General features: G+C 37.4%; 6 protein-coding genes and 1 non-coding gene across 7 annotated transcripts; 6 read left to right on the forward strand and 1 right to left on the reverse strand.

Moving 5' to 3' along the window:
* Positions 1–42171: 42171 nt before the first annotated feature.
* Positions 42172–43720, forward strand: LOC108670575 (glycine-rich protein 3). The gene is made up of 4 exons (XM_018158042.2): positions 42172–42228; positions 42992–43067; positions 43098–43223; positions 43542–43720. Exons 1-4 carry the CDS (start codon positions 42214–42216, stop codon positions 43553–43555), a joined length of 231 nt encoding a protein of 76 aa, XP_018013531.1. The 5' UTR covers positions 42172–42213; the 3' UTR covers positions 43556–43720.
* A 1077-nt stretch (positions 43721–44797) lies between these two features.
* On the forward strand, positions 44798–46417 carry LOC108670571 (glycine-rich cell wall structural protein). Its single transcript, XM_018158039.2, has 3 exons — positions 44798–44836; positions 45304–45580; positions 45956–46417. The coding sequence occupies exons 1-3, from the start codon at positions 44825–44827 to the stop codon at positions 45970–45972; spliced, it is 306 nt and encodes a 101-aa protein (XP_018013528.1). The 5' UTR covers positions 44798–44824; the 3' UTR covers positions 45973–46417.
* Positions 46418–52822: 6405 nt separating this feature from the next.
* On the forward strand, positions 52823–55657 carry LOC108670576 (glycine-rich RNA-binding protein 2-like). The gene is made up of 3 exons (XM_047883721.1): positions 52823–52879; positions 54621–54846; positions 55464–55657. Exons 1-3 carry the CDS (start codon positions 52865–52867, stop codon positions 55475–55477), a joined length of 255 nt encoding a protein of 84 aa, XP_047739677.1. The 5' UTR covers positions 52823–52864; the 3' UTR covers positions 55478–55657.
* A 4444-nt stretch (positions 55658–60101) lies between these two features.
* On the forward strand, positions 60102–71272 carry LOC108670556 (glycine-rich cell wall structural protein 2). Its single transcript, XM_018158022.2, has 7 exons — positions 60102–60142; positions 60645–60837; positions 62045–62106; positions 65937–66156; positions 69883–69968; positions 70238–70580; positions 71070–71272. Exons 1-7 carry the CDS (start codon positions 60128–60130, stop codon positions 71075–71077), a joined length of 927 nt encoding a protein of 308 aa, XP_018013511.2. The 5' UTR covers positions 60102–60127; the 3' UTR covers positions 71078–71272.
* On the forward strand, positions 65382–67430 carry LOC108670572 (glycine-rich protein 23-like). Its single transcript, XM_018158040.2, has 3 exons — positions 65382–65424; positions 65937–66156; positions 67014–67430. Exons 1-3 carry the CDS (start codon positions 65410–65412, stop codon positions 67025–67027), a joined length of 249 nt encoding a protein of 82 aa, XP_018013529.1. The 5' UTR covers positions 65382–65409; the 3' UTR covers positions 67028–67430.
* Positions 71273–89420: 18148 nt separating the features above from the next.
* On the forward strand, positions 89421–94014 carry LOC108670560 (silk gland factor 3-like). The gene has a single exon (XM_018158027.2). The coding sequence runs from the start codon at positions 89472–89474 to the stop codon at positions 90669–90671; it is 1200 nt and encodes a 399-aa protein (XP_018013516.1). The 5' UTR covers positions 89421–89471; the 3' UTR covers positions 90672–94014.
* Positions 94015–143114: 49100 nt separating this feature from the next.
* On the reverse strand, positions 143115–143185 carry Trnag-gcc. The gene has a single exon. It is a non-coding gene; the product is annotated as a tRNA-Gly (tRNA).
* Positions 143186–144179: the final 994 nt, after the last annotated feature.

The following is a 144179-nucleotide window of genomic DNA, read 5'->3' on the forward strand; positions in this document are numbered from 1 at the left end:
GTTCCTAAATTTAAATCCCTCAGCAATCCCAGCAACCTTCACGGATGTTGCAGCAACATTAGTAGGACTGAAAAAATATACCAGTAGCATAACTGTGAGCTTGCAAATCTGAAGGAATGCAGCAACAACACAAAACTTGCTTGACAGTATGAAATACCAACATGCTTAATATTTGTTCATCAACATCGAAGTAATTTGGCCTTTGTAAGTGCCCCTACAGTTGCAGCACAAGCAACAGCGCTATATTGTGAGGCAGAAAAGTTTCACTTATTTTAAGGTAGATTCTAAATATCTAAGTAATTGAAAAAGTCCACCACTTATTTCGAAAGTAAATAAACAAATACCAAAGTATAATATCGGATGTTCATCAGGAGCCTCATACAAATAGGAACACAGTCGTGGAAATTGCCACAGGTGCGCTATATGGTATGGCTGTACTGCCGTGTATAACGTAGTATACCATGGTTTATGAATGCCGTACAGACCATGGTTTTTTCGGATACAAAAACTTCAGAAAACGGAATGAGCATCAATATACGACAGCAAGAGCAGCCCTCGAGAAGCAGTAGCGTTAGCGAGAGCAGCATCGGCAAAAACAGCAGCAGTCATGCATGCTGCGTTACGCTATACAAGAAGGGCTGTATGAGCATAGATATGTTCTGTTTAGCGTTAGCGCAGCGGAGCATAACGCTCGTGCTGCGACGTATGCGCGGCAAAACAAAGGTAATTAAGGCAGGACATTCCATAAGATCCTTACACTTTACGCTGTCATAAAGACCATGACTTTCCTACACGAGACTTGGGCAACATTCTATGAAGCCATGCACCAGAGATTTGCTATTCGCGGCCAACAAGCTCTCAAGAATTCAAGCTATGTGTGCTAAATTGAATCCTGCATTTTCTATAAATTCTGAATCGATAACGCCTCTCAGCTCGCCAGCCTGTTATAAAGAAACACCGCGCTTGTATATCGTCATATCTCTGGTTCTTACAACATTCTCTTGATATTAATTAGCTCCTCTTATGTTGCATGGCTCGTACTTTTTTATTCAATTCAACATTGAAGTGCGTTAATTCGAAATCATAAATCTGTGAGGTTTTCTTTGCTGACGCTCATACCGTTCAATACTGTTCGAAGTTCAATTCTCATTAAGAGATCGGTGTGAATGCGGTATCAATTGGAACACTGAATTCACAAGTTAAAAAGCCTTAAAAGGTCAGGATATTTACCTTTGGTGATTTTTTGGCATCAGTGAGGTTGGAGCCCATGGTTGCTTATGTATGAAGTAAGTTGAAAATTAGTGCCAAATTCCTCGTGATATCTGCATGCCTACGGGGAAATGAGTTTCAATAGTCAGTCGATGGCTGCCGAATTTTTATCCGGATTTTTGACCCGATTATGAAGTTAACGTCTGCGATGGCTCTACATCTGAACGAGCTGGAGCGTAATGTAATATTTATAAGGAAGTCTGACGTAAAACAAGGGAATGAATATATCCGGGCATCTCAAGACGACGCAGGAACGTTGCACTAATTGTAAGAGCTTTGCAGCCTCTAGAGCTTGCCTTTCTTTGGATTCTTGGGCATTGTTCTGGAGGTTCTTATCACTATTGGGCATCGCCGGCCGATGTTTTTTGAAGGTAAAACTCATCATAATTTTTGTAGAGCAGATTCCTCTAATTGCAAGAGCGCGTTCGAAGAGCCGCGTTAGTGCGCTAACATCGACCTGGCTTGCGGGTGGCCAGACAAGCACTCACCCGAAACGAGTGTGTCATTTGCTGCGATGAACATATTCCTGGCCACTTGCCTTGCCAATAATCTTATCCTGCGCTGGAGTATCGTGCATGATACGCCTACGCCATGTTGCCTCCAATAATTGGTGTCGCAAGCTCTGCGTAAGAGCGCATAAATGCCCCTCCATATTAGACTACGTGCTGCTCGTTTTTTTCTCATCGCTGTGTCTATAACTTTCTCTTAAGACCGTCTGTCCTTCTTGACCATCAAAGGCAGTAAAATATATTTACTGAACAGTGAAATGACAGGCAATCTATTAATAATTTTATCCCGTGCTATAGCCCGCTCATGGTTTCAAATGGTCAACGCGTCCTGTCATTTTGATTTATTGAATGAAATATTCCATCTTAGAATTCAACTTTTATACTCTGATTAGCTGCAAAGATGAAAAACTTATAGAGTCATCCTTAAGTGTGCGTGATTTCGTGGCCAATTAACAAAACTATAATCACCTCTCATCACTTTAGAACGCAATTAGTAGATAACCCAGTGCGCCGAACGCTATAGAGATTGAAATAAACACAATACTCTTATTTTCTTAGCATTTGTGTGGACAAGCATGAGCTCGTACCTTATTCGTGTCTGCTCTTGTCGAAATGTGATCGTGTGGAGCCATCGGTGATCCCAGCAAACACTCCTGCAGCGTAGGTTGTGAGCACCTCGATCTAGATCGCCGTTCATATACGATCTCGACACGCAATCTCACAGATCGTTCGAAACTAGAGAACCGAAATCACATCTTCGCAAAGCTTTAAGTTACCGAGCCAATGAGATAGGATGAGTCGGAATCGAAGCTCGAAATTAGAATCGTAGCGTTACTCTCAGAGCTCAGGCTTGCGTGATAGACAGTCGCTTGGAGTTTTTTGCTCACTGTTTTCATGGGAAGAGAGCACATTGTATTGACGCCACACGTCCGAGAATATACGGAAATTATTGAATGAAGAATAAAAGCTCCCACCTCACTAGAGATCCAAAAGAAAAATGCTAAAGAAACCAACACGTTTTAAAGTTACAATGAAATATAACATATACAATGAATTAAAGCTAAATTAAATCAAATAATTTTTATTTAGAACTCATACTAATTTATTAATTACTAGCCCCATTGGAGCATTCTCCCATTGTTGATCAGAATGAGATCCGAGATCGCTCTATTCCTTCAATCGCAAAATAAATATGTATATAAAATACGAAATTCATTGACAATGTAAGCTCTTTTCCTTTACCAAGTTTCACTGGATATTCGAACTGATGATGGAGCTAAGCTCCGGAACGTTTTCCATGAAGAAATTATGAGTATTTACAGCATTTTATTTACTTTTGAATCCCTTAATGCTTAGAGGGAATAACCTGCATAAACCATGAATTGAATAGGGAGTAGTTCACATCGAAATAAATCTAATTCTTTTACATAAACTGATCAAACAAAACAAAATATGGTAGATTTTTTGTCTCTAGTTCATTCTTTGAAGGACAGAAAGTTAATAATGAACATTATATATATAAAGTTCATGTGCAGTGACGATGAATTTATCCTTCTCCCTTTCAGAGGAATCGAATCCTTTAGGTTCCAGCAAAAGATTCAATAGGAAATTATTAAATTTCGAATTATTTATGCAATCAACCTAAGTCTGCCACGAAAAGTGAACGAGGTTTCAAGACAGGTTGGCCAAAGGGAGAACATGAAATTCGTTGCATCACATATGTTACAGGATATCTAGTGTAGTTAACATATTATTTTGTAAAGGTTTTACAGAAGTTTCACTTTTGAATTTGAAAGCAAACGTGAAAAGGTTAAATCAACTCATACCTGACAATAAGAAGCTTCTTGCTCAAAATTCTACAATGGTGTTCTGTTTTTGTGTTAGAAATTTATTTAAGGGAATGCATTAAATATCAATAATTCAGTGAACTTGAATACACTAATTATACGAAGAAAACAAACGTTCGGTGATAATGCAGTGTGATGAGGCAAACGTCTTAAAACGAAATAATTGGCCTAACTTCGGATTTATTTATGAACTTTACTTGCATGAATGAAGATCAATGTTGCTTTTTTGTAATAAATAAAGATCAATTGAACCAAGATCAATGTCTGCTCTGATTACTGACGCTTCCCGAACTAACTTCATGATCAATATCAGAACATGACAAACATTAATGTTGTTTAACATCGGGAGCGCGGCGACCATACCTCCGGGTGGCAATGGGTGGTGGTGGATGTCCCGAGCCGAGACAATGGGAAGCCTCCCGTAGTACGCGCAAGTTTACCTTCCAATTTACGAGTCAGTTTGCCAGGTCTGGGGAATTGTTTTCTCTATACGATAATTGGTGGGTATTACGGTCCCAATGGATATTTTGTAATGCCCTCCCGTCTCATTTGAAGCTCGAGAAGCCCTTTTCGTGACTGATTTATCTACAAGAAAACGTCCCATTTTTGATGTAGAGAGCTGATTCAAATCAGGCGTCACGAATCCGTTTGTCATGGTTGCTCCCACCTAAAATCATGATTTGTTATGAATACTTTTTCACATGTATAATGAATTAAATGGTGCAGCATCAATCAGATTTGAAAATGGTTCATTATAATATTATGACGCATCGCTACTAAAGAACTGCCAGTTTACATGAACAGATTACTTTAAGTATTTTATCGAATCTCGTAGGCGTCTTTCTTTAATCAGTCATTAGCTGATCAGTATTAGGTGAAGGTGGTGATAAGACATAATAATTACACATTGTAAACATTATAATTTGGTTTCATTGGGAGCTTCCACAAGATTCCGATGAAAATAAAATTTCCACAAGATCAATAATCGGTTGCAAACCGCGATCCTTGTTCGACAAGAAGCTCTTTCTGGTTACGGGCGAGTTTGCTGACGATTGCTAGCGTTTTGAGGAAAAGAACTAGTGGAGCTGAAGCAAGCTTTGCATAATGAGCCCATCTCATGCCATACATTATGTTGCTCACCTTTGATCTTGGTAGCGAAGACTAAAGCTTCTAAAAATACTGCTTTTCTGTTACGAATTCGAGCAAACAATTCGCTAGTTCCACTTATTGATCATTCATATAAGTCGTAGATTAGATAGAGTTGCATTCACTTTAATTGAATTCGAGCGTAGTGACACGTAGCTTCACATTGAGCGTCACTTGTTAATATTGACGGTAGAGTTGTGCTTGTTCCCTCAGCGTAAACTGAATTATTAAGTTTTGTCGGTCGGACGAGAAGCGGGTAGCCTTCTTTTATTATAATTATAATAAATCGTTAGTCACGTAGGTTACATGATTAATCATTATTCAGTCCATATAGCAACGATGTTTTATTAAAATTGCAGTTTCTCGATCATGTGAAAATGTGGAGATTGAAACAATGAATTATTAAAATTCTTACTTGCATCTCTCATTCTACGAGTTTCTCATCGTTTAACTTCTGATCAATTATTCTGTTTGCATACTATCAAAATAAAAATAATGACATTTATTATAGGGTAGTGTCCATTCATTTGAATCTATCAATCTTCAAATTTTTATTTAAAATCTATACAAAATTTGGAATTAATTTTTCAATCATACCGAAATGAGAAGAAGATCCGATAAAGAACAAAGCATGTGTGGCTTTCCCGGATATTAAGCTGAGCTTTATCGCCAATGAGATGGTTCATTACTGTCTAATTTGATCCCCGCATAGTTCTCATCCATATAGCATGACTTAACTGCCCGCAACTATGTTGAGTGGTTTTATAGCCTATCGTTGGATCTATAAATTATTTTTTCTAGTCTAATCGAGGCTCGTGGCCGCCCAAGAATGGGCATGATCATCGAAGCCTCTGATAGACGCATCGCATGTGTAATTACGTCCTAAAAACCCCCTCGGCCGTCCTCGATCCCAGCTTATCAGGCGAACGAGAAGCTTTATGCAGCGACGATAGCAGCCAAACATGAGCAGTAATCTTGGGCGAATTATCCGCGGCCACTGCATCTGACGAAACTCTGTTGGCGATAATTCTTGTAATATTTTACTGAATGAATGCCATGATAAATTGCAAACAGAAGAGTGAAAGCAATTCCGTTCTGACCATCAAGCAACAATAAATATTATTCTCGCATTGAATATTGATCCACCACGATTTGTCAAGTATGATGATAGTTACACTAATAATTGCAAAATTGTTTTATTTCGGAGGCTGCTTACCTGGGAACGAAATTTTATTATTGCACGTGTGTTGGCTTGTGTCTACCCTGCAACGATATTTTGATGCGCTCCTGAAACGTTCCGATGAAATAGCTCGAGGCTTCAGACTTATCGTCGCCTTTGTTGTCTCGAGAGGAAAGAGGAACTGTGAAAATTTTTACTGATATTAATTGGATTGTGAGTTTTTATTTTATGAATACGTTTCACTATCCATGCATGATTATTGATAACAATAAGTGAACTGTTGAAAATGTAGCTTTTGTTTGAATCTTTAAATTGTCCTATTTTTGAAGGGTTGAGAATTTTTAGTCTAATGTACGAGACGAAGATGCCGATGCAATTTTTCTATTTAAAAATAGACACGAAGTGCAATGCAGTTCGAATGTCAAAAATTGTTTATTGTAGGTAAAATTCCAGTCCTATATGAAAAAGATGTTCAATTTATTCCCAAACGAGAGTTTACTCGAGTGCCTGAGGAATGGAAAATAAACGAGCCTAATTTGTTTCTTGTGTAATATCAATTCGAATGTAGTGAGGAATTTACTCCGCAGTTATCGAAAGTGTTCTACTTTAAAATTATGTTTCTCAAGTTTCTCTCCAATATACAGATCACAAAATAATTATTAACTTTTGCGAGATTGTTGAGCCAATGCGGATTAACAATTTGCTCACAGCAAGGAATTTAAAAATTTGAACACAAAATACTGATATCAGATGTATAACTCCAAGTTCTAATCGATTTCATGTTAATTCCTTCAACGAGATGTATTCACATTCCATTGAGTTTTTTCAGACTCAGTCTGCCCTGTAATAAGAAGCTCTTGTCCTGCATTCCGGCCGAGATGCTCACCACGTTCATATATCGCCTGGAAATTTCAGCGCAGAGCGTCTAATTACTCCCTAATTTTCGGGGCTTTCAGTGAACTCTCGTGCGCTGAAGCCTGGAGGGATGATTCCACAACCAAGCACATCACTAAATTCAGTTCTGCATGGGGCCATACTTTCAAAACTCGCTAAGTCAACGTAAGTATTTACGCTCTATTTTCTTGTCTGTGATTGGATTGGTGGATTTTCTTGAAAGGCCGTCAATGATTGGCTGATGAACTTACGATCTCTTAACTTTTTTTTAACTTAACTTTTTTAACTTAACTTTTAACTTAACCAGGTCGCAGAAAATAGGCCACCTTACGTGAGCGATTTAAATTATTGTCTACAGAGTAACATATTTTGATTTCTTCTCGGGCTGAGTGTATGTTATTGAGAGTAGAAATGAATTGAAATGAAACTTATCAGCAGTCATGTTGGTTACGATAATTTTCTTACAATTACAGCTGGGCAAAAATAACTCTAATAATATTTAAATATATTTATATTATTATATATATTAATATATTAAATTAATAACTCTATTAATATCCCTACCATTGGATTCAACCGATGCTATTTTTTCCTTCAAAATATTTCATTCTAGCTGGGCATATGAATAAATGAAAGTAAATAATTGCTGATGAAAAACTGCGATGGTAAATCTTGTAAAAAAACGAAGAATTTAACGCTAAGATAAGGAAGGAGAAACACGGAATAAAACCAAACTGGATCGAAAAAAATCAGTTTTTCATCATGTGTCTCGGGGGCTGGGAATGGGGAGGCACATACCAGAGACTCGCGTCTATCTTAAGCAGCCTGCTAAGCACCGCACTAACCACACCTTTCAAGCCAGCCGAGTAAGCCGGTAATTTTTGGTGTCCCATTCTGGAGCGCCTGAGGCGGCAATCCTGTTTTGATATCCACGAAGCCATAGAGCACCGCCGCCGTCTCGCCCGCCGCCCTCATGAGCTCGTGATTGCCGCAGAGAGCCATAGAGCTCAGCCGCCGTCCTGAGCTCGTGATTGCCGAAGAGGTCAGGACATCATCTCTGCCACACTCTGAGACACTATGCTATCCACTTCCCTGTCGCTAAATCGAAGGGGTGGGTTTCACATTAAAAATGATGATGTTCGTAAATTGATTGCGTAGCATGCAAATTAATGTAGAGGTGTGTTTCAATACTTTGCGTAATTTATTTTGATGGAGTAATCGTACCTTTACTTAGTTATTTATTTTTTATTTACTACTAATGATTTCTGCATCATATTTATTATATAACCGACTGAGGTGTTGGTGAAAAGGTAAATGTTAGTTATTGCTCGGCAAATCTTTCTGATTATTAGGTTTTTCTGAGTTCTACTAATGCTTGTACCTCGGAGGTCGAGGCGTCGTTATCACGAACAGACTCGATCTAGAGGGTTCGTGCCTATAAAATTACTGAAGCATAATGATGCTTTTCTATTGTCATTGCTGCACAGACGTCAATTGAAGTTATTTCAATTCGTTAAATGGGCTTATAATGAGCCGAAAAACAATACATAATACGATACTGACTGATAATATCACAATTGATAGTACAAATGTGATACTCGCAGTTTAAAAAGGTCGAATTCGACGCGGTATCTTGTACGCTGCACAGCTCCAAAAGTCCGTCGATCATGTACCCTTTTTATTTTTGACGTCGATCTGTTTTTCGGCCTTGACGAGCGGTCGCGCCGATCGATCATACGCCACGCGCTGGCGAACAATTCATACCCTGATTTGCTTCGAATTCTGCAGCCAACGAACCGTCATAAGCGAGGAAATTTTTCGGTCATCACATAGCTAATCTCAAGTTGATGTGGCTTGACGCTTGATGATGAGTGATCAGTTTGGGGGAGGTTCAGGGAAAGGATACTTAAATATTTTTACGTTGCAGATTGCAATAATATTTATGTTGAGTACTAGACCTGTATTAGTAGTCAAATTTATACAGAAATAATACTAGCGTATATAGTGAAAGGAATGGAAGTGTCACAGCAATTGAAAATTATATTTATTCGAATGAAAAGAACAATAATTATTGATTTCTTGGTGTGCAGTAAACCCAGAATCGTCGATGAGAAGAAAATGTGACTAACTGTTCAGTACATCAGTCATCTGTTGGATAGCAAAAACATAAATTACGGGCGAATCATGGATTAGGTTAAATGGATAGTACCTGACGCCATGGATTAGAATGAACAATGACGTTACCCAAGTACAACTCTCAAAATAACGATCGAGTAACTTCTCGCTTAAGACTTGTTATTTTTGATGAATCTTTGAATTTCGAGGTTTGGTGTAAATTTCGTATAATTCCAGTGCAGTAATTATCATTTATATCAAGAGTAACGCGAAGGGTGCGCAAATATCTGCGGTCCAAAACTGACGTACACCGACGCTGGTCAGCGGTCCAGCACTGACGTAGAACCGACGCTGGTCAGCGGTCCAGCACTGACGTACGCCAACGCTGGTCAGCGGTCCAGCACTGACGTATACGCAGACGCTGGTCAGCGGTCCAGTACTGACGCTGGTCAGCGGTCCAGCACCGACGCTGGTCAGCGGTCCAGCACCGACGCTGGTCAGCGGTCCAGTACTGACGCTGGTCAGCGGTCCAGCACCGGCGCTGGTCAGCGGTCCAGCTCTGACGTCTGCCGTCACATCTCCCGCATGGGGCGCTGTCACTGGGACACGGCGGGCGCCGGCTTGGGTGCCTCAGGGTCTTGCGCTATCAATTGGACGAAGCTGTGTTATTTGGACGCACCCACTCGCCTCGCTGCACCAACAAACACCGAATTAAATTCCACAAAAAACCATCGGCGCTCGCTCAGGAAATAAGCAGCCTTGCTCAGTGACTCGCGTCGGCTCAGGCTATTAAAAGCAGACGAGTTCTGACCGATGCTGTCTATTTTGTTTGCGGAGATCCGCGGCCCCGTACTTGATAGCTTATCCTGTATTCGATAGCACATCGATTTCTTCGGAATTTCATAGTAAATCGAAGTGAATGATTGGAGTACGAATTGACCAAGATCGGATAGTGTAAAAGTTTGACTATCAAATGTTATGTATATGAAATATGACCGGGAACATCGCGATTTAAATTAAATTTTCCTTACATTGCATGTGTTTTCATTTGGTGACCGAGTTCAATACAGAATTAATTAAATAAAATTTTTATTATTACACTAAATGAAGATTTTTGCGTTGTTCAATTTTTACGTCGGCACGTTTCATTAATGGGAAATTCATCCTTCGTGGTATTTATGGAGCATACATGAGAGTCAAATTCCGTTTCCGACCTTTAAACTTAATTCGAGTTACTTTCACAGCATCCATATCCTGTTTCTAGAAATTCATTTGAAAAATTAACAGCTGAGAAGGATGACTTATTTTCTTCTTGTGTCCGGAAACATTGCGAAGTAACTATTTACCAGGTAATGAAATTTTACTGTTGATTATCTAATGTATCTTATTTTGATTGCCGATTTTCACGGGGCGCACGTTTGCACACTCCATCAATTTGTAAACAGAAGACTGAAATTGTGAATACTTGGGGCTCGCCGGATTCATATATGCAGACTTGTAATGCGCTTTTCATACCATACGCCTGGCCAGTTCATAATTACGTATCTTTCAGTAATGCGTTTTTTATACCATGCGCCTGGAAAGCTCTATGTGTGCACACGCAGTAATGAGTTTTTATACCATGCGCCTGGACAGCTCATGTATGTGTACGCAGTAATGCAAGTTTCATATCATTCGACTCGTCAGCTGCGTGATGCGCAAGCAGTAATAACTTTTCATCCTATTAGTCTCATCAGCTTCATGCGTGCGAATGTTTCAATGCGCGCTTTATAACAATCGTCTCCTAAGTTTCATGATTTGTATGGAGTAAATCGTGCTTCTCGCTATGTGAAACATTTCCGAGTTGTGGTGATCCACGTCCGCAGGTTACGAGTGAGCATCGAAAAGCGAGAGTGTTCAGTGAACTCGCCCAACAACTGAATATTTATGAAGACGAGTAATTTTAGGGACAAGCACAACGGGATCCGTATCGATGCATTTACGATCAAGAGTGTTCCAGTCTGGTTTTTAGTTAAGCATGGGCAGGATTTGAATGATCAGTTGAATGAAGAATTTACAGCCGCTGAAAGTAAAATGAATGGGGAATGTTTGACTCATAAGCAATGTGTACAAATAGAAGAGCGAGTACACATGAGACTTGTGTAAGAATTTGCACTCCGCAGCGGTTTCCGATGACATTGAAATTGAATTGAAAGATAGAATGCAATTAATTTAAAGTGAGTAACGTTGTATTTATGAGTAAAAACCTTTAGAATGAATCCCCTGAATGCATGAATATTCAGTGGGTGGTGTAAATGCTTTTGTTTTTCAGTTTATAGTTTGTAAAAATATTTCTTAATGTAAAATTATACCGTTGCTTTGAATTGACAATACAAGCGAGAGGAATCCATGCATTCGCGTTCATAATGTTCAACATTTGAAATTATTTACGAATTAAATTCAATCAATCCGGAAGTCGAATGATTACGTTTCAACCAATTTCAACACAAGAAGCAAGCGAATGAAAATTTTAGAAAAATATCCAAATTAGAAGAGTCCTTCGGAAATAAGCGAATTAAAGAGAAACATTGTATCATTAAAACAACCTCATTTCACAACACTTAATCTTTCTCTAAAATAATTTCTTTATAATTAGTGACCTTCTTGAGATTCAGATTCTCACGAGTGCTTGCGACATCTTTAATTCACTAGTAAATCACAATAAGCTTATAATCAAATCATTGTGAATATTCAGAGACCTATAGGCAGCCCGAGCTCACGTCATCTTATTACTTCTGTACGAACGCGAGTCCAGCCATAAGCTGAGGGCCTCATCTGCTCTCTGCTACAGCCGATGACTTGTGACCAGTTTCCCAGGATTTCCCAAATAAATATCCTAAATACGTTTATTTATTGCATATTATTGATTATTATATTATTATTATATTGATTATTATATATTATATTATTATCATATAGCGCATATCATTTGCTTGCTTTAATAACGAACCAATAAGCATTCATGAATCTGAAATGACAAGCTAATTACAATGTTTTCACCTAAATCGTTTCGGGCACATCAGCAGTCCCGTAATCAGTTGAACACTTCAAGGTTACATGTATCAATTGAATGAACGGTCGTCTTTATAAAACGATGCAACAGCAATATGATGAAATATTTTAGATCATTAATTTTTCTGCCTTACATCTGCCAATTTTGCATGAATTTTCTCTCTCTAAACTACCAGTGACAAAGTTCGGTATACAAATTATACTTGCCTGATTCTCCCTTTATAATGTCGGTCACGATCTTTTGCCAGTAATGAAGAGAAATTGTTCCTGAATGAATAGGATGTCATTTAATAATTCTTTTTGCCCTTGATGCCAATAAATATTTTAAATATATCAGTAAATTATATGCAGTCCTAATCCATTTTATTTTCAACAATCTTATGCAAGATTGTATTAAAATTTAACGAGAAACACAATAAAAAACTTCAATTCGCAGCTGAACTAATAAATTTTAAGCAACCGCAAACTACGAGAAAATGTTTGAAAACTAGCATTAAATTGTATTCTGAACTTACAAATCAATTCTAAAACATTATAATGAAGATTAACTTTCAGCGAATTGAGACATCCTTTGTCCCAGACAAAATTTCTCATTCGCTGAAATTATCGACGGTCCATTAAAACAATTCACCGACTCTCTTAATTCCGCCTCATTTCATGAAGTTCTCGTGAAGAAGAGGTGAGTGGCAATAAAGTGTGGAGAAGAGATGAACGGCCGCCTCGCAAGCGGCACTTAGGAACCATCCAGCACAGTTCCTTCAGTGCGCACCCGGGCAACCGCTTATCCTATTCCATTCAATTTAGTGCAATCAAGGGAACTGTTGTCCGATCATAGCCATGTAAGGTTCTATTCAGAATATGGAAGCCATTCGCCAAATGCCAACCTCAATAAGAGTCACCGAAAAGTTGTTGATGGCCAACCATCGGCCACTCATTGGCCTCCGATAAGACGGATGTGAATTTCAATAGAAAAGCTGCATCGCTCTATGCCGAATGTTATAGAGTGCCTCCAGAGATATGTCTAATAACACGCTTGTGTTCCTCTTTAGAAGCGATCGTGCTGTTCAGCTTCATAAATCTTCGGCATAAATAAACTCGTTTCGCTGCAACAGTTCATTACTTTTTCCTTGCCATGAGATTTATTGTTCAGAACGCTTCATCTCGTGATGGATTCGGGTTAAATATTGCATTTTTTCCGTCAACGATAACCTTTCTGTTTCCAACCACGGCATGGCTTATCGCCATTCCCATCCTCCATGGCATCATCAATTGATCCTCAAGTTGGAAACTGAGGGAAGACCCTTGCGAACGTTTGACTTATTTTCTGCACAAAATTGTCCAAAATGTCCTGTTAGCGCAAACTTGCTTATGAGGAATCCAGGGAACCATGCGCATGCGGTGCACCGAACAACCTAGATGTTAATAAAAGATTGTCCTTTTGAATCGTATATAACATTCTCAGCCCCGATCTGCCATGAGTTAACTGCAGTGTTCCCTCATTAAAAAGAAATTCTCAAAAACCGTCATTTGTTAGCGTTTCCTGTTTCTTCAACTTGCTAGATACACAATATTTTAATGGTCTCGATTGAACTGCATGGCGACATTCCTGCCTGGGCATACAAGTTGCATTAATAATAATAATAATAATAATAATAATAATAGTTGCATTAATAATAATAGTTGCATTAATATCCTTTTATAATTACCGCCATATATAGATCCCTGCTGCCAGAGGTGGAGAATAACCGAGATGCTTCATTATTCGGTGATTAGATGTCATGTAAGAGGTGGACAGCGATCTAACTGCCAACTGTAGGTGACAGCGTCCTAGATGCCGTCTGTAGGTATCAGCACTCTAGTTGCCAGCTGTAGGTGGTCAGCGACCTAACTTCCAGCTGTAGGTATCATCACTCTAGATGCCGTCTGGAGGTATCAGCACTCTAGATGCCAGCTGTAGGTATCAGCACTCTAGATGCCAGCTGTAGTTGGTATAAGAGCCTGCGTGTGCCTGGCTTACAGATGGTCAGTGACCAGCCTTTAACTGGTCTCCAGTATTTAGCTTCATTTGCAAGTCTCTTTGATTGTCTAGCAAGAAATTAGACGGCCTGTCATCCGTGAACGCTGCGCCCTGAGCGCCTTTGTCCACTCACCGGCCTTTGCTTCAGTTGCTTCTCTTTGCTATTTCAAGCCGTTCACTGTTATTGTGCAAACTCCAATGACTCACCATGCGTAGAAAGGAGTGTACTCACAACTATTGTTTCTTAACAAGAAAGTGATAAGTATTATACATGAATAAAGCAAAGGCTTGCATTTATTTTCAAGCTTTTAGAATCTATTCGATGGTAGTCAATGGACTTAAATTTATTCTCAAATTTGAACTGCTTCGGAGACGCACGAGGCATTTTTATGTTTTTCTATGAGATTAGTTAAGAAGTATTATAAATAAATGAAGCAATGACTAAGATTTATTTCCCAGACTTTGAAATCTCTTCGACGTTGTCCAACAAACTTGAATTTGTTCTTGCATTTTAACCGTCAAGGAGATTTCTTTTTTTTTATTGTTCAGTTTTGTTTCCATGTTCTTTGAAACTCTCATTGTTGAATTCCTTAACCTTCATTCAATAATTCTTAGAACAGACATATGTGCCTATATTTTGTTCATAGTCGTGCCGTGTGTATCGAGCTGTTTGAGCCTTGCTACGTTTGAGCCGATGTTTGAGACGTGCTGTGTTTGATCCGATGTATGGACCGAAGTTTGAGCCGTGCTGTGTCAGCCGCACTGTGTCAGCCGTGCTGTATTTGGGCCGTGCAGTATGAACCGTATTGTGCGAGTCATGCAGTGCTTGAGTCGTGCTGTTTGAGCCGTACTCTTTATGCCGTGCTGTGTGAGCCGTATTGTGTGAGCCGTGCTGTGTTTGAGCCGTACTCTATATGCCGTGCTGTGTGAGCCATGCCGTGTTTGAGCCGTACTCTATATGCCGTGCTGTGTGAGACATGCTGTGTTTGTGCCGTACTCTAAGAGCCGTGCTGTATGAGCCGTGCTGTGTTTGAGCCGTTCTCTATAAGCCCCCCATCCAGCCGTGCTGAGTAAGCCGTGCTGTGTGAGCCGTGCTGTGTTTGAGCCGTACTCCCTATGCCATGCTGTGTGAGCCGTGCTGTGTTTCAGCCGTACTCTCTATGTCGTGCTGTATGAGCCGTGCTATGTGAGCCGTGCTGTTTGAGCCGTGCTGTGTGAGCCGTGCTGTGTGAGCCATGCTGTGTTTGAGCCGTACTCTATATGCCGTGCTGTGTGAGCCGTGCTGTTTGAGCCGTACTCTATGAGCCGTGCTGTGTGAGCCGTGCTGTGTTTGAGCCGTACTCTATGAGCCGTGCTGTGTGAGCCGTGCTGTGTTTGAGCCGTACTCTATGAGCCAACCTGCGTGAGCCGTGCTGTGTTTGAGCCGTACTCTATATGCCGTGCTGTGTGAGCCATGCTGTGTTTGAGCCGTACTCTATGAGCCGTACTCTCGCTGTTGTTTCAGTTTCCAACGTCTCCTCTTGCCCGGTCATCGGAACGTGCAGCCACTGTGCTAATTTACAGCTCAAGTTAATCTCATATATACGAGTATATTAGTAAAATTTGTGTTGTGTGTTTTGAGTCCAGCATCACAATTTTATAGAGCCTGTTCGGGCGCGTGCCCAGGATGCTAATGGTGTCGGGATATATTGCCATAAATGATTTTATTCATTTTTAGTTTAGTCGAACTGATGATGGAGCTGGACTGCGAAACGTTTTAATATTGGCTGCACCGGAAATTTCATTTTTAGTTAGAAAATAGGACAGAATAGAATGAAATGGAGATAAGAATTGGATCGAAAATTAAAACTTGATTTTGCAATTAGTTGACATAAGCTAAATTTGTAAGAAACAAAATACTTTTTCACACAATTTGAAACGGGAATAAAATTAGAGTCATGTCTTTCTTGTAAAATGTAGGTTTGGAGGAGTCTCTATTACGTAGAAAACATAAACTTGACAATTATTAACGGCGTTATGGATTACTGGGAGGATGGACTTGGTAATTCTCATTTTACACGAATTATCAAGCCAACCTCAAGATAACCTGGTAGTTCTACCTTTAGTTCCTCAACAACTACGCTTTATAACATTTATTTTCCTATTATAGATATAGTGAAGTAAATTAGTTATGGCTTTAAAGTCGCAGGGATACAGAATTGACCCGCAGCAATAATCGTTTATAGTGTCATGACCTCACTATTTGGGACAATGAAATTGCGATTCCGATAAAATAAAATGTCTTATTTGCCTGATTACGATATTGTAATTTTCGAAGCAATGAACCATTCTGCGGGTATTTGAAATTACTTGCCCATTTATTGCAAATTGTACAAGATAATCCATATCTTGGTATGCGATCCGGGAAAGTAATTAGAGCAATTTGTAAAACATGTAAATTGTGTTCCGGAGGCCAAAAGGAATTCTTTAAACAGGCGACTTCTTTCAAGTGTACCGCCCATTGTAATTGGCACCCCTTCTTTTAGGAGCTTCAATTGCTTTGTCTTAAAAAAGAACTTCAATTGCTTGCCACATCAATAGGGAAGTCCAGCTAGCGATCCCCGTCTAATCCTTTTACGACTGCGACAGTTTTATTGCAATCGATAAAACGAGTTTAGCATCGCCCGGCCTCTTGTTGTGGTCTCCTGCCTCTTGCTCTCATCCTTCCTCTAAAACCTCAAACATCTGTCACCAAGTGCAGCAAGAATTACATTTAAATGCTCAACACGTCTAAAGAATGTCCTTCTTCCAATTTGTATCAATGACGAATTATTAAAGAAGAATACTAGATTCTCCTCCAATAATGCTGTGGGAGCGTGTGCCCACATCTTCAAGCTGTGAACCTCATGGAAATGCATCCATCTCCGTCACATTCAATCAATTTCTCATTGAAATGCTTGGAGTCCGATCATTTCCACTACGGTCACTGCTATCGCACCAATCATTTCTCGTACGGCCACAGCTAGACACGCCAATCAATCAATCATTTTCACTACGGACGCTGCTTGCGCACCCATCATTTCTCATACGGCCACAGCTAGACACGCCAATCAATTCCACTACGGTCACTGCTTGTGCACCAATAATTTCTTGTACGGCCACAGCTCGACACTCCAATCATTTCCACGACGATGACTGCTAAACTCACCGATCATTTCTATAACGGCCACTGCATGTCACATCGATCATTCTCACAGGCTGGACACGAGCTCACACTCGCGGGTATTTGAGACCGCATTATTATGACTTGTAATCACTGTGTTTATTTTAAAATTCAATAGTAGCCACAGTAATCATATATTTTTTAGGAATGAGTTTCGAAATTTCTATCGTTAAAACTGAAGTATGAATCGTTGAAAGAATGTATTATTGATCCCTTCATCGTGTTCAGGACTGTGTCAATTTCCTGTAATTTTTCAAGTATTTGACATACATATAAGTCATTCCTTTATCTTTAAGATATGAAAGTGTGTCTCTGATCTGGCAATAGAACAAACTTCTATACTAAGTATAGTTCATTGCCACGTTTCTAATTGTGTACAGCACCGCTCTTCGCCCCCATATAGGTTCACGTCCATGACTTCACTGTGACATGAACACATATTAAACAAAGGCCAAAGTTGGCTTCCGATTCGTGAAGGTCAATTAATTTCGCTTGCGCCTAATTCAATTTCACTGAGGAACCTTAAATGGTAGCGTAGGTGGCCATATACGCAAGGCATGCCGACGCCGACGCTCGTTAGGTAGAATTGTTTGGAGGTGCAGCGTCTCTCTCATCATCTGTGACTCTGCCCCGCTTGAGTGATGTTCTTGTGGCGTGAGCACCATATAGTGTCAACATTGATACTTTGTGTCCCTTATACTTATAGAAGAACTGTTATTTTTTTCTAATATTTCAATAGTAAATAATATTATTAATACCGGTTAATTATTAATATATCTACCAAAATATGTGGGTACGGATGACCGTCTTAGATGAGTCAACCGCGTCCAAATAGCGATGCACTTTTTTTACTCCTCACTTGTCACTATTTTGACTATTTGTCACTTTTATTTGACACTTTTTTCGACTTTTTTTACTTCTTTTTTTAAAAAATAGTCACTTTTTTGACTATTTGTGGGTCATACTGACTTATTAGTGGCTCTTTAAATTTCAGGTATGACTCACTTGGGCGTCAAACGCTTCTAAAACTCTAACATAGAAAGAAAATTCCATAGTCTATAGCACTTCACTCGTGGCACCACTACGAAGGTAATTGCTATTTCTAGCACAAATTACACCGTTTAAATCAACAATTTTACAGCAAAATATATAGGTGAACACTTGGGTGTCGTTTGTGGGACAGATCGAAAGGCTATCGACAATTAAGAGTAGTAGGCGAGTCAGGTCTCCGGCTTACTTTTTTTCCGGGAAGATACGTACGTCAAACCCTGCCCGAGCAGCAGTGCTGCCAGTGGAAAAGAATTCTCTGATTTGGGAATCACATTCAATCCTTTAAAAAAATTTATTGCTCTAAACATTTTAATGCCACAAAACATACATTCAACAAGTTTTCAAAATATTGCAATCAAATCGAAATTTGAGGAATGAATCCTGGAAGAATACAGAAGTATTCTGTATGAAAGAACAAAAATCTTGAAAAGCTGCACAATAATTCTGGGAGAGACGTAACTAAACGATACAATAAATTGACATTTGACGTTTAGAATCTTTTCGTATGGCTAAAACTTAGGGAAGGTAGTTGAATCGTCTAATTACTTGCAGCGTGAAACTTGTGAGCCATCTTTTTATTTCACCGACCCTATTTCAAAAATATTACTCAGTACTCACTGCAGTGAGTGACAGAGAACCAATTTTCTTGTCGACGAAAACGTGAAGTCACGGATAGAGGACGGACGGACGGACGGACATGACGAGCACAACAGCGCCTTTTTCCATAAATGAGAAAATGCGCTAGAAATCGACCCTTGGCAATAAAATCTCACTTAACTATTGTTATAAATAAAGAAGTTAAATAACATTATAGTTAATTATAATATTTATGAATACGAATTAAGTAGAACTTATACATGATGTATGGGCTACTGAATAATGGTTTACGTCGTATCGTCACCTCAGTCACTCGTGAAACAGCACAACTTTTGGTTTCTGAAAACGGACAGTTGAAGTCGCAAAAATCGCGTAACATTGATAACTCACTTGATGGTGAAGAACTCAACTACTATTTCCAGAGGACAATTTTGGCCTTGTCCGACTTCTGTCGTAAAGGTGAAGTCTTTCGATTGCTGACTTGAAGCCTTTTAATGATTACAATCACGTAACACTTTCAAATGTCGCCAGTCAAATTATAAGTTCGATTGTTAAAATTACATCTAACACTTTTAAAATCAATAGTATATAAAGGTTATATTTTTCTAAACACATAAGTTAGTGTTTCCTCACCACGGGCTTTAACAACTCATCGAGGTGTAATCACTTCTATAACTGTCTCCACGCCTACGATACATCGTGGAATACAGAGGCATACGTTGGTACAGCTTTCAGAATCGTCCGAACCTCCTTTAGAACCGTTTCACTGAGAAAATTTTCAATATAATACGTACAGAGATACATGAAATATTAACCGAACGATATTGTCACCTACCTGGTTTATCTTTTAAGAAATAGAATTTTTTTAGGATTATAATTACATCAATGTATGAACTTTCCTACTTTAAACGGGTTTTGAGCGAACGAATCCAAACGACTTTGATCAAGGCTGCCGCGCTAATTATTAACAGCTAACATTCGCTAGCTGTGCCTTCGCTGGTAAATGCACGCTGCTGTCCGTATGTCCTATAATGCTGGGCCCTCTCACGCTGCCACCTCACTGCCAGCATTGGGCATAATGAAGGCGATGTTCTGTGCAGTGGCCCGGTAGTTTGGCAGCGATAAATTTATGTAGCCGCACTCACTATATGTGTATGTGATATGTGTGTGCGATGTGATATGTGTGTGCGATATGATATGTGTGTGCGATGTGATATGTGTGTGCGATGTGATATGTGTGTGCGATGTGATAGGTGTGTGCGATGTGATATGTGTGCAGCACCGTGCGATATGTGTGTTTGCAGCTGCCGCACGGCGGTGCTGTGGCACTCAGCTGCTCTTGACGCGCGGTGACTGCAGTGAATGGCAGTATTGTGGCAATGACGGCTAAAATTCAGTGCCGTCGCTGGGAGGAAATTTTTATCAGGGGTAGGGAGCATTTGGGAGTCAACGCGATTTAATGCTATAAGTGAGTAATACCTGAAATTTAAAGGGCCAGTAATAGGTCAATGTGACCCACAAACGGGGCAAGTGAATAAAAAATATAACTCAGTACTCACTGCAGTGAGTGACAGAGCGCATTTTCTCGTCGACGAAAACTTGAGGTTACGGACGGACGAACAGACGGACGGACATGGCGAGCACAATAGGGCATTTTTTCCATAAATGAGAAAATGCGCTAAAAAGGGCATCGCTATTTGGATGCGGTTGACTCATTTAAGTGGGTTATCCATACTAACCTATTTGCCTCAGTGCTGTGCCGAATTAAAGTAAGTTTGATTCTAAAGGTAGCGAGGGTAAGCATGAAGTTCGTGTTACCAGTGAACGTTTATTATTAAAATTGGTTTCTGAGAATATTCAGTAGTGAAGTTGATTCATTATTTATAAGACAAACGCACGCTTACCTTTCATGATCATCTCTATATAAATTCGACCGTTAGAAAAATTATGCTGACATCATTCCTATGTCTAGAATGCTCTCCACCATACATGAATTTTATGTAGAACTTTAAGTGATTATAATATTTTTCGTCATTTCACACATTGACAATTTGGAAGGGAGTAACAAGATCTCCAACCCTGAAGTAAGAGTTCAATAATAGCCCTGAAGCCATGTAGACGCTACCAGCTCCTACGTGGATGTGGCATACAAGTAAGAGTAGTAAGTCTGATGAATGTGAGCCGGCCTGTGCTCACGAGACGTGTGAGCGCAGCTCGCGAGACAGTGGGACGTGTGAGCGCAGCTCGCGAGACAGTGGGACGTGTGAGCACAGCTCGCGAGACAGTGGGACGTGTGAGCGCAGCTACAGCTCGCGAGACAGTGGGACGTGAGAGCGTAGCTCGCGAGACAGTGAGACGTGTGAGCGCAGCTCGCGAGACAGTGAGCACAGCTCGCGAGACAGTGAGCGCAGCTCGCGAGACAGTGGGACACCTCGGAACGAATCGAGGCGACACCAAACAACCTCGCACGATCGTGCCTGTGATGCATCGCTGCGCTCCTCCGACCGTTCCTATCAGAAGGCATGGCCGAATTAAGAGCGGCCGACCGTCGACCGTCAAGTGGCCACCACATCTACGATTTTAATTTTCAAGGGGATTTTAAGTTACCTCGCTGTCCGTCGGCCTGTAATTGAAGATGCCCATCATTTTATGAACAGTTACTAGTGCTAGGTTCTGCTTCGGGAGAGACAAGGTATTCTGGAGAGAGATACCCGGCCGGAGGTTCTTCTAGCGGTTCGATCCTAGCCCAATTTATGCACAGGCTACAAGCTGCTTTCTAGTAATCTGAAAACATGGTCGCTTCTGTTGTATACAAATAATTTTAAGAAGCTTACCGTTCCTATGGGTGCTAGCAGTGAAATCTATTTTCGGGGCCAATAATATTCATGGGAATCTGGATACCAAATATATTTTACGCGTTGGTTCTTAACCAAAGTGCGATTCTGGTGGACATAATATGCATTGTATAATGTTATTACAAGCCTAATTTATCATTCATATAATTCATATTATAAGGTAATCAGCATACAAAAATTTCAACAATTTCAAGGTTTTATACTAATCGAAATAAAGTTTGATAATAGGCACAATTTGGTGCCTTCTGTTATATGAATAAAAGATGTTTTCACGACATTTTCTTTACAAATGCCAACCAGCTATTTTGTGCAGTGAATTTACCCTCATGCACGAATAATGTGATCATTCGAGTGTGTGATGTAGTTGATTAAATTCCATGGTCTTGGTGAATTCGTTTAATTAAAACATTTATAATACGTCAGTCCAAAAAACAGCTGACGACTCAAGAGTGAAAATTTAATCCCGCGTACGAATATTTTCTACCCTTCAATAACAATTTTTGTCTAACTGCTCAGCCGTTCCACGCGAGTTCAAAACTTTTATTTCTATATTTTTTATGTGTGAAATTTTGGAGATGTATTCGGCAGCCAGTGTAGAAGAAGTACGGGTGATATCTGCAGCGGAACATTCATTCTTGTTGCAAGTGTACAACTTGTACGACAAGTACAAGACACTTGCAAGTGTACAACTTCCGACAAGCTACTCTCTAGAAGTAGTACAAGTAATTTGGATGGCGGCTGACCACTTCACTAGTATGAAATTAATTGGAACGTAATATGTGACATGTAGGAATAAAATGTCGTCACTGCTTGAGTTTTAAATCGTAACGGTCAGTGTTCTAATTTGGTTGAATCTTCTATTGTATCACAAATAATAACACAGTAGAACACTTCCCACAACCGCTGGCATAATGTGACAAGCTCACAATCCTGAGGAACAATGAATGCATCCCATTCATATAGGAACATGCCTGCCCAGGTTCGTCAGATCAAGCGTGAATGAAAATACATAAGCGTATGAAGGTCTAAATTTATACCCGCTGAATTTCAGAAAATTTTCTTGCATATCAGAGCTAATCCGCTTTATATCAAATTTACTCGGGCAGTTCACTAAGGAATTTAGGTTTTAATCTGCCTCGTTAAATTGCAATTCTTTCGTTTATTTTTTTACAAGGTTTAAAATAAAGAAGGAGTTACAAATAGTTTAAAATGAAATAATAGTGAATATACTTGACATTTTCTATGCTTCATTGTTTATTTCAGGTTACTTTCTCAAAAAATTAGTCCATTTTATCAACCAACAATTCAGGAATGGACACAATAAAAGTTTGTGTACATAGAAAATATAGTCACACGAAATGAAAATTAATAATAATTAATGTCGTTCTTATGGCAAGCCAAAATCATTCAATATTGCAGGTCAGCTTCTTTGATTTTACGCCACTGAGATTTGGTTCATATTTCCTGGCGTATAGGTGAGCAACACCAAAATCTTCCCGAGTTAATTCAAGTGCTGTAAATAGGATGCAACTCAGGGCTTTTATATTTACTACACGCCTGTGCTTTCATAATTACTAAAAATCCGTGCGCACATGATTACTGCACGTCAGTGTTCCATTAATTTCTACTCATAGGAGTTATTTGATTTATATCCACCCTTAATTAGGGCACTTCATTAAACCCATAACAACTGCATCTCGGATTAATCACAGTCAGGGCTGCCCACTGCACCTGTACAGTCACGGAAAGTACAGTATATAAGGATTCAGTACAGCCTTGGGCTCGAGGCAGCTTCACAGGTCAGTGCACTAGAAACTATCAAAGGACAGTGCACTAGAAACCGTCACAGGTTAATGCACAAGAAAATACCACAGGTCTGTGCACGTGAAACTATCACAGGTCAGTGCACTAGAAACCGTCACAGGTTAGTGCACTAGAAACTATCACAGGTCAATGCACTAGAAACCGTCACAGATCAATGCACTAGAAACCGTCACAGGTTTGTGCACTAGAAACCATCACAGGTCAGTGCACTAGAAACTATCACAGGTCAGTGCACTATGAACCATCACCGATCAGGGCACTAGAAACTATCACAGTTCAGTGCACTAGAAACCATCACAGGTCAGTGCACTAGAAACCATCACAGGTCAGTGCACTATGAACCATCACAGGTTAGTGCACTAGGAACCATCACAGGTCAGTGCACTATATGAATCATCACCGATCAGTGGACTAGGAACCATCACAGGTCACTGCACTAGAAACTATATCACAGCCTCACAGGTCAGTGCACTAGAACCGTCTCAGGTCAGTGCACCCAGAACAACTGCAGGACATTGCTCCAAGATAGACGTCAATGCACCAATTGAGTCCCAGCAGGTCAATATGATAAACCAGTTTGATGCAGTGCAAATGATGTCAGCGTGATATTGTATTCAAATGTAGTGCTGAACATAACTACATTCTATGGGTATTGTGAATCCAAAGACAGTAATATTATTGTTTGCCTGAAATGAGAGGCCTCAAACAAGATGTACTGTATATTGTCCAAAACGATGCTGTCAAAGGAACAGCAGCGCTGCTGTGCGAAATTAGACGGCGATTTTCAATACGACAAAGCTACTACATTCTACACAATATGCGGTGCCGTATAATAACATTTATACCAGAAAAAGGATGAATGAGGATGGAATAGCAGGGCCTGGCTAGAACGGTAAATTTTGATTTCAATAACAATTAGTTTCATTTTAATTTAAAGACTGCTTTTAGAGTAATAAAAAATTAAGCGGTTATTGAGTGACTCGATCTAATGTAGTGATCCATGGACATATAGAATTTGGTGTATGGGCTGCGCGCTTCCAGAGTTATTGTATGTAAAAATCCCTTCTATCTAAATAAGCTGTAAAGTTTATAATTACAACCGCTGTAGCTAGCGATAACTTTAATACCGAAGAAATTTTCTCTGGCATGCGCTGAAAGGGAAAAATTTCAGGATTTGATCAATTTGTTAAAATTTCCGTATTTTATAACTCAAAACTTCGACTCACCGAGTGAAATAGCCGTGAAAATGAACATAAAATACATAAACTATCTGATTTAATTTATGAGCATAAATATCATTATTATCGCTCATTGTTGCAAATTGAAAATCTGAAGTCAGCCGTTGAATCCAAATCCAAGTGCGTCATCGGTTGTCGGCTCAGAAAAAAAAGACCGGCATTATTACTTGGTTAATGATGCGTAATTTTAGATAAAAATGATTGAACGATAAATTGAATGGTTTGAAAAGAAATTATGTGGCTATACCCAGGATGGCATCCGAACATTTGATGAGCTAATTTATCGAGAAAAAAATTCTCCCAACAACTGGAATCGTTGAAAATTATCGCAACATAATTGCTTAAGAATTTGCTGGATAAATAATTAGTGGATAATATGTGAATCGGAAGGAAAGTGTTGCTGGGAGATTTTCCGAATTGAAAATGTCGCAGAAGACGAAAGTAACTCACCAGAACCGCGTTAATCAAACTACTTCTACGAGTAATTCTACAATAAATTCTTCCTCTTGTGGTTAAAAGGTTAGCACTTCAGTGTCAGTTTGACCTAATCGGATTGGCACCGTATCTATGGGTGATTGCAACAAAAGGTGAATTTACGTAACTTTAGTTTAATTAATTCCATATTTGTGCCCAGGCATTTCCGCGAGCACAAATTCATATCATATAAATATCAAATATAACTGAACGAACTAGTTTTCTTCTACTCACTTTTTATACCACCTGTCCGGAGGTTAAAGGGAGAGTCTGGAATGAGTGCCCCCCGATCACACGTCAGCCAGCGCGGCTCACCTTGCTATAGAGACGCACATATTCCATTCCTTGTGTACGACAACGGGACGTTGAGCTCGTATTGTGATTGCTAATCTTGCATGCGTAACGTCTTGTGTCATCATCGGCCTCACGTTACATGACCGCATGCATCTTCGGGAGGTAGCAGTTTAGTGACGTAGTCTTGGTGGAATGCCACCTATAAAAAGATTCGTGATATTTATCGCTTTCTATAATGCGGACAGAACATGGTATGTGACGTACATAGGGCTTCATAAATTGCAATCCTTAGGATAACAAAAGTCAAACGATAATTTGAAATTTTTACGGATCTATTTGAATGTCTCGACAGAGATTAGCAGCAATTGCAAAATATGTTTTCATTCTATTATTAGTCCAAGAGCAGAGTACAGAGTATTTTTTAGTAAAAGAGCAAAGTACAGAGTTTTTTAATGACACAGTACGATATTTAACCCAAGAAAATTCACCTTATCGATATTGAAAACGTTTCGGAGTCCAGCTCCATCATCAGTTCGACTAAACTAAAAATGAATAAAATCACTTTAAAAGTCAAAATTCAAAGACAGACATAAAACCTAAACAAGACCTAACATTATATCGAAATAAACAGGACTAGTTATGAACAACTTAGTCCTAGGGGTACGACAAGAATATAAAATCCTAGCGAAGTCTTTGAATTTTGACTTTTAAAGTGATTTTATTCATTTTTAGTTTAGTCGAACTGATGATGGAGCTGGACTCCGAAACGTTTTCAATATCGATATGGTGAATTTTCTTGGCGTTTTCTTTGCTTTTAAATTCCTTGTGATATTTAACCCATTAAGTGCTCACAAGTTATTGTTTGCGCAACCTTACAACGCAAACAGTGATATTTTGTATTATTCTCTTTTGATATTCCGTGAGTTTTGAATTAAATAGCGTTCCTTCGGCTGCCCGTCGTTAGCTTCAGAGCCTCTGAGAGGAAAACCAAATTTTACTTCTATTAGAGACGATTCAACGAGAGACGTTGCTGATGCGAGGACTAAGAGGGTTCGATTGGATCCGAAGTGGTCGGTATCGGTTGCCATTGATTTGAATTTTTTTTCGTCACGTCACAGCACCTTCGAGGAAAGATTTATTGCAAAGTCACGTGTGCGCCACAAAGGTTGTGTTTTAGCGAAACATTTCAATGAGATCTCGAGGACCACTTCTCTCCACTTCTGTCCAGGCCGCGGAGTTCCCTCTAGTCGAGGGGAACTTTCGGTCCGGCAAGCGTTCTCTGCTGCCCGAAATCAATTGCTTTTAAGGACATTTCCATGTTGTGGATTGTTATTAAGGAAACGTTGAAGAAACCCTGCCGCCCTAGTGAGCATTTTTGATCTACGTAATTAAGGACATATTGTCATCGATGACTCTAAACAATGTACATAAAATATTGATAACATCATTTACGCGGTATCATAAGTAATGCTGCAAGGACTATGGAATAAATGAGAATCCGAAAAATAAATGTAGCTTGGATTACGCGATAGGTAGCTGCATTCGATCCAGCATCTAACGTCGTACAGTGCACCGTTTAAGTGAACACTTCGTCCCTGACATGTCGATTATTCTTGTTTGTTTCTCCCGACGCCGTTGTGCGTCGCGTGATCCTAAGGCCTATACAAATCCATTTAATTGAGAATACTCGATAAATAAAGCGACTCCATACCGCAGAAGTCATGTGGTCATTGGATATACTCGTAACATTTCTTATAAAAATTATTTGAATCGCAAACGAAAGGAATAAGCAAAGAAGAATATTTAATGCAAGTAATGAACATCTAAATGGATTTTTTAAAACTTCCATTGTTCTTAAACATGACTACAATTTAGGCAGTCATCGTCGCTAAACAAAATATGACAAACTATCGTAAATATCAAGTGAGAGAAAGCACTGACGACAAAAATTGTTCTCTGCTAGAGATGTTGGTGATCAGTAAGACCTGCTGCCGGTCATCCCATTATACGTTACGTGGAGACTCACACGCTGCATGGTAGCGAGTCGGTACAGCCTGTGTTACTGTTATGTATTAAATCATTGGCACTGCAAGGTAAACAATAGTTTGCCTGCTCTGATTATTGTGCAGCGACAATTGGGAAATTATTATTTATGCAATCAGCGAATATCTCCTGTCAACATGATCACGGAGGCATTACGCCTCTCATCAGATATAATATAAATGATATTATCGTTCTAAAATATTATCTTACATTGATGCCGAAGCCACACAAACATATTATTTTTCGCGAATGCTACTTGCTTACATCTTATTTATTATAATAGTATTAAATTTCTATAAAATCATCAGAGCTCCACGTCAGAAACATCAGTAATCTATCGCTAGGCTGGTCCCAGTCTTGACAATTAATGGAGGGGCCGTGTGAGCGGTTGTTGCTGTCAAGTCTATGGGGCAAATAACAGAGATACTTGCGGGCCACGGGGGGGAATGCCGTGGTCGTGTAGTGTCATTAGTCCGGCGATTCAGAGCAGTGCCGTGCATGCACAAACTCCACCAGCTATAGACGCGTCATCTTATTTTTCAGCGATTGTTGCCGTGATTTTTTTGTCTCGAACCTTATACTCGCACGCTGGTTTCGGATATCCTCAGACCTCATGGCTCTCAGACGTAGTGCACATATGATTATTCTTACATCTCGCTGTTCTACACTTATAAGACGTACTGAAAAGAGCGTTTTAATTATCTATTCAAAGTCACTAAAGTTTTAAGTCACGTAATTTTAACTCGTGATGAAACATCGCAATCGCCTATTTACTTAACCCTTTGAAAACTATAATTTCCAACTACTTGATACGTACTTCTTTTCCGTTCAGAAATGGGTGAACACATCATATACATCGTATCAATTCAGCTGCTTAAAGCCTGTAATATTTATTGCGTCGCTGAGGGTAGGGAGTCATTGAGGACAGAATCATTCAGAGTAGACTTCGCAATTTTAATATAACATAAAGTTAATCTAAGAAAGACACGTTTACATTATTGATGTGGGGTTTCCCATTGAACTCACAATGAGAAATTTGCAGTATATTAAATTTTCAAGCATCGAATTAAATTAAAATGATTCAAAATTTGTGATGCAATTACAAAACCTAATATGTTACACGAATTTGCAACTAATAGCAAAATTTCATTATCAGATAATATCGCGGCACGATAAGCATTCTAGATTACATACAGCCTATTGCAAGCAGCCTATTTTTACTCGTATTTCCAACGTCAGGCTTCAATTAAACACTCTAACCAACAACACACACGAAGACAGGCCACACACAAGTATAATTGATATGTATCATATAGTTGCGGAAGTTTGCGTGTGCATTTGTTTGTGTTTGAAGCAATATCAATGTGTGCAATATCAATATATATATAAGTTCTTATATAACTGCATTTCTATATATCTATATATGTAACTATTTGAATTACTCAAGCAATAATGTACATTTTTTATTCGTGTGAATTGGTCACAACTATATACATGATATTTTGCCTAATTTCAATTAAGAAAAGTTGTATAATAAAAAACAGACCTTAATAATTAATTTTATTTGAACCTTAACCTAAAGGTGAAAAAGTAACTATATTTACATAAAAATCTAAATAAATTTATCATGCAGGAATTTAAATATGTGGAACTTATTTGGCTAGAAACTGCAATAAGAAACTCAGTAGACATATCATATAAATGCTTGACCAACACCTTTGCTAATTTGCATGGCCATATCAGCAAAATAATATCGACGCTGCATGTGTATTTCCGCGTCTGTGTTTGTAAATTATATCTTTGTTCAGGTCACGATCTTAATCCCATGATATTGTCATCATTTCAGCATCAGATATTTTCGTCACCATTAGCGAGTTTAAATTTTAATTTCATATAATATTATCTCATGTCGAGTTCTATAAATACTTTCGTGGCTATTATAGCTTTAAATAAATTGAGCATCACTATCTCTAAGCTCTAGGTTGAATTATAATCTATTAAAAATTGAAGGTCAGCAGAAACCCTATCCTTCGTCATAGTGTTTAAACTATCAGAATTAACTAAGCGACCGTCAGGTCCAGCAATGGCGACTTTTGAAGAGAGAGCCTGAGCGTCTCGGAAGTCCAGCCTCATTATATCCAATTACTGAGTAGTCGCTGCCATCCTGGGCGTAAACAAGACCAAGGATCGATGGCTAACTCGGCTATGGTCAACTGAGAAGAATGTCACCTCGCTCCTGAAAAAGTTGACGTGCCGGTGATCAACTCGAAGAATATAATGCGCGCCGACAATTGAGTCATCTAAGTTAGAATGTTTCGAATAGTTTCTGTGAATTTGCATGGCGTTGCAGCCTTTTGAGTCACCTCCTGCTGGTCAATTGCCAACTGAGATACTGATCTTGTTCGTCAAAAATTATATACTTTAAAGCAGCAAACTCAAGAAACGCTGCAAGTAAAGGTTACTCGGTCCTGGTGCCTTCAATTAAGATGTACAGAAGATTTTGTCTGCTGTGGGGCTGGATAAAATATTGTAGGATTAAATTTGGTGGCGCTATTTTCGTAAAAAATAAATATTTCTATTTAAGTTTCACTTGAAATATTTGAAGTGAAATGTTAGTGATAAAGAAACGAAAACTCGAATGCTGCATTTCTTATTCATATGCTGGAAGAAAATTTCGGGGAATCCCAAGCCAATAATAAGCATGCAATCTTATATATGCTACCTTTTTGCAAGCTAAAAAGGTAGAGAAGTTTGATTTCACCCCAAAATGAATTTATTGCTCATGCACCCATGTTAATGCAGCGAAGTTTAATACTTTGTTAGATAAAGCATCTAATACCCACTAGTCTATAAAGAGGACCAGATTTTTCAGCTAGGCTTCCACTATCATCGTTTGATTTGGCTTTATTCCGACTGACGGTCATTCGTCAAAGAATTATCAAATTTTAAATAATTATAATATATTTGTGATGACTTGAATATTTTTCCATTATGTCAAAAAAGAAGAACATTGGTTAGGTTAGTTTACCATCGATTTTCACCTGCAAGGGAAACTTATATTATCGGTGCACGCAACCTGCTTAACGAAAGGCTGGTCGTCGGCCGTCCCTGAATCGCTCATCTACAAGTATTTAATGAATCACCTTCAGTTAATTATCGTTAGCATTTTAGAAGCTTATGACGTTGGTTCGGTGGCCACCTTTGATTCGCCGGTGATTTTTTACGTGCCGTATATGTCGCCGATGCCGCGTGGAATGCAATGCGACTCCGAAGCTGTAGTGATACCGCTACAAGAGAGCCTCTGAACGTCACCGTTACTCAGGTATAAATTGCGCTCTGTTAATTCTTATGCTCTACATCAAAGGGCGGGACGGTCATATCGAGTGCTTGTGGATCATGTACATGTGGCGGAATGATGCAGAGGAATGTAAGGCTTTGATTGCCTTGCCAAGTCCGTGTATATTTGGTTTCTTTCCTTCTATTGACGATTGGTCTCCGCGGCTGATCGTGCTTGGACTTCAAATTATAGCAGTTTCCTAACGCCTTGATATCTTGAAGATTTTTAAAATTGAATGTTGCCGCTTGATCCAGTACAAGCATATATAACGGATCTATGAACATAAATAAATGTGTTTAGACATATTATTCGGTAAGTTACAGCCACATCATGCATGCACCCGTTGAATATCGACTATTCTTGTTAATTCGAATATTTTGAATCTCATGAAGATGGAATATTCAATAGTCATTGCAGGATATTTATGTGCATTCAAAATTTACACACTAGGTAATGTAATTCTTTGAAAGATTTTTTTGCATATTCCGCAGCAAAATTAAAAATTTTTGATGCAATTAGATAATATTCACGCCCAGTTAATTTGTTATTTTAATGAATATTATTTGTTTGAGCGTTGAGTGCAACAAACTGGTAATATATTAGCGTTGTCGGGAAGAACGATGCGATTAAAGGGAATGATAATATGGTATTTTTTCCTCGTGTATGGTTGTAATCTACACGACATTTTCGCCAGCCGATATGGAGGCGCATTTACACTGTTAATAATTTATAATGTGTTGCAAAACCAATTTTTATTTTTATACTCGGTTTAATTCGTCAGTTAAAAGGACGCATAAGGTTCATCTGAAAAAGGTCAGCCCTATTTTTCATACAAAAATGTTTGCGCAAAATTATGGGAGCTTTTAAATTTCAGATGCCTGAGCTTATTTTTAAGTTATCGAAAACTCGAATTGCCATTTGTTTCTCGATTGAAACTGCATAACATAAAACATAAGTTCCATGATGTTTATTAAAATACTGCAACGCGACTTTAGGTAACTTCAATAACATTTTTCGTTTGATAAAAGTTGTTATCACTGCATACTCTAAAAATCTAATGTTAAGTGCCTTTTACCGTTTGATTGTATAATGTTGGTCCATACAAAAATTATGGCATAGACAAAATAATAACGGTACTGATCCAGGCCATTTCTTTCTTTGTAAATACCTTCGAAATTAATGACAAAAATGTTCGATACGCAATTCGGGTTGAAGTCAAGACGTTTGCTTTTCCCTGAGTCACGCCTGGCGAGGGCTGGCATGGAGTCAGATGACTGCGGTCGCTGGGCGGAGCTTCCCTTCAGTCGCAAGTTTGCCCTCGAGCGCCGAGGGGAAATAGAACGCCAGCCAATAGCAAGTGTGCGAGGGCGACACCAAGACAATATTACATTATTTTTCTGGTCCGCCATTGGCGGACGGGGGTAGAGAAGTGCGCCGTGCGTGCGTGGGAGGATAAGCGCATGCCGGGCTAGCGTGTGTAGGAGGAAGAAGGGAGGTAAATGAGGGAGGGTATGTGAGGGAGGGTATCTGAGGGAGGGTATCTGAGGGAGGGTATCTGAGGGAGGGTATCTGAGGGAGGGTATCTGAGGGAGGGTATCTGAGGGAGGGTATCTGAGGGAGAGTATCTGAGGGAGGGTACCTGAGGGAGTGTACCCTGGGTAGGTATGACATGTGAGTGAGTCTACCATTTCAGGGAAATGTGAGTGAGGGTACCGTAGGTAAGGTGCGTTGAGAGAGGTTCCTGAGGAGGATATCCCAGGTAGAGCGGGTACACAGGTTATGTCTAGTTGAGAGATAGTATCCTGAAATTATCTGCAATGAGGAACTGGAAGAAAATATGCCGTATGGAAATATTTTTAGGAATTAAAAGCATTACATATTGTATTTACATATTAAAAATTAAAATTACTTTACATATTAAAAAAATACATATTACATATGTATTTTTTTCAATAATTTGTTTTGAGGCAAGTTTGCAATCACGACAACGTTTAAACTTTAATTGACGTAAGGATATTATGACACTCATTTGAAAGAAATTTAGATGCCACTTTAAAATGGCACTTATATATATACGTAGATGTGAGATGGAGTTTTGTGACAGTCATGTCGTTGTTCATGGCTTTATTGCGATAACGATCATGGTAGAAATCGGATACTAAATGTTTTTTTTAACACAGGCCGGTTACGTCCACCATATACATAATATTGTGGACGTAATATATGTATAATACAGCAGCCATTTCTGCAACTATTCTCTGGACGAAATTGCCGAAGGAATGTGGTAAAAGCCCGAAACCAAAAATAGTTTTTTTGTGCTATATCTTTGCACGCTTTAAATCTCATAGTTCTTTGCCAGTAACACAATTTTTTTTTGTGTAAAGTATAAAGTTTCATGAGCCCCCATATAAAAACGCGAGAATATAGATGCACTCAATGTGGTAATAACAGAGTTAATGTTATAAGAAACGTCTTTGCGATGAATAAATTAGACGCCAGTCAAGAAATTTCCGGCAACTACGAATAATTCTGATTTCAATAATTTTGAACGCAAATTCATTCATTGTTCCAAATCTGATCGGGACCAATGCGTATCGATTATAATTTATGCAATCCTGTATTGGCAATTTAATTTAGTAACTTTTTTCCGTGAGAATCACCGGTTTCATTAAAAAAATTCTACAAACACAATTTCGGGCTGATGTCATGTTACCATCCATTCAAAGAAACATGATGAAGGCCACCTTGGTCTCAACGAAGTCAGGAGAGCGCTCAAGACGTTGAAGTAGCCGCATGTTTTAGGGCGTGTGAAGGTTAAACGAGGATAGCTTATACCAAGTAAGTACCGGACACAACAATCTGGAATTGTTTCTAATGTTAGGCTTGCGTGCATCGTAAAACTTTGCCGGGAATGGCTAAGATTTCTCTAAGGTAGGAATAGCAATGAATTTATATGCTGATTATCGTATAATTGTGGTAGAGCTGACATGCGTTGCAGCGCCGCGAGAGGGGCCAGCAATGAGCATGTAACTGAGGGGTGCGCGGGCTCCCTGCTGTACAAAAGAAGCCAAGCCTTTTGTGCTCAGGTTTACTTCATTATTTGAAAGATGTAATTTTATTGTGGCTTAATGAGAGGTCCTCGATCGTAAGACCACGAACGAACCGTACTGGACTACAAGTAAAGATTTCGCCGACAGATTGCACTGCAGAATTTTGATGAAGATGGAAGCTTGTTTTCTGCACGGAAAGCCCGCCTTCTACTCCTAAATGTATATGCGTCTAGCGCTTAGCTTGCATCTTTCCGAGCTCAAAGCATAAGCCTTGAAATGGAAAAAGGTTCTTGAGAGCCTCTTAATGGTAGTTTTGACAGCCGCGCTGGGTTTATGAAGCTGCCTCTGGCTGCCAGAGAAGGGATCCCCAAACAACAATGAATGCCGTCAATTTCCGACGACAAAACAACCAAAGCATGTGGGGCCACGCGGCCCGCCTCGATGCCATGCACTTTATACTTGCCTTTGCTTAATAATTCCGCGGCTTTGTTAGCACGGCAAGGCCATGCCGAACATGAAATACAAGAAATGTACTACGTCCCATCTCTGAATTATAATATCTCGTACGTCCCATCATCAGGGGTACAGCATGTTAAACATACAGCATGTAAGGCTGCGCAGGATGATCTTGTAGTTATTTTAGGCATTGCTGTAATTAATTACCTTGGTTTAAAATTACTCCCATTTGATTTTGCATTATTAATTGTAATGACTAATTATGAGTAAAATAAAATACCGAATTTTTCGCAGATTATTCCACTTGAAATGTCGTAAATTTATAATATGATTCTTTAAAGCCGCCATTTAAATTCCGATATCATCAAAATTCGCTAACTTCGCGTATGTTGCAGGAGAAACCAAAAGCAGCAAAATTTGACGTAAAGACAAATTTATTTCAACAGTAAATCAAAGAGAGCCTGTCTTCATATAAGGGCATTCGACGTATTGGGTACGACCTGAAATTTAGTTTGGTGGTTCTGGAAACATCCAAAGCAAAATTTTGGTGCAAGTTTAGCCCAATTAGTTGTGAGGTTAGTAACACTGTTCCCTACTTGCTTGGACTATGCCTCTGCCCCTTTGTATGCTGAATGTAGAGAGCAATTCGATCATATCGAACATCTTTGATTGAATGGAATCTTTCATGCTGTGGTAGTAGCATTTTCCATGAGGAGCTGAAAAAGTATTTGAGCGGAAATATTTTGCTGATTACCAATATCTTGCTTTTGTTTACTTGGTTTTTCATAGTTGAAATATATGTTAATATCATGCAAAATAGCAAATATCTTTGTAAAAAAGCTAAATACTACCTGGGAGCCCGTGACTGAGTTTTGATAAAGGGTCAGCTGTATACCTGTTGTTTCCGACTATATAAACATTTTTTTATTGTCACTCCTTTGTAGGATTGGAATTTCTCCGCTTACTTCAAATCAATAGGATCCTTTATTACTTCCTAGGATTCAAAACACAATCATCTATGAGGGGACAGCTTATTGGGCGATATTTCTTCCTGCATGGTATACCTGTATGTTGTTGCAACATTTTTACAATTATCTACAAAAAACTGGAAGAAGAAATGCTTGAAAAATCTATTGTTTTTCGTCGCCTTATTTGGATTTAATAAGGTTAAAATATTCAACCATTTCGCTTTGAAAGTATGCAGTAGAAATCAGTCTTCCAGAGAATAATGCAATGATCGTTATACATGTATATCTTAGAAATTTAGGTGGTTGAAAACAATATTCTTTATTCTTCCTCCAAATGAAGCAATACATTATTTCTTTTATAGTAAATATATTGTTTATAAAATATTTATTCTTTCTTCAAATGGGGACAACTGGTAAAACTAATTTATTTCAAACGACCTATATCTGAACTAGTTGTTTTCAATTTACAGCAATAAATTTAATCAACATCTGCAAAACTCGAAATAAATTATGTAGACTGATTTGCAAGCATTAATTGATTGTCCACAACGTGAATTTTGCGAGAAGAATAATTCAGAAGTTGACTGATGTTATCTCAAGTTGAATACTTAAATCTTTAATTACAAATTACCTACATTATCGAAACCTTAAATACTTATTATATACCTCGTATCTACTTGCACGCAGTAAGTAATTTCATACAAGCTACATATGCTACTTCTCTGACAAGCCCCTTAAATGCACAGCTTTATATTGTATTGTGTTGTCAGTTTGGTTGCGGTGGCTTCAAAGCAGACCAACTAGAGCCCATTATTACTCATGATAAATGAGCGACATTCAGGTATGACTCCCAAGTGCCAGCTCATACTGAACAAAATCTTGAGTAAATAAATATAAACTCAGCTTCGTAGAGGTCATCCCAGGAACGTCTGTCATACGAGCAATACGTGAGCAGAATACAGCCGACTTTTGACCGTAATTTGGGCCTTCACAAATGCCTTTCACATCGGCTAATTAAGCTCGCCTTGCGTGGCCAATGTCTCTGGCCGGGCATATAACCGTCATGCCCGGACGTTATCGGGGACAGAGACCCCTTTTTGCAGGAGTTGATCAAGGGAGTTCGTACTTACGAGTTCGTCTCTACGTCAGACAAACAGGAACTACGGGACAGTTCAAGCGAAACCCACCAATCACAGACGAGAAATTGACCGCTATATGTATACTAAAACGAGTGTCTGATAGTATTGTCGCGCCGAAATCGCGGATTTGCCAATTCTGTGGAATCGGTAGCCTGTTTGCAGAATCTGTAGAATCAGCATTTCGTTGCTGATTCAAAAACTCTAACCTTAGAGTTAGAGTTAGAACGTATATAAATTGACAGTTAGAGTTAGATAAGGTTAGGTCAAGTTCGGTCAAGTTCCTTTATATTTAAAAATAAAAAAAAATAACTTGGCTGACTGATCAAACCACAGATTAAATATAGCATAAAAATGCTGATTCTACAGATTCGACAAACTGGCTGACGATTCCATAGAACCGGCAACTCCTCGATTTCGGCACGACAGTATGGCTCCTGCATGGTATTTCAAGTCCAACTATGGGCTTATAATATACAGCAAAATTTAAGCTGATGAAATAATCCTCAAGATTGTGCATTCATGTCATGAAAAAAGCTGCGGAAACGAGGACCTAAAGGCCTTCATGGTCTCATTTTAACACGAGAATCATGAAGATTTAATGATGCAATGTTAAGCCATGCATAACAACTATGGAGTAATATTTAGCTTTTACTTGATCGAGAAATTTACACGCGGAAGAAAATTAGAGTGCTCAGAAATTAGAAACTTCCCGTAACATTTTTTGTTTAAGCACTTTTGCACAATACCTTTCATATAAAACATATTTATTCACACTTTCTTTTATTGTGTGTAAATTGTGTTTAAATGAAAATGTTGGTGTCTTCTTATCTGTCGAATGTTGATATCAAAGCCTGCTCAACTGCAGCAAGATAAAGTTATGCGTACTTTAACTTAAAGTGTCATGGCATTTAATTAGTATTTACTGAACAGTTATGCAAAGAATCAAGATCCTCCAGTGCAAAACGATTTTTGGCATCGCAAAGAATTTGTTAGCATTATAGCAACTATCAATTTATTACATCCCACGGTTCAGAGTCAGACAAAAGTTTTTCCCAACAAACGAGTAGCCTCAAGACTTATAGAAGCACAATTAATTAGTACGCTATTATTTAAATAAAATCTCGTTGTTTGTCTTTCGTATATCGAATGAACTTCCTATTTATTTCTGCCCATGATGGCTCAATTTTGTATTATACCTTCTTTCTAGTTTTTTTTTCTTCGTCGCCATTGTATCCGTAGTTTCTATAGTGAAAAATTTTCTTCTGTAATAAAAATATATTTTCTCATTCGTTTGAAGTTCTTACAATGCAGGGCTAATAATATATAAGATAACGCTGGGCATGTATTTTTTATGGGTTACTTCTGTATAAATCACGTTATAATGAAAAAAATACCATCAATATAATTGAGACCAGAAAAATTGAGGTTCGACCATAAATCGAATTGAATTCCAATTCACTCTTTTATATGGACTGGCGTTTCTTTTTACTTCCTTTTTGTAGTACAACTTTTCTGCAAAATTTGCAAAAGTTGATAATTTTTGCTCAATTTAAAATTTTTTATCATCAAATAAGTTATTCATGATCGAAGTTTTTCTAGTTTCCAGTTTTTGTTTTAATCGCTATATCACTTCCAGCTCAAACTTTCGGCCAAGCTTGAATAAATTTAGTGGACTACGTGTTCATCTCCTCAACTCCGTGCATCTCTCACTAAAATCGTCTGCGTGAAGATATTCGTTTTGGTATGTTATTATTAATAATCATGTTTTTATTATGTCTTCCAATTCATAATTCATCTTTGTATAAGATTCAAAATAGAATTATTTAATTAACTTTATTCCCACCTCAGTCTCTATCTACACTGTATACGTTCAAAGAAGATCATTGCTTCGTAGTCTCTACCTCAAGAGAACATTTAACAGAACTGACAAGTTTTTAAAGGCGGTTCTCAAGTCAACAACGATAAACGACTATAGTTTATCATTACACTTGACGGTCTTCATTAGTTACCAGTGACACAAAATACGCGTGACCAGACCTGCACGGTCACGCTTAAGCTATCTCGAAAAATGTGACGTTTTTTGAGCAACAGGTGGCACTGCTTCCGTCCTCGTATGTCTTTCTGCAACGACTGTAAATATTCATAAAGTGTTGGGTCACCTCGTTTTGCGTGACACTTGAGCGAAGCAGCAAATACCGCACAAAAACTTTGTGTCTGGCTCTTCATCATCGTCATACATCCGCATTCTGCATCCAAGCAATTATGAATTGTAAGGAAAAAAGAGTAAAATTCCAGAAAAAATAAATCTTTGACTCATAATAGTAGATCATGATGCCAGGTTTTAATTTAGTTTATATATCTATTGAATCATGAATTTTGAACACGTCAAAGATGAATATATTGCAGGCAAATCATCCATCATCAATAACTTTTACCATGAAATTTTTGCACTATTTCCTCAAGCACACTAACTTTGATCGCTTTATGCTTTAATGCATAAAATCTGTTTTTCACGCACCTATACTGCAGTTTACAACCACTTTCAATCAGTAGGTGTATCAGCAACATGAGACTTCAGCTGGCATCAAATTCGAAAAAAATTATGCACAAACAAATCTATTTGCGCACCAATTTATTAAATTCAATTACTGACTGTAGTTTGATAATATTTTCCCAGATAGGCCTACATTCCACACTTTCGTTGAGCTTAGGCGCATACGGGACGTTCGAACACCGGCGCGCAGCACGCGCAACCTGAGCGCCCCTCGTGCCACGCTTTGACGTTGTTAACGCGCCTCGAGGCACGCAGGCTTGCGAGACGCTCGGGCCAAGAGAACAACTAGCGCGAATATTGGCATGTTTGGGGACCATCGTTGGGAACAAAAGAGGGTATGAGGGTCTCAGGAAATAAGGTGACGTTAGATCGATCTACGTGGGAGTCCTCAAGTTATACAGGAGGTTATTTGTGACCATAAATTGCGTGTTTGGTTCATGCAAGTGGATTAAATTCCTTCGTCAATACCGAGATAGGGAAAAGGATGATAGGGAAAACTAGAATCGGATTTTAATAAGAATTTGAATTGGGCATAGCTAAATGATATAAAATTAGGTAATAATCCTTTGCACGGAAGTATTCAACTTTGATCACCCTACGCACTAAAAATTCAGACATGTTCTGAAATAAATATTTTGATGAACTTTCAGCATAGTTGTATACCATAAATTAAAACACAAGGGAATAGACGATAGCAGATTTCAGAGTCTTCAGAAAAAATAATTCCAGTAAATTTCTTATGAATATATACCGAGTGCTTGAGTTCCGTAGAGACCAACTTAATATTATTATAGCGCTAAAATCGTTCGATATTACAATTATCATGAATTGAAAATGATTGTCTAGTATATGAAAATTTGGATGATTGCGAAAAATGTACATTTATATACACTCGTGCGGTCGTTTTCTTTTCAATTCGTAGCGCTCCAGGTCGATTATACGCAACGTTCTGGTGCAAGTTCTGAGGGATGCAAAAAATTTTTTACAAATTTTTTTTCTGCGTTCGGGTGCAAAAATTAAGAACAATGACAAATTAATTATTTCAATCAATCAATATCCATTTCGCTTGAACCTCTAACAAAAATAAGGCAAGGAAACACTTTACAGAATTCTAAAGGTATCACGTAGATGTGGCGAATAAGTGATCGCAGATTGGGCTAAGACGATATATTCCCCCTCTAACTAGTGATGGAGCCTCCACCGCCGCGTCGTCTCAACGAGGCTGGCGGTATTTTGCGCGGTCATTAGCATCTCTCGTGCAACCTACAGTATTTGTCTCGCAGATGTAAACTTCAGATTATTCGCTTTGAAATAACTTCTCGATGGCATTTGTTTTCGTGAGGAAATAAGATCTTGTTTAATATAGATTGGTATGCAGGTTTTAGTGAGCCAAAAGGCTGCCGATCGCAGTATCACGTTACGCCTGCGTTCACTATAAGGCAGTGCCCCAAGTCCCCGTTTGATAATAGGCGATATCGGCAAAATATATTTAGGGGCAAGTACGATTAGCAATAAATATCCGGTCATTGAACTGCTGCACGATTGGCTTCCTGGAATTCCAGAGTCTCCATGATATTTCAGGCCTGAATTTACTACAATTTAACTTTATATCCGGTCGTAACGCGAGATATCGCAAACAAAGTACGCAATTATTCGTATCCATTTCATACTTTATCAATGCATGTGCTTATGTACTACAGGCCCATTACCTGTTTTCAATATTATTTTAAGTTCAATTGAAGCTTTTTACTCTGCATTTCGCGCAAGATATAATTTTATTTAATTAGGACTTCCTCAACGAGAAAAATATTTATAATGAGGGTCCATTCTGTAGTCCGCCTTCCGAACAATACCTTATCAATTAGACATTATTATTTCAAAATGAAAATTACGTTTATTTGATTCCACGCGTATGGTTCGAGTAAAGACTGGTGAATTAACATATTGAATTATTGTTGGCGAATACCTATTTCTCAACATATTAAAAACTGTTGTCGATTCTGCATCATATTAGAATGTGCTGCTCGAATATAGTGGCGCCACTGCTACACTCACATAGATTCTTTAATAGAATAATAAAAAATTTCAAATATTTGTACCGTATTGGACACATTTTTTATAATTTGCTTGCATTTCTCATCGTGGAAGTATACAATTGGGTTATGAGCGCATCTTAGGTTTACCCTGTTGATGACGCACTATTTCTCTATCATGACAGCCTGTCATTGTTTAGTATTCTTCGTTTTTCTACTAATAAATTTTAGTAAAACGGAAACTTTGGAGACAAAACAACAACAACAAATGACGCAAACTTGAATGATAGCTCATTTGCAAATATTTTTCAGGCAGCTGACTAAAAACGACTTGAGATAACAAAAAAAAAAACACAGACCGGATCAAAGATACAGTTACATCTAAGCGTTCGTACTGTGCTGAATACATACAAAGATACGAATTTCTGAATGGAAAACAGGTGAATGGAAACCATCGGCCTCTAACTCTGAATTGCTGTAGAGGGGTGTTTTTTCAGAACTCAAATAATGCAAAAGCGTTTTTTAAATGCTGCAATAATTTAGCTAGACATAACAAATATTCTATGCTTTGCACCAGCTCGCGGTTGAAGGTCATTTTTTTTACTTTAAGCTCGAAATTCCCACCGGTCTGTAGCAAACACCACAAGAACAACGAATTCACCACTTGATGTATGGAAAAGCCGCTTTTAAATTGTCCAATTGAAGCTCCTGAGAATCATCTCACGCTAGTGATTCGACTTCACTTTCACCAGACTGCGAGCAGTTGTTGCTTCACTTCATACAAATGAACTTGTTGCTTAAACTCTGCGTTTTGAATTTCACAAACGTTAACGAAAACTTTGAGGCTGATAATGCTTATGCCGCAATTGGAAAACTGAGGTTTAGAAATATTTGAAGTTGTTTTTTACAGTTATCGTGATTTGCAGATTTTGTTGGCATGTAAAAAAAATTTCATAACTTTGACACATATCAACTCCAAGCTGGGGTTCAGTGGGTTATATAAGTGGCAAATTCATGGCCTGAAACATCATTGACTTTCAGGAGTTGCAGAAGCAGACTACAGAAGTCAAAATGTTCTACAAGCTGGTGAGGAAATTGGAGATAGTTGTTATTTTAAATTATTTATAATACTTTGCAGTAGCAGAAATTTCATCTCCCCATCGTTGATCCTCCATTATAAGAGTTTCAATTTCTTGTTAGACGCTAAATTAGATTGATTGATTAGTATAAGATCGCTAGGAAATTAGTATAGATTAGCAGGAATAAGAGAAATTTTATTAGAATTATTATATTATTGTTATTATGTATTATGGTCATAGTATAAATTGAAAATTTTCAATAAGAAAATGGTCAATAAAACAAGTTCTCTGGTCTTCAATGAAACCTGCGTAGATTGCTAGGAACTTGACTAGTGATTATGTTTTACAATTATTGAGGTAATTCAGTCCAGAATTTACGTCTCATAAACAATGCGTTGTACGCATTATCGTGATTATGACATGAATCCAAAGGTTTGTAATAAAGTGAACCTAATTAAGTGAGCCAAATAGGACAGAGAGACAATACCCGTCAGGTATACTTGCATTAATTATGTATATTCTCTCTATCCATAAGATATTAATCAAATTAAGGTAATGGAATATATCCCAATTCTCATATTGATTCTTGATATTTGGCATCCTCACAAAACATATATATACGAGAATATAAAAACTAAAACGAGAATATAGTTGAAAAGTTTTAACGATAAATTATTATAATACCAAAACATATTACTGCGATCTGTTCTATTAACTCTGTGCCATTGAAACAAGAATTCTCTAAATTATCTATTTAATTTGCTGTACAGTTCGTGAGCGCCGTGCTGCTGGCTATCATAGCCATACTACCTACCTCGGCCGCTCCTGGATACTTCGGTGGTGGAGGCTTCGGTGGTGGAGGCTTCGGTGGTGGAGGCTTCGGTGGATATGGAGGTGGCGGTGGATATGGAGGTGGTGGTGGATATGGAGGTGGTCATGGTGGAAGAGGTGGATCGCTTATCGTCACCAAAGGAATTGCTCGACAGTACAGCGGCGGACACGGTGAGTTGTTCAACGTATTGAATGGAAGTGATTTTAATTCAATGCGCAACTTGTCAAGATGATTATTGTGTTAGTTCCGCTAGATGATTCAAAGCTTATTTGTCATGAATCAAATTTCAAGAACTAAAAAGCATGAAGACGAGTAAATAATGTTGTTTTCGAATAATAAAAGTGTGCAAAATTTATATTTACTTGCTGGAAACTCAAATGTTGGAAATAATTCGTAATGTCTGTTTATCGCGCTCTAATATTATATCAATTATTGTAAGCTAGTGTAAATGGGAATAAAATTTAAATTTTTATTAATTTATATTGCAGGGTACGGCAAGTAAATGGTTTTGAGTGGTTCACCCCTCACAACTGTCGCTGAATATTGTATGACGGTATAATATGAGGAATCAACTGATCAACCATATTAACATCGAGAGTCGTATTTGTCCAGCATTAAACATATTCTTTGTCATGTTCCATGGTTCAAATAAAACTGAGTACAATGTTGTGTGCCTATCTTTCAGTCCGTCCTGTCAGAACACATACATCAGTAACGCCAAAAGAATCCTCTAACGGAATATCGGAAGGATGTTCGCAAGCTGCAACGTCATGCACCAAGCTTATCCTGAATAGCAAATCCTACATTGCCCATCAGTTCTTAATCTCATTAACCTGAAGTGGTCTAAACTATGGACCGTCGCGAAGAAAATGCGAAAATTTACACTTAATTACGTACGATTTCACTAAGTTTATTTGGCTTCATTATTATTAAAATAGCTTTCACTAAATTCTTGAGAGAATTAAATTTGATCAGAAACTTCGCTAGTAGAAATATAACGAATCAAATTCTGCCGGCTACCTCATCTTACACAAGTCTTTTGAATCATATTAATAACTTGAGGATCTAAGGAACAAGCTATAGGGAAAGGATTGTGAAGGACTATTAAAGATATTTTGACCATTAATGATATATAAATAAAACTACAATGATAACAAGAGATAATTTTATCATCTATATGCCGTTTGAATATGTTTTGTCCAGCAAGTACAAGGAAATTTTTCTGGGAAAGGAATTGTCATTCCATGAATTTATTTCGGTACCAAAATTATGCTTTAAATAGCAAATTTAATTCGAAATTTCTGGATGAAAAGATTTCGCGGATTAAAAAATTTAATAAATTTTCAATTGAACCGCAGAAGCCCATTTGGTTATAGCTGCTCGACATGTTTCGCAGTATTTATGGATGCATCTCTGCCATTTTTACATTTTTATGCATCTCATTTTTTACAAATTAAACACAAGTTTTGTTTAAATTTTCATTTTATCAAGTAAACACTTCCTGAAAGTCTATATTCGTTGCTCTAGTTGTGACAATTGGAGTTTTGGCACGGAAGCTCGCAAGCCAGAAACCTACTATAGTGAACAGAAACTATGACGTAAGTCTCTCCTTTTATTCTCAGAGCAACCGCTATCGCAAATCCAAGATGCAGCAGTTTTGTTAAGAGCGCGATGACACTTTCTCTTTGCATTGAAGTCTTCAGTATAAAACTGAAGCGCCAGAGCGATAGACAGTCTACTTGTCTTCCAGCTAGAGGCGACTAGTCGCGAAATGCTGAAGATGGTGAGCAGTCTTCCGTTTATGGGGAAATATGCTATAAAGCAGCTGGTATTTATGTATTTCTGTATTACAATTTCAGTCATAATAAACTGAAAGGCAATTATGGTAGAGAAAATTTCGTGGAAGGGATGCATATTAAAGAGTCTAAGTAAATCTTCATTCATTATGTCCAGGAATAATGCACAGGGCTGTTAAATTTTCTCGTTTTGTTTCGTATTCTGTAAATCATTAGTTAATTAATTTCCAATGAAATAATCGTAGACTTGATTTGTGCGGCATAAAGCACGCAACCATCAACAACTAGAATTATCATACATCAATCGTTAGCATTCCACAGCAAACAATTTTGTATATGCACTCATTCAAAACACAATTTTTATTCAAACATGAATTATAGTTAATTATTCTCTAACCTGCGCACAAGCTTTCCAATAATTTTTAATTGTGTTGCGAATCTTCGCACCTTTCAGTTGATTCCCGTGGCGAGTTTAGTTTTGGCTCTCGTGGGAGCGGTGGCGGGCGCTCCCGGGTTCAAGTTTTCAGGCGTCGGCGGCTGCTGCGGCAGCGGTATCGGCTTCTCGGGTTTGGCGGGCGGTGGATCATACGGCGGCGGTGGTGGTGGTGGACATGGTGGAGGAACCGTCACGGGCGGATATTTCGGGGGATTTGGAGGCGGCTATGGTGGATTTGGATCTTCTGCAACTGCAGCGGGAGGAGGCGTTTATGGAGGAGGTGGAGGAATTGGCTGTAAGTTCTTCGGTTTGATTTTTTTATGAATCATCAAACTTTTTACGAATTTACAGAAAATAACATGTACTTCATTTTTTCTGGTAGATATTCGTATATCTGAAGTCATTACTTACCTGATACGAATATTTATCTGAAGTCATTACCTATCTGCTCTCAAGCTTCCATTTCATGATAATCCCTGGTTTGGTAAGAAAATTTCCAAAGATTACATTTCATTAAAAGAATAATCAAGCTTTGATAATTTAACATTCATGCTCAAAACACGACTATTCTTATAATTTGGCATCAAGTATTTCAAACCCCAACATCATTAAAGAATTAAAGTTTTATCACTAACGCTGTTAACTAAGGATATTTTTTTTCTCATTGCAGCTCATTATGGGAAATAGTTCGTCAACAAATGAGGCTACAACTTGGCCTAAGTCTAGCACGTAGCGAAGGGACAATATACAGTTTAAGCAGCACTACGACCGGATGACCTCTCTTATTCGACAGTCCTCTCCGCTTACCACGAAATTCTTCATTGCGTCGTGCATCCCTGGGGTAAAAAAATTGCGTCATGCGTAGTCCGTAGCAAAAAAAAAACTTAATATAGAGTTCTATTTGGTGATCCTGACCTCAAAGTCTTATTTTTTAGTTTATTTATAAGATCTCACTGCGAAAATCGGACTTCCTCCGACATTCCCAGAAATTTGGATCCTCCGATATATAACTCTAAAAAAACATAAAAGTTATTGAGCGTATCCATGGCCTGTCAATTCATTTCTCAGGTTTGATTATTCACTGTTTAAAATCGTTAAACATTTCTTTCCTCAATAAAAGGTACCACAACAATTGATAAATTTCTGTACCCTTCTAGCTAGGAGTCTGGTCTTCAGCTACGAGCTGCATGAAATGGACATTACAACCATGTTTTGTCAATTCAAAAAATGCAATCAATGGCCAACATTTATCAAAGAAATCACGTGATGAAACCCCCTTCATATTCAGGAATTATAGTAATATATAAATTTTTATCATATAAACTTGCGATTGGAAACTGAACTTTTACTATTCTACACTGCGGCTATTTAAAAATTAATCTATTGGAACAGCCACGCATTTAATGTTCTAGTTATTTAACCCCCATTTTGCGATACATTTTGACATCTGCCAAAATGAAGAATCAGTTCATTTCACAACGCGATGGGAAATGTGAACTCCTGCTCGATTAGCCATAAATTATAAATAGTGCACGATTCTTTTTGGCCCAGAATGAGCCAAAAAACACACGCATGCGTGCGCACAATATAAGATTTATGTAAAAAATAATTTTATCGTAGCCTAAAAGACCATGAATTATCATCTGATACCAGCTCTAGTTATTTGGTAATCTCACATAAATTTATAAAATTAAGCAGAATTATTTTTTGGTAATTCTACAAAATTTCAGTTGCAATTAATTCTGCAAATTTAAGTCAAATGATAACCCTCTTGTACAAATATTAGTGCTATTCTACGAAACCGAAATATTAGGTTTTCGCTCAAAATTTGTGGTTGAATAACTTTTCGATAATTGAAGAAATTAAAATTAATGCGTAGCTGGGAGCATAAATAGAACCACAGGACCTATTTTGAATTTGACATGTATCAATTTTCCACTGTGATATTATTTACAAATAATAATTTTTTACAACATTAATTGATTTACAATAATTCCTCGTGGCAAATATATTATCTTTGAGGTGCATTACACTGTTCGAAGCCGAGGTTTTCCCTTTATACGGTATAATTTCTGAATATTCTGTGAAATGGGCTAATTAAATATTAATGTTGCGCAGAAAAATTGCTGCACTAGTCTAGGGTTTACAATAGAGAAACTGTTCCTTATAGATACTTTAGTTGTTGTTTTTATGCACAATAAGACGCTGGTAGAATGTCTACATTCATCCAGCGTCCAAAACTGCATGGAAGTCATTGCATAACTTCGGTTCCATTTGAATCAAAGTAACGTGAAATGGCAACTTGAGGCTCCTCTCTCGCTTGACATAAGTTAGACACTGTTGTGGAAAAATGCTTGTCTTGCGGTGGTGACTAGCAGCTTTTGCAGTCAAAAGAAAATATTTCATAACTTCTGTTTCACCAAACCCTGAGTTTTGGCTCAGTGTCTTATATAAGTTGCGAATTCATCGCCTGAGACGTCATTCCATTGGAGGGGACGCTGCTGCAGACATCAGAAGCCAAAATGTTCTTCAAACTGGTAAGGAAAGTGAGAAATTTAAATGTTTTTTAGCGATTCAAATCAATTATAGAATGTAATTTCTACATACAATTTACTACTTGATAATTTTGCAAAACAAAAGAAAAATAAATTATTTAGGGCCAAAGAACCAGAAGTCATATCATATCATCTATCATAAAAGGCAAACTAATCTTGATTGATAAGATCGTTATTACGATAGTTGAATGGAAAATAATTGTTATGTTATAGGAGTAACGAATTTAAATGAAATAGAATTATTGAGAATGAATGAGCAACAGCTCGAATAATGCTGAAAAATATTTTGAATGCACCTTCCCGCGACTAAATTCTTACAGTCACGAAAGAAGCATAACAAATAAAAAAAGGATATTCATCAGAGTTTTGAAATTATTTAACATTGCGCATTCATACATTTAACATTCATGTTATGCAATTAGAAAGAATTGCAAAATATGAATAGCTTACACTTTAAAAACTTCAAATGAGTTCATCACACACGTGAAATTAAGTACAGTACACTTATTCAAAGGGAACGCTCATAACTAATAACTTTATATATACATATAATTTATAACTACAAAACTGTTCACATTTATCGTTTAAAGAATTGCAGTTGCAGGTTTATTGTTGAAATATTTCCAAATAATTATATCTTGAGTTCCCTGTTGCCGCCTGTACAGTTCGTGAGCGCCCTGTTGCTGGCCATCCTAGCCATACTGCCTGCCTCGGCCGCTCCTGGATACTTCGGTGGCGGAGGCTTCGGAGGAGGTGGTGGATACGGAGGTGGTGGTGGATACGGAGGTGGCGGTGGATACGGCGGTGGTGGTGGTGGATATGGAGGTGGATTCGGTGGAGGTGGTGCATATGGTGGTGGCTTTGGACCAGGACTCAGTGGGGGAAGTGGATCCATAATCATCACCACTGGAATAGCACAAGGAGGTGGCAAGCACGGTGAGTTGCCATCGAATTTCTGATAGCGGACAAAAAATACCTTCCTTGATCACGAACAAATTAAAAAAAAATGGGAATGCTTAGTATTTAGCATGTAGAAATTTAAAAAGAATATAGGAGATCAATGGAGTTTTTAAATAGAGTCTGAAAAACTGATTTACATTATTTTGAGAAGGTACCATTTCTCGTGCATTGTCGAACACACCAACTTATATCAATTTCACAATATGAAATAGCAGTTCGTAAACCTATAATAATCTCGTAGAAAGGGTGTTATTATATATATTATATTACAGCCCTAATATATTATTATTAGGGGTGTAACAACTATTTCAGTAGCTCCAGTTCTCAAATTCCATATTTCGATTTCGATTACATTGAAACTTACCGTCTGTACTTTATGTTTCAGGGTACGGCAAATAGAATGTATCTAAGAGTCCACTCCGCACAACATCGTAAGAAGTCTTCAAAACATTAATTGTGGTGGCAAATATTTGTAAATAATTCTGCCATTAGAGCTGAAGACAATAATTATTCTGGATTCAACATTGTTGTTCTACGCCCGTCATTGTTTAATAAAAATTGACAATTATTATTGTTCGCTCTACGTTAATATTCCTATAGATTAGCTGAACACATTAGCTGTGAAACAGTATGTATGATGAATGAGGTGAGAGGTCAAGAAATCTGTGTGGGAAACTGTTAATAATTTTCAGCTTCATTTTCGTCGATTCTTCTACTGCCTTCAAACACACTAACACATGGGCATAGTATTATGGAAAGAAAACGTTGCAAGGTAGAAGGGAATGAGATATTAAGCATACGAAATATCATTGTGAATTGGCACCTACTTCCCGCTCAGGCACAATGAAAACACCGCATTAAAGATTGTTTAGAATCCCAACCACATGAGACCGCTGCAAAACGAACGCGACCTGCAAGTAGTGGCACATATGATTATTATGATTTCACATTAGAAATTCACAATGAGCGCTATACCTGCCAGTATATACATAGGTGATCATAATGGTTCCATATTAGAAGTTCACAATAAACGCTACCTGCAAGCATGTACATAATCGATTATAATGATTCAATTAGCTGGACACAATTAATAAAAATACCAGCAGATATAGTTGCCTGAGTGATTCAGAGTCTGAACTCGCCGCAGTCGGGGAGTCAACTTCAGGTGAACATATGTCATGCCCCAACGATCGCACCAGCGCAGCCCCACAGCAAAAATGAAAAACAATTACAACATTAGTACAAGAGAAAACTTCCGAGGCCACCGTCGCGGTCGGATGAATCTTCCGCAAACTGCGGGCATGTGACTTATACTCTCGTCATTGACGGCATTGGTCGACCCATGGTTGAATTAATTGTATTAATTCAAACATGTCGACCTGTTAGCGAAGATGCCTGCGCCGAACGGCCTTCGTCATTGCGCGAATGATGAAGCCGAATGATGAGCTCAATTGGACTATAGGTTATAATGGAGCTATTTCGTGCAGGAATTCAAACACGAAAACTCGCTTGTTATTTGATTTAATTGTATTCGTGGTGTAAACACATATGAATTCCGCAAAGTCATAATATCGATATTATTTCATTGCAATTAAATGACCATATTTTAATCTGTCACGTTAATCAGGATAAAAAAAAATAATAAACAGTCTAAACTCAGATCTTAATTATCGTTCAAAAAAGGCCATGGTAATTGAAACCTGTCATGTAACGCAATATTAAATTTATTATTTTCATAATGGACAAATGAAACTAGTCAAAAAAATATTTAGCGAGCGCTCAATAAATGCAGAACGATTTCTCGCAAATTCAAGGACCGTACGTAGGCAACTACCACAACATATATGGCGATCAAAATTTTTTGGGAGTTTCGATCGAAACATTTTGGGCAAAGACGCGAGAAAAAAATTCTACATGAATTAATTATGGATTTAGAAGAATTAATGCTGTCAGCAAAAAATGCACTATTTATTGATGCAGGTACCACATTGAATTGTATTTGTCTCCATATATATTTTTTTGTGCAAATTAACCAGACAAAAATAAGGAAAAAATTTCACTATTTTCCTAAGACGTTTGAGCCCAATTAAGTTTCGGTATGTAAATTTTGGTTGAATTTCCTATTATTTATTTGCCAAAAGAAAATTGTGCCTTGTTTTTGAAAAATTGTGTCATTCTCTTGTAGATTAAATTTGAAATGGCATCACGTCAAAAAGGCAAAATAGAAGATATCAAGTGAACTTACGGCTGCTGAATTGCGAGTTTAACTTCATTACATTTGAAGTGCAGTGAATGGTTTACACTATACAATTAAATATACGACTAGAAATGTTACATGTTTTAATCGTTGAGCCACTTGATCAAAACAGGCCGATTGTCCAACCACATGCATCCACTTTGTAAAGGAACATTAAATACGAGGTATTAAACCGGTAGAATTTTCTTTAAGTGTCTCTCGTTTTAATGCATGCAAAACAGTTTATAAATTTCCATTTTATCGGAACAGGTAATTTAAATAACGACTCCATCGTAAATGGTGACCGTTGCGAAAACACTTTGTTATTTATTTATTACTAGCAGGCTAGTCTGGCGCTTACGATTCTGAAATTTTGAAATGCTATAATCCCTAATCTATTTAATAATAATGTATTATTATTATTATAACGTCTATTATGTATTATAATTGAATAGTGATTCCTTCAAACGTAACTTTTACACAAGAAATACTATACTCCCATTCACTCTCGTTCCAAAATTTAGAAAAAAACTTATTCAACGTCTTTTGGATTAAATATATACTTGACAATCGCAAAATAAAGTTTTAATTTTGAATTCATAATTTTCCTATTCTCATTTAATCCTCTCTTTTGCTAAAATTTTAAATGAAATTTAATGTCTTGGTAGAGTATCCTGGAAACGCGCCCACACAGCCCCTTTGTAAATGTAGTGCCAGACGTCGAACAAGTTTACATAAGAATATGTATGTTGATATGAAACGGCATGTATTATTACAATAAAAAGTTAAGTACTATTATGAAACATCGGGCTCAAATTAGCTATTACATTGATATATTGCAGCATCAGGGAGAAAAGCCTGATGGAATTGTTGGTGCCATATTGGACGGCTCCTTTAGAAGCTCATGCTGCGGGTAATAGTGATGAGAGCGTGGTGTGATGAGGGTGATGGTGAGCGTGGTGTAGTTAGTGTGATGGTGAGCGTGGTGTAGTTAGTGTGATGTTGAGCGTGGTGTGATGAGTGTGATGGTGAGCGTGGTGTGGTGAGTGTGATGGTGAGCGTGGTGTGGTGAGTGTGATGGTGAGCGTGGTGTAGTGAGGGTGATGGTGAGCGTGTGTGGTGAGTGTGATAGTGAGTGTGGTGTGGTGTGGTTACAGTTAATTGAGTAGCACAAATAATTTTATATAAACCCTATTAATTTGAACCCTTAATTTCAGGCAATCCTATTAAATGTGAAAAGCGAAGCTTTTTAGCGTTGCAATACTCAAGGTGAAAACTATTGGGCAACGTATGAACTGATGCTCGTGAATGGAAGGCACCGAATGATTAAGATCTATTTCGTAACCGCTAGGTTCTACTTTTGATCAATTTGAGACAGATTTTGAAATATTATGTGTTTCACTTAGCTGGCCGTTGGTATAAGGATGCGGGAAACATGCAAGACAATGAATTATTGAAGAAAAAGGCATTGAAATCATCGAGTTTCTGAGGAATTGTCTCACGCCCGTAGAATGACGGATATACTGTATGGATGTTGTTGCTCCACTCCGGTTTGAGTAATTTTTGTGCCGAGAGTCTTAGTAACGTGGAACATGAACTTAAAATCAGCTTTTTGCGTTTGTTGCATAAAGCATTACGACACTTATGTGTAGAAATACTCTAGTTGTCTCGTACGAATATCGTGATTTGCAGCTTTTGCATGTAATTAGAAGCATTCATGGCAGCTATGCGCCTGGGTTGTGGCTCGTTGGGTTATATAAGTGGCGACTTGGTCACTTGAGACATCATTCACTTGGTGGAGTTACAGCTGTTGCATTCAAGAGACAAAATGTTCGTCAAGCTGGTGAGTGAAGAAAAATTTACTCGGGCTATAGAGCGTATGTTAAATTTTTAAGTGAGTGAATTAATTCACAGATCGAAATATTACTTGATATGTTGTTTGTATGTTTGCCTCGGAATTATTTTCAAAGAAATGAAAGCTATTATGACTGTTAAAAAATATAATTTGAGAACCCTGAATTTGCACCGTTTAAATGAAATTTTTTAAGTTTCCATGTATAGGAGAAATGTTGCTCTACCATGTAATAAAATCCTGCGCGACGCTACTGCAAATAATACAAACCGAAGAGAGCTGAAAAAAAAGAAGTACACTATTTTTAAGGAGAGAAAACGTGATAATTTACGATATGCAGAATTTTAATATTTTAAATCATCATTGATATAAATTGTTTGAAACGAGTTTATGATAACACCCTAATATATCGTTGGCAAGTTTCATAAATATTTCCTACGTAGGTCAACATGTGGCAGCGCCCCCCCCCTCCTTTTTAAACTAAAATTTTGATGAAGTTTTAATTGATACGAGGTGGTTCTTTGTTTTGTTTAAAGGTAAAACTAATGTCGAATGTATGATGTGAATTAGATGCCTATAGAGTTATTCAATTTTTAATGAAACACTATTTTGTATAAAGTGTCAAGATGGGCCCATTGCCCCACCCCTGGGGCAATGGGCGCCCACCCTTGGACCCTTTACCACAATTGCATATTTTTCGTTTAAAAATGATAAAATAACACTTTACAGTTAAAAATAAGCAAAATGTGATAAAAAATATGGCATTCATTCATTTATTAACAACTCAAAAAATCATATCCTTAACTTGAAAAAATATACTCTTGGCTTAAAAAATTTATTACTGACGTGAAGAAAAATATTTCATTGACATAAAAATATATATCCTTGACTTGAAAAATAGATCCTTGCGATAGAAAATTCGTCCTTGACGTGAAAAAATTTATCCTTGAATAGAAAAAATATATTTAGTTGATCAGAATAAACTTCGTTTCAGTTTCGTCCCTAATCCAGATATTATGTGCAGAGAATTCTTACCTAATCGTGATTTCAGCCAACACCATAAAAACTCGTCAACTTTTGGCTCATTGGTGTTGACTGAAATCAACTTTTGGCAAGGCAAGAGTCAATAACTCGATAAGGGGTCATAAATACGCATAACTAGAAAATAAACCTGCTGCCTTGAGGCGGCAAATAAAAAAAAATTATGCAATATGAAGAGTAATTTGTAATTCAAAAAGCTAGTCATAGTTTTGAAAAGGTCATTGAGACAAATCTGATGATGTATAACACAAGATTTCACCATGGGCGCTTTGCCCCGTGACACGCGTGGGCCCATTGCCCCACTAGGTATCATTTCAATTTATATCGTGTCAACATTTTATTTTAAAAGCTAATAGTCTAAACTTGATATCAAAATTATCCCCATAAATACGTATTACTTTCAAAGTACAATTCACAGTAATTTCAAAAGCTTCATCTACAGTAATCGAAAACAGTTTTATTTAGCAGCAGAAAAATTTTTATCTGGGCTAAAACAGTTATTCACAAATAACTTAATAAGGCAAACACTTAGCAAAACATAAATCCGTGAACTTCATCCTAGTGAAACTGTCGACCGGCGGTAGAGGACACGGCCCAATATCTGCCATACTTAGCGAGAAACCCGCAGTGGGCTCGCTGCCCCATGTTACCCTATAAAAAATGGCTGGAATATTTTCCATTTATTTTGCAGTTCGTGAGCGCCGTGCTGCTGGCTATCCTAGCCATACTGCCTGCCTCGGCATCTCCTGGATACTTCGGTGGCGGAGGCTCCGGTGGGCGCGGTGGATATGGAGGAGGTGGTGGATACGGTGGTGGTGGATTCGGTGGTGGTGGATTCGGTGGTCGTGGATACGGAGGTGGTGGTGGATTCGGAGGTGGTGGATATGGGGGTGGTCGAGGATCCGGCGGCAGACATGGTGAGTTAATTACACATAATTAGTAATTTCGCACATTGTAATTTGTCAAAAACGTTGTTTATCAGAGCAGGTTGAAGTAATTTTTGCTGCTAAATCCACCAATAAAAAGTATTTATTAAGCAAGCCGTTTCTGATATGCATATGGCAGGATCTTCACCTGCGCCCCGATGTAAAACACAAAGAGACCTGCATTTTACCTGTCGAAAATAACCGCAGAGGTCAGAAAATGATCAGTACATAGAATGCTTGAATGAATTCAGTCTTTGATGGGTGGTATAGTATCCAGTATCTTAAATAGTTTAAGAACTCACCTCGCCTAAGCTAGCGTTCGCAGAGTCGCTAGGAACGTAACGAACGTCAACATATTTTTTTGATGGGGCAGCGAAATTTTGTCTATATAGCGACACACTATCGGCCTATAGCTCTGCAACGCCTTTCTGTCCAATCGGACTGAGGCAGAATGACTACGCGTACAGAGCAAACGTGCGGCACTATGCGGACAAAGCTTTACACATTTCTTTGAGTGATGAATAGCGCTGTGAAGTATGCTAATAACAATCTGTTACTTCATCATTACTTGTAGCGCGGATATTCACAGCAATTTTTTCCCACTCCAGGATACGGCAAATAAAATCTTTGGACGAGCCAACTCCTCTCAACGCCGCATGTCTCCTCATAATAAAGGGAATGACGTCAATTGATTGAATTCAGCGGTTGAAGATGAAGGATAGCATGAATTGGGAACGGGACATGTATCACATGTTCAACATTCTCTCTCGTCTTACAAGATTGAATAAAAAGTATCAATTATTATGTGTGTAATCATTTTCTTTGGTTTTGTTTTGGCTCACGTGCCTCATCTATGTCGAATTATTATGGAGATCGAGATCAATACCCGAGTAGATAATGAGTTACATACTACACAAGAAATAAGTTTTCTGAGAAAATATGACATCTGAAACGGTCCCGTCATCACATGGGATAGAAGAATAAGTGAGGTTCTCTTTTTGAGATATGAAGTTTATTTGAACGTTGTTGAGACTAGTATATATTTGACCTCTAGAGACCAGTAAATTTGATGAATGGGTTTCCTTATATCTATATGTCTGTTACCAAAAGCTTTAAGTTACAAACAATATCTCCGAGTACCTAAAAATGTGATTAGGTTAAAAAACAGTGCGTATTTTCAGTGGGGAGAATTATTGAATTATTTCTTAACGTTTTCAAGTTTAAGTACAGCTGGAATTGAACAATGTTCATCTTATTAGTTTTCAACTGAACACAAGCAATTTCTGCTTGTGAACACGATCAAACGTTAGGAGACTCAAATATATTATACCATTGAACATAAAAAAAATTACTGAGCTTGTTAATATAATCTTAAACTGAACACAAGCGATATCTTCTAGTTAACGCGATCAAACGATAGGAGACTTAAATATATTATACCCTAGAATAAATAAAAAATTACTGGGCATATTACTATAGTCTTCAACTGAACACAAGCAATTTCTGCTTGTGAACACGATCAAACGATAGGAGACTTAAATATATTATACCTTAGAATAAAAAAAAGTTACTGAGCTTATTACTATAATCTTAAACTGAACACAAGCGATATCTTCTAGTTAACGCGATCAAACGATAGGAGACTTAAATATATTATACCCTAGAATAAATAAAAAATTACTGGGCATATTACTATAGTCTTGAACTGAACACAAGCAATTTCTGCTTGTGAACACGATCAAACGATAGGAGACTTAAATATATTATACCTTAGAATAAAAAAAAGTTACTGAGCTTATTACTATAATCTTAAACTGAACACAAGCGATATCTTCTAGTTAACGCGATCAAACGATAGGAGACTTAAATATATTATACCCTAGAATAAATAAAAAATTACTGGGCATATTACTATAGTCTTGAACTGAACACAAGCAATTTCTGCTTGTGAACACGATCAAACGATAGGAGACTTAAATATATTGTATTTTAGAATCTAAAAAAAAGTTACTGAGCTTATTACTATAATCTTAAACTGAACACAAGCGATATCTTCTAGTTAACGCGATCAAACGATAGGAGACTTAAATATATTATACCCTAGAATAAATAAAAAATTACCGGGCATATTACTATAGTCTTGAACTGAACACAAGCAATTTCTGCTTGTGAACACGATCAAACGATAGCAGACTTAAATATATTATACCTTAGAATATAAAATAATATGCGTTTAAAAATTACTTTTTAAAGACAACACTTCTGAACAATCCAGTGTCTTGGATGTTACACATGTACAATGAATTTCTAATTTTATTTTCAAATATAGAAAAAAAATTATTTTTCAAAATTTTTTTAAGATATCAAAATTTTGTAAATTTTCAAAATTATTTATTCTGTCAATTGATTCATGCATTGTCTCTGACTTTATGCAATTGTGCAAAATTTCAGATCAATTGGCCAGGTCAAATTGTGTCATATATGGATTATAAGATTTATAGCAGACGAAATTATTTTTTAATTTTTTTTAATAATGAGAAAAAAAATTTTAATTTATAAAATTATATATCCTGTAAATTGATTCATGCATTGTCTCCAACTTTACGCAAGTGTGCAAAATTTCAGTTCGATTGGACAGGTAGAAGTGTGTTAAATATCGTTTATAAGATTTGTAGCAGACAGACAGACAGACAGACAAACAAACAAGAAGTGAAGTTAAAGAGAAGTCTTGTAAAGTGAACCCCTGCGCTTCAAACAGACATTCAAGTAAGAATAAACAGCGCTGGCCAAGCAAAATGATAAGTTGGTGAGCAGTCGTTTGTTACGGAGAAAATGTCAATAAGAAGCTCGTGAAATCTGCGTTTAATGCTCATTTCTTAAAAATGAATCATGACCATAGAAGTAAAATAAGTTTCAATAAATTTTGCGACACGTTAATAGAAACGTGCGATTTATACACTGCGTTTCTAGCAAAATATAAATTTTCCAGAAGGATTAATTGGGCTGACGTGATCACTTGCGTGTTGCAGCGACTATACAGGGTCATCAATATTTAGCGTTACATTGCCTTTTTAAAAATCAATACACTCGCAAAACAGTCAAATGTGTCGTATGGAACCATGTCGACTGTTCTCCGGAAGGACCTAAAGTTGTCCCCATTCAAGCATGTCAAAAAACACCAACTGTCTGCTCAAGTTGTTGACAAACGCCTCCAAAAATCCAAGATTCTTCTTTCCCGCATTCATGATGGCACGTTGTCAAACCTCGTTTTCAGTGATGAGAAGATATTCAATGTTGAACACCACTTCAACTCCCAAAATGATCGAATTTGGTCGAAGAATGGGACGAAGGATCCCGTGTGGTGACTAGTAAGCAATGCCCGACCTCAGCGATGGTCTGGGCAGCCGTAACACAGTCCTCAAGGAGTCCCCTCTTTTTTGTTGACAAAGGGGTGAAATTGAATCAGAAGAACTATAGAGATGCCATCCTTGTTGGTGCATTGTTGCCCTGGGCACGAAAGCACTAAAAAAACGCCCCTGGTCGTTCCAGCAGGACTCTGCACTATCCCATGGGGCCAAATCGACTCAGGAGTGGCTGTCCGAGAATGTTCCCCACTTCATTACCAAAGATGAATGGCACCCATCGTCACCCGATCTGAATCCTCTGGATTTTGGGATCTGGTCATACCTTGAGAGCAAGGTCTCGACCGTTCACCATAGCAGTTTGGACGCCCTAGAGGTCAAACTGCTGAAGGAGTGGGCCAAAATCCCGCAGTGTCATTCGTGACTCGCGTAAGGCTTTCTCTAAGCGTCTACAACTCGTTATTGATGCAGATGGTGGACATATTGAATGAAATTGTGGGAATTGTATCTCTGAACCTCTGCCTACATAAATACATTTTCAAACATTCACATTTGTGTTTCATTTCAGAGTTCTAACCACTCAAAATTAAGTTGTAGCGCTAACTATTGATGACCCTGTAAGTAAAAGATTAAACAATATCCAGTATTTTGTTTAATGCGTTCACCACGGGACAGCTCAGTCAATAACTATTGGATAGATAAGACGTAGACCAAAGGGAAGGATGCGATGCCGAAAATTTGCAGTCCAATTTTCGTAACTTTAGGGGTATTTTAAGGTAGGTATCTACAGTGTGAATTTCGTAGCATTTTTATACGAGCTATAATAATACCCTTTTTCTGAAGTGAAACTAAATCCAAAAATTTTGTGGCTATGGAGGTTTTGAATTTCGCAAGGAGTAAAGGTCCTAGTTTAACGTGACGTGCAAATGAGTGCCAGGTTTTCCACCAGCATGGCAAGAACCACTGAACGACAAGGCGGATTTATTCAAGAGACTAAATGTGCATTGTAATACACTGCGGTGGTTGATCAGTTCAGTAACCGTTGTTATAATGATACGATGCTGCGTGTGTAGTTTGACAAGAACTACACACTTGTGGTGCAATAAGTGTGTATAGAACTTGTGGTGCAATAAGTAGATGAAAATATCGTTATTTCTCTTCTTCGAAATAATCATTTAATGAATGAATATGAGCGTAATCTACTCCCTAACTCAAAATAAATTCAATACAACAAATAATAAATCACCCTAATATATCTATATAAATCCCATCAATTAAAGAAAACGAATTAGCCATTAAGTTGAGGCTACCTCATTCAAATCTAAGGAAAATAGAATTTTAGCGTTGCAATACGCAAGGTGAAAACTGTGGGGTAACGTTGACTCGTTTTGATGGAATGCACAGGATGGAATACACTGCAAGATTCGGATTAGTTACGCAATCGCTAGTTTGAGAAAGATTTTTAAATATTACATAGGAGTATTTCACTGTGCTGGACGTTGGTCAGCACGTTGGAAACATGCGAGACACCAATGCATTGAGAAAAAAAAAACATTGAAATCGTCGAGTTTCTGAGGAATTGTCTCACGCCCGTAGAATGACGGACACTACGCAAGTTGTTGCTCCATGTCGGTTTGAGTAATTTTTGCGCCGAGATTCTTAGTAACGTTGAACATGAACTTAAACTCTGCTTTTTGCGTTTGCTGCATAAAGCATTACGACACTTAAGTGTAGAAATACTCTAGTTGTCTCGTACGAATATCGTGATTTGCAGCTTTTGCATGTAATTAGAAGCATTCATGGCAGCTATGCGCCTGGGTTGTGGCTCGTTGGGTTATATAAGTGGCGACTTGCTCAACTGAGACATCATTCACTTGGTGGAGTTACAGCTGTTGAATTCAAGAGACAAAATGTTCGGCAAGCTGGTGAGTGAAGAAAAATGCATCAGGGCTGTTGGGCAAATGTTCAATTTTTTCTCGGTTCACTTTATGACAAGAATTAACAGGATTTATAAGCGTAAAAAGATCCATTTATTCTGAATGATTTTGGATGTTTTCCTTAGAATTAATTTCAAATAAATGATTGCTATATCGACTAGGAAATATACGAGTATATTATAAGAACCACGAATTTGCATTGTTTAAATGAAAATTTCTAAGTTTCAATTTTTACGGGAAATGTTGCTCTACCATGAAACAAGATACATGTAAGACGCTACTGCATACAATGCAAACCGAAGTGAGCTGAAAAAGTACACTATTTTTCAAGGAGATAAATTTCACGTAGAATTTAAGTATCTGAAATAAACATTGAAATAAATTGTCAGATACGAATTAACGATAACACTCGAATAAATCGTTGACAATTTTAACAAATATTTTCTACGCATAAACAAAAAGCTTGAAATATTTTCCATTTATTTTGCAGTTCGTGAGCGCCGTTCTGCTGGCTATTCTAGCCATCCTGCCTGCCTCGGCATCTCCTGGATACTTCGGTGGCGGAGGCTTCGGTGGGCGCAGTGGATATGGAGGAGGTGGTGGATACGGTGGTGGTGGATTCGGAGGTGGTGGGTTCGGAGGTGGTGGATATGGGGGTGGTCGAGGATTCGGCGGCAGACATGGTGAGTTAATTACACTTCATTAATAATTTCACACATTATAATTCGTTAAAAACGTTGTCTAAGAGCTTTGTCTAAGAGCTGGTTGAACTAATCTCTCGTTGCAAAATCGTCAATAAAAAGTATTTATTAAGCAAGCCGATTCTGATATGCATGTGGCAGGATTTACTCCTGCGCTACGATGCAAAACACAAAGAGGCTTGTATTTTGCGTGTCAAAAATAATCGCAGAGGTCAGGAAATGATCAATACATAGAATACATGAATGAATTCAGTCTTTGAACGGTGGTATAGCATCCAGTATCTTAAATAGTTTAAGAGCTCACCTCGCCTAAGCTAGCTTTCGCAGAGTCGCTAGGAACGAGACGAACGTCAACATATTTTTTTGATGGGGCAGCGAAATGAACGGGATATTTTGTCTATGTAGCGACACACTATCGGCCTATAGCCCTGCAACGCCTTTCTGTCCGGTCAGACTGAGTCAGAATGACTACACGTACAGGGCAAACGTGCGGCACAATGCGGACAAAGCTTTACACATTTCTTTGAGTGATGATTAGCGCTGTGAAGTATGCTAATAACAATCTGTTACTTCATTATTGGTAGCGCTGATATTTACAGTAGTAATTTTTTCCACTCCAGGATACGGTAAATAAAATCTTTGGACGAGCCAACTCCTCTCAACGCCGCATGTCTCCTCTTAATAAAGGGAATGACGTCATTTGGTTGAATTCAGCGGTTGAAGATGAAGGATGGCATGAACTGGGAACGGGACATGTATCACATGTTCATCATTCTCTCTCGTCTTACAAGATTAAATAAAATGTATCAATTATTTTGTGTGTAATCATTTTCTTTGGCTTTGTTTTGGCTCACGTGCCTCATCTATGTCGAATTATTGTGGAGATCGAGATCAATACCCAAGTAGATCTTGAGTTACATACTACACAGGAAATAGGTTGTCTGAGAAAATATGACATCTAAAACAGTCCCGTTATCACATGGGATAGAAGAATAAGTGAGTTTCTCTTTTTGAGATGTGAAGTTTATTTGAACGTTGTTGAGACTTTGAGACTAGTATATATATGACCTATAGAGACTGTAACGCCTTCCTGGAAGGACGCTACGCCTAGAACGGTTCAGCACTAATTACACTTACTAACGCAAGGGTTTCGTTCCCCAGACAGCTTTTTGACAGCTTTTTTTGACAGCTTTCGACCCTGACGGGTTTTATTCCCCAGAGAAGCTTAATTTCGACCCTATGGAGCGACAGGTTGACAGGTTTCGACCCTATTTCGACCCTATTTCCCCAGAGAAGCTGACAGGTTTTACAGCTTTCGACCCTATTCCCCAGAGAATCTGACAGGTTTTAAGATAATTCCCGAGAAGAAACGACCCTATTTTAAGATAATTTCCACAATTTTAAAGATAGAAACCTAGAATTTTAAAGATAATGTGACAAAAGCATCAAGGTTAGGTTAGGTTAGGTCAGGTTCCATTATCTTTAAAAAAGCTCATTAGTGAAACTTGACCGGACTGGACCTAACCCTGATGCTTTGTCACTATATTAAAGATAATCGAAAATTATCTTAGACGTGTTTTTGCGTTTTTAAAGATAATCATTATCTTAGAAATAAAATGAACCTGTCAGGTAAATTTCGATACCGACCCTATGCCTACAGGTTCTTAACAAATCCCTATGGAAATAATTGAATAGCACATCACTGACCTCCTGACGTACTGAGCTCTAGGCTTAACAGGAGGTTCAATAATTTTATACTTATCAAGTTTCTTCGTTTAATATTGAAGGAACTGAACAGTTGCAATAATTGAATATATCAGAAAAAACACGAAAAATGAATACATAATACAAACTTTAGCACGGTTATGACAAATGTAAGAGAATCTCGAAAATACACCAGAAAATACACAAAAAGCTTATGAACTAGGAACACTGATCGAACAGGTAAAGCGCCCCTGGTCGCGGACGGATTAAAAGTGGCCGGCGGAGATACGTGTGGGTACTTAAATTGCTTACGCTAGCAAGTGTTGCCATATGGGCATTTCGCACTACATAATCGCTAAATTAATGAGCTGCGGCTACAAAGACCATTGAATTTGATGAATGGGTTTCCTTATATCTATATGTCTGCTACCAAAAGCTTTAAGTTACAAACAATATCCTCGATCAAGTACCTAAAAATGTGATTAGGTTGAAAAACAGTGCGTATTTTCAGGGGGGAAGAATTATTAAATTATTTATTAAAGGTTTAACATGTTTAAGTACAGCTGGAACTGAACAATGTCCATGACGCGCGCGGTTACGTCATTGCAGCTTTCCTATACTCTCTATCAATTTGATTATTAGAAATAAATTAAAGAAAATGTTTAAAGAAAATTAGTCACTGAATAAAAAAAATGACTTAAAGTTTAATTATTGAAATGTGGCTAGAACAGCGGCATAGATGACATATATTCCTAAGCAATAATGAAATTAAGGTAGATCTAAGATAGATTTTTCTGCTACTGCTCTATGCAATCGGGATCCGATCAACGCTTCAAGCGGCCTGGATTGAATATTTTAACCTAATATAGTTACTATCTCAATCGATTTGACGATAGATACTTTTTCGGTAGATATTATTTTCCAAATTTTGAAGACGAGTTTTAAATTAGCAATTTTTCCCATCTCAGAGATAGGGCTGGAGACCTTATAGTTAGATGAATCTAACAATAAATGCATGAAACAACGTACGGAGATGAAAGACCGCCAGAGATTCACAAAAATCGCAACAAATGAGGTGCTGAATGGAAATTTAGGTTGACAATGAAGAGATAATAAAGTAAGACGCTCTTTGTATTTTATGAGGCAGAAGGACCGTGAAGTGAAGGAGCGGCAGCGCTGCCCATGTTGTCAGAGCTGACTGTGCATGGTAGTCAGGTAGTCAGAGCTACGCATGGTACAGTCAGGTAGTCAGTGCTGCGCATGGTAACTGCTATTGGTACAGTCATGCTGTCCTGCTACCTTTATCATAGAAATGAACTCCTGAGCGTCCAACAGACATTCTAGTAAGAATAAACAGCGATGGCCAGGCGACATGATTAATTTGGTGAGCAGTCTTTTGCTACGGAGAAAATGTCAATAAGAAACTCATGGCTTTTGCGTTTAATGACCATTTCCTAAAAATTAATCATTACCATATAGGTATAATAGGTTTCAGTAAATTTTGCAACAGATTAACCAGCATTGCGAATTTGCATGTATTTGCTTTTCAATTGAGAAGGTTTAAGAGAAACGTACGAGTTATACGTTTCGTTTCCAGCAAAATATATATTTTCAAGAAGGATAAATTGCGCTGAAATGATCACTTGCGTGTTGCAGCGACTATGCGTGAAAGTTTAAACAATTTCCAGTCTTTTGTATAATGCGTTCACCGCGGGACAGCTCAGACAATAACTATTGTATAGATTAGACGTAGACCTGAGGGAAGGCTGCGGTGTCGAAAATTTACCAGTCCAGTTTTCGTAACTTTAGGGGTATTTTAAGGTAGGTATCTACAGTGTGAATATAGCATTTTTATATGAGCTATAATAATACCTTTTTTCTGGAGTGAAACTAAATGCAAAAATGCTGTGGCTATGGAGGGTTTGAATTTCGCAAGGAATAAAGATCCTATAGTTTAACATGGCGTGCAAATGAGTGCCAAGGTTTCCACCCCGCATGACAGTATACCACTGAACGACAAGGATTTATTTAAGGGACTAAATGTGCATTGAAATATTCTGCGCTGTTTGATCAATTCAGTAAATGTTGTTATAATGATACGATGCTGTGATCTAATAGCAGCGGTTTGACATGATTCAAATTTTATTATTTGAATTTAATGATAAATAACTTTAATTACTACTGTAGTGTAAACAAATGTAATTTTAAACTCACATGGTTGGTAAGCTGCTTGAGAAAGATTTTTAAATATTATATATTTCACTCTGCTGGGCGTTGTTAAGCATGTTGGAAGCATGCAAAACACCAATGCATTGAGAAAAAATATAACTCAGTACTCACTGCAGTGAGTGACAGAGAGCGCATTTTCTCGTTGAAGAAAACGTGAAGTCACGGACGGACAGACAGACGGACAGACGGACACGGCGAGCACAATAGTGCATTTTTCCATAAATGAGAAAATGCTCTAAAAAGGCATTGAAATCATCGAGTTTCTAAGGAATTGTCTCACGCTCGTAGAATAACTACTCAAACCTGACCACGGACACTGTATGCAAGTTGTTGCTACACTTCGGTTTGAGTAATTTTTGCGCCGAGATTCTTAGTAACGTGGAACATGAACTTAAAATCAGCTTTTTGCGTTTGCTGCATAAAGCATTACGACACTTAAGTGTAGAAATACTCTAGTTGTCTCGTACGAATATCGTGATTTGCAGCTTTTGCATGTAATTAGAAGCATTAATAGCAGCTATGCGCCTGGGTTGTGGCTCGTTGGGTTATATAAGTGACAACTTGGTCACTTGAGACATCATTCACTTGGTGGAGTTACACCTGTTGAATTCAAGAGACAAAATGTTCGTCAAGCTGGTGAGTGAAGAAAAATTCATCAGGGCAGCAGCTTAAATAAATTAAATTTTAATGTTAGTAAAATTATTCGCATTCAGTCGGTAATTAGCAGAATAATTAGGTCGCTAAATTATCAAGTTATTTCTTAATCCTCTCTGAATGTTTTCGTTAAATTAAATTCATTGGAATGCTTGTTAACGACTAAGAAATATTGAATAATTAGAAGCAAAATGTTGTTAAATACCAGTTTTCAAGTTTTCATTTCGTCCATAAAAATTAAATTAGATTCATATACGACACTAATGCAAATGATGGAAATCAAAATAAGCTAACATAACAAATAGGAAGCAAAAATTTTAAGGAGATGAAAAATGATTATTTGCAATATGTAGAATTTTATTATTTGAAATCAGCTTTGAAATAAATTGCCACATTCGATGTAATGATAACACCCGAATATATCGTTGGCAATTTTCAATAATATTTCCTACGTATAAACAAAACTATTGAAATATTTTCCATTTATTTTGCAGTTCGTGAGCGCCGTGCTGCTGGCTATCCTAGCCGTACTGCCTGCCTCGGCATCTCCTGGATACTTCGGTGGCGGAGGCTTCGGTGGGCGCGGTGGATATGGAGGAGGTGGTGGATACGGTGGTGGTGGATTCGGTGGTGGTTATGGTGGTCGCCTGGGTGGAGGTGGTGGAACGCTTGCTATCGCTTCGGGACTCACTCGAGGATTCGTAGGAGGACATGGTGAGTTAGTAACTCTTCATTCAAAATTTTGCGCATTTTACTTAATCGGAAAAGTCTCTTTGTGGTGATGGTTGACCAAATTTTCCGTAACTAAATTCAACAATAGGTAATGCAAGTGAAACAAGCCTATTTTGAAATTCGCGTGGCCGAATCTCCTCCAGTGCTCCGAAGTAAAACACGAAAAGACTAACAACTTGCGTGTCGGAAATAACCGAAATGTTCGGCAAATTTTAATTGTATTGATTGAATGGGATGGATGGTGTAGTTTTGAATACGGGTAATATTCGCTTCATGAAAGTAATAGTTTTTCCCTAACGTAGCTTGACCGACTATGGAAACGAGGTAAAAGCAATCTTCTTTCTTGTTAAATTTAAACATTCTAACAATTCAGGCATGCATCAATTAGAAAAATTAATGGGGGATATTGTCTACATAAAGACAGATTATTTCAGGCAAGCATTAATCAGAAAAATTAATGGTGCATATTGTCTAAATATTGACAGATTATTTCAGGCAAGCATCAATCAGAAAAATTAATGGGCATATTGTCTACATAATGACAGATTATTTCAGGCAAGCATCAATCAGAAAAATTAATGGGCATATTGTCTAAATAGTGACAGATTTAGTCGGAGCTGTGTGTGTGTACAGCCATGCTACGCCTTGTTACCGAATCAAACTGTGTCAGGATGACTCACTCAGGGCCATACATGTGGCGATATTTGAGCAAAGTCCCACATATTTCTTTGAGGGATGAAATAACCTTGTAATAACCTGTTAATTTATAATAATAAAGTCTGTTGATTTACTGTCGCTGATAGCATTTAAACTAACGAAAATTAAATTTTACTCCTCAGGATACGGCAAATAAAATTTTTTCACGAGCCCGCACCTCTCAACGCTGCCGAAATGTCTTCTCATAATAAAAGGATGCCAGAAATTGGTTGAATTGTGTGATGAAAATGAAGGATGTCATGGATGAAAATTTGAGAAATATATCCCAAATTCAACATCCTGGCTCGTCTGCAAAGATTAAATACAATTAATTTTTTTGTGAAATCATTCTCTTTGATTTTTATTGTGGCTCTCGTGACTCTATATACATGTCGAGTAATTATGCATGGAGATTAAGATTTATACTTTAATTAGTAGATAGTGAGTTAGCAGGAAACTCGCTTGCGACGAAAAGATGACATCTGAGCTAAAAACAACTGATGTTGTCCTTTCGAGGATTGAAATTTATTTGAACGTTGCTGAGACTTGGATGACCTCTTGCGATTGATTAATTTTAAAGTTTATTTGAACGTTGCTGACTTTTAAGACCTCATATGACTACTTAATTTCAAGTGAGGATCAACCCTAAAATAGATGGAAATTATCAGAAAAATAAAAAAAAACATCCGATTTCCTGATAATTGTTTGAATTATCAGGAAATTGAATTGGCATCCGAACTGTGATTAGGATAAAACAGAAAATTCATCCATGCGGTGGCAAGAATAATTCACTCTCACAATGAGGTTTTCGAAACTAAATAGTTTTCCTGACAGTACAGCACAGTATAGGTGCTGCAAATTTCCATTATTTCTCCCTCATATATCATTGTAGCTTTCTCATATGTAATTAGTTTGAATATTAGAAATTTATAGCATCTTCAATGGTAAATAGTCACAGAATAAAACTGAAGATATGAAATTGAATTGTCACAAAAAATGTGGCCAGAACATTTGTTCCACAGCAATAGCTAAAATGCAGTTGATCTTGAGATAAATTTTGCAGCTGCTATATGTACGTATGTAGTCTATGTGATCGCGGTCCGATATTCAACGCTCCGAAAGGCCGTGATAGGAAAAAAACTTAATATAACAGATATCTCAATTGATTTCATAAAAGAAATTTTTTTATATACATCCCTGATTTTTATATGAGTTAAATTTAATATTTTTACACTCAGCGATGAGGCGAATACTTAATTACACGAATAAGATTCATGACATTTGTTTGCTGGAATCGGAAGTTAACTAGAGATTTAAAAGTAAAGAAGATTCCACAAAATTTCGTCATATCCTTGTAGAAAATGTTACGAAGTCCATTTCCATCGTCAGTTCGAATATTCTAGAATGGAGATAAAATCACAAGTTAATACAATTAAGAGTCACGAAAACGAAATTAAAATCTAAATTTACAAATGAAAGACATACATATCTTACGAAAAAAATAGCGAAACCTATCTATAACAAGCTCATGGGGATATGAGCTTAATTAAAGCTGAATCGGCAGATCTGAATTAAGTACCGGTTTTCTTCATAAAACTAAACTCATGAGCGTCTAAGCAAAAGCACTGCAGACAGAAAGAAGCGATATATATTATTAGCCTAGGCCTTGCGGAATGGGCAAGTTCGTAAAAATGTCAATAAGAAAATGGCATTTGCGTTGAGTGGCCATTCCCTGAAAATGGTTCATTAATATCTAAAGATAATTAGTTAAAATAAATTTTGTGACATGTTAAAAAGTACTGAGAATTTGCATACATTTCCCTCTAATATGAGTAAGTTTAACAAACACGTATAATTAATACGTTTGCTTTGAAATTCTTCTTATTTCTAGCATATAATAAATTCATATATCACATGAAATACTATATAATATTCAGATGTTCTAAAAAGGAATTAGTTGTGTAGACGTGATAATTTTCGCGTTGTGGTGACCTTAAGTGATTTAAGCGATTTCCAGTATTTGATATTATGCATTCACCAAGCGACATCTTGAACAATGACTGTTGTAATTACAATATTAGTAAACTCCACAGTATCAAATTTCTCAACATTTACCTATAGTGGAGTTATATTAATACCGTTTACCTGAAGTGAAACTATATGCCAAATTCTATAGTGGCTTTCGAGGATTTGAATTTCACAAGGAATAAAGGTCCTAGTTTAACGTGACGTGCAAATGAGTGCCAAGGTTTCCAACCCGCATGACAAGCGCCACGTACTGAACGACAAGGATTTATTCTAGGGACTAAATGTGCATTGAAATATTCTGCGCTGGTTGATCAGTTCAGTAACTGTTGTTACAATGATAAGATAAGATGCTATGATCTAATATAGCCGCGGTTTGATACGATTCAAATTTTATTCTTCGAATTTAATGAAAATAACTTTCATTCCTAGTGTAAACAAATGAAATTCCAAACTCACATGGTTGGTAAGCTGCTTGTAGAACTCATGAGACAAAAGGCGGCTTCCGTGAACGATCATGAACAAATTCAAGGGCACAAATTGGGGTGGAACATTTCAGCAACTCACTCCGTCCTTGACATTAGATATCCAGGTATTCAGGCCACCAAAACCGCTCGGTGGGACCTGTATTCTGTATATCAGCTGAAAGAACTGATTTCCAGGCCCTTCAACAAACAAAGTGAAAGTTCACACTCTGTATTGAAAAGAATTACCTCGACAAGTTTGGCTTAGCAAAGCATTGAGCTCGGTACTGCAGACAGCAGCTAAGTCAGGGATTACAATAGAAGGCGTATGAAAAGAACTGTAACACATTTGTCCAAGCGACATGCACTAGCAAATTAGAGGGCTGAGACTTTGAATGATAAGAAAATTAACATTGAATTTCCAGAGTCCTTTCATACCTTGAAGGTATCAGTTTGTAAGTCAAGGATTTTGAGTGAAGGCTGCTTGATGTCGTTGGTATATAATGGGCTAGTTCATGTTGAGGTGCACACAACTCATCGCTCCCTCAATCTGTCAGCTCCAAGCTACCAACCGATCAATTAACTTACTTCAGCATGGCTGCGAAAATGGTGAGTGGTCTTAAATATTTCGTTCTCAATTTAGTGATCTCAGACTTGAAATGTTTTACTTTCTCAAAGAAAGATTGCTTATACAATATCTAAGTAAAGCTATAATAATAATTTGGAGCTGCGTTAATCAACTGCATATGTAGTTCAAATAATAAATTATAAATTATAAAATAATTTTAAAATTAAAAAATAATTTTTAAATCATATAAGAATGGTAAAATATAAAATAAAATAATTATTCAATAATGCCATTTCTGCTCTTCCTGAAGATCATCGTTGCTGCCGCACTGGCGATTATCCTGCAAGCCTGCGCTGCCGCGCCCAAAATCGGACACTTCGGCGGCCACGGACTCGGCTTAGGCTTGGGCTTCGACAAAGGCTTCGGTGGATCTTATGGCGGCGGTTATGGTGGATATGGGGGAATCCAAGCCGGCTATGGAGGATACAAGGAATCATACGGAGGATTCGGAGGTCTGCAGAAAGGATTCGGCGGGTATCATGGTGGTATTGGATCTTACGGAGCTGGAGGCTACGGTGCCGGTGGATTTGGCGGTGGCATTGGAGCTGGGATTGGAGCTGGTTATGGATTAGGAGGATATCACGGATTAGGAGGTAAGTCAACATTAGTTTCGAGTCAGAATAGTTTCGATATCTTCCTGGAATAAAATGTTACCAAGTCTTATGAAAGAACAAAGTATAAAAGATAAACTTTTTATAAAACATAGGAAAGTTTTTTTTATATACTGAAGAAATTGGATTTTAAAATGTTAAAAAATAAATTTATGTCAATTTGTGAAGTTTGTGAAGTAACACGAAGCATAGAATTTGGATTAGTTGGCTCCCCAATTTCTTATGTTAGCACTACGGGAATACAACAAAGTAAAGTTTTTTATTTGATTGTTTATTTGTCGCAAAATTTTCTAAATGGATTATCGGGCAAGATAACTGCAATAACCTTCAATATTTCAGGAATATTAAGTTAGGAAGACTACGTATTTCCTAATTCTTGCCAGGCAATACTTCGGACCGACATGATATGAGAGACTGTCCAACATTGGTCATAATTATGAATCAGACTAATTTGTATTTTTCTCCCTACAGTGTACTAAAAATGCAACTTCATCCGTTCATCCGTCAAGCATCTTTACCGTCTTCGTCGTCCTGACATCTCGGCCGCAATTAGAAGGTCGTCATGGCCAGCGGTTTTATTTATATGCACTTTAAATATCAATGATTGTCATCTGCTATAATGATTGTTTCTCTGCCCTATGGAAATTTCTGAATAAATATATACTTTTTCTCGCTAAGTGTGTTTTACTCCTGCCCTTCTGGCGTTTCAAATATGCTGGAAATCATATTATAATATTTATTGTCTCCGTGGAACAAATTAAGATAAATATTACTATAATGTGTGGGTGCCACAGAGAACAGTAAGTATAGCCAATATTAAATAGCTTCTAAACTGGGCGCCAATTACGGTACGCCATAAAAAGAAAACTATTTGGCCCCATTGATTTATTTTAATCAGATTACTTTGATAACAACAGAAGCAAATTGGCTTTCTGGAGTGAGTTTACAACAACGGTAAATTAGATTGTAGTTTACAGCCGATGTAAATATTGGTTAATTGAAAATAACCCCAGCCAAGTCAAGAAACAATCAAACAAAACCAGAAGAGAATAAGCACCACAGGAGACTGTTAGATACGCCGTGCATAAAGCACGAGTGCGCAGCGGCAGGTTGCAATCTAACCTGGTCGTGCAGCTGTGAACAAACATCAGCCGACGAGAAGTCGTTGCTTAGAGATGCGTGCTGTTAGAGTGCTCGTAAATTCCCGCTTCCCTATCTGTTTTCTGGGCAAATTTTGACACAGCACAATATTGCGAGAATATTGCAGCAGACTTTGCCTCCGCCATTACCATCGCAAATCGGTAAATAAATCTTGATGGTGTTTAATCTGGTCCGGCCTGAGTGGAAGGATGGACGAGCGGTGCAGCGGACAAACTCCCCGCACATCACTCCTTACTTCGGCTCTAACGCACGACAAATGCAAATGTGGTCTGCGATCGACCTCACCAGTGCTTCGGGTCAAGCGGCTATCTTCCTTCACCCTAAACATGTCAACACTTTTCAAATCAAGTTTCAAACAATCCGGACTAATTTCCGCATTTATATCGTTAAAAAATGAACTGCGCTGATTAGGATCTCGATTTATAATGGTTGAGGTTGAAAATCAATCACATCTCCTTACATCATATGTGCTCTTTCTTACCTGTCGGTTTAATTGTAAAAATGTATTTTTTCATGCTAATTTGCCTGATGGTATTGATGGCAGCTAAGCCGAATAATAGCGCTTCGATTCTTCGATTAACGCAATGGTTTGTCGATTTTTGGATATACTCAAATAATCTCACAAATACAAAGTCGTTAAAATGTGTACTGAGGTCGTCAAGGTTCGGCCTACGTTTTTGAAAAAAGATAGTTGGAATAAAATCATTATAAATTGATTCACCAGTGGATAGGAGAGGATTGTGTTGGTTGTAATATGCTTACGTTGATGAACTCTCACATTTTGTTGCAACGTATATCGCTAAGTACTTTCAATGCTCGCTGAAGACAAGAGAAAAAATTGAATTTTTAAAATAGATTAACCATTATTATTTTATTCCAACGCAATTCAAGTCTAACTCTAAGGAAGTGAAGTATATGCACGCATTTGAGATTTTCTTTCTAGAATAAGCTTATTACAAATTCGAAAGTCTTCAAGTTTTGGCCAGCATGTCCTTAATGACAATAAATTGTTTTTACTAAGCTGGAGAATCGCTTCCATCTGAAGCGTCTCAAATTATGCACGCATGATAATAAGGATGCTGATAATAAATTTCAAGAAATCGTGATTGCCGTTCATGTCAAGGCAAATCCCTGTCAAAACTTGCCTATCTAACGGACGGCTTTACATTTAAGAGATATTTTAGCGCCTCTTTAAAGTAGAAGACTTGATTGCCGCTGAACTTAAGATCGGACCTTTGCAATGGCACGCTCACTTTGAGATTTCCCTGTTTGTCTTATTAGAGAAATGATGTTAAATTAAAGAAATAGCATCTTATTCGCCATAACTTCCTTATGTACGACATAACACGGAGCCGTAAAGCAAACAATTGATGTCTGGAGTTGCTGCTGTAGCCAGGCAAGACTCTTTCGAATTAAGCCATCGCCAGAGCTTGAGGGGTAGCAGGCCCATGTACCTGGCATATATAAATGCAAACATGCATGTTACGGGGACATTCTTGTCGGGCGGTCCCTTGTTAATCCAATATGTCGTCCCGGTAAGCAACCTTTTATTTCCTCATGAAATTTAGCCTACATAGCTGAGGGCCTCGTAAGAATAAGATACATCAGACTGATATAGAGAGAGCTGCGCAGGCACCCGCGAGATAGAATCTGATGAGCCAATTGATTGGATTAGATACTGAACGAGGATTGAATTGAGGTTTCGATTTTTTAAATGAGAATAATCAGGATTAAACAATGAGAGCAAATTTAATATAAATAAGAAGCCATATAAGAATGATTGCCATGATTTAAGGCTTACATCACATTTTAGATGTATTCCATTCACTCGCATGGAATTCAATTAAAATAAATTCAATTGATTATTTGATATATGATTCAAATGTTGAGCTCCAATTACCATTAATTTTTATTAGTTTTCTTAAGCGTATTTTCCTGCTTTACTAAGACTTTTTTTAGAAAGCTTTATACATACTTTAGAAAGCGTGTTTGGTGTTTGATAAAAAAGCTATCGAAATTTATTTTATTAACAAGCTTGCACTGCAGAAAATTGTAGCGGGGAATACGTCTGCCGTAATAAAGTGAGACCAAAATAAGTTTGCAATGTCTTCTGGCTATGAATTAGTGATTAATAGCGATCTTCTAAATTTGAATTTTCTTGCTCTCAGCAAGTCATTTAATCAACTGACACACAAGTCATTTAACAAACTGACATGACAAGCAACTTATATACTCCTAATAAGAATCCAATCGATTTTTGCGGCCAAATGTATCTAATGAAAGATAAAAATACTGCATTAGCGTCATATGCTATGCTAATCGTGTTTAATTCCTTTTAAAAACTGATTTGTAAAGAAGATGTTGAATTACTATGAATAAATTACAATGCTTGCATCAGTAGCAGCTTTCACTGAATATTGCTGCGCATGTTGCGTCGTAAGCATGTTGGTTCTTCCCAAAACAATAAAGGACTTATCAAGCATAGCAATCTCGTGTTCGGGACTCGGGACAAAGTAGCGTCCGAAATGCTTATCAGTTTTGGCATTGGCCCTCTCAGTGGGAGGGACAAAGGCAATCAAAGAAGCACTCTCCTAAATACACTGGGTCCGAGACAACGGCAAATCGGCAATAAACAATGCCATATTTTGTCTAGGAAATAATGTTTGCCGATCTGGTTAAGCTCTCAATGCTTTGCTTTGGCCGCGAGGTAGGTTTGGCGGGGCACAATACGTGATACATCACCACCATATAGGCCAATAAATTCCATTATACAAGCTTGCATCAGCTTTTGAGGAGGCAGTGCGATGGTCATCGGCATCGAGGGTTTTTCACCGTCCTTTGCTGCGCAGCAAGCTAATGGATCCTTTGAACTCGGGCAATTAATATTACTCAAGCCACTATTACTGCGTGCGGCATAAGTAAGCTTGTTTAATATACTAAATTTAAATCATTTAAATTGGATATTGAAAAACCCTCGCGAGTGTTTACCATATAAAAATAAATTGCTCAGCGAAAAGAATTGTATATTCACACTATATGTCATAAAGAATAAGCGTTTGACTACAGAAAATAAAGAGATAGCAGATTCATCATGCAAATGTTTGTAAAAATTAAATAAACGCTAATAGCTCTCAGCATTACGAGAAAAAAACGTTGGTGAATAGATAAAAATCTACGATCTCTTTGTCATCACGGTTCCAAATATTCTTGTTAGCTCGAACATAGAGCCAAAATTTTGTTTCAAGATTGAAATTTTTGCAATGGAGTTTTTTTTTCAGCTAAATGTTGGTACGATGTATTGCGAGGCTCAAGATTATAAATAATTTTAGGTACCTATTTTTTATACATTAAGCTTTTTTAGCGCATTTTATCATTTATAGAAAATATGCACTATTGTGCTCGCCATGTCCGTCCGTCTGTCTGTCCGTCTGTCCTTCTGTCCGTCTGTCTGTCCGTCTGTGATTTCACGTTTTCGTCGACGAGAAAATGCGCTCTCTGTCATTCACTGCAGTGGGTACTGAGTTATATTTTTTATTTTTATACCCACTTTTTAGAGCACATTTCCTCGCAATTATGCGTTTAAACAACACACGGCAACATAAACTGCAATACATCAATAATCGGTCATTGGAGGCAATACAGCAGTGGAGGCCGTGAAATAAATGATAATGGAATTTGTTGTGTGTAACCATCATTCACACAGCATGTGAATATCTCTGCATTATTTTCCATGGCTATATTAAATTACCACTTCTAAATGTTATATTATATAACGCAATGGCTATAGCTACCTAAATCAAAAGAGAATTTCCTAGAAGCTTAAAATTCTTCTACTAATTCCCATTGTAATTTGATCTTCTCCCGCGTGTTTCGGATATCATTGGCTGCAGGTATTTCTCAGGAGATTGTGCTCTGAATAGTGTACACCGAAAACTTTAAGACAATCTTTAGAGTTGTGAATCTAATTTTCTGGATGTTTTGTAATATAAAAGTTCATTTGGCTCCTCGTTAGTATATTAATTATAAATTCCTCTAATTTTTCACAGATAGAAACCAAATCAATGAAGAATGCCTTGAAGCCCAAATAAAAATGTCGGAGCATCGATGAATTATTGGTGGCTATAGGTGGAAATTATTGGTGGAGCACAGATGGCACATCGCTGTGGCATCGATGATGTGACACACCTATGTTCCACCTATAACCTACCGATGGCCACATTAACAGAAAAACTCTTCTTCCACCAATAACTATCTATTGGCACCTAGAACACTCTCGTGGCAGTGAATTATTATGATTTGTATCAGTATCCTGGCAAGAATATTCTTCTACCGTCACAATTCAGGTAGCTCATATAAAGAACATTTGAAGTAGTTGAATCAAACTTCGTTAAACTAAAACTTGAATATATGTATTCATGAAATGCACGCATAGATTTCATGAGTTAGGACCTTCAAAGATATTTAAAAAATGTTGCTTCTCAGTTTTGGAGACAAAGCAGTCTTGAGATTTCGGATGCAAGGAATGAATCTAGTGGGAGGAGAAGGGCATTTGCAGAGAAAATAATTTTGTCTTTTTACTTGACTTTGTCTTCTATGAGCACTATCCAATAAAATCGCTGAATGTGTTTCTGGATGGCATCACAAATTGTGTACTGCGCAAATTTTATTCTGAAATAATGGAAACGTGCGTCACCTTAAATTATTACTCTAACATGATATCATTTGGTATTCGTTTGATTGCGAGGGCGACAGCAAAACAAAATTTTCTCCAATCAAGAAACTACAAGATTTCGGACTTTATATTCGTTTCATCATTCCATTTCATGCACGTCATGCAAGTTATCATTCCATATGATGCAAGTCAATGAGATATGCACGTTTATTGAAGATGAGCAGCGAACTTTATTTCAATTTTTTTTAAATATCGTTTATACTTCTGTTCATCAGCAGTTATATTTTGGAGGTTTCAAAATAGACTCTGCTCAATCAGGGCATATAAAACACTGCATTTTATTTCGCTATCAAATGTGCACTTATTTTTACCTCATAATAATACTTTGTAGAACCTTTGAGATTATGATAATTCAAATTAGTCATGTTTTTGTGATTGTTTCCAATGGTTTCTCCTTCATGGGCCATGAAGTTTTCATAACTGGAAATAAGGTGTGTTTTGAATTTATTTTATTTTCAACGAAAACCGGTTAATGGCATGCACAAGTTAAGTAGAATATTCGAATAACACCAAATGTTAGTGTGAATGGTGAATTGTGTTGGTTAAGGCAATCAAGTATAATTTATGTTACAGAGCCTCAGTTTTGTGTGCTTTGCATTAAACTAATGAATAGGAAGAGTCTATACCGAAAATTAGTTATTCCACTTAGTGAAATGAGAGTATGTTTTTGTGTGATGTTGTTCGGTAACGTCAGGTTCTTACAAAAGTCTTAAACAAAAAACACGATTTTGTATTTTCATGATATATTGCGATCAACGCAGACCCAACCAATCAATATTCAATAGAAAATTATTATGCCGTGCGTCACTATCACTAATTTTGCATGTAACGGAACACGCTTTTCCCTGCTTTTCTATGGTGTACTGCGGAATTAAGCATGCGAAGCTCTCGAAATTTAAAAATTTATCTAGTACTTTTATGATAAAAGCCTCCGACACATGAACAAAGTATTAATAACACCATTTTAGAAAAATCAGGTTTCTTCGTTCCATCGAATTTCTTCTTGTTGAAAACATTAAAGGACTTCTATTAATTACAGGACTTGATATTGCATCACATTTCAACGCGCTTGGAAATAAATTCATCCATTCGTACCGGGTTGTTCAGGTTGTTGTGAGTGAAAAGGCCGGTACCCCGGCAGCAGGTTAGACCATGCAACTTTGCTCTGAAAGTTCTGCTCTAATGCATTTCTATCATAACTCATGGATTGACAATTGCTACGAAATATAGAATTTATATTCTAGAGCACTTCGGCTTAGTTAATCGACTTGAGTATACCTAAAGTTCTGAATAACAAATTTCAGATGTAATGGATTTCCCGATTATATCCGGAATATACATATACATTGTTCATGTAGATTGAGGATTCAAGTAACTCTATCGATCAGTAATATCAGGCTCAAACAACGCATTCAAGCTATAAATTTCAAGAAAAGTACAGATTTTGATCCTTAGGTTTTCGCAGAATTTCTTAGAAGCCGTTTCCAATCTTAAATGTACCCACTCTGTTAACATATGTCAGCCTGAAACATTCCCTTTTTCCCATTCGTGTGTTTCCTCAGACCGGTGAACAGCCCTCCCCCCATCGCATATCCATCCTTCAGTGGCTGACCTGTCATCTCATTCCTCTGGTCTGTACTCGTTCCTCATAAACCCCGATGATTGGGGTATTCATTCCCTATCTCTTCCTTTAATGGCTCGTCAATTGTCATTCGTTAACTCTTTTGAGATTGAGCCACAATTAGTGTTTTAGCGAAGTCACCTACAGCATCTAGATCGTCATTGTTGCAGTCCCCTCTGATTAGTCGAGCCCTTCCTCCCCTCGGTACAACCCTCGACTGCCGGCACGTCTTCTTTCATCTGGCCAGAGCGCATGCCTCGCACCCGTTTTCTCTAACACTGACTACCAAATGCAATTGCAAAGAACGGAGGCGCACTGTAGCGAGTACTTAGACTTTCAGATTGGATTAAAATGGACCAGATCCGTGGCAATAGAAGCCCGTGGTCCAAGCCAGCAGTGAGATACATGCATGATTCCCGCATAACTTGCCGCTTTCAAGGCTCTGGCCTGCGAGCTCGACGTTGCGTAATTCGCAAAGTCTGACAAGACGGCAATTTCGTTTTAGCCTGAGCGATTTTTGTTGCCACAACCGCCGCGCATTGTTTCTTTCCTTGAAATTTTACTGGTTTGAATCGCAAAACGCTTCAAATCTCGGCAATCTTTCAAGTGACACTCATTATTTGTGGCACTCGTATATTAATTTGTTCATAAGTAAAATGAGTAAAAATAAAAACATAGATGAGTTTAGGGAAATACAAAGTGAAAATATTTATACATTAAATTATGCAATTCCTGTAAAATATGTGCCAACTCTCGTCTAGCTGCAACTCTCGTGTTCACAGTGCTAGTGTATCAGGCGCTCCAAACTTAGCAATGTTTAGGGGTAACCTAATTTCAAGTTTTCTTTTCAATCAAGATTACTACACTCACGGATCATTGAGAGCCCAGCTGCCCTGGTCAATCAACATTCAGTTAAAAATAAGGCAAAATCAACAGACGAAACTTAAAAGTTAAGGATAAAGTAAAAAAATATCTATGAGTTACACGATTTCATTAGATTGTAATTTATGTTTATCTTGTTATCATTTCGCACTTTGTTATATAAGCTGTCAACAATATAAATGATACGAAATATGATCGGAATCCATCGTTAACATATACCATAAAATAATGTGTTTGATTCGATAAATCAAAGATATCTGTTAATTAATTATAGTGGCGTGGTAATTTTGCAGATTTTTTCTTCATAAAATTCTCCTTATTAATTTTCAACTAAAAAACAATTAGCGGACGACTAAAGCAAAGCCTCTGTGTTGTCATTAATGAAGGCTGTGGTAGGTACATGAGCTTACTTTATGAGCTGTCCAAGTACCTAACGTAAGCCTATTACACTCCTCTAGTATGGAGAGCAAACAATCAAAGAACCAGACGTGATTTTTAAATGCACCTTCAAGACTCCTTTCACTGCGGTAGGTTTGTGGTTTTTAGACCATTAGTGCGGACAATCGCTGTCAAATTTATGATTGTATCATAAGTTGTCTCTCCATTTTAAGGACTTAGTTTGGGTGGCTCACACACACCTGCAGGGATAATTTGCTACAGCTGAGTTACGGACGTGGCCAGCAGTTTGTCTCGCCTCGAACAAATGGTTAAGGGAATTAGTCTAGTCGAGAGTGGCTACGAGCTCTTATCGCTCATTATCCTAGATTTATGCGCTTCATTACACAGCCGATATACTTACTATCAACCCATAGAAAGAACCGTCGATTTACGATGACTAGCCCGTGGAGGCCTAGTGTGGCGTGCGCAATCAAAGTTGAAACCTACTAAGAATTAAAAAAAAATTCCTTCAAGGAGCTGGAAATTGTGAATTTATATGAGATTTGACTGATGGACAAGAAGAGTTTAGAATTAAAGAGATAATTATTCGGGATTTATATGAATTTATTATGAGATTTATAAGTACTCGTATTTTGGACTTGAAAAGATGAGGTGAACATCGCGCAATTAATTTTGCCGAAATGAAAATTAATGACACTGATGAATTATTTTTCCATTTCAATGCTTCACAAGTCGAAGAAATTTGTGAACGTCAATGTGAGGGAGAATTCCTATATCGGTTTGCATTGGTGAACTTGAACATATTCAGTTTTTCGGCAATCAATAATCTGTATAAGGTAACAATTTCTCGAGGCTTTGTGGAGCATTCTTTAAAATCGATATTAAAAATATTTCGAATAATAATAATAATAATGAATATAGAATTTTTTTTCATTGTATGTAACTATTGAGATAAATAAATAAAAATTTGAAATTACTTGAAAATTTTTATATATTTGTTTTAACGAATAGTGTTTGAAAATGAAAGTTCATTTTTATTCACGAATATGAAACTTTAATGCGGAAGATATATATACTGATCAAACGACTGACATGGATCGCACTGAATCGGAGACGTACACATCTTGCAAAATAAGGATTTTGTCATGTATATTTTGCAATTATTTTACATTAGCGACGCAAATGCAATCGAGCACACTCCGTAGATTAACAATAATTAAAGATTCCTCAGGTATTGAAGTACATTGCTCTGTTCTTAATGGATACGAAAATGATTCTCTGGACACTACATAGACATGAAATAAAATTATAGCTGCATAATTTCAAACTAATTATATATCCTAGGCTGAAATTCTGCATGTGGGTAGAAGACAGCTAGTGTCTATACTTCTGTGTACATTATTAATGTAGAGAAAATAAATCCCGGATTAGAAAGGTTAAACTGAGATCTGATTTTCTGAGACGCACTTGTTCCACGCGTTTTTTTCAGTGAGGATTATAAGGAACGGTCAACTTTTTTTCACATTATTAATGAAGTGAAAATAAACCCCGGTTTAGAAAGGTCAGCCTGAGATCTGATTTCCGGAGACGCACTTGTTCCACGCGGTTTTTTTTTCATGTGAGGATTTGCTGTGACATGTAAACATGTAGGCTAACAACTGATGTCGTCTCGTAATTAGCGGGAACCATTAGAACTTTAACGGAGGCATATCGGTACATGGAGATGCCTGTTTTGGGATGCTTGGAATTGAGATTTTTTTCCATGTATTTGCTTGAATTATTTGTAGTGGTGTTTTGAATTCATTGTTTAAAATTTTTCAGTCTTTGTATATATTGATGTTTCATAATAATACACTATATATAGTAAAGTTGTTCAATTTTAAAACTTTTAGTCCAACAACAAAATCTAATTTATGACACTGAATGTGAAGGTAGCTGCATCACCGTCTTTAAAACACCGAAATTATGACAGGAAGGAAATTTTTAAAGCAATTATGAAGGTAGCATGGCATTGATCAATATTAACATTCATTCGCCTATCTTTCAAAGTATCGCAATAATATGATCAAAACTATTTGTGATAAGATTAGATCAAGTTAGTCACAACAGATATTGGGATTCAAACATTAAATTTCCTCCTATACAGTACATACAATCTACATTACATGCAGTTGGGCAGACAGCGAAAGATACAGACATTGGAAATGTGCACTACAAATATCGAAGCATGTAACTGTTTATATGTGTTTAAAACGTGACATGCTATAACATATATGTGTTTAAAAAGGGCACCGGAAATTTTCACATTTTTGTGGTTTACATAAGTCGCATTAATTTATCTTCTTAAATAAACATCGTTTAAAAATTTCGTATTCCTATACTACAGGCATCACTCGTAAAAGTATAATAGTAACTGCATGTTCCTAGAGAAATTTTGCTAAAATTGACTACAATTTTTGTAGAATCAATAAGTTTGGTCCCGATTTCTGAATATTATAACCAAGAATGTTTCCAAATTTTTTCAAGTTTGGAATGCAGCAACCATCAAAATAGCTCAAAATTTAGCAAAACATGAAAAAACACTAAAAATGACTTAGAAGTCATGTAGATTAGTTTGAAGGGGACTAATTTTCGAATAGGCTTACAATTCAGCGGCTGAGTTGATCTCTCCCGAGAACAATGCGAGCAAATAAGCGTTAAGGCTTTATGTGCATGGCTTGTGGATTAGTAAAGATATAAGTGCTCACTGAAAATGAGGACCTAAGCAAAGAGACAAGTTTTCAACTTAATTTTAATATATGATACTTCAATCTATGCGATATTGTAAGTTGTAGAGCCGTAACTATGGTAAATTGATTGAAATTTATAATCAACATCCATGGAGTCTAAATGCTCAGTGATACAAATTCATAATGTGCGATAACTATAATTAATTTGAGTTTTTGAATTTAGAATTTAATGTTTTTCAACATCTTGACCTTAGACGAGCACTTACGTGAAAGCGAGCATATCATGCAGTTGGATTCATGTAATTTCTAAACTGTTTAGTCGAAATGGAAGCATTCTTAAATTAATTAACCAAAACTCGGAAATATAGTCCCCAATAATAAAATGCAGTGGAAATTTATGAATATGAATATGACAGTTCAACATCAAAAACTATTCTTGGTTTTAACAGAAATGACACGAATTTGTCTAAAGACTTAATTTTGACTTACTTATGCAACTTTATTGTCCTGCTGAGCCAGAACAAATTAGAGCATAAATTATTGCGTAGTTAATTTATCGATCATTGTTCGAATATATGTAACACTGCGTCCACATATACTGCACTCTAAGTATGTACTTGTCACACTTGCCATTAATTGATTACACAACAGCATTGCGAAAAATAATAGTAATATGGGTGTAGGCGATTGAAAAATATTTTATCAAACTGTACAATTTCAGAGTTATATTCTGATTATTGTTGAAAATAAATCCAGCGTTTCAATAATGATATATGGTGTATAGTGACATAACACAGTGCTGCAGATGCACCAGTTACTGCATGCATAACACACAATTTCCTATATTCCATTGTTTGCATTATTGAATGTTTATCTCTCACAAGTTAGAACTCAGGAAAACCTACAAAATTTCGAATTTATATAATTTTATGAATTTAACAGAACAAATTCAATAGACAGAAACAGTAGACAGTATGAAAAATAGTAGTTGGGCCAATAAAAATAACAAAAAGTTTATATTATTATAAATATTTATGGCTAAAATATTTCAAATTTTTGAGAATTATGAATTGTTCACTCCTTTTCTGAAAATCTAAGTTTTATAATGTATAATTCATTTTCAAGTTAAAAATGACGAGATGTTATGATACAAGACACAAATTGACAAAAAAAATTCTTAGCTAATTTCTTCTCGCTAACACATTCAATGTGCGTTTGCAGGGCCCGACCTCGATATAGATCTCATATATAACTCGTCACTCCGATATATCATGGGGCATATCGCTCGCTCCCTACGTACGTGATGAATCATATGACACTCATGTATGAACTCAGCCTCATGAATTCAAGCGTCATACTTTATATCCTTGGAACTCACGACCTTTATCTTTTATCCTTTATTCTGGCACCCCATACCTGGCATCTGTGATGCACGCGGTCATAATTATCTTTATTTAATGTTAATTCTAACTAAATTACCAAGAGAGATCAAACTAAACACTTTAGCATGAACGTAAAATAAAAAATATAACTCAGTACTCACTGCATTGAGTGACAGAGAGCGCATTTTCCCGTCGACGAAAACGTGGTCACGGACGGACAGACAGAAAGACGGACAGACAATCGGACAGACGGTAGGACGGAGATGGCGAGCACAATAGTGCATTTTTTCTATACATGAGAAAAAGCCCTAAAAACAACGCTCATAATTAATTTTTTTATGTATATATGTATGTGAATAGCACTATCAACCTGTCGCTAATTAAGGCTCATGCTAAAATTAAGTTGCTGTTTCCAGACTCTGATCAGAAGGAGGCCTTTGAATAGTTTGACACAAATTTCGAGCTAAATTGCACATTATTCATCACATCTGTTTTTTTTTGTGTTTGAGGGCTAACACTGGATATAAGATTTGATGGAATTAAACGGTACAAATATTTTCTTAAAAATGTCAGAAACAGCCTAAAGTTTTCCTGCAGCAGAGGGTAATTTATGAAAATGAATAGCATTTAAAGAATGAAAATGATATTGAAATTAAAGGCACGTTAAACTTTGATCAATCAGACTGAAAATTGCGAGTTAAATTGGCATAAGGAAAATCAGTTTTTATAATAATAAATGGGCCAAATTCTAGAAATCAAATACACCTAACTATACTGAGAGTATGTTATGTGGGATAAGGAGAATAAAACTTACAGGGTTATTAGAAATGATGGAGATAACTTAATAAATTCTTATTTTTTCATGTATAAATTCAAAGTGAATATACACAAGTGGAAGGAGAAAGATTCAATTTTTATACATATTTATTAATGTTGAACATGTCCCCCTCGTGCTGCAGAGCAAACATCTAAACGGCAGCCAAACTCGTCCCACGCGAGAAATTAAGCATATCTTCTGTTACTGAGTGCACCGTAGCAGTGATACGGTTCTTCGGATCAACCAGAGTTGCTGGTAGAGGCGGGACGTAAACAGAGTTGCTGGTAGAGGCGGGACGTAAACAGAGTTGCTGGTAGAGGCGGGACGTAAACAGCTTCCTTGACGTAATTCAATTGAATTGGCAAATTGGATAATTTTGCAGGATCCCAAAATGTGAATGGCTTCAAACTCTTCTTCGTCGCTTATCAAAGTCTTCATACCGTGCTTCGTAACATATTTAAGGATTTATCCTATTATCAAAGGCTTCATATGCTCTGCTTCTTAACATATGTATTTAAGGCTTTTTCCTCTTATCAAATGCTTCATTTACTTTGTTTTGTATCATATTTAAGGCTTCATCCTCTTCTTCGTGCCTTCTTACAGTCTACAATTTCATACTATTTTTCTTCACCTATTCGTAGTTTAGTACTCTAATCGAAGACCTCGTACTCCATATTGTCACGCATCGGTCCCTCTTTGCTTCTTTATTACTGAATTTACTTCGTTTCAATTCCCAAAATATCTGCATCGTCATCATCTCAAAAGCTAATTAATTATATCTCATATTATTTGATATTCAATAAACACTTTTCGGAAAAATGGTTACGGATGCGGCGCAAGGCTTCTGCCATATGTTGCCTCAATTCTTACTTGCTAACGAAGCGTTAATTCGATTACTCTTAGATATACACAAACTATTGAAATGTTTATTATATCTAATGACATAGAAATATGCATTGTTTTTATACAAAATATAGACAACTCTGCAAAACAAGACGAAAGATAATTTGCATGTGCACATATAATATATGAGTGTAGTTAGGCAAAAGTTCTTCATTTATACAGGTTTGATTGAAGAAGACCAGAGTGTACTTTTTATTAACAATCTTCTTATTGTTTTTTTTTTTTCGATAAGCCGAACTAAATATGTGGTATAATATATGACGTATATGTTAAATAATATATTTGATAAATAAGTAGATAAGTAAGGGAAGATAAGGCACACGACACACTGCTATACACCTGCTCTCCCCAGCTCGGCCGCGCCATTGGTATGCCGCGTGCGCCGCTCGCGGAGTGAGGCCGGGAATTCGAAATCGCAATCGATTTCAAGAGACCCTTTCGGTGGTGGCGTCGGCGGTATCACAGCCAGCAGACTTGTTCGTATTTTTGTGTTTTGGTCATGAATTGTCGTAGGATTGCCAGTGCCTGCTAGTTTGTTTGCTTTTTCCTGTAAGGCTAAATAGCCCGCTATATATACACATGTGTGGATACGCGGGCACAAAGATTAGAATACAGTAATAAAAAAAGGTAAAACTCTTTAAACTAATCAGCTGATCGTGAGTAATTTAAGTTTCAGCAACTATATTCATATGCAAGAAACGTGAACGACATAATAATTATTCAAATGAGAAATTGTTAGGGTTTGTCCCAGAATGTGTGGTTGCTCTATATCTGTATATATATCCCTAAGAGAACAAATGCATTCATAAGTATATCAGGAAATTTTTGGGCGTCCTGTGACTTGGAATCCATACACAATATTCACACATTTATATTGGAATTCTTCGCCATGTATTGCAAAGTTACGTGAGTTTCAATGATGCATAAAATACTCAAAAACACAACTTCACAGACTGAACTCATCTCCCAATATTTCAGAAATTTTACCGATTTTATAAAAAGTTGTAACGGCACATATGAAACGCAAAAAACAAACCAAAAGTTATCTTGGAAAATCTACGCCCATCATATTGGAAACAAGCGAAATTAAACTTCCACCCAGTTGATGCAAGTGAAATATGGCAATGCAGCAGCGTAGACTTTATCCACTTTTGCAGACCCGAGATCGCATGACTCGACCAAGCTATATTATACAAACGGGTGTGTGTTACGTCACGACAGGATAGTTAATAACTGAACGATTGCATGAATGGTGCGTAGTATCCGCAATTCAAATGAGAGAATTAGGGGTCGAGTGTGTGTCTAATCATTTGTGCACCTCACACACTCCAAGGTCACGGATGAAAGCATACATTTGCATCACAACCAGAATTTCATTAAAGAATTAGAAGCAGTTCTGAACCTTGCGCGCTACTTGACAAAGGTTTGCAGTTCATGATCAATTGGTTTTGAGTTTGTTATGATTAGGGTGCGTTTGTACTGGTGATGATTGTTTTTGTGGTAAATGTAAATAATGCACGAATTATAGGATTGTTCACCGGGAGTGATAATAAATACATGAATAGAAAGCACTCTTATCCTCGAATATCGGGAAAGATAAGTTTAAGAGACATGTTGCATTTTCTCATCATGTAGTTTCTGATTATGCATTTCTTTTTCTCAGATCAACTTGAACACCGTATATTTAATATCGATTCAGAAGAGTTTATTTTACCATCGTCAAAGGTGTATAGGTCGTCATTTATGCAATAATTTTCAATAGCAAAAGAATTTAGAAAGGCCATCAGTTATGACGAAATAATCTTGATTATAAATAAGAGAGACTAATAAATAGTGAATAATTCAAGATGCAATTGCTAATTCATACGTAGTATAGATTAGATTTTGATCCCAATAAAAAATCAAGCGAATCATATGCGTTTCATTCAGATCTTTTGTAAATAGTAAATTAATAAATAAAATACTTGGTACTTGTGTGATTGTCGTGACCATCATTACAGCAAATCTGCTCTCAAACATTCAACATTCGCGTACATCGGATATAGTTGCACGTATAATATTGTGCCTTCACTTACTACATATATATACATTCATGTAGAATAATTTCACGCTTAAGTAAATTTTTTCATGACATAATTTATACTTTCAGATTATTTGCCTAACTTTGGATCCATAGACATACTATAAATTGTCAAGTATATAGTTCGTCGATCTGAGTGCGAAGAATATTTCTAATACCATATAATTTTCCAAGCAGTACTTAATATAAAACATAAGCAGTACGCCAAGCATATAATTTCCAAGCAGTAATTTTTTCACTTGCTGCTTCGAATTTGGCAAAATTTTCTACGAATTCCGGTTGCAGCTTTGAAAATATCATTCTGATTGCATTATTGAAAATATCTTTAATTGTAATAAACCTCCAGTAGCAAAAATTAATGAATCATGAATCATTCGTTCAGAGTCAATGACTCCACTTTTTATGCACAGAGAGTAACCTTACATAAAATAAATGTGTGACTTTAAAATAAGACATAATAATAATACATTTACTATGTCTATCTATCTCCAAAGATATACTACACAAATTGTTTTTTAACTTACATCAAATTTTTGTCGCAATATATTCCTCAATTGATGACCAGTTCATTTTACATTGTTATGATTTTCCTCGCGTTGTGTTGATCATTATAATTCTTTTATATACGCATGCACGCACGTTACTTCGAGTACATGAATATCATTCATTGAAAATGTAAAGAAATTGTCGCTATAATTACTTTACTTTTATTTACTTCTCCCGTTTAGAGCCACATGTTGATGCGAGCATGAGCATACGAAAAACTTCAAACTGATATAATAATAGTCGCAATTTTTAGTTGCATGTAATCGTAAATAACCTACGGCTATGGTTTTAGACATTCATATTTACTATATGACCTATTTATCTGCTACCTGAAATAGTTAGGACTTTGAAATGGCTCATTTATGGCACTGTTGTCGAATGGCTAGAATATACGGCTTCATCATATGCAATAATCTGAAATTCATTTATCCGTCAAATGGATATCTACGCAAATTGGACGTTGGGATTTTCATCAACGTTTTTATTTATATTTTTTTCGGAAGAAAAGTTTCAATAAAACGTCCTGTATTAGAATGCGAGTCCAGAAATATAAAAAGCGTTTGAAAATTGAATCTAAAACCAGCTAGGGATTGAGAAAAATTAAGAAGCCTGTATGCAAAATAAGCTAATAATGTTAGACACTCACGTTACTCAATAAATTCTCAATTTATCGAAATTGTTTAAGGTAATAATTTCATAACTTTAAACGAGATTTGCATGAATAGTGTACATTGATACGATTAGCTCAACTGTAGAGTCTATAAATGCCTAATGAGCATATGTTAAACGCTCACGTGGATCCATGCAGGAGAACCAATCCGGTCGAAATTTATAAAATATGGCAAATGTCGATCGAAACCTTTTGTGAGAACAATAATTGCTGCATATTTTGATGCCACTAATCATAATCAAATTAAATTATTTTCAAACAATTGCAAAATATCTAGTCAAATCATCCGCGATTTTTTTCAACCGAGAGGTAGACGATTTAGTTTGAGCATTATGAGCAAAACCTGGATGGTACCGAGTCACAAGTGTTTGGGCAAAAGTTTAGGGAGGTTTGCGATTTGGATGGAGTTGGCCTGTGGAGTTGGTGCAAGCCGACGGAGATCGGAGCAGCCGAGCTTGGAAGCAGGTGACTCGATCGAGCTCTGGCAGCGGAAGCCGAGAGGCGGTCCGAGTTTAAGGGTGGAGCTTTGGGAGGTCCCACTCATATCCCTTCTTCGAAATTTCCTGACAATCATCATTTATTGTTAATTAATTTCTATCTAATATTTAGCAATAATAACAGCTAGAGAAGCAGAAAGATGGAAGAAAGAATATAGTAAAATATGAATTTGTAAAGTATTAATTACGTAACTATCTTCCGTGTTCACTGTAACGTTATTTTTTCGTACAAGTCAGTGTTGCTGTCTTAAGTGCTCGTTTAGAGCAGGCGAGCTGATAGCAAAAATGGATGAACCAATACGGACCGAGAGGCCGCTGACTCACGATATCTTTGACCATCGGGAGGAGTTTCAAAAGCGGTAGAGGCGGACCGGGACCTCAGCTCACTCAGTTGCGAGTTTGGCGGCGTCGCGACGATAAGTCCGCGACGAACCGTTTTCAGTACAGTTGTGTGATGGCGACGACAACATACCTCTCGTCGAGTGCAGTGTGTTCTGATCCTGTTGGACTTGGTGTTCCAGACTGTCTAGCAATGAATATAGTCAATCATCAAGGTTACGGTCGTGAACATCACGAAATGAAATATATGCCCCAGCCTCAACCTCCAATGCCACATAACCCGTGGATGGGGTTGCCGTCTACTGATCATTCGCATTGGGCATCTGCGATGCATCCACATGGTCTTCACCAGGATATAAAACCTCAACATGCAGATATTGGAATTCATCACAGGCATCCTATGGCACACAGTTGGCAGCCGCCAGTTAGTTCCCCTTACAGTATTGCCACTTCAAGTAATGGAGGATCGCCATTAGCACATCATCCTGCAGCTTACGGAATGACCGGTATGTTGCCACCACAAATGCACACTGGTCATCACCTCAGAGATATGCACTGCGAATCTCCCATTTCGCAGGACCATGGTCATCACGAACACGAAGAAGAAACTCCCACTTCTGATGATCTTGAACAGTTTGCAAAATCTTTCAAGCAACGCCGTATCAAATTAGGATTTACCCAGGCCGACGTCGGATTAGCTCTTGGCACTCTGTACGGTAACGTATTTTCACAAACCACAATCTGCAGGTTTGAGGCGTTGCAATTATCTTTTAAGAATATGTGTAAACTGAAGCCTTTATTGATGAAGTGGCTCGATGAAGCAGATTCAACCACGGGCAGCCCCACTTCAATAGACAAAATCGCGGCTCAAGGCAGAAAAAGGAAAAAGCGAACTTCAATTGAAGTTTCAGTCAAAGGGGCTCTGGAGCAGCATTTTACCAAGCAGCCAAAACCCGCGGCGCCCGAAATTTCACACCTCGCAGAGACCCTCCAGCTGGAGAAGGAAGTAGTTCGAGTTTGGTTTTGCAACAGACGGCAGAAAGAAAAGAGGATGACGCCACCTGTTCTTGGTGGACAGCAGGATCATCCTACAGTCAATGGAACTATTCCCAATCAACAAATTTCTACAGCTTCGGACTATGGTCAAACACGGGGGGTGGAGATGCCCAGGGAACTTAAATATGCTGCCTACGCACATCAAAATATGCACGGGTCACCTACTCCATTACCTCCTCAGCATTCCCCTCCTGGTCCCATTCTGACCCCACAAATGCCTACCCACAGTGCCGCACCAACGCTAACGGCGTCCCATTGATGTTCAGCCCCCAGGCCCGAGTCAGAGCCTACTTATCCGGTAACCTCCGATGCTGCTGAAACCTCCCTCGGCAGCATGGCAGATAACCGAACCCTATCGCACTGGAATGGTTTCACTACGAAACTATCTTGCGGAAGGAATTCACCGGTAGTAGCTCCAACATCTACCATGCCAGACATGTCTAGCAGTGGTTGGCACGCGGCCTGGATTTCCGATGCTCTCAAGCAGCAGCAACGGAATTTTAATATGAACAAATTTCCATGCTAAGGGAGGCACTCATTCCACACAGATCAAGAATTTCTGGTCCAAACGTAAACTTATGATCCTGATAATGTCTCGAAGTGAACATAACCTTTGATTAATTCGTGAAAATGAAAGCTGTTTGAAAACAAACTTGTTAGTGGGTCTGTTTACTTTTCACGGTGTTTAAAAAGTGAGTGATACACATATTTAACTGCTGATTGTGAAAATGATGCCTGTCTATTATTCGACTGTTATTTTGTCATAATTCGCTTCAAACTTCTCAAATGTTTTACCTGCGGCAGAATTTGTCTTCCAATCGAGGAATGATGAAGAGTTTTTCAACACTCCTCTTGGAACGTATTATCTTCGCTCCCATTCGAGGCATGCACTCCTCTGTGAGCATATCTTGGGAGGACATCATCTTGCCGAATTTGGAGCCCAGAGTATGTATTGCTCTTCGATACCTTTTTTTAAGACATTAACGCCGAGAGTGAGTTTACTGCATTGAAAATGGGCAAATGCTGACAATGCATTACAGTCTCGAATAATATATACCTGAGAAGAAATTGTAGATAGTGCTGATGTACATATAGGATTAGAGCCCCTTGTGATACGCCTGGAGGAGAATTCTGTGTACATTGTTGCCGTAAAGTGTGAAATATGTACAGATAGTGATACGGTTTTCTTTTTCCGATTGTGTTAGTTATATATCGCGTCACTCGGGTAACACTATTGTATATTATTATTAGGTAAAAATAAGGAACGACGAATCAAATTTGTATTGTAGCAAAACTAACTTAGAATTATGAGGAACCGTCAATTATAGTTTTGCTTGAGCTTGACGACCCAATGCTTGGTTTTATTTTAATAATAAAATAAAACTATCTAGCAGGAAAGAGAAGGAAGAAGAAAGGCAACTTTAACATTTCGCTTGTCTAGCTGAAATGGTAATGGTATAGATGGTTATACTTATTTAATTGTCGTGGTTACATAAGCTGTGTTATCAGAAAGCAGGTGAAAGCAGTAAAAGTTGTTATATTTGATTACTTTTAATAATTTACTCCTGCTTTTTATCCTAAAACATAAGTTTTCTACAGTGCTTTTACACTGATTTATATCGCGCATCCTTGATTACTGAAGAGAAGATTCTGATACATGTACAAGTTGTTCACATGGACGGTTTATTAGTTAAGCCTATCCGATAGATATATTTCACTAAAGCTATCTACCACTTAAATGATTAAATAATATTTGACCGATTGATTTTAACTGATAAATTTTTTAATGTGTTAAAGTTAAAAATATATGAGTAAAATTATTTACCCAACCCATTTGGCTCCACATACCCATGAAAGTATCAATTTTAATTTAAATTAAAGTATTAGATAACTTTCATATCAATTCCTTCTACTTATATTCCTTAAATTCTATTTCAACATTTTTAACATTATAGAGAAACTTTGTTTTCAATGAGTTGAGTTTGAAAATGTTATTTATTACACTAATTCTTTTTTCATTATGAAAACAAAATTTTTTAAATGAACCCTTTAATATATCTTTTAAAGCTCCAGTTTACGTAGGTTCGATCTAAAAAAATTTTAAAACAACGTGTCACATGAAGTATATAGGCTTGGTCGAGAAACAGCGCAGCTCAAAGTTCTTTAAACAAGTGCCCAGGAATATGCGAATTTTCGGGTGACACCTAATAAGTTCACAATAGATCTGTACCTCTCATTGAATATGGGAGTTGCATGGTAGCCTGCTGTGGTGAAGGTTGAGCGATCCAAGTGTTAATTAATGTTCAAAATACTTGCATTAAAAATATTCCTAATCCATAATTGTTGTAAGAGAGCGGTTTTAGAGACGTACATTTTAGCTCTGTTTATCCATATAATTTCTTAATTTTCTAAATATTTGCTGTTCAGAATCGGATACAATATTTTCTTGGAAAACCCAATTATCATTTGTTCTTTATTAATAACTCTGTGTCGAGCGGTAAAAACGTCCGAGTCGTTTAAATTTTATCCTCATTTATGAAGTAGATTCTTCTGGTACGTGTAGTCATTATGTTGCTAGAAAATTGTCTATATATCAAGCTTGAGTCTAATTATTTCAGTGTTGGTAATATGCAATTCAGTTCTCTTCAATTGGTAAATGTATGAGTATTCAATATAAATATATCAATTTAAATATCGAAATTCACTTGAAGTTTTTGCGTGTTTCGTCTTGATTGTAATTGTTTGTAATATTTCATGAACTGTATCTTGGAATTTGAATCAAATTGTATGGAAATGAATTAGAGTGAACATAAAGCTCCTTTCGGTTTCGTATAATTTGTAAAAGATATATGTGGCGTTCTGCAGAGTCCACCAGATTAAGTATTATTATATAATGGGCAAATTTTTAATGAACATAATTTTTCGAATATCCAACGATTATTTTGACTTTAAACAATATCTAATCCGTAGCCACACGCATGAAATCTAAAAAACGATCTCGATCAAGGCTTCAAGTCTGAACTCAACTCTGATTAGTAGTAATCGTATGATGGTAACTTGTTAAATGCACGATTCCTCGACATTGTCTTGTAACGTACAATGACTCCATACGCCACACAAATCTCAGGACACTTCAGTCTGATAATATCTTGTGTAACTAACAGGTTTTGGTTGTTTAAGTGGTGTGTCTGTATGATTCATTAGGCTTGGAGTATAGGTCACGAATATCAATTATGTCACGTTGTGTTCTAACGCTGGTCACTTGATTATAACGGACACTCCCAGGATCATAATGTCTCGGGCCTGATATGTCTCGGATCATGTCATAATGTCATAATGTCTCGGATCATTATGTCTCGGGTCCGGTACTTAAGTGAAGCAATTCCCGGGTGAGTTCTGATTGTCCTGGATAAGAAAGGTGGTGTCGCTTTGGCTGGTCGTGAAACTTTATTTATCTACTGAATTTAAGTGAAGCAGTCTTTGTCACACGAGTATTAGAAATTTCCAGTTTCTTCGAAAACTCACGTTTTATTGCTATCTGAATCTTGATATTCACGAATGAATTTGAATATTATTATTAACGGACACATTTTATTTTTTTTGCTGCAATTTAAATTTAGAACAAATCTAGCTATCAGTTTTTCTTTAAAAATTCGAAAATTTCTGTATTCAATGGCAAATAGAGGAATTTTTTACCTTAACAGCGTTATTTCAATTTTGATTATAGTCAGTCCTCAAGAAATAAGGAGGTGTTGATACTACGGTGAATGTTTATCGTAATTGGATGAATTGTCTGAAACATATTTTAAGTTGCTAGTTCCTATGTTCAACATTAATTGTATTCTTCCTTAATTTGTCGATCCTTTCACTATGTTTTCGCAGTAAACTGTTTGCCCTTTATCAAGTTTCAAATATTTGAATTTAACATTTTTTTATAAAAACATTAAAATGTTCTTGCTAATTTTCAGTTCTCTTCTGTTTATAATTAAGAAATAATTACCTAAAATCGCAAAACGAATACGAAAAATCATGCGGGGCAACGTTGATCAAATTCCCCGCCTAGATAAAGTTGTACCTTACATTAAGATCTGAGGTGTATGTAATGTAATTCCATGCAGAAACTAACGTTCAAAATAAAACTACGAAATGAATAGATATCATATTGAAAAAATTAGATTTAATAATTCACTAAACAATATTTTGAAGGAGTTTACGAGTATTGTTACCGCGCGCCCTATTATATTAATATCGGGTGCTCTTTAAATCAAACAATTCAATGTTTTTTCCATCAAGCCTCGAAGTTATGCACCAAAATGACTGTAAATCGAGAATGCGTGAACATAAAATTCTTTCAAGTGAATATGCGTGGGGTATTGTACATGGTTTGAAGTGTCGGTTCGAAACAGCTTTTACTGATTCTATGTGGAAACGGAAAAAAATGTAACGGCTAGTAAATCCTAAAGAGCTTCTACTGTTTGTACATTGTACTAACGTACAGACTTAAGTGCTATCCCTCCGACCTACTCTTTATAAGACATTATATAGATCAGTCTATTCATGCATTTGCAAGTTATATTCGTTCGTATCTGTTAATTTAGTTGCATAAACATGTTTTTTTTCTAGATGTAGAAAATAGTGGCTCTATTGTCTCTCAAGCCGACACCATAACCAAACTAACCTAACGAAGCTCTAAAAACTCTTCCATACCGCTGGTGAAATTATAATTTAATTTGGTACCAATTATATGTCAATAAAATATATTCACATGTGATTAATGAAATTCAAGAATTTTCCAGTACGAAGAAATTATAAGTTCTTTCGTTAGTGTTGTTAATATCTGTCACTTGTTTGATTTTTGCCGCTATTTCCAGTGAAATGGTTCAGTTAATTGATGAAATATAATGAATGAGATTTGAACTGAAAGATGCATTTCAATTTGCTGCAGCATTATAATCATATTTAATCCTATACTTACAATACCGACGTTGATGAAAATAGGGTTTTCCTTATAAGATGATTTTAAACTTTCTCATGTCGAATGTGCTTAATTTTGTATTTCCGTTTTGAAATTATAACACCGAGTTGAAGCTTGAGCATTAAACGCCTTCGTTATCTCGTTATCGACACTCTCGACACGCCGGAAACATCCTTCAGTCCTGCACTGTCTTGCCACCTACGCGATACGGAGAGTTGGATTTTTCCTGTATTAATTACGTACACTAGCGACATGTTGAAGTTTTCTACGCATCGCTGGTGGCGAAAAGAAGTTTGTTCGAGGCTTCGGAAGGTTGAGGTAGCCCATGAAAATGTTACAGTTCACTACCTCGCTCAAATGAATAGAAGTAGCCGAACCATTATTCATCTGTTGAGTTAAGTTATCGAACGAGTTCAAGTTATTATGTTTGAACAACCTCTAGTTTGTTACGCACAATTCAGATGATGGCTATTTTCCTGAGATCTCGTCGGGTTTCAGTTACTTTGAGCTGTTTTAGTGATTCCCTTCCTCTAGAGTTACCATTATAAATGCGTTCAGCTTCATCTTTGTTGTAACAATATTCGCCACTGTAATACTTTAATTTTGTGCATTATCATTGTATGAAAGTTGTAATTATTATTAGGTTCGTATGCGTGGTTGTGAATAGAAATTGTTACAGTGATTAGATTTTTACTTGGTCATAATTCTGAAATCCAATGAAAATACATCAATAAATATATTAAGCAATTATGTGGGTTTAATTTCCTTATGAACTAGATGAACTGACGCTTGGATCTTGTGATGCTTAATCCCTATGAGGAATCGCGGCCGGCTTTTGTGTGGCCACTAATGGTCACGGTTTAGTTGTAATTTTGAGTGAAGTAAAGTGCGGATCTTTCCAGAACTGTTTTTCCGTTTTAACAAGACATAATTTTCCTATTATCACTAGCATGAGTTAAAGTGATTACCGCCGCGAGGTGCATTTCGAACCTACAGTGCAGGACGAAAATTGTGGGCAAGAGCTCAACTAGAACAAGTAAATGTTAAATTAAATAAATTGGTGTTAGATTGTTCGTGTGCCTTACAAAATTGTCGTATTGACCGTGATGGGATATGCATAGTGGAGAGGTTCATCATCAATGAAGAATACTTTAAATGAAGTGGGTATAAGTAGCATTGCAAATTACTCAAAGCACACACTATCCATGCGCCTCACTATCACTAATTTCCATGCACTTTTTAATAAATATCACTAATTTACAACCTCACTCATGATATTCATTTCTTTGCTCACTGTCGCTCGATACTTCACTCAATTCGGTTTTTGCTCACACTCTTTTGCTACCTCACTCAATTAATTAAATTTCCTCCCATTCGCTCGCCACTCGCTTATCTCTCCGTTACTCACGATCAATTACATCATTCATATTTTCATTCACCCCGTATTTTTGACTCACGGCTCTCATTCCTGTCTCCTACGCGGCCTCACTCACTGCTTCACTGCCTCACATCACTCACTGCCTCATATCTCTCACTGCCTCATATCACTCACTGCCTCATATCACTCACTGCCTCATATCACTCTCTGCCTCATATCACTCACTGCCTCATATCACTCACTGCCTCATATCACTCACTGCCTCATATCACTCACTGCCTCATATCACTCACTGTCTCATATCACTCTCTGCCTCATATCACTCACTGCCTCATATCACTCACTGCCTCATATCACACTGCCTCATATCACTCACTGCCTCATATCACTCACTGTCTCATATCACTCACTGCCTCATATCACTCACTGCCTCATATCACTCACTGCCTCACCCTCGCAGGACCTCTGTTAGCGCGACATATTTCACGCCTCGACCGTGCCTCACAATCAATATTATGAGGTGCCTCGTTACTCCTGTACGCCTCACTGCGCCTCAATGGCCTCAGTTGTTCTGCCTCACCCCGCCACCCTGAGGCTGTGGCTTGAATTTCCCCGGATAATTGCGCTGGAAGAATTTGTATATGAAGTTAAATGACATTTGATGGAATTTAAGGGCTTAGTTTGTCCCACAAAAGGGTAACTGTCGAACAAGCAAGACACGTTTGCGTTATTCTAATTAATTTTTTATGAATTATTAATTAATAATTTTTTATTAATTAATAATTTTCTAAATAATTATTTAAATATAAAGGATGATTGAACATGTTAATGACTAACGAAATTCATCTCAATTGCACAAGATAATAATTAATAATTTGCTGAATTTAACGATGACTTATTCCTGGATGGAGAGCTAATGCTGAGGGATTCTTGAAGAAGCACGAATATTACTGGAGACAAGGATATAAATATAGTTATAGTCGCGTATAATGAATTTGATTAGCTCGGAAATTCCATCGTCCTTCGGTTTGTCTATTAACGATCAACAGGAATGTTCAAAAACAAACGAATTGAGTTAATGTAGGCATCTGAGCTGTCTTTACGGGCATAAATACATTCATATATTTTTGTGATCAATATGGTGATGATCGGTGTTTAAATAAATCATGTCTCTATTGATGTACCAGCGTGGAAAAACCAACAAGATTTTTATGAGGGCTGGCATCTTGAAAAGATAACGGGATTTAATTGAAAAATAACTTATGGTTCACGTGCACTCTACAAAGTTCTTAACTCATAACCTCTCGCTGGCCTTAAAACCTCATAATCACTCACAACCGAAGACGACTTCACAAAGGGCCCAAATTTGTTCTCTTGAATTGAATGTATTTATCGTCTGCCAATTCATTTCAATAGCCTCCTCTTACCCCAACACTTAATTACCATCTCTTTACATTGACATTACATACATTGACTCTCCCACTCTCTCCTTCACACTTCCACACTCTCATTTTCCTCTCTCCCACTGTCCCATTCTTCTCTATCCCTCTCTCCCCTCTTTCTCTTTCATACAGTTCATTCTCACACTATACATCTCTCATCCTCCTTCCTATCCCTCTTTCTCACTCTCCCACTCTCTCCGTCTCCCACTTTTTTCCTCTCCCACTCTCTCCCTCTCTCATTCTCCTACTCTCCTACTCTCCCTCTTACTCTCCCTCTTACTCTCCCACTCTCCGGCGCCCTCCCTCTCCTCCTCTCCATGTCATAAGGCAATCACAGGACGGTTCCCTCGCGCCTCTCCGGCCACTCTCCAGGCAGCGAGTTCGTCGAGAGCTCTCGACTTATATCCATACGATCCTCATCGTTCCAGGGTCAGTCTGGGGCCTGGACGTGCAGTGCTAACCCTCATCGTCCCCGGATAAAGCCTGGGCCTTGACGTGCAATATTGTTCCTCATCGTGTCCAGATCAAGCATGGGCCGGGACGTACAGTGCTGTCCTTATCGCCCACGGGTCCAGCGTGGGTCGGGACGTACAGTGCTGTCCCTATCGTCCACGGGTCCAGCGTGGGTCGGGACGTACAGGGCTGTCCCTATCGCCCATGCACGGGTCCAGCGTGGGTCGGGACGTACAGTGCTGTCCCTATCGTCCATGCACGGGTTCAGCGTGGGTCGGGACGTAAAGTGCTGTCCCTATATCGTCCATGCACGGATCCAGCGTGGGTCGGGACGCGCAGTGCTAATCCTCAGTGTACACAAAACAGATTGCACCTCGCATATCTTCATACAACTTTCCTGCACATATTTGCACTTTTTGAAGTGCATTAAATATAATGCAGAAGATTTGGCTGACATAAACAAAACATTTAGACAGTCAGACTCATTAAGCCGTTTGAAGTAGAACAAAATGATGTCTTTTCAAATTCACCAGAAAATTTTTCGAATTTTTTCCTGCTAATATACAATTCACAAAATACACCTCAGTGTAGCTCCTACACAGCTAATAAGCTCCAAAATTCTGAATAAAAGGCAAAAATATTCTGTATACTAGCACCGTTCACTTAGCAAGGCACTGCCGACTGTGACGTGTACAGATCGATTATCTTATATAGACGAGGGAGGCAAGTATCGGTTTCTTATGCAAACATCCTTCAGGACTGGAGATAATCCTCATCCATGGATGACCCTCACTAAATACCCTCACTGAATAAACAAGGGTTTCCCTTATCCAAACTCGGCTCACCTCGGGCGACCTCCCCTGCGTATATGTTCGTTCGAAGCGTCCGAGAGAGACTATATAAGGTTTACTCTGCAGACAAGATTCATAAGTAAATGATCACTTGACAGCGCATCGCTGAAGTTTGCACGTTTTAGGTTATAATTTGATTGCGATTGCCTCAGATTAATTGATACCCCATTGTCGCTTTCCTGCAACTGCTATGGCATCGTCTTATTTGGATACGAATTAATGAGCTTAATCTGTACGTACACAAAATAGTGAATAACAGATCGATATTAATTTCTCTGCTGATTCGTTCGCAGTCTTTAAATGTAATGCGAGAAGAACGATGTATGGAAACGATATGAAAAACATGTACGAAGTACATTATAATCGACTTGTCAGTAATGTAGTGATAATACATATAATAATGCTTGATTCTCAGGTTACTTCAATTGAAAATTAAATTTTGTAATCTAGCCCCACATAAAAATGAAATGAAAATTCAAGTCATAGCTCAGCAATCCACCGAAAACAATCCGAAGGATCTAACGTTTAACGTCGAAATAATCCATATTAATATTCAATTATGCTCACTATGTATTAAGTTTGAAATTGTTCACTGTATGCGTCGTTCATATATAAGATGAAGAAAGGAAGTTGAAAAACTCTCATGCACCTGGCGGGCTGCAAGAATTTTTTTGTTCGACTGGCTGGAGGGCTATCCGACCCCCCACCGCCGCTCCTGACAGAGAGTTCATAAACTTGCTGGAGCGCCTGCGCCGCGCGGCGCTGTGGCTTCTGCCACAAAACATTTCCTACCAAGAATTGAAGGTTAATGCACATCATGTGAGCTTCTTGCTCCAAGGCGCACCGCCAACTCTGAATCAGATGAAAATTTTACACCAATAACTTAAGAAGAGAATAATTAAAATCGAGTCGAAGATGTCATAGTAGAAATTGTGGTCAGTTGTACTGTGTATACGAGAATTAATTATGGAATATTGGAATATGACCATGCTAGGCTAAATAATTGCATGATATTACATAGTGAGATTATGCGACGTAATTTTATCAAATCTATAGAACAATTTGTTGTTGCAGCTACATGTCCCTCGCAGCAATACAGTCTTTAATAACACTCACATTTCGGATATTTTTTAATATCACCACAATTTTAGGGCATCACCTGAGCAACGTCTTGTCTCTTACAATTCTGCTCAGGAATCAGCGAGCTGACAGCAGAACGTGTGGTGAGTTCGGGGAAGAAATCGAACAGGAGGTCAAGTTTCTGTCTTTTTTTAACGCGTGTCTGAAATATTAAGGCCCTAGAGCTTTTATGCTATTTCATTACGACAGCTCTATTGAAAACAAAGATCATGTGATTTCTTGTGGTGTCATGAGGTACTTTTGGAATTTTCAATACTATCTGCTTTGCGTAAAGTACTCTTTTGATGGAAGTAATTAAAACATTCGAATACTTCTTGCATGCATCAATCAACTTTCAAAGACTTGCAAGACAGTACTTCCAAAAGGGTAGAAGAAGTGAGTACGTTTACTTCGTTCGTGCGACATACAAACTCATAATGTGTTGGCAGTTCGTGCGTTGATGCCATGCGACAGTCGACGTGCTTGAGAACGCTTCAAGGAGTAATTATCGAGCAATCAGTTGAGGTGGAAGTCGTCGCGTCGCATGCAGGAAATGCAAGCACTCGGTCACTGTAGTTCTGAGGGGCCATACTGTCAAAACTCGCTAAGTGAACGTAAATACTTACGCTCTATTTTCTAGTCTATGATTGGTGGATTTTGCTTGAAAGACCGTCAATGATTGGCTGATGAACTTACGATCTGTTAACATTTTTTGAAAGTAAAGGCCCTCCTGGACCACGCACCTGTCACGCGACTTCTTCTCGATGTCCACGCCTGAGCTCGGGGATCTCTCATCTTCTTTTAACCTCCGAGTGAGGTTTTGTGAAGCTACGAATTGTGAAGCAAAACTTTTTCTATAAAAGCATATTCTTGGAAGCAATTGTAAAACAATTGGCTACTTGAAAATAATGAACCTAATTTTATTCGACTTCTCACTCTTTTTACTTCAAATTGGCAATGAAAAGCCTATTTGTCAGGGAAAGAGAGCGAGAGAATTGAATTAAGGGGCAGAGATAATAAATTACACGAGTTAAAGGCGATTTCTCAACACGTGTTTGATTCATTTTGTCACATATTAAGTACAAATGAGTTCAATTAACGGCTGCGGAAGCGTTTAAATTCACCTTCCAGGAACCTTGGACTGCATGTATGACTGTGTGTATGTACCTAAATGTAGTTATTATCTTATCCCGGACTGGGATCCTCAACGATGAGTTGACACCCTACTCAGCAACACGCAATCCTTCTGCAAGCATGGAAATTCCTAGAAGAATAATTTTTGAATTACCTGGGAACGATGGAACGACATCGCTGGCACGAAGGATACGGATGTGGTGCGTCCGCTAATGAGACCTCTTATATGCACTGCTGATAGAAGGTGCACTCAGCCCTGCATAATCGTCAGCTTCGCGATTATTGGCTTTGTTATTTGCTTGCGAGTTCAGGACGTACTACACGTCTTACAGTATAACTTATCAAACTCACAACGAATACATTCAAATAAAAACTAATTCGGTGTCAATTCATAATGTGATGGAGGAAATCTTGCGAAGACACAGAGAAATTTATATTTCGCATATTTAAATTTTAAACTGTTTACCTGTTATAGTAATTTTCCAAACTCTTCCTCTGTATGCTTTTTCCTGACATGAAAATAATAATATTACGTTATCTGAGAATATTTCATGGAGATAAAATAATTAAAATATAAACAAGTAATACTGATCATTTATTCATCGCCATTTAATAAAATAATGAAGGCTGCATTTCTTCGAGCATAACTAATGCTATTTATAGTAACTTCAAGCTACTGGGAAAAAATATTTCCCTCTGCTCCACGACGATGGGAAGAGAGCACCGCTCAGAGCTCTCATGCAGGATCAGGCGGGCTACGCGGTGCTAATTTTCTGGATTATAGGTATAGCTATCAGGGTTAAAATTACAGTAAATAAGAGATGATGAACGAAAAGCGACTATTAACTGAACAATTAAGTAATAGGCAAAAATCATGTAGTTGATAGCGATTTTGAGTAGAAGTCTCTAAACTAACATTGTTCTTACGGGTGGAGTAAGAAATATGTCACCAAAAACTTCACTCCATGGTCACAGAATAAATAGGATATTACACGAAATAGAACCATTATATTTATACAGAATTTAGAGTAAATACTCGACTGGCTGCTGAGTTCTACGGCAAGCAGGGGAAAGTATTTGGGAAGGCGAGAAATGCCAAATTAAATTGCGGGAAGTTTATACACACAGAGTACAAATGGTACTGATAAGGAGCCTTGATATTGCCGAAGAGCAAATTAATGAATAGAATGGGACCGACTCTTCTGCTAAATGTAGCTAAACCATTTATCAATATTATTGAAAGAGTTTATCATAGTCAAAGCCACGCATGACGCATGGTTGCGCATTTAGAAGTAAATGACGCTTGGTAACATCACTGGAATTTGAATTGTGTTGCATTTCTTTAATTTTAAGCCCTGGAAAGTAAAATTCTTTGCCTATTTGAAATTATGTCCCAAGATGCAAGTTTCAATTCAAATCACTACAAGTATTATAGACGCTTTTGAACTCTAACCGGACATTACACACAAATTAATCCATGTATGAAGTCATAACATGAAACTTTAAAGGGTGATGCAACTCTTCAAAGTTTCTTCAGAAACTCTTCAAACTTAATCTACAGCAAAGCCTTCATTGCCGTGGGAAAAAGATTCAGAATTTAACTCCCCGTTTAGTTTTCGTGATTTTCGAGCATAGCAGCGGTGAGGACAAAGTAGATCAATTACTCAATAATTAATTAATTATATTAGTATATAATCTATCAAATTTACAGGATTTTAAAGCGCGGTAGTTGTAAGGACAAAATAGATGCAATTACTCAATTATATAAATTCACGGGATTTAATGCGTGAATTTAAATTTTCTACTCAAATTTCCCTCAATCATATCATATGAGGACATAATAGATGCCATTACTCAATTAAATTCACATGATTTGCTGCGTGGCAGTTGCGAGGAAAAAATAAATGCAATTACTGCTATAATATTGAAGCCATGGAGTCAAGAAATAGAACAAAATTTAGTCGCACATTCTACTTTCCGTCCGTCACATATTAGTGATAATCGACTGCAGGCATGAAGACGTCTGAGATAAAATAACTTTTTCAGATCCAAGAAAAATAAATTAATACCTAATGTCACGATAAAAGATTTAGAATTTTCTAGTCATATTACAGGTATGAATAATAGAGAATCTTGAATTTTCAACAAATCTATCAAATGTACAAAAACTCTACGACCCACGCAACATTTCGCAACGAATCCAGGTTAGGAAAAATATTATGATTATTCATTCCCAGTTAATGGAAATAACATCATAATTAAATGATATCACAGAATAACGGGTAGTCTATGTAAGGAAGTTATAGCGAATAAATTGATTTCATTCCATGATAAAAGTTAATATTAGCAAAACACACACCGACACACTGGCTCGTGTGTGATACAGAAATCAATCGTATAGCTGCACTTAATATATCCTCTTCATTTCTCACTTAAATTAGTCCCTCCGAAATCCAATAATTTGCAGGTGTTAATTATTGATGGAATTGGCGTGGCCCAGCATCGACCATAAGCAAGTCAAGCGTCTCGCAAAGTTCACGTCCCAGCAACATATTATGAGCGTTTTATCGACGGCCAGCTCCTGCCTTAACTGGCCAGTGATAAGACGAAGCAAGTGGTAATAACAATGTTTTTAAAAGAAGATGTTGATAATGATATATATTATGACGAGTGTAATCAATTATTACCATGTAAATTAATTTCTCGGCGCACGTAAATTTACCGGGCAACATTGAAGACACATCTAAGGTGCAGATGCACGAGTAGGGCAGAGAAGTTATTGAATTTGAATATATCATATAGATTGGTGCGGTACGTACAAAATTTGTCAACATAAGTAGATCCGATTGCAATTGGCAATAGTAAATCAATCGAATTTCATAATTGAGACGTGATTTCATGATTGTCCACTCCCTGCATTGAATTGAAGTTTACTTACAAATGAATTGAAATTCACTAACAAAATCAATTAATGGAAACCAGACGAATTTTTTTTGGAGAACATGGATTCATGGGTGTCTTGCTTGAATGGCCAATGGGATTCGTGGAGTTTGAATGTGTAGGGTTTATTGTTGATATGTTGATTCCTGGGCGTTTAGGCGCGGTTGTCGGGTCATTGCTAATGCGATTCAAGTGTACTAGTGGTTTAGGTGTCGCGTTTATGGTCGCGGGGCCTTTGGGTGTTGGGACTTCTAGGGCCCTGGGTTGTGGTCGGTGGTCGGAAACGTTTGGTTGTGCTAACACGCAGCGAAGTGCCCTCAACCCGCCACCGAACACGGCGCTGGGTGCTGTAGATCATGGCTCATCCTGACGACAGGCCTGCCGACTGCATAAATGCATAGCAACGAGACCAGTCCACTCGCCCCAAAATTCGAGTAAAACCTTAAATCCAACTAAAGACCACTGCGCTCGACTCCGTTTACAGACCAACTACAAGACACAGTGTCGCAATTGTAATCTTTAATTTCACAGATAATTTTTAGGTAAAAAGTTTAATTCTTTCTCGGAGAGATATTATAAATATTAGGCAATTTATTTATATTACAACACTTCTCTTTAACTTCACTTCTTGTTTGTCTGTCTGTCTGTCTGTCTGTCTGCTACAAATCTTATAATCGATATTTAACACACTTCTACCTGTCCAATCGATCTGAAATTTGGCACACTTGCATAAAGTTGGCGCCAATGCATGAATCAATTGACAGATTAAATGATTTTAAAAATTATTCAATATTAAAAAAAATTTAAAATAATTTTGTCAGCTACAAATCTTATTTTCGATATTTGACACACTTCTCCCTATCCAATCGACTTAAAATTTTGCACACATGCGTAAAGTTGGAGACAATGCATGAATAAATTGACAGAATAAATGATTTTAAAAATTAAAAAAATCAATTAAAAACAATTTTAAAATAGTTTCGTCTACTACAAATCTTATAATCCACATATTACACAATTTTACCTGTCCAATCTATCTGAAATTTTGCACAATTGCATATAGTTAGAGACAATGCATGAATCAGTTGACAGAATAAATAATTTTGAAAATTTACAAAATATTGATATCATAAAAAAATTGAAAAATATTTTTTCAATATTTGAAAATAAAATTAGAAATTCATTGTACATGTGTAACATCCAAGACACGGATTCTTCAGAATTGTTGTCTTTGAGTAATTTTAAACACATATTATTTCTTGATATAGCTAAGCTGACAAGCATTAGAATACCAATTTCCGAAACAGAAGTACTAGTGAAAACAATATTAGTAAATATGCGGATATTAAGTAGTCTACTTGGCAGAATTTTTTGTGATTCATTACTTTGTTTCGGGCAAGGTATCATAAAATGAAATCAAAATTTTGCATAAAATAGCCAGGGCTAAATAATTTTTCAGAGAGATAATTTTCTCAGCGAGGTGTATTAAAATATTATATATTTATCACCCTCGGAACATACGTTAGTCATTAAAACAGTAATTCGAAGTGCATTGTCTTCTGGACAATTATTAGGTTACAAAAATTATATATATTTTCAAGTATTTCAAAACGATCAGTGATTTTGTTAAACTGAATACCTCTTTAAATTATTCGACCATGGCCGGAGGGGCAAGAAACTCCAGTAGCAGCTCAAAAATTTCCCGGGTTATATATAGTGATAAGGAATATAGATCAAAAAATAAGGAATATAGATCAAAGGTACTTTCATTAAAACAATAATTAACTTTGTCGCCCGAGCTGAAAACGCCATGTAATGCATGTCGAAGCTTCTCTTTTAAATATTATTTATCACTTTCAACTAGATCCTGTATCTGCATAAAGCAGCTCATTACATTGACAAATTACATGCATCAACACGTACATTACAGTGGACAACATTTTTCAGGATATGATACAATTTTTATGTCAAATTTACTAGCACACAATTATTGTTACATGTCTATTAGGCATATTTAACATACCTGCTCTATAAGCACTAACAAATGAGTTTTCTTAAAGCTTGATGTCGTTCACATTAGAAGCAGGATAATAGTTCGCTTGCCCACCGATCGTCCGCCTCACTGATGAGGGCATTTATATAGGAGGCGCTAGGCAGCGCCATCTTCTTCGATATTTTCGCTTGTGGCTTCTGTAGTAATTGTTTTCCGGTGATGATAAAGCCTCATCCTAGCGTGACACTCCAATTCCGTCCTACCAGGCCGCTCCTGCAGGCTCCCCATCAGCCATGTTGGAAGTATATAGGCCGGACAAAATGGCTACCTGTTTTCTATGGCATCGAACATTTCAATTAAATTGGTTTTCTCTAGTAATAAAATTGCTGTATTCCAGTAATTAAATATGTATTCAGAAAATCGCAGTGGAATCCTGATGAAAAGATAAAAAAAATTAAGGTCAAATGAGAGTTCGGAATGTCTGTCTATTATGTTGGTCCTTCTAATATTCACATCAGAATTGACATTGAGAAGTGCTGGATTGCTTGCATTCCTCGTCAGGTTTTGAATGACCTTGATAACTGTTGAAGGAAAAAATTGACCTCCAAAAGCTTCGCCAAATTTTTTGCTTCTTTTCCGTGGCCTCCCATGACGCAACATTTCGTCATATTTAAATTAGTATAATGTTGTCAAGTCTAGATTCAAATATAGTTCGTTGCTTATAAAGGCAAGCCTTCCTCACTCAATCAATTTTTGACCGAATAATCAGCGGTCAGCCGCGGCGCCATCGATGGCCACCTATAGCTCGGTTGTTGTTCTTCGTGATGTAAAGCAAGACTCAGGATCCCACGTATGGCCCGAAGATCATTCGTCACTGTTCGCTGCCGCAGCCCCTCAGCTCGGGAGCACCTGTAATTTTCCGGGCGGGATTTTTAATACCTCTTTTTTTAAAGGCCCTGAGGTCATGGAACGCTTCAATTTGTTCAACAGCGGAAGAACCTGTCATGATTGAATCTAATGCATTACCGTGTTGTTCAGTTAGACATGCAGGGGCAGCCGGGTCGCTGTTTAAACCTCCCGAACTGCCAATGCTCACACAGAGACAATGTGATTCAATGAGACGTTTACGACTTTTTTTCATCTGATTCATCTGAAATTTATGAACACCGGTCATTTTATTGACCGGACGTTCTTTTAATTAAGAGCGCAAGGTTGTTTATTCAAACCACACTGCTGAAGCAGATTATCACTATATTAAATCTTGGCCTTTCAAAAACGAACACCTAACATTGTGCCGTTTCAGAAATGGAAAAATCGCCCGTGAATCTTTTCAGGTCAGAATATAGCTAGTTAGGTAGCACAATGATGCACTGTGATCAGCCCAAGGTGTTTGAATTGTATTGAACCAAAAGAAGTTGAAACAAAGTTTGGAACCAAACTTAATAAAATAAACGGAAAAACCCCTTATATATACTGCACTTACTACCTTTTAACGAATTATCGAAAAATTGGCAACTTTAGGACACTTTCGTTGTCATGAATATCTACATCAGTAAGGCGACGCGTTCGACACTCGGTCGCAGTGTTTTGTCGACCCTGCAACTCTTGGCAACTTTCACAAAGCAGAAAATTGGTTTAGACGCACCGAGACTATGGCACGCAATTGATAGCTTCAGTAGGCAAGTGTCGTCAAGCTCATAAACAATTTCTGCAGCTCCTACATAAATCTTGCCAAACTGAAGGGTAAGTTCGCCAAGTAGGGAACATGGGCGCTTTTGGTACAGCGCTCGGTGACGGCCATGCTAGATTAGGGGCTTGTTGGGGCATAAGCATGTGGGTCGAGCGACGATCTTCACCGCGTGCGTCACTCCGAAGTGTACGTTTGTGTTCCAGTACATTACTTCTATTACAAATCGGTGATGAAAGTCTATCAGTCTCTATGTGTTTAATTAAAACACAAAGTATTTGTTATTAAAAAATTGATTTTAAAGTTTCATTTAACCCAAAACACACGCAAAGTAGATTCACTTCAATGAAGATAGTAATGACGCCTTCTATAAAAGTTTAATCATGTGGTGCAATAATTGAAAAATTGCATATGTTGAAGATTCATAACATATTTATATGTTATGTCGATGACAGAATTGCTCTCACAGATTGGGCTAGCCATAGCTTTATTAAATGAGTCATTATTGGAATATTAAATTATAAAACGATTCCGTTTGGGAAATCATTCAGCAGCTCGTCTGCTAAGCAACGAAACTCAAGTTTTAACAATGCTGTATATGCCACTTCGTCCGAAAATCATTGCTTGATGCGCGAAAAGATCAATACTCAGTTGGCGATTCGAAAAATATTTATATCTATTGTCTATTCAAACAATTTCGTATGAATTCCTATGCTCTTAATATATGTCAAACAAAATATTTTTGACAGTTTTACAATGTATCTTTATCGTTTTTGTTGCTTCTCTGTTCAACTTTTGATTGCACGAGCTGTGCAATCGAAAATTCTTTTTGATTGCACAGCTATTGCCGGATGAACAAATTCCATGGATTCAGCTGAAGTCAAGTGAAGACAGACATTCTGCATCGATTCAACGTATAAAGAATAAGTCACTAGCTTCTTTACAAGTTTATTCACGCAGATTTTGTATGGTTCAATGGTCAAAGTAAAGTCAGTCTATACAAATTTCGTAAGGTTGAAGTAAAGTCAGTCTATACAACACAGGACATTAATTGTGTGAGATAAACAGCCGCTCTACCAATAGAGGCGTCAAGTTCACTCGCGTCAATTTCTTCTTACAAGAAATGTTTGATATTCTAGTCGGAGCATTAAGAGGGACATTCTACTCAAATTACTCACAGTCATTTGTAATTTCGAGTACATTTTTAGCTCTTGGGTCTCAACAGCAGAGTTGCATTTGCATAACAAGAGGCCAGAGTCTCCGGGAAGCGGCCGGGATAACAGTATACTGTTGTCTTCATCCTGTGGGGATAACAGTATACTGTTGTCTTCATCCTGTGGCGAGAAAACTGTCTCTGCAAACAAGTTCTGGGCCTGTGTGTGGAAACTCGTAGTACGACACAAATTCATAGTGTCTGTGGCTGCTTAATACAGACTTATTCACTGTAAGTAAATATTGAAAATTTATGCTTAAGCGACGTTCATCGTTTCTCTATTCATTGAGAAAGCAGCTGTGGTAATACGATTTTTTCTCAATAAAAGTGTTAATAGCACTTGATTGTAAAGTATTGATCACAAGATTGCATTAAGAGATATAATTCGATTTAATGTACTTATAAAATTTCTTGCAATTTCTTAAACTCTTTCACAACGTTTCATAGTTCAAGTAATTGAAATCTTGATGCCGTATAAAATATTAAATTCGATTAATTGCTCACAAAAGTTATAATAACTGTGGACTTGATTATAACATTTATACGCTTTTGTTTTCTAAATAAGTTTGTTCCTCTTCATGAGAATAAGTAAACCATATGCGCTTCTGAATTATACATTGTTATCTTTATGAGGATGACAGGCGTTCTAAAATATTTTACACGACGTTTATTATACAAGTCCGGATTGCTGCATAGCAGTAATCTGTTCAGTTTTCAAAGATTGCGTTATCGTATTTTTCCATTCAAAGAGAAACAGAACATTTAACTCGGAGGGGAACATGCAAGGTCTTGTGTTGGCTTCAATTTCTGCTCTACATGACTGTGTAATGACGTCATTTCCTATCCTGACTTCAACATTAAAAGTTAATCGCACCGTAAAAAATCTCTTCCTCGGCTGGTGGTTGTCGTCTGTTGCGTATCGGATCACCTGAAGGTGCACCTTCATTATTATGTAAAATGATCCAAAAGATGAGCCAATAATAAATCAGCAGAAGTAGTCAGGCCTGTCCGAAACTAGAGCTTAGCAGATCCTCCACTACTGCCACGTCAGAACGCTCCTCATTTGCATGGCTAATTTCTACGTTATTAAAGCTGTTTCATGTCATTAAGTGGGTATGAAGGAGAAGTAAGGCGCGCTGTTGGGTGGTACTCGGCCAGCTTGAGGCAACTTCCTGTGAGTCTATAGCGACCAGCGCAGGCTTATTGCTCGGCCTGACGCACGCTTCCAATCCAGAGAACTTGGCTGCGGGAAATAGGCTCGATCAATTGAACAGCTATGTTTGATACTGATGACTTTGCATATTTAATTACTTAACGATCACCATCGAATGATAGACGAGGAATATGATATCTAGTCTACACGCATGCAGCCGCTGTTACGGTACCATAGGTAGTATTTTAATTAAGAGTACATATTTTGACATGGAATCAAATTTAATTGACTTAATTCAGGGATTAAAATTTAAATGTGACGTAAGTGATTATATTTTTGAACTTGATCACCAAGCTGTTACCAAACACGTGTCTAGTTCAATTTAAAAATTGTAATAATATTAAAAAATATACATTTTAAGCTTGAGTGAAATCAAGTCTATCCCATGACATCGCAATCCTCTCTTAGTGAATCTTCTGCAAAGTTTTTCTGAGTTATTGGCGAATTTTTTGTATTGGGGGTGGAGATGAATAACTTGTGCATTCGTGCCACTCAGAAATTTTTCATATTCTACCACAATGCAGCTAATTTGGCTTCAATAATAATGTTCAATAATGTTGAAACTCATTGATTTCCTATTTGTGTATATTAATTGTACATATCACGACCTATTCCAATAGGATTTGAACTTCAGGCTCATTATTTGCCATGAGCCTATTTCTTCAGTGCCGACACTTCTATTCTATTCTATTAGATTTAAACGAGACTCGCAAGCTCGGTTCGCATGCTTTCAGTCTCAGATCTTAGGAAAACAACGCAGGCAATCACAACACATAATTTCTAAACAAATTTTATTTCGACAAATGTATTACCTCCTTATTTAAAAACCATTCTTGCTCCAATTATGACTTTGAACTTTTATCTCCGTCATGACGAAAGATAAGAAAAGTTAGTGAGACTTCAATGCAACGTTGAAGCTCAACAGATCCGCGAAGAGGTTATAATATCGGGCAGATGACGACGTCTGCATGTGAGTTATGATGAAGAGTTCGTGGAGCGCAATATTAGTCTCGATTAAGGCATGATAGAGCGCTAGTTTACGCAGCTACAACTAATCCATCTAAGCAAGCGCGCAACTTGGCATTATCTTGGATGTGTTCATACGTTGGGGCCGCACCAGATAAAAGCTTTTGCCGCACTACCTCTTACCAATGAACAGCAACCATAGCTGAAAAATCGCCTCATAAGTCTGGCCATTGAAGGCGTTAATTTAGGCTTTATTAAGCCACATAGGCGGGTGCATGAACTTTTACATCGTCGGCTGCGAAACGAAAATTTCCGCGGCCGTAGAATTAAATTGGAAATGTTGAAAGTTACCACAAAAAGTTTCTGAGGTGATCTTCAGAAAATTAATATCTGGTGAATTTACTATTTCATTACTAAATTGAAGGTAAAGTTTTGAGTCGCTCTATGTTAAGCAATAGTTACCAGTTCAGTAAAATGAATATTTATTAATAATAGAGATACGGGGATTCGCATTTCGAAATGTAAATGCCCGCCGTAAATCCGTAAAATGCCAGTTTTAATGCGAGTGCAGAATTTTTGATCCCAAGTTTTAGGATGAAATAAGTCTTTAACGTATAAATTCCATGCAAACTCATCACAGTTAGGATGAGGTAAGAAAATAAAATTGTCCATCAGGTCAGGAACCGCCAAGCTGTGAGCATTAAGAAAAATCCGATTTCGACTGTAGAAATTATCTAACTATTCAAAGAAAATAATGTGAAAAATTGGGACAGAAAAATTATTTACAGTACATTTCCTTAAACTGATTTCAGAATAAAGACCATTTAACCACAAATAGGCAATTTTGGCACCAGAGGCTTACACCACAAATTTCAAAAAGCCGTTTAATAATGAGTCATTGCTGAGCAGATTATACTTTTATTATTTAAACTCAAAATTATGAAGGACGAACGCAAACATCTAGCCTTGGTACGCATGACTTACAGACATTTTTTCTCTTACCTTCAATTGCGATCAAATATTCTTCAGATATCGAAATGAAATTCTTTACTAGACATCCAGAAAACTCCTATGTTGGTTCAAAACTTTTAAATATTATTCAATTTCTCTTCGATGCAAACATGTACAGCCAATACTAATTGCCAGACAAACCAATATTAATCAGAGAATAACGTTGACTCAGAATCTGTTGCTAAGCTGGCACACAGCGCCATAAGTCGGGCCTAGCAAGGCAACGCAAAACGAGAGCTCAGGGTAATTTGAGTCCAACAGGTTATCATGAGGCGTGCGCAACCCTGGACAAATTGGTGCGTGAGACACAATAGTGATGAAGAGCGCGGCATTGAGAGGAGGTGCTATAGACTACAGCCACCTCGACACTTGACGAATGCCCATGACTCCACCAAAGTCGAGCTACAAATGCTCGCTCACACTCGATCGCGGCTGAGCAAAGATTAACAGACACATTTTATCCACAATTGCGGCACATTTTCTGAAATTTTAGAGATTTTTCAGAGCGTGTGAGATGAAGAGAGGTCACTTCGAAGGTAAATTTGTTATGATTAGGTTAGTAAGAAGGTTTCATAAACAAAGCGTACTAGAATGGTCCTTTGCATTAATTGATAGGTAAATGAAAGAACCAAGTCCGAGTATTGAAATTATTTTCTTGCTGGTGTTCCAATTTTCTCAATGGAGATATGGGAATAATTAAAATTAGGTTTTGTAATCAGAGTAGGTACACAAAATGAGTTTACCAACTTAGGCTACATATTTTCATTAATTGCAACACTTCTATGATTTTTGAGAAAAAAGTTATTGAAACTACTTCAAATTCACTTAAACTGATGTCATTCAGAAACACTGAAGCTTTTTGGAAGCATTGAGGTTATTTCATTTTTCAGTGAAGGGAGTCCAAGCGAGTAATGTAATAAGGAAGGGGCCATAACTCAGATGTGTGTCTCGTATGGTCCCCAGGGCCCTTATTCTTCTCATATCTTCTGGTTTGTGCGTATCTCAGGACCTGAACTCGACCACGAGACCAGTTTTCGTGGGTCACCCAGTCCGTGCGAGGCACATCAAACCTGAAATTCTTTACCACACAATTGACAATCTTTTTCAATTCGAATCCTCCGGTATAAATGTTTTTTAAGATATCCAAAAAAATAGTTTTGGCATGAAGACATGTTCAGGCATGTTTGACGAATTGTCATACCTTCATATCGATAAACTGCCATCAATAAAATAGTACATATAATTAAGATTGTATCTTTCAGTTGGTGCGCTCTCCTCATATTGTGCTGCGCCAATTCCAGTGTTTTGAGATACTTCTCTTCAGAGTACATGTTGCAGGACTGAAGTACGTGTGCTTCGTTGCCGAACGAATGTTTTGTTGTCTGCATATCTGCAGTGATTAGTTCTCCAATGAATTATCACTACATATTCTTAAGTTTTCACTCGATTACCTATCCCTTTTTTTAATTTCATGCTACTTTTTCCGATTTTTTAATCTATAAATAAAAGGCTAAATTTCGTTCCATTATTCGCGACTTCCCCCTCTCTCCTGCATGGTATTTCGAAAACGTGGTAAAAGTCCAATATGGTTTTTCAAGAAGATACGTTCGTTAAATACGGTGTTGAATACGGTTAAATACGGCTGCCCTTATATAGGTCCCTCGCTACTCTCGAGACGATCACAAAGCTCATGCTTGAACAATGGGATTCATTCCCCTTATTCACGTTTAATGACATCAATGCATGGGGTAAGAAATCTTATACACGTGAAGAATCTTCGCTGTATTTGCAAATCAATGAAGAGTTCATCTGCATTGGACATCCTCAGTTATACTACTGAAACAGGTAGCCTAGTGCACCTCGAATTTCAACTCCAAAATTTTAATGTCAACATTTTAAACATGCTAATTAGAGATGGAATTGTAAAATTAGTGAACAACATAATCCCTTGTCGTAATAGGAGCTTTGTCACAAAATTATTTCTACTTGTGCTGACTTTAATTTCTATATTGACAGCGATTTTGCACCAGAAGCCACCATACTTGCGCTGGAAGGTCCATTTACCTATCACGTTCAAAAGAATTATTTTTATATTGCAGAATATTTAGTATTCAGCGAAATTTGCTAATTTTCCTGTTTCCCTTGCTTTCCTCGCACTTCCTAAGTAAAAAAGATTTAATTACGACAGGACTTCAAAAAGTTTCGGGGAAAATGGACATAACTTATAATTATATGAAAAGAATGCGATGTTAATGCATCAGAACGGTCCTGTTTCAATGATTTATAACTTGTTCTAACATTAACCCTTGAATTAATGGCACAAACGTCGGGCGCTGTTTTAAAATCAACAACCGTTCATGCAATATGCATCTGCCGAAATCGAGGCCAGGTTAAACATCAAATTAATGGTGAAGCTTGGGTGGAAGAACAGCCAAATCATCGACTCTCTGGAATAAGTTTATGCTGTCAGCTATAGTGCCTCAAAAAAATCAGCAAGCTACAAATGTATTTGTGTCGTTTCAGAAGCATGAGAAAAGAGACAAAAGATGACATCAATTTGTGCGGAAAACATTGATGCGGTTCGTGATCTCATTGAAAGAGATAGCGAATTAGCACCGAGTCTGTCAAGACACGTTCAAAATATTTGTGAGCTCCGCGCACACAATTCTGACGTGGGCAGTTCGAGACTGAGCAAGCCCTCCGCTCGATGGGTTGAAGGCTGTTTCGTCCAGATAAGCAGGAATCAAAGGCAGATCTTGCTGTGGAAATTTTGAACAAGTGGGATGTGAATATTGAACTTTTTCTTGACTGAATGTGAAACATGGCTTTACCAGTACAATCCCGAGAACAAACTAAATCGAAGCAGTGGTTATTCAAGGGAGGAAGTTGGCCGTCAAAGAAAAATATAAGCGTTCAAGAGGGAAGGTTTTCTGGGAGACAAAAGGTATCTTGTTACTTTATATCCTCGAGAACAAGAAAAATACTACAGCTCTTCATTATGAAGAGATTTAGATACAATTTTCCAAGGAAATTCCGCAAAACGTCTTGGGAAGCACCATCGTCGCGTCTTCTTCCACCAAGACAGTGCACCCGCGCATAGCTCTCTGCTACGAGTGCCGTTCTACGCGAATTTCCTTGAGAAATCATTCGACATCCATATCATAGACACGAATTATCCTAAAAAATTCATTGAAAGGCACCCAGTTTTCATCAATTGAAGCAGTAAAAAGAGCTGCCATAACATGATACAAATCGCATTACTCTCATTTTTATACATGCAGATGGACTGAAAGGCTCGGATCAGCATTTACAGAAATGTATTGACTTTAATAAAGCATATATTGCAAATTAAACCTTATGGCTTTGAACGTTTTTTCGAACCGTTTTACACGAAAGAAGCTCCCTCTATGTCATGTTAATAAATTGTCGCTTTTAATCCTCTATAACCTCAATCATCTGTTAAGTTATTTTGATATATCGTTCAATTTGGACAGTTTTCTCATATTTGGTACAGTTGGGGAGAAGTTTACCAGTGAATGATCCAAAGCTTGGATATAGATCTCTAGTATAATGGACCGTCAGTATCTAGCATTTCGTGAGCACTGAAGCAAACATTCAATGCCCACTGACAACTTCGGATGATATTTCAACGCCGAGAATCCATGCTTTGCTGAACGGCTTGTACGTGAACAGCGCGGACGGTCTCTGGCTGGTCCAGTCTACCCAGTCTGCATAAAGAAGATTATCTCCTGAGTGGGAATATAGGACGGCTCGAAAGTCACTTGTATGACGTCACTTCTTTGGCGCTGGTGCCGAGTTCATACAGAAGTGCTGGTAAGCGAGACTTTATACAGAGCATAAATTAGCAGCTTGAGAGCCAAGGCGTAGAGCTCCAGCGAGTTTATCTTAAGTGGACGTGAATGCAAGGTGTTTATTTACGAGCTGGTCAGGTAGCTCCGTGCTCGTCCAACTCAACAGTATCATTCTTTTGAGGAGCGAGGTGAGACGACGCTCGATAAAATCATCTGACCAATTCTAGAATTTGGCGGATACCAGGGAATCCAGAATAGTTATCATGAATTAAAGTACTCTTTTACTTGTTGACGCCGATTTTTTGAATTTCCAGGATCCAAATCAGGCCTTTTGATTAGCCCACAAAGACAGTAACCTCTATTATACATTACGGGCGGGTATTTCGTTTCTATCTCATCATGACTGGCAGCTCGTCTGAACAACTAATTTATCCATAATTTTCTGAATAAATCATAAAAAAAAATCAAATTTATATTCTCCAAAAAATTTGGGAAAAAAATTGTGATTCATAGTCCAGGCTGCGGTAAATGTGTAAAAATGGCACCGTATAGGGCAGATATGCATGACATTTTTATAACTCTTCTTGCCCAACATTTTTTCGAATTTATGGCGAATAAATTTAATCTGCTGCAAAGATTTTCTTGCTTTCAGCAGCACGTAGGTTGTTGAGAGCACGTGATGCCGCGTCTGCAAATACTGAATCAAAAGACTGGTTCGTCGCACGCATTGACACTCCTTCTTCGATGCCTCTTTTGAATTCTTTTAATTCGTGTAAACTTTTCTCTAGTTTTCTTCAGTGACGAAATTTCTCAACACTTTTTTCTGTTATTCGTTGATACACGAGATTTTTTGTTTATAATTTTGTTTATGAGGCAGAAGTCAGTTTCCGGAAATTTGAATTTTGACAGAATATATTTCACAATCCATTTGCACCACCAATATGCAATTGAAGCGGTTCGCCAAACAGCTGAAAGATGCTCAGTATTCATTTAGTTGCATTTATCATTTGTTTTTTTTTTCTTAATTTAAAAATGTTTTTTGCACGAAAACTACATTCCCTGCATGAATTTTTTATTTGAATCAGTTCATTGTAATACCAGTAAGATAAATTGTTACCTAGTTGAACTTAAATTTTTGATTTAACTTCGAATCAACAATATACCTGATGGAGATTAAATGAAAGGATTATTATTATCGCAAACGGTCATTTAAATAAATCAACCAGTTTTGTTACATGTTGCAAATACGTTGACAGCCACAGGTGGTGCCGTTCCATTTTGAATAGTAACTATTATTCTAAAGATGAATTAAAATGCCGTAACTTTAATGAGGTAAAATAATTGCATATGAAAGACAAAAGCATTTGAAATTTATGAATATTAAATACTAAGGACCAATCAGCTTTTAAAAAACGATATGATTGTATTTCTATTAGTAGAATTATATGCAGAGATATTATAGTGATTGGGTGAAACGGTATCAATCAATGTTTGCTAATTATAAAAAGCGGGCTAATGAGTTAAACGAGCTAGAAATCTGCCAATCTGCTAAATTAATTATTGTTTTGGCATATCTTTTTATTGAATAGAAGCTTGTTATATGAACAAGAAATGATATTGGAGCGACAAAATAAAATTCATATATTATATACCTTGCAAAGTTACTGGTAAGCACTGTTCTATATCAAGCAATATAATAAAAAAGATTCACTAGAAATTTAAAAGCGAAGAAAACACCACAAAAATTTATGATATGCTAAAGATATGCTAAATTTTTGTGGTGTTTTCTTCGCTTTTAAATTTCTAGTGAATCTGCGATTAAAGCAATCTAGTGACTTTTTTAATAAAAAAGATAACTCAGTACTCTCTGCAGTGAGTGACAGAGAGCGCATTTTCTCGTCGACGAAAACTTGAGGTCACGGACAGACGGACGGACAGACGGACAGACAGACAGACGGACGGACGGACATATGGTGAGCACAATAGTGCATTTTTCCATAAATGAGAAATTGCGCTAAAAATGTATTACGTGCTTCAAAAAACAAAAGTTTGAACTATTTAGCCTAGAAAAGATATTGGTCAGCTTTTATTACCTCCATAATGAGTGGTTTATAAATATAGCTGGAAATAAAGGAATTTTGAAATTTCATGAATCAAACATCCGTTGGCTTCAGACTTATGAATGAATTTCGCTTATTTTGAGGCGACGCTGCTGAAAAAAACGCTCAAATTTTAGCCCGCAAAGATTCATAAGAGGATGATGCGCAAACTTGACTGTAATATCATTCGTAAAATTTATTTTTAATTGATTTCCACCTACATGAGTTTAGTGGTAGGTGACACCTTTATAGAGCCCTACCAGTTCCTGTTGGTGCGGGTCATCATTTTTCACTGTAATCTCCGAAATCTGCACTGAATGTCACTGAACTTCTGTAAATTAATCATTTGTTGATGATTAATCACTATCTAAAATCTGTTTCTTATATACATATGTGCTGAATACTAGAAATAAATATAATGTAACAAAGTTTACTAAAACAGTTTTCGGCAACTACTTGTGATTGAAAATTTACTATACACAAGTTTATGTTAAAAATGATTTGTAAAAGCTCGTCATTCACTATTTCCATTATAATTTCAGATGAGCGGAAATTATGTTACTCCGACACATGCCTGGGCCGGTCTTGACTCTGCGTTCGAGAAGGTGTTAAAGTCTACGAACGAAAGCGACAGTGATCTGGTGAAATTAATGAGCTTCCCATACGTTACTGAAGAAGCTCCACTGAGCTTCACTGCATCTGTTTTACATAAGCATTCATGATTTACATAATGTTTGACGGCACACCGCCCGCTCCGACCGTCTCACTGGGCAAGCACCTGCAAAAAAAACCTACGCAAACCTTTAGCCAGCTTCCAGGATCTTGAGATTTTCATTTGTGCATTAAATTTTCATGCGATTAGAGTTGTAATTGATTTTAAGGGAAATATTCTTTCAATAATGAAAAATATATTCTAAAGCTTAATTTAATAGCTTTGTATAATACCTTGCCAAATAGTTTTGCATATATAGATCAAGTTGGTCTCTGGGCCTTTATGATTATTGAAATGCTGATCTTTAAGTAGTTGCTAGGCATTTTCAGATTACATATGTCTTACCTGTAATTGTTCTGAGAAATCACTTGATCGCAGCAAAATATTTGCATATCACGCAGCCGAACGGTTAGCTAATTTTTTTTCAGATCAGTTGCCTTAATTATAATTTTCTGTCATGATTAACATGCAAAAAAGGCATTTAGACAGAAAGTATATTTTCTTGCTGGAAATAATTAGAATCAACCAGGGATGGATATTTATCCTAGGTAAGTTTGATATGCACCAGCATCTCTCGATGACACAAGTGCAAGTTTAAAGAGGATTAGATTTCATCTCTGTGACTTACTATTTCCTGCTTGCTGATGCTCAAAGCCACGATCCATTAGTAGTCTTTTCACACAAATTTATGTGACACAAGCCGGTGGTTACCTCGTACATTCTTCCGGTACGCTCCAACGTTCATTTCGAGTAGTTATTATTCTGAGAAACAAAAATATATAGTCCTCTTTACGTGTATTAGTTTATGTAATAAATTATTGTTTCTAAGGAGTTTATTTTTTCTCAGCCTGCACAAGGATCATTCATATCTCACCGGCTTGTCATGCGCAGACGACAATGACGCCAGTAATCATCGTGTATAATGTGCTGTGATCGAGCGCCCGCAAACACGCCTCAGTTTATCAGGCAGCAATCTTGCATGGAACTGCGAGCAGTAGGCAGGCAAAACCCTGCACCTTAATGGCCCCAAGGACTTCGCCTAATTCGTCAATTGCAAGGCTCTTTCTTAAATGACGGAGCTGGCTTACCGTAATGACACCTTCGTCTCATCGTCAACAAAATGACACTTGACTCAGACACTTTTTTGCTCGATCTCTACGAAGAAGATCGTTATTCGCATAAGCGCAACGCGAGCGCTATTGTCATTTGCGGCTGATGACACAAATCAGCGTCGCGCGATACTCCCCTGACCACGCAACCAAAAAACGGCCGTACAGGTATTACGATTTTGCCGCGCATACCATAGATGGTTTTGTGAATCTGAGAGAACAAGTATTTGTGCTACTGTTGCTCTTTACATTTTCACATAGATTATTCATAAAATGCACTTTTTTAAATTAACTCTAAAGGAAGCTTTGCAAATCGAAAATTTTTATGAAAATATCCCCTGTTATTACCTCCCGATTAATTGAATAAAAATTACAAAAATAGTGGTGTGGATAAAACTGCTACTAAAATACAATAGGGTACAATTAATGTACCCTATAGCATTTCAATCGACTTCGAACCGAGTTTATTTTTTATTGGCATGAATTTCTTGTAATCGACCCTTCTACATCAACGAGAATAACAATTTCTTTACAAGAGTCGGAGATGAGAGTACATCTTTCTCAATAGATTCTTGCTATAAGTACTCATATTATAAGTTTGCTTATATCGCAAGTTCACAAGGAATTTAAAAACAAAGAAGATGCCAAGAAATTCACCATATCGATACTGAAAAAGTTTCGGAGTCCATGCTCCATATCATCAGTTCGAATCTAAAAATGAATACAATCAACTAATTATAAGTCAAAATTCTAAGTCAGACATAAAATCTAAAAAAGACCTAACATTGAAAGAGATAGGTTTGCAAGAAGAATTTAAACAAGATTGTTGGTCACAGTTAAGTTTTGTTTTGAGGCTCACAATGCATTTTAAGAATGAAAATATATGTACTATGTATTCGGCCGGCAATACTGATACATTTTGCTATATACTGCCGATGAGCTGCTATATGAGCAATCGGTGGTTTGATTTTGCTATATAGACATCCTGCAAGGCACTTAACAATCATTAAAATCAGTAAATTAATTTGTAAGTTTTCGATCTAGTAAATTATATTGTAAGTCCATTTATCAATGACGGACAAACAAATCGAACAATTCCAAAGCAAAATATTTGCAAGTATATTGCGCCTGGGGTGTTGCGACTTCTCTGATCAAATATTGGTTGAAATTAGATTGATTTTAAGCACTAGTGGAACGGGTTACTTCACGATCATGTATGGACTGTTCAAAAACAAGCTTTAAAGAAATTGTTCATGCCCAAGATTTTTCATATCTTGTAATTTTTATTCATTGCTAGATACTGACACACTACACTATAGTACCACACACAGACAATAATTAGTACAAACTCAGAAGATACGCTGGGTTTGATCTGTTGTGCGAAATTCGATCTCGGAACGTCCATACCGTCATGGAAACCCCTGACCTATAGCTCCACATGGTCTGGAGGCAGTTCTGCGGCCTGATATTGTCTTATAAATAAACTAACTTGACCGTGGATGCGGAAACAAAGTTTTCGGTGCAATAATTCAACATTGACACCGATCATCAGTGACCAATCTGTCAATTAATATAGATAATCGACATAATTTTATTGCGGATGTAAGTTTTAATTCATATACCCATATCAGAGTTCTAACTCGAAGTCAAAATATTTCATGGAATATTTATCCCGTAATCTATAGGTCAACCAAATCATAGCAACACATGAGGTTGACAAACCAACGTTAAAAATGCAGTTACTGGAAATTCGTCTAGTGCATCATCAGCTCCTGAGTGACCATTGACAACACGATTTACATACACGGCTGAGATGCAACTTGAAAAGCAAATTGTATTTCCGCGAGGCCGCCCTATACACTGGCCGCGGTAGTTCGGAATGTCGGCAAAAAAAGCGCTGCTGTCGCAGAAGAAGAACTAATCCTAGCCCGTGTCAATCGCGCGTCGGCAGCAAATTGTTCGCGTGGTATATTGGTCTTGTGGCATTAGTGGAACATGAGCTCTCTTGCTCCTCAAGACAATCTCTGCCACTGAACAAAGAGCGAGTAGACTTCGCAAGATGTCAGGGTGAAAAAACAGATCGTGTTCGGTCGTAAGGATTCAATACAAGAATTTTTGTACTGACGTTTTCCTGAACGGAGAAGAGTATAATTTAATTATTTTTTTGCGGTAATATTTTAATTGTTGGTGAAAACTCTCATGAGTGATACTATTCCGGGTGATATGACAGTTCTCATAATTAATGCTATGATAGAGTACAAATAAATAAGGAGTAAAAAGAACTGTGAATAAAGAATACTGTACAAATTAATATTCACTTGGTTAATAAATAGCGATACTATTCCGAGAAACGATATCATCATACATTAAGAATCTTGCATCACTAAGAACGTGACCCCTTTCCTACGTATGAAACTGAATCAACTCCTGTAATTAAATACAAAATTATTCATTAACAGCAAGCGATTTTTCCATCTCGTAGTTACTCATCGGGGAAAGTTGAAGTGCCGTATGAGCGACTGAATGGTTGAAGGGCAGACAGCAGCGAGACAAATCGAGCTCTTCACTTCGTCGACCGCCGCGGCGTGAAATTTGCGACCATGTTTTTTTGTGTTGAAGATTCCTGCTTTGCCAAGTTTGGGTTAACCCTTGCGGTGGAACAGGATCGTAAACGTCGGGTGCGGAAGAGAAGCGCGCTGCCATTTATATTGTATGTGATGAAACATCTCTGGCAGTTTATCGTACCTGATAGATATCTTCAAGCTAAAATTAACTGTAGAATTAAAAATTTTGTTTTCGGTCACGAAAAAGATTATAAGGATTTCATATTTTAGACAAACGTTAATGGTTAAATTGAAAGCCTAAGTAATCTCAATAGGAAACGTTCAATGTATATATATATATATATTTCCCTTTCGAGAAAACTTTTATGATGTTGTTATAAAATAGCATGCTGCAATACTTCGAAGACTTCTTCGAATTTATCTGTTGGTGTTCCCCTCAGTCTTGTACTAAATCGTTTATAATGCAGTCGAATTTTTCATATGAATAAGCAATTTTCCGAAATGTTTTTTAAATGAAACTGAAAGTAAAGAACTAATCGGACAGTAAACATCGTATGTATGGTATACTAACCACCCCAGTCAGATCCATGTACAAGCCAGTCTTTGCTGCAGTCTTACGGTATCGTAAGTAATCAATGCTCATGATGTTAAGGAAATTAAATTAATTGACACAAATTTCGGCATATACGATAGAAGTATTATGAACTATCAATGAGATTCACTCCGAAATTGTAGGTTCAACGATGAGACAGCCCCTTTTATGAGGCTCCTCGTAGTTCTTCGGTGACCAACTTTATAGGTTTCCTCGTAAAAGCCGCTAATGTTTCGGTAATTATTTATGATTATAAAGTTATTGGTATCGCGCTAGTACGTGCGGCTTATGATCAAGCAAATATATCTTCAAATTTTAAGCATAGGCAATGTAGACGTTCAGGCATTATAGGCCCGATTTCGCAGACTTGAACGATAGCTGACAAGCCCTGTTCAGGCCGTCTTCCCTCATGAGACCTTTAAGATTTTGATAGTTATCCGTTGTACAATTTCTTCAGAATAAGACGCCTAAAAGATTGATTGATCCGCTGTACAAATGTTTTCCAATAAGAAGCACTGACATTCGTCATTTTTCTTTACCTCGAGAATAGACCAAGCCTAGTATAGCGAATGCCAAACGAACATGCTGCAAGGTCTCCAGCTCTGGTGAGCACGTACAATCATATATCAATTTCCGCAAGTAGCTTTCCTAAAACAACAACAAATTTCTTCTTACTTCAATCAAATAAGCCAATTTTGTGACCTACATTTATCGAGCATGTATTTACGGCACAGCTGTCAGCTACAACTTCAGTGAACTTGATTGAAGCATAATTTTCTTCAGTAATCGGCATATGAAAAACAAGGCATCGTCCTATAGAAGGAATCTCCTCTTATTATATCCTAAAATGAATTTCTAAGAATGAAAGTCTGTTATCGGTAAAATTAAATAGCAATAATTATTTTACTTCTTTATGATAGCTTTCAAAAAACCATATTCATTTTAAGTTAATATATTAAAATAAGAAGTGTAATAATAGTCAATTTTTTCATCTCATCTGACAGTCAACAATAATCAATGTTTCTCAGCATTACGCCAAATTAAAGAAGCCACATTTTCAGCGGCATTGCATGCCATACGCAGTATCTTTGCAACATCTGCTACAGCGCCATTAATGAAGGATGTGAATAGATGCGTTGTCTTCTAATATCGACGGCTGCAAAAGGATGCCGATAAATCTCAAACGGCATAGCTTGTTTAATTAGCTGTCATAATGGACGCGATAAGAGTCAATAAATATCGTAGGAATATTAAACTTTACATGGTAAGTAGAAAATTTATATGTGCCATTAAAGATACATGAGCCAGTATCTCGAGCAGCAGCAGAAGATCAGCAGGAAGACCCACAAATCGCCGCGTTTCTCAGCAAAGCCAATTACGTTTAATCGTTCACCAAGTAAGACGGAAAGAAAAACCTACAAAAAAAGACTGAGCTCATCGGGACTCATGCGATGAAAAAACTCGTCCAAAAAGCGCCAAGCATTCGCGGCTGGAAGAGGTGCGGTCAACAGCGCCATATCGCACCGAGTGGACCACTAACCCACTGTGCACTGTTCACTGTGCTGTGCACTGTGCACTGTGCACCAAGAACGTGGTTCATCGCGCACGGGTACGCACCGAAACAGGCACGACGAAAGTCGTGCAGCAAGACCAATGTGCACACTGAACGCGGTAAGCACCGAGCGTTGTTCACACTGAACGCAGGGCAAGAGATCTAAGCAGCTCTGTTAGGATTCTTTTAGTCTTTCATTTAACGTGAACCTGCAACAACAAATTTGGCTGAATAAGCGGCATAGGGTTCTGACAGTAAGGGGCTAATGTTGTGAAAATTGAAGCGTTTCTTTGATGACAAGGCAAAACATCCACAAGCTAGGCGACTATCGGTAGAAGAAAAAGCAACGACAAAATCAATCACAATTATTAAGGCAGAACAAAATAACTCCATCCAAATTAATTACATGCATGAACATGCCACGAAAAAGATTAAGCGCAACTCATTTAAAAATAGTCTCAAAGAACAGCAGGAATGAAACCAACAAAACCAATCTGTGGCGAAGGAGCAGCAACAAGGTATCAGCTGCAACAGTAATCCAGCAGGTGTTCGTCGAGTGAAACTTGCCGCCATTCCAAATGGTGCATCATAGCTGGACGAGTTCAGTGCGAACTCCGTGCATCTGTCTGCGATGCGTCTGTTCGAGGTGTAACTGCTAACAGTGTACTGTATGCAATGCATCTGTTAGGGGTGTAGCTGCTAACAGTGTACTGTATGCAATGCGTCTGTTCGAGGTGTAACTGCTAACAGTGCACTGCATGTATGCAATCAATGCATCTGTTAGGGGTGCAACTGCTAACAGTGCACTGTATGCAATGCATCTGCTAGGGGTGCAACTGCCAACAGTGCAGTGTATGCAATGCATCTGTTAGGGGTGCAACTGCTAACAGTGCGCTGTATGCAATGCATCTGTTAGGGGTGCAACTGCTAACAGTGCAGTGTATGCAATGCATCTGTTAGGGGCGCAGATGTTTGCAGTGTACTGTATGCTATGCATCTGCACGTGCTACAAAGCAGTGTACTGTATGCTATGCATCTGCACGTGCTACAAATGCGATCATTGCAATGCATCTGTACGTGGTACAAATAGCTGTAATTATTGCAATGCATCTGTTCACCGCACAATTAACTGCTAGCAGTGCATTTGATGCAGTGCATTTGTTCGCGATGCAACAGCTACCAGTGCTTCTATATTTGAAATAAGTCTTTGCGAATACAACAGCCGCTCAATAATATCATTAAATCCAGAATTTTCTGATTTTCATTACGATAATTTCTTAAAGAACAGTGACCTGTAGTTTTCCACGTCTAGCAATAAACGTTCACTCTGCATCTGAAGGCTGTTGTTGACATTGAAACAAACATCCAATATCTGAGGGGGATGCTGTAATTTCTCAACGTAGTGGATTGAGATAGCGCCTACTCCCATCGTCTCGATGCGAGTAAATAGTCTTGTGAACTTTTGCATAAAGCGGAAGATTTCAGTTCGGTTCCATCAAAAATTTTAATTCAATTGGAATACTTGGATTTCCTTTCGTGAAAATTTGGGAAAATCCTCTAAAATGAAATGGAACGTAAGACTTTTGCTGTCATGTGACCTCAAATTCTAGGGGAAAATAAACTAATATTATAAAGAAAAGATTGTAAAGGATTATATTATAAAGGATTTAGAGTATCTCTGAAAGTATAACGATAATAATTGCATATTAATGATTAATCTATGTGGTACAAGCTAATTACAGCTTAGATTTATCTCCTTTATCATTTCGTATCCTTAGGACTATTGAAAGGGATTGATTTTTAATCCAAATCCGTAAAATTCAGGAAAAAAATACCACCGAATATGTAGAGTTTACGTAGTTCCGGTCCCATATTTTTCCAAAAGATACGACTGAATCAATTCCACACGAACATAATAAAATTCATCGATCGTTCCGTGATTCAATGAAATCCAACGTCTCGTTAATCCCACCGAACACGCAGTTTTTTTATCCCAATAAATATCGGCTATATGTAATCTTAATCATTTCGGTGACTAGATGAACGGTGTACGAAACCTCCACTTCATTAACACAGGAGCTAAATACTGACTGTCAAGCAGTAATCTGAACGAAATGGAGCTGGTAATAAGAGCCATCATTATACTCTATGGCTTTCAAAACGTTTGAGTGCATATCTGAATTCCTGATCAAAGCTGTCTCGTGAAGAAGAAGGAGTTGGCAATCAGGAAAACGTATCACCGCTTGTCACAAACCCAACATGCAACTTCTGCATCCAAGTTGTGGCCTATTCTTATTTTTTCGGTATTACATGTTATAAATTCACTGTGTGCAAATGAAAAAAATCTGGAAATTTTGATTCATGTCAAATACTAAATTTTGATAAAAAGAAGTCGGGTAAATTAACTACTGGAGGAGTGCAGACGCTTTTTTTCTAACACTTAATTGCGGATAGAAGTACGCGAAAGTTTTTGACACAGTTTGCTTTGGCAGAAGAGACAAGTGAGAACATGGCCATTTAATAATAAGGAGCCATGATCAATAAAAGTATCGCATCCTCCCGTGACTAAAATGCCCGTCACGGTTATGCATGAGTAATCAATCATTAGTGATCTTGGGTGGATTTTTAAGAAATCCTTGTGCTGAAAAAATAATTGAGTTTCAAATTTTCCTCAAAATAGGTTAATTTCTAAATTGATGACTCCGAAATTAAACTGATTATTAGTTTACGGACTAATCTCATTAGAAACAGTTTCACGTTTTTCTTTCTTCAATTACTTTGCGTACAGCATTACTATAGTGAGCACATGAACCAAGTTCAGTGATCCGACGTTAATTAGTTTCAAGTGAAGCATTGAAAACATAACCTGATGACTTAGGAATCAAATTGTTTTAAAGCGCGTAGTTCGAGAAATCTCTTGAAATACACAAATAAACAATGGAGTATGAAAACAATTCGCTGCACTCAAATATCACTGCAAACGTAACCGAGAGGCGTTGGCTTGCAAAAGTCGCATAGATCGCGTCGAGTTCCTATCTGAGTAGACTTCTATGTAACTATTTTTTGCGAAATTTTTAAACGATTTCCGATTATATCAAATTCCTTTATCAATTCCACTACTTTTCTACTGTACGAACACATTTGAAAAGGTTTTCTAAAATTTCGTTGGGACGTTCCAAAATACGTTTTATAACACTTAAATTTAATATTTGGCATTTTCTAACTACAAAGTATCGAAATCACCTATATCTGCAAATGATCTATATAGTGTCATCCTATGATTGAAATTTGCCTCCGATTGTCCAATCCAGCTCCCTATGTATAGGATCTTTAAATATTTTGCCGGATCGTTGCCAAGGAAATATAACCCTTAGTGGTCAAAATCATCTAGTATTCTTAGCGGTCACCATCGTAGATATATTGTGGAATTCTAATTGGCCAATTAACTTCATTCAAGGACAAAAATAAGGCATTGTTTTTAACTGCGCTGCATTTTCCTGTAGAATGCACGTATCCGTTGTTTGGAACATTACAAGGAAGAAACTGATAGCAAGTTCCTCACCGACATTGTCTTCACTAAATGAATCGGAATGAGCTTAAGAAACTGGCGTAAAAACTCGCTGCGCGTAGAGAACAAACACATCCGTGAACTCAACGTAAAAAAACCTTCGGCAGATCCAGATGGACCAAAAGAACTCGCGATCTCCGCACAGCATGAATGCGCGACCATAAAACGAACAACATTGCTGGGCTTTCCTGCTTCCGCAAATTATGCAAAATAAAATAATTTGTCCACCAGGAGATCAACTAAGTCCTTAATTAGGCGACGTCGAAGCCAAGGCTGGAGTGCGTTATATATTATTTAGAAATAACTAATTGCGCGATAAATCACATATCAATAAACGAACTACTTCCATTTTTTAAATAATGAGCGGGGTTATAGAGGGAGTCGATTTTTAAATTGTCAGTGTCTGGGAAGGAAAAATTCTATTCAAAAATATGAATTTATTTACCCTGACTTTAACTTGGTTATTTTTTCGGTAATTTTAAGATATGGGTTGCTCGGAATCGTTTCAGATGATACTAATCATCCTAGCTGCTGGTAGAATGTATACAGATCTATGTCAACAAAATTGATTTCGAGAAATAAATTTTAGATTTTTCTGATTTTCCTGGTGGCCAATGTGAACCCCGGGTGGCAAATTACAGCCCAGGGAGAAATATATCGTAACACCGAATGAGGAAAATTGAAACTGAAAAATCGTGATAAGGTGTATCATGATTTACGAGCTCATTGATTTTTGGGCATAACGTACGTATGTATTCAAAGTAATATAATTGATATTGAAGGAATATCTCGTGTAAATATTCACTTCAGTTTTCCTCATGTCCACTGAAAACTATAAGCTGACATGAATATTCGGGATGAATAAACAAACTTTGTCTGGCGATTGTATTTTTTTTAAGTATACTGTTAATGACGAGACGAGCTTGTTAGGTATTGACAGTTGGCAACTTGATAATCAATAATGAGGAATTTCTTCTTGAAACATATCCGCCACCAATTCCGAAATAGTTAGTACGACTGCTATCATACGCTATCCTGCCGTCGCACCATAAAAACATCGCAACAACAGCACTTCCTCGGCCATTCCAACGATCGACCACGCAATTACAGAGCACAACACGCGGCTCAAACGCTCAACTTTCCTCATCATACTCTCACTTGAGCGTGAATCCTTATAGTGTATCCTACGATATCAATACAACTATTTAAAGAGAGTAATATACAATTTCTCAATTCAATATCATTGGTAATGGGATCATGAAAAATATACTGATAGTTGAAAATAGTTTAAAATTTTTACGTTTTTCCTCTTTTTGAATCTAGACATGTTACTTCTCTGTTCATGGGCAGAATTAACTCTAGCTTGTTTTGACCAGGGACTCATGACATTTTTTCTAAGATTTTATTCTGAACCTGTTTAAGATACCTGTTTTGGGCTCTTTTTAGATACCTCGTTTTATAACAAGTGTCATGTTGTTTCTAATAATTTTGACTTCGTTCAATATACGATGATAAAGACTTGTCCAAATTGGTATTCATAGCATGCGTAATCGGGAAAATTAACGGCTGCAGATGACCAGATTTTAAAGAACCTCCTAAACAGATTAAAAAAGTATGCCCTACAAATCGGAATTCAGAGAGCTGAGCGCAAGACAGCCCGCGTGTGGATAACCTACCCAAGTATAAACGGATTGAATCATTCTGTGAAACGGAATCGTCTTCTTAAATGACAAAATCTTCGTACAGAATGTCAAGTATTTAGATATGTAGTTGCGGCATTGGTAAAAAGTGAGCATATTTATTTAAAGAGATATCGAAAAGTGCGTCAAATTATTTATCATAAAAACATGCTATTGATCAAAATTAGTTTGCATATGTTCAATGGAATTTTGTTTCAAATTTTCATGGAAACTTAATGCTTCCTAATGGAATTTGTATCAGATTTTGTTAGGTTATATAATAAAATAATTATAAGGGACTGTGCGTATAATTTTCAGAAAGTCCAAATAACTTAACAAGTATGAAGTTAAAGCATCCTATGGCATTGAAGGCCACGAAGAGATCGGCTGATCAGTTCGTCTCGACTCTTCATATTTAACTCTACCCTGTGCACTGTTTCCGTGACATGAAAAAAGGGTTCGGAGCCTGAATGCCGCGTTCTCGCGATTTATCTCTACAAAAGAAACTCTCGTCTAAAAAGCGAGCCAGTGAGGCATTAAAAAATCCACATGGTTCCAAACGAAAAAGCTACAGAGGCTTTAGAAAAAGACAGGGAAGCGGTGTCTAAAAAGAGGGTGCACTGTATGGCTGTAGAGAAAAAACGTGCGCGTCACAAAACAGCGTCGATGCGACTGGAACACGAACGTAGATGCTGGAGTTTGGGAATGCACGCAGGTATACCATTCCCGTCCTCAGTTGCTGCTCGCAGTTCACGTGTTTGCTCGTATCAGTTTGAAGTTTTTGTTCAGCTGGAGAGCGAGCAAAAAAAACTTTGAGGAATACCACGGAAAAACTCCCGGAATGTGGATACTGGAGTCGCATTACAAGTCCTCAATCGCAGGTGGATCGTCTGGACTGATATCAGATGCACTAAAATTAATAATTTTCTTGGTTTAAGAGAACTTTCGAGTTGAATTTTAAAAAATATAAATTCTCATTTTATTTTAGAATTGGCTAAACTTACTGATTGATACCCGTAAAATTATATCAGACTTTCTGCCTCTTCAGAGCATGGAGTTTTCCATAATTAAGATGAGAGTTGTTATGTAAGTTTATATCTCCTTTTATTTCAAGCGATAGTGCGTTAGTGTCTCATGTCATTATGTTAAAAAAATTGCCAAAATTACCTGAAAAATCGGACTCTAACGTTCATAAATAAATAATAACCACTAGTGTCTCAATCTTCAGGCATCGTTAAGTAATTTCCTTAAATGATTCAAAAATAATTCGTTCTAATCATATTCCATTTTACTTGTCCATTATTTGTTGAGTGAGTTTTAATTATAGTTGCGTTGAATCCAATATTCACCAACGAATCAGAAACAGTCAACTATGGTTCACTGAATCACAATCAATGAGCCATTGGTCGTTTAAATACTGTAAATGAGGTTCGATATCATATGATTGTACTAGATTTTTTGTGTCATAATTCCGGTTTTGGAAGCTTAAATGAATGAGGGACTCTGATTTTTTAGCCATTAAATGAAATAAAATTGTTTGATATATAACCAAATATTATTTATTAACAATTAAATATATTTTCTAATTAATATAACAGCTGATCATTTATTGACTTCTGCTAATGATCTACTGACTGCTAATCGCAGACTGACTACTGCTGATCGTTAATTAATTACAGATCATGGCTTTTTGATAAGATTTGATCATTTATTAATTACAGCTGATCATTGACTAAGGTAAGCCCGGCTAGCATCAGTAGCCATGCCAGTCCATACACACTGCACACCTGTGAAAGTCTACTCGCATTCCTGCCGCTGGTAATCATAAACCGCCTCGCCAAGTCCTAAAAAATCTGTCTCTAGATTTACGACTGTCATGCTTCTTTATCCTGGGAATGATCCACAATTCCGCGATTCCTTTTGTGACGGAATTCTTTTCGGCAAGCTACTGTATTTTTACGTTTGCACAGTCATTCACTTTTTAGTGAAAGGGTAGCAAACAGACTGAAAGTATCCTTACGTTCTCAAATCGATACCCAATCTCTTGTAAACAAATTTTTCTAGCCAATAATTTTTAAATATGCTGTATAAATATTTATTCTTCTCGCAATTGCTTGTAAACTAAACATATAAATCAAAAAGTTCAAAGAATTTAGTGTTATCTGCTAAGTTTGTTTAAGAATACATAGACATAGAAATTGTGAGCGTTCAAAACTGCCAAGCAATTGTTGCAACTAAACTCGAAAAACATGTAAATTATAACAAAGTTTTGGAAACCATAGCATTTGAGATACAAGAAAAAATACAACAAATATAATTTGAAAATACGAGCAGAAACCTCGGCAGCAGCTTAAAAACAATAATGGGTGAGAGTTTGAGGTTGGAATCAGTGCAAAAAACACGGGTATGCAGGTGGCCGTAATGTGATTTGGCGGTGCAGACTACACGGCAGACACACACGCGTGAGAACTGCTACGGAAACGAGCGAGACGTATACGGTGTGTGTGAGGTCAGCTACAGGAGGTCCTCATACGGCGATGTGTGTGAGAGGTCAGCTACAGGAGGCCCTCATACAGCGGTGTGTGTGAGAGGTCAGCTACAGGAGGTCCTCATACGGCGGTGTGTGTGAGAGGTCAGCTACAGGAGGCCCTCATACGGTGGTGTGTGTGAGAGGTCAGCTACAGGAGGCTCTCATACGACGATGTGTGTGAGAGGTCAGCATAGAAGAGGCCCTCACACGGCGATCAAACTTGCTGTGACGAGTGAAAGACAAGAACTGCAGTTGCAAGAACTGTAACTGCAGCACATCTTGATTTGCAAGCAGCAGTTAGTAAAAAAATATTTAAAATAAATTAGTTGCAATGATTTGAACCGAAAGTTCCAATGATATGGTGTCATTTAAGTACCATTCATTTCTCGAAGAAAATAAATTTATCACTGGAACCCTTGAATTAAACTCAAATTGTTATTAAGTATCAAGCGAAAAATGTGTTGGTGGAAAACGATTAGCATAAATTTATGGCGGCTTTAGGTGCGTGAAGAACACGAGAAGGTTTCAAGTTTACTGTAGAGGTCTTTATCTCAACAGTATAAATATTATAATATTCAGTGATTAAATTAGACAATTTAATATGTGTATTTATTTTCAACTTTCCTTTGATTGTCTGCAATACTGATCTCTAGCCGAAATATCTTTAAAACATCGCTGATATTTTGTGTGATAACGGATAAAATCTGTTCACCTGGGATAATTTTCAATAAAATATAAAAGTTTATAAAAATAATGTATGTTTACAATACATGGAATTATTCCAGGGAGCAAATGTTGATCTCAGACGAATATTTCTTCCAACCTTAAAGTTTCATAATTATCGAAATGATAAAACGAGGAAAATACAGAGAGATTTTTTTCTGAAGCTTAGAGACGTTGGCGACTCCGAGCTCTCAGCCCGTAGTGTCGCCGCTATTCTGATGTGATAAGGAAGAATAATGAACTGATTCGCTGGTGCAGATACTGGAAAGTGAGCAGCTGCTGAAATCTACAGCGGTGGCTTAGTCCTAGGCTGCATTGGAGAACTGGTGTTGCTTCTATGAGTGTTTGCCATATTAAATTGCTGGTGAACTCATACCTGCAAATGTCAGCTCACACGGACTGCAACTGAGGATAAATGTTGACAATGTTGACAGCGCAAGATAGATTTTGAATTCTCGTACTGGAACACAGCAGCAGTAAAGCCTTCGTTTGATTGGAATGGACATCTACGCCAGTGGATTGGACAAGAAATTAAGTATTCACTAACCTACTGCTTAGTTACATCATAATTTATTAGAATGGTTCACTAAAAATATTTTGCTTCAACTGTGGCTGAATAGCTCGTATTACAACTCAGTACCAGTTAGGAAACTTCGATGCTGAACGGAATAGTGATCTTGAGATGTGAATTTGCAGAACTTACAGTGCATGTATTGGTTCATATATTAGCTTGCACAGCCATGCATCACTATAATAAATATGGTTTTTCCCGTATGAATGAAATACATAACGACTTGATAAAAGTTTGTTTGAGGTTGGGGCTCATTTAGAGCGCCGCGAAAAATGTTTCCGTCTTTACTATCATTTTCTGCTGCCTGGCACCAGCATTCCCAAGAAATTTGTTCTCAGAAAACCATAACGAAGACTGACCCAAGGCAATTAAAATCTCACAATAATTTTGAACGACTAAACTCTAGTAAAAATATTTACAATTTTGTAGCCAGCAGTATGAACGCCCCTGACCATTTGTTTTAACTTAAATCCAAAACTTTTCAGGTGCTTCTAAACTTTCTTGCCGCGCTCAGAAGATAGAGCACACAAAATCAAAGAATAAATATATTGACCATATAAAAACCTCTTCAGAGTTTATTCATTCATATAAAGTCATTTAATTGTTCAATAAATTTTTAGTTAAATATCTCAGCACAAATATTTCTGGGAAAATGCATGTATAACAAATAATGAACTGCGTTAAATTCTCTATGCGTTCAAATATTCACTTACGATATCGGGTGGCTACACTGAATAACTGTTTCTAGAACTCCTTTGCCCAGGTCATTCCCCTAAGCCAACTTCTCTTTAAAATTCAAAGAAAAACTTTAGCAGCAAGAAACATTTTCTAAAGAACAAATGACGCACTCTATCCCAGGCACACACCAAAGAACGAAAATATAGTAATCTAAATAAAACAAATAGCTCTTTCTGCGCGTAATTTGACTCCAGCAGATCTGTCAAGAATTAGTAACTGCCGCGGAGGTCAGGGGAGCCCATAAAGTAAGCTGTCCGGCCAGGAATGTGAGCGCGATATCTTCGGAGCTTTGCAACCGGGCCTCTGTAGATGGTGTGTTTCTGGCCGGCACAGCACGACAACAAACGTGCTCGTGCACAAACATTGAAAAAAGCAGAACTATCATTTGTAGTTTCCGAACAATATGTTTATAGATTTAATTAAATGCTTGATTCTGAAGAGCCATTTGATTTTTGCGAAAAAGGAAACCGGCCCTTTCCGTCTCGGTACATGTCGAACAGAAAGTAGACGAACACGTTTATTTAGTAACCAGGAAAATAAATAAACTTCTCCATCTGAATTTGAAAAGAACAATACAAAAATAACGGAATTGATTATTTATGGTCATTTTCTCTGCAAGAGCTTAGATGCAAGGCTATGATGTCACAATTAGATTTTCAGAAAAAAAACATAAAAACTTTTATGGTTTAGCTCAATGTAAAAATGCAAAGAATAATTTTTGTGGATGTTGGAAATATGTACGAGCTGTAAAAATATTTACATATAACACAGTATTGAGAAAGAAATACGTTATCTCGTAGCTTTTGGGTTAGATCGTAAATCTAGAGCACCCAATTAACCATAATTGAATCCGGAAAAAAATTTAGTTTCGACGAATTTATTTTGTGATCTTCTTTTGTGTAGAAAATAACTGAGAAACTTGCTTTAATCTGCAAGAAGAATTAAATTATATTACACTTATAAAACATTAATAATAGTAGTAAATGAATGTATTAGGTTTCGAGTTTCGTTTTTGTAGCTGAATGACTTTCATCAGTTCAACAGAGAACTTCAATTTCAATTTGACTAACACACGCAAATTGGAGTTATGCAATGATAATTAATTGTAAAGGTTTTCTAAATTCAACCTTTCCATTATGACTGAGACGGTGATACATCGTGGCCACGGCCTTCTAGGCTTTTAAACATATAATTAGGAAATTAAGGATACTAAGGAAACTAAGGATACTAAGGAAACTAAGGATACTAAGGAAACTAAGGATACTAAGGAAACTAAGGATACTAAGGAAACTGAGGATACAAAGGAAACTGAGGATACTAAGGAAACTAAGGATAATAAGGAAACTAAGGATACAAAGGAAACTAAGGATACTAAGGAAACTAACGATACTAAGGAAACTAAGGATAATAAGGAAACTAAGGATACTAATTAAGGATACTAAGGATATTAAGTATGCTAAGGATACTAACGATATAAAGGATGCTAAGGATACTAAGGAAACTAACGATACTAAGGACAGTTTTCATGAGTCGTCTTCTAAAAAACCGTGAACTATGCCCCCATGCAGATATTCTTTTGCAGGAATTTTGTTCAGTTATTCTTGTGATATAAGAACAGTTACGGAGCTACATATAGTGGGCTACAGAATGCTGAGACAAGCATGCACAGTTTGTTATACTGTCTCTTTATCAGAGCGTCGCTGATTGTAAGGAGACAGCCCAGTATGCTTGTCTCTGTCTACCGTATAGCCATGTATACACATGACTGTATGGTCATGTATAGACTCGACTGCATAGTCATACGAAGACATGAGAGTATTGTCAATAATGAACATGACTATATAGTCATGTATATACATAAATACATAGTCAAGTTAGAATCCTTGAAAGAGTTCAAGTTTAACAGGCATAGATTATTTTTATTCGTTACGACGATATCTTATTGAATTTGTGTAGGTGCGTCGCATCACGACGGATTCAAAATTTTGAACATAATTGAAAGAAAAATGAATGCCATTATTTCGTCAGCTATGATTATTATTTCATTTCTATTTAATTTTTTAGTAAATTATCCGATTTTTATTTCCACAGGTTTATTTATTTTTCATTTCCTTGGTTTATGTCAATAATTATTCTCTCTTCATTATTTTCTCCGTCAAAGCTTCATGCTAATTTGTTTTCGTAAAATTACTGTGACCTATGAATATGATAGGGTGTTTCACTCTAGGACGTTTTAATTATCAGCATTTCGATTGCAGTTTCTAATAACCAGGGAGAGGGCATTGAAATTTTGTTACCAACGCATTTAATAGGCCATTTTTGTTTAGGTTAATTTTTTCTTGCTTATGCTAGAGCATTGCTACAAATATCTCTGCCAAATCCTTCTCCGTTTCTACTGCAATAACATATACTTTGAAACATTTTGTCTCAGCAATGCTTGAAAATATTTTCAAACTTCTTTGCATTTATTTTAGTGTTGCGGGTACATCCCATGAAGAAACTTTAAATTTATTTTTATTCACTGTAGCGCAGGCTAGTCGTGCGCGGTGTAGCTTACCCTCTGTGATGGAGTTTGCTGTCCTGAGGCCCGGAGAGCATGTAACTGGCAGGCCGTGTCGATGCGGCGCACGATACCATTTGGTAGTTGCACTTCTCTCGTCCTGCTAGGGTCGTGGCACTGGGTATGCAGCTCTTCTTATCGTTGCTCTTTAATTCGTACTGTACTTTGTGATATTTAATAATGTCTTGATGTGTGAAATGTAGTTGATTAATTATGTAATTAAATTGTGTTTGTAATTTACTCATGGAAAAAGGTCTTGGCACTTCTTATCGTTGCTCTTAAACTTGTACTGTAGTTTGTGATGTTTAATAATATCTTGATGCGTGAAATAATGTAGTTGATTAATTATGTAATTAAATTATGTCTGTAATTTACTCATAGAAAAAGATCGGGGCACTGGGTATATGCAGCTCTTCTTAACCTTACTTTAAATCCATACTGTAGTTTGTAATATTTATTAGTGTCTTGTTGCGTGAAATAATGTCGTAGAATAATTATTTAATTAAATTGTGTCTGTGTATTAAAAATTTATGCCGTAAGTCATAGAATGAATTTCGTTGATTCTATAAGTCATTTGAGTCTGTAATTTTCTTATGGAAAATGTTATGATGTAAGTATTTGATTCAAGAGTAGATTTGACAGATCTCACACATTGTGAGGTATCAATTTAATAAGATTTTAATAGCATTCAAAAGTCATTTTAATCAGCCTAGAGATCAAATTGCGCTAATTATTTCTTTCATTTCCATACGCATGAGGACCTGGCGAAGACTTATATATGGGTGAAAAAATAATTGCCACAAATTTTCATCCCAATAAAGATATTTCAGACAACGATTCCAATTAAAATTTCTAATTCATAATTATATTAATAAGCCACATAATATCTATAATCCAGCAAGTAAATATGTAATGAACGATCCAAAAATTAGGCTGTGCCGTTTCCCGAAAAATTTCCCTCATTATACGTGAGTGGAATAAACAACGTTGAGTGACACTCTCAAAACAACACACAATCAGCATCATTGCGAATATTTTCGCGTTTTCACGGCATTTGAGCAATTGTATTTTTTTCTTCCACGAATCCTTCGTAGTCAAAAAATGTCCATGGATCTTTCACATTCGTTAGCACTCTCGTAATAGACTCGGACGCCCCGAATTTGACTCTCTGTTGGCTCCCCAGGATTGGCCAAATATGATTGTGCGCCACACAATGGTTTGCGGCAGGACCACAGCCGCGGTCACACGTGGCGCGCAACTTCTCATAAAGTCGCCGCGCGCCGCGCAAGATTTCATATTAAGCGGCGACGCGGCACCGCAAGTGGCGGCCGGGGGAGTCGCCGCGACACGCGCCAGGTGTCGCCTCGTACACCCAATTACGCGAGCCACGACACACGTCTTTATTAATGTTTTACCCTCGTGACTTTTTACTATTTAATTATTAATTCGATGAGAAATTTCGAGCTATAAGGTTAAATATTTGTTAGGAAAATTATGTTTATGTTTCCACATTAAAATATATCTTTACACTGGAAGAAAAATATATTATGTAAGTTTTTGCATGATTAAAACTTTATTCATACATATATATGAATTTACTCAAGAAAATCATATGCAATTATCATATTATTAAATTATATCACATTTTTATTTATTTCTATAAATTCTTCCTAATTGGTTTACACCAATTAGCTTTGCGCTCAGCGTCTATTAATTCTAAGTTTAAATTGTTATCCCATTTACAAATCACGATTATATGGGTGGTTAACGGAAAGCTTAATTTATCCATGCAGGGGATACTATAGTCACCATCTGGCAATTTTGGAGTCCTGTCCTTCAATTGTTCCTTCATAAGGGCCGCTAACGGATCCTCAAACTCCCCTCTGTTTGAGGGAACAGACGCGTATGACGAAACCTGACAGCTCCTGATCGGCTCCAAAGTTTGGGGATCCTTCCTCCTCTCAGGGCTGGGGGTGTACGGTGAAGACGTCAGGCTGGTGACGTATGAGGGACAAAAAGGATCGGTGGTGAATAATATACGTCGCTAATGAGGAAAATAATTATAAAGAAGTAAGGACTGTTTGCAGACAAATGAATTGCAATTCAATAGCAAGGTGGTGGATGAAGGATTGTGAGTCATTGTGATGTATTCAGGGTCGTGAGGAAGACGATTGAAGCACAGCTAAAATATATATGGTTTAGCTGAAAGTTTAAAGCTGTACCGCAGTATGGAGAGTTATATGAGTACACCAGGGATGACATTCATTGAGACTTACGGATATCTAACGAATAGCCAATGTCATGAATTGTTTTCGGATGAACAGAGTCATAAGCGAAAAATTTTTAGAAAAAAACATTCTTGAAGAAAGAGAGGTGAAAACTATTCAATTTTCTGATCGATGATGTAATATGAGCTAAAAATGTTACAATCCTCTTGGTGCAGTGCTCCCTCCGTAGTCAATTCAAATAATCGATAGAAATCTTGTGTTTTATTTTGTGAAAGAATAATTTATTTGAAAATTTTTTCGATTTGCTCGTTGAGTTAACGGTATAGGTGCAATTTTTAGTGAACAATTTCACAATTATTATTTACTGCAATGAATTAAACAGGTGTTATTGATGCCGTATAAGAAATAATCGTCATTAACGGTAATTCCAATAAACCATGAAACTTCAGTGAACCTAAATGTCGGTACCCACACCCTAGGTATCAATAATTACCAAAGCATGCAACCGTCAAGACGCAACAGAAACTTCAGTAACAGAAGGGAATATCCAGCTTCACTTTGCCTCATTTGACTTCACACTTTCAATTATGAAGCGTTTCCCCTCCGCTGTGGACTGGGGCAACCCTTCGCTCTCTCGTCACTTCAAATTTCCATCAGTCCATCTTAATTATGAATTTTAATGTGAAAATAAGCGACGCCTTGATTGGTGGTCTTGCGTGGGACGCTCAACAATTCTCAGAGGGGAGCATAGGCTTATTCTTGAGGCTGACATCAGACGCTGCGGCTTCTTGAGGCTGGCCTGCATATAGGAGGCTACATTACTTGCTATAGGCTGCACTTCTTGCTATAGGCTGCATTACTTGCTATAGGCTGTATTACTTGCTATATAGGCTGCATTACTTGCTATAGGCTGTATTACACTTCTGGTCACTTTTCAACTATTTTATATCAAAACTTGTCTGCGTAATCATTTTTTTCTTTGTTCAAAGCTATCCTCGACTGATACGATAAACTACGATACAGGTTAAGCAAACGTGGTTCCATCGACGATCCAATTCTCATTTATTTACAGAATTTTTTGAAACTATCGATCTAAATATTACATGTTTCAACGTGATGCCCCAGTCAGTCAATAGTGACCTTAGAAATGTATATATCCTATTATCGATTCGATAATTTCACATTTCGATAACTTCATGAAATTTCTGTGCTAAACGAGAAAAAAAGAAATTTTGCGATTTAAAAAATATTATTTGCAGAGTATTCAAATTTCATCGGGTGAGTGCAAAAAATGAACACTCTATTTGGGAAACAGAGATAGCTCCATTATTGTTATTTACGTTAGATATTAAGCCTTCAGTAAGATCTTAATTACTTCGAAATCAAAGATATTAAGATATTAAGCCTTCAGTGAAATATTAAATACTTCAAAATTAAATTTCTCCCAATATTCTTCGATCATTTTCTTGAAATTTTGTAAGTTTTTATATTAATTTCGTGTGGTACTTTTGGAGCTATTGGCCTAAGTCCAAACACCTGAGTAATTTAGCCAGCATGCAGCAATTGAGCTACACAGGCAAAAGTCGCGCTCTCTATTCAAGGCGCGGGCTGCGGCGACCTGTGCGTCAGGAAGCTCGGGTGTGCCCCTGAACGGAGTCTGATTGCATGGGCCCGTCGGGATTGCTTGTTACAGACCATTGTTGCTGCTGGCTGCTACAGCGCCGTGCAATGTTGCTGCTGGGCTGCTACAGCGCTTTGCAATGTTGCTGCTGGGCTGCTACAGCGCTGTGCAATGTTGCTGCTGGGCTGCTACAGCGTTGTGCAATGTTGCTGCTGGGCTGCTACAGCCCAGTGCAATGTTGCTGCTGGGCTGCTACAGCCCCGTGCAATGTTGCTGCTGGGCTGCTACAGCCCCGTGCAATGTTGCTGCTGGGCTGCTATAGCCCCGTGCAATGTTGCTGCTGGGCTGCTACAGCGCTGTGCAATGTTGCTGCTGGGCTGCTACAGCTCCGTGCAATGTTGCTGCCAGGATGCTATATTGCCGCGCAATGTTGCTGCAATATTCTTCTAATGTTGAAATGGCACTTGCAGTGCAAGGCAAGGGCTGCGGGCTGAAATAGCGCTGCTACATGCAGTGACGTGCAGTGGTGGGTTGCGTTTTGGTCATGGATCGTGAGTTGCAAGCAGCGCTAGCGTTGAGTGGTGTGTTGCTCATGGGTTGAAATAACTGCCACGATTTTTGTCGTTTTTACAATGTCGGATTGGGAGCGCATATCGTCTCACATAAGGGAATAGATGAGTGTAATATAACGCAAGGCTTCCAGCTTGGTCTAGATTATAAAAATAAAATACAAGAATTTTTGCAGCAAATCGTTCATTGCTAAAAATAACTTCTACGTGGTCTCAATAAACTCATAAAGGTCTCACTCCAAACTCGGTATTAAATCCGTTACGGAACCACTGAGTACACAATGGAAATTTTATAATTGAAGTATGATAAAAAAATAACACATGCTCAATAGAACATTTAAAATTAATGAGACCACAAGGAGCTAAATGTTACTTAAAACTATCTTCAAAATAGCCAAATATAGGTAAGCATGAAGTGAAATCACCTCGAGCCAAATAAAAGCTCATTAATAATTAATTAAGAGTGCAATATAAGCCCAATATGAGCTCAATAGCAGCTGAATGAACAGTGCATGCAGCCAGCAGTGCATCGCAGGTGTTGCTGCTGCTCGCTGCTCCAGCCGCCGTTCTAATTACTATCATTTTTTGAAGGTCAGTGTTAGCTGAAAGTTCAGTGCTTGATCATAATAAAAATAACTTTTAATTTAAAACTATGGGAAGATATGTGCTACGCTTGATTTCATATTAGTTCATTTTTATCCTCTTCTAATGGAACTCCGTAAAGAAAATATAAGCTAATAATTTTATTACTGATGAATTGCATCCGTTGTTTACAAATTTCTAACTGCCATAGAAATGTTTATTGACTAATTAAAAATTGTGTATTTACGAATAGTTTCATGCTTAATATTTTAAGTTTGGCGAAACGCGAAATGGGATATTATCTTTTCGATTAGATATAGATTTATTCGACACATCATAAGAGTAACTAGAAAATTAGAATAACAATAAACAACAATAACTGTTTTACTAGGAATTCAAGCAGACTGATAATATAAAAACTGTTTTACATGTTGTGCAAGGCCATAAATAGGAAGTAAATTTCATAACGCTCCTGCCACCGATTAATAACTTGAAATACTTTCAGAGCAAAAATTTATTGCATTGGCCGGGAATCGAACCCGGGCCTCCCGCGTGGCAGGCGAGAATTCTACCACTGAACCACCAATGCCTTATTTAAAAAGTTGTGGACTGAATTCTCAATAATTCTCAATTCATTCTTAATTCTTAATTCATTCATAATAGAAGTGGACGAAATGAATGAAAATAATTCGAAATTTATGTTCCTGTATCAGTGGTCGAAAAAATTTTCTTGAAAGCTTACTACACGTCCACAGTGTCTCTAGAATGATGACCTTATTTTTTATTTTACCCAATTTCCTAATAATTTCCGGGTTATATATTCTCATTAATTGAAAACATAGAATTAGCCACATTAATGTGGTAAATTTTTCCACCATCATTAATTTGTGTTGCTTTTAGTTAATTCAGATTGTTTCGTTTTTGTCTTGTTTTTCAGTTTGTATTTAAGATGTTGTTTCCAGTTTAGAAGTTAAAGTTGTTTGAGCTCAATTCCTTTTTTTTATCGTTCGCCTTAAATCACCATAGTTTGATTCATCATTACTCTCGATTACAGTATTTTTAACTTATATCGTTTGTTGACGGCATGGGTTCACTAATTGATTTTTCCAGCATTGTTGATTCGGACCTTATAGGTGTACAGAAACAATGCTTCCTTATCTTTCAATTTGAGTATAACATTTCTCTCCCTTAGCTCAAATGATCTTCTTTGTAGAGACTCTCCTAAACCTATTGTTCTTATCACTGCATGTCCCCGCGTCTCTGCAAAAGTTGGCCCTTTTATCACTTATTCGTAAAAGTCTCGCTACAATTTGTTTCCTATATGCACTCATTTTCATTGTTTCCTATAAGCACTTTTACCGAATGGTCCCTGAACACTCGGATTGCCATCATTATTATTTATTTTTTATTACTGGGGCCGTCCCATAAAGACCGCTAATTAAGAACATGTAGCGGCCGAAGTACACGTAGCTATCGATTTTTCGTTGGTGATTGGTGGATTGAGCTGAAAACCCGTCAATGATTGGCTACTGTAATTACGAACTTTTAACTATAGTACGGTCCTTGATCTTTAACATGCATAA

Source organism: Hyalella azteca, unplaced genomic scaffold (assembly GCF_000764305.2).
Source record: "Hyalella azteca isolate HAZT.00-mixed unplaced genomic scaffold, Hazt_2.0.2 contig13515, whole genome shotgun sequence".
Classification (NCBI taxonomy): Eukaryota; Metazoa; Arthropoda; class Malacostraca; order Amphipoda; family Hyalellidae; genus Hyalella; species Hyalella azteca.

What these genes read in the sequence shown, in the direction of transcription:
- LOC108670575 (XM_018158042.2), top strand. An exon ending in TGGATACTTCGGTGGTGGAG is followed by an intron (nt 43,068 to 43,097) that starts GCTTCGGTGGTG and finishes TCGGTGGTGGAG; the next exon opens with GCTTCGGTGGATATGGAGGT.
- LOC108670556 (XM_018158022.2), top strand. An exon ending in AGGATTCGTAGGAGGACATG is followed by an intron (nt 66,157 to 69,882) that starts GTGAGTTAGTAA and finishes GTTCATGTTGAG; the next exon opens with GTGCACACAACTCATCGCTC. An exon ending in TCAGCATGGCTGCGAAAATG is followed by an intron (nt 69,969 to 70,237) that starts GTGAGTGGTCTT and finishes CTCTTCCTGAAG; the next exon opens with ATCATCGTTGCTGCCGCACT.
- LOC108670560 (XM_018158027.2), top strand. Translation starts at nt 89,472, where the DNA reads ATGGCGACGACAACATACCTCTCGTCGAGTGCAGTGTGTTCTGATCCT.